This window comes from Eptesicus fuscus, chromosome 4 (assembly GCF_027574615.1).
Source record: "Eptesicus fuscus isolate TK198812 chromosome 4, DD_ASM_mEF_20220401, whole genome shotgun sequence".
In the NCBI taxonomy this organism is placed as follows: Eukaryota; Metazoa; Chordata; class Mammalia; order Chiroptera; family Vespertilionidae; genus Eptesicus; species Eptesicus fuscus.
In genome coordinates this window covers 94225980-94370158 of record NC_072476.1, presented here as the reverse complement: position 1 = coordinate 94370158, position 144179 = coordinate 94225980, and the positions used below count along the sequence as shown (strand labels likewise).

At 37.0% G+C, this 144179-nt stretch overlaps 1 long non-coding RNA gene and 1 pseudogene across 1 annotated transcript; both read right to left on the bottom strand.

Moving 5' to 3' along the window:
- Positions 1-46267: 46267 nt before the first annotated feature.
- On the bottom strand, positions 46268-93048 carry LOC129148740 (uncharacterized). Its single transcript, XR_008555709.1, has 3 exons — positions 93010-93048; positions 56016-56110; positions 46268-46289 (listed from the first exon to the last, which is right to left on the bottom strand). It is a non-coding gene; the product is annotated as an uncharacterized LOC129148740 (long non-coding RNA).
- A 17873-nt stretch (positions 93049-110921) lies between these two features.
- Positions 110922-112053, bottom strand: LOC103305289 (ecto-ADP-ribosyltransferase 3-like; annotated as a pseudogene).
- Positions 112054-144179: the final 32126 nt, after the last annotated feature.

Sequence of the window (144179 nt, the reverse complement as noted above, 5' to 3'; positions counted from 1 at the left end):
AAACAAATATGACAGTATAAGTCTCCTTTTCACCTAACTCTTCCCATTTAAATCTCTTCAAACAGCTCTAATATATAACCTGCAGGTGACCATAATACTTTCTATTTTCTTTCCTAAGGCTTCATTGATTAATAATTCTGAAAATAACAATAACAATATTTCTCCTAAATTCAGAATTTTCTATTCACCACCCATTTCTAGAGAACACTCCTAAATGTTATTCAATTCATTAAGCTCTGCCATAAAAGAAGTTTCATGAAGAAAGAATTCTAAATAGCTTTTACTGCATGTGAGTCAAGAATGATTCTTGGAAATAGAATAGTATTTACATTTATTACTCAACATTATGATAAACCAGTGCATTTGCTCTAAAACATCTATTCATCAGCATTATTCTTTACATATATTTTACTTTCCTACCTTATAAAATTTCAGACAAAAACCAAACATATTGTTAATAGCCCAAATAGCTTAATATATAACATCTCGGATGCATATAGACATGGTCTACATAACCTTATTGAACTAAGATTTTTAAAAAGTCACAGAAGGTAGCAATTATGAAAAAAAGAAAGAACAGCAACTGGAAATCAGAAATGTAAGCAGAAAATTAACATTTATATTACTCTCTGTGTTCCAAAACACATTCATAAGACTTGCCCTATTTTAATTATTTTTCTTAGTGCTTTGCTACTCCACATGGGCACAAATACATTCTATTCAGTTTATCTTTCACAAAACATAAAGGGATTCTAGATATTAAATAATTTGCATAGAGCCTGGAGCTCACAGCTGTATTACCAAAAGCTTCGCCAAAAACAGATATGGCCATTTTTGAAATCAGAAATCAGTCCCGAGTTTTCTCTAGCAGAGAGAACTCACAGCATTTTGAGAAGTTCCTGTGACACATATTAGCATGTTGAAAATAGATTTTACTGTTGAATCACCCCATCTTTTTGCAGCAGAAATGGTGCTAAGCAACGTTTAAGATGACACTGTCCCTACTAATTGCATCTAATGGACTTTTCATGTCCTTTTCTTTAATGAACCAGGACTTTTCATGTCCTTTTCTTTAATTCTCTGGAAGGTGCTTTGTCAACATCTTTGTGGGGAGGTGGCTGCCCCCATGATGAACGGTGTTAAATATCTCATAAAAACCAAGACAGATAAGGACCAAATGTGTCCATTGGACTTGATAATAAAAATATTGCTGGTGATATTTTACAAAATATGTTTAATGAAATGAGGGAAGAAAAATTAACCTGGGGAAAATTAAGATGAGAAAATCTACAGAGAAGTGTTGATGAAAGCAAGGCTCAAAGTTTTGCTTTCAGTGAGATAATGCAGAAGGCAGAGTAAAACACCCTACAAATGCATGTAGACAATTTAATTGGCTTCATATGATCAGAATCTAGAGAACTGATTATTTTTAGAACTTATAAAAGCTAAAAGTTTAAAGGGTTCTTACTGAAAGGCTTAGCAATTGCTTGGATATGGTTCTCAAAAGTCTTCTTACATGATTGAATTGCTACATCTTTCTTAAAAATAACTTTAAAAAACATAATTCTGGCTCGTTGAACTAACCATACAATATTGGATGATGTGACATTTTTTTATCTCTCTTAAATATTCTCTTCTGCTTTAGTAGAATAATAAATTAAGAATTGTTTAGAAACTTCTTGTACATGTTAACTCTTTTTTCATTTGTGTATTTGTTGTATCAAAATGTCAAGATAATATGTTTTCTGGAATAACGTAATTTTTACTTCATGGAACAAAAGATTAGGGCTTCAAGATGCAATATGTGGTTTCAAAATATTAGTTCTCATGCTTCCAGACATAAAATAGGATTACACTTACATTGCTTTTGAAGACAGGTGTGGTGAAATGACTAAATTTGACCAACAAAATGCTGAGCAGAAGCTCTAAGATTGTGTGTATAATTCAATATCCCCTTAATCTTCTGCCCTTGTAGCTAGCAGCATGGAAGAGAGGCCAGCTGCTGCAGAATAGTCAGTGTGTAATTAGCATTGAAAGATATGTTTTATTGCATAGAAATATCTTAAAAATATGTTTGGAACCTTTATTGCCTTCACAAGTGTTAAAGGCTATGGTTATTTTAATATGTTTTACAAATGCAAAAACTAAAGCATAACTTATTCTACAACTTGCCCAAGGTCACAAGAAAAATCCATTTTTTTCTGCATTAAATGCAATATTTGGCATTTGTTTATTTGCTTCTCCCACTTTAGAAATTAGGTTCCATTGCTATAACTACACAAATATAGTACATGTGTGTGTGTTTGTGTGTGTGTGTATGTGTGTGTATACACACACACTGACAAATATCTGAGACCTCTGAGTCAGAAACAAAGACAGTTTATCCCTCAAGAGAAAGCAGAAGCCAGAGCAATATGCTCTGTCAGTTCCCTGAGCCCCAACCTCTGTCGGGTGATGCAGAGAGGCTCAGATGGTACCTGCCCATGAGGTGGGGCACAGTACAGGAGAGCAACACCCAAGTAAGCAACTTGGATCCTGTATGAGGCTGCTGGTGACTGTCTAGAGTGGAAGTTACTATAGACATTGGTGGGTGGGTTTTTAGATGCCCAATGGTGTCTGGGCATAAAAGCAACTGCAAGGTTGGCAAAATATCCTTCTGTACATCCTGCAGGTGAGAAATCTTAGTTTCTAGCCTTGCAATTGGAATCTTTAAAAAATATAAGCACAATGTGCTTCATGTAAACATGTGGTTTTTATATAACAATATTTTTTTGTAAACGAATTTACTCCAGAGGGGGAGGAAAATCAAGATATGATTGTATTGATTCAAACTTTGCTCAAATATGTTATCCATTAAAGGTGCTGTTGCTCGTGCTAATTCTATGTGGTATATATTTATTTTATTATACTTCCTGCCTCTCTGTGCCTGAAGTTTATATATTAAAATAGGTTTTATTATATAGCATGTTTTAATTTCTTCTTATAATTTTAAAGAATAGCATTACATTGCCTTTGTTTGTTAGTTGTGAAGTCTGATTATTCTTTCTAAATTGAATTTTGTCATGTTAAAGAGAACATTGGAAATATTTATTATGATACACTGAGTCTGGTAAATTTGAGTGTATAAAATATTCTATATAATTATCTATTGGCCACATAGCTTAATATAGATATACATTCCTATAGTAATTTTTAAATTTGCACTAAGTATGAGTGTTAAAGCCATACAGGCCTGAAGTTGAAACTTGACATTGTCACTTACTAGGTGACTTTAGAAAATTTGCTTTTCTTTTATTTTTTTAGTGTCAGTTTGTTTATACTACAAATATGAAAGAATCCCACACTATGAAATTAGATTCTCACCATATAAAGCACAAAGTTTCACATACAATATCTATACTAATAAAAGGGTAATATGCTAATTAGACCGGATAGACCGGACATCTTCCGGACTTCATTCCAAACATCCTTCCTGACAAAGCCAGGCCCCAAGCGAAGCCTCCGGGGTCCCAAGTGCCTGTGACTGGCCTGGATGAAGCCGCCTGGAGGTCCAAGTGCTGCAGCCCCTTCCACAGAGGCAGTCATGGAGGCAGTGGAACGGGCCCAGTCCCGGCGCCACACGTCCACAGAGGCTGGGACCGGATGCTACTGTGGTGAATCAACCTCCCACAGTCCCTACCACAGCTGGCCTGGCCCCAGATTGTCCCCCTACCAGTGGGCAGGGGGCAGGGCCAGCACGAAGAAACAGGGAGCCAGGTTTCTGGTTGAGCCACACTCTCTCCCCCTCCCACCCCTTCTCAGCCAGAAGCTGGGCTCACAGCTGGCGAGCACAGCTGAGGTGGCATCAGCCTCTCCTGCCTCCACAGCAAGTGGGCAGTAAGGAGCAAGGGGTCCTGGACTGCAAGAGCTCCGGACTGCAGGAGGGATGTCTGAGTTCCAGCTTAGGCCCAATCCCTGGGAGGTCCTGGACTGTGAGAGGGCACAGGCTGGGCTGAGGGCCCCCTCCAGTGCACAAATTTCATGCACCAGGCCTCTTATACATGAATACACCCATAACTAAATAAATTTTTAAAATCTTAATACTCAGAGGCCCAGTTGTTTCAAATGTCCACTGTGTCATGGGAAATATATTTTTGCACGCTGAAGCTCCTAATAGCTTTTGGTGTATACTGCATTTACATTAATTTTCAACAGAAAGAAGACCCTGGTTGACTCTTGCTCATTGCTTTCCTATGTGTTCCATATCTGAATATTCATAGACTCAGGGGGATGTGATGATTTTTTGGAATGACCCTGAAATATACTGTACTTCAGCAAAAGCCTATTCACAAGAATGTTTCCAAACTTCAAAGCCTCGGATAATGCCTTCCTAACGATTGACAGTCGGAGATGATGCTGTCCTTTGATAAGGTTTGCTTTCATCAAGTAGCAGTTTAGGTGCAGCCCAGTAATGCTCAATAAGACTCATTGAAAACACAGCCTGCGGATCGAAAAGCAATTAGCATGCTGGATTGTGATAATTACCCGCAGTATGGGAAGTTTCTCCAAGATAGAGCTTCCACTGTGCCTAATAATAGGATTTTTTAAAAGGTGATATATTTTCATAGACACACCAGGGTTCTTGTTTCAACCTTGTCACTTATATCAGATGGGGAAATACACAACCTTCACACATATGTTGTTGTTTTTTATCCTTCCTAAAGTATGACACACTGCTGTTCTGACAACTTGTAATGCCATCTGAATGTTGCCTTGAATCATGATGTAGCTGGCCAGGGCAAAGTAACATCTCATTTATTTCTGCTGTTTCTTTGCAGCACAAGGCAATAATTGCCAAGACACAAACATTTAAATGGAACTCTGATTAAAACTGAATGAGGAAGCAGATGGAGCAGTGTGTGTCTGGCACAAAAGGTCAAGGCGACTCGAATTTCTATTTACATTAGGGATAAAGAGTGATTCTGGGACATAGCAGAAGTTATGACAATTTATTTAGCTCAATAAACAGCAGTTCTTTCTGAATAATCACTTCTTAACATTTTGGTCTTACATATATTTTATTATTAATTGGAAATCATATAGGATAGCAAACATGATTTGTTATTTTGTTACTTAGGTATACTTCATTAAAATTTTTAAAAGTATTTTATAATTCTATTCCTTTACTAAACATAGCATTTTAGGAGTTAATTCAGGGCTTATCAATATAAACTAGAGGCCCCATGCACAAAATTTGTGCAAGAGTAGGCCTTCCTTCCCCCAGCTGCAGGCACCGGCTCCCCTCTGGCACCCAGGACTGGGGCTTCCCTCACAGCCCTGGCTTCATCTGGAAGATCGTCTGGAAGGACGTCCAGTCTAATTAGTATATTACATTTTTATTATTATAGATAAACAATGAAGAATAGAAGAACTCTTCTCTAAGAAAATATTAGATTCATATATTATCTGACAGTTCAAATTTTCTCTATTACTTTGTCTTTTATATTAGGTCAGACTTCTGCAGACAATTACAAATGACATTTGCTAGTTGAATTTTCAACCTGATTGATAACTCATATTGAGGCAATTACCTATATTTCTTATTCTTTGTTGATTCAGATTTTGGTTGCCAAAATGAAAGGATCATTTAGATATGTCTTGCAACAGTTCATAGAAGGGGAAAAAATGAACTGATGAACTCATGTTGAGTAAGCCAAAGATATAAAAAAGAGAAAAAATGTCATTCAGTAATTCTTAATAAAAATTGAATCTTTATTTATTTTTTAAATAAGCTTTCTTACCTGAGTATAAGTAGGTTTTCAGTTCACTTACATATACATTATTATTATATGATCCTATCAATGTATTTATTGATTATGCAGTATATTTTTCAAACATATTATTATTTAAAGTTGTTTATTTTTAACAATAATAAAATAATACTAATATACCTACTGCATTTCAGGCACTGTGCATACATATATAAATTACTTATCTTAATCTTCTTGACCCAGTCAGAGAGTATAGCTATCCAAATAAAAACAGCCCAGCTGGTGTGGCTCAGTGGTTGAGTACCAACCTATGAACCAGGAGTTCACGGTTTGATTCCCAGTCAGGTCACATGCCCAGGTTGTGGGCTCAATCCCCAGTAGGGGGTGTGCAGGAGGCAGCTGATCAATGATTCTCTCTCAACATTGATGTTTCTATCTCTCTTTCCCTCACCCTTCCTCTCTGAAATCAATAAAAATATGTTAAAAACACACACCCACACAAATATTACAGCAGCTCATGCAGCAGACTCCAATAAAATGCCAGGGACAGGATCTTACCTACTTATCAAACTGACATTAGCCACAGCACATTGAATAACAAGAGACATCAATTTTGCCCTCTAATATACTTATTTTCACAATATGTATAGCCTTATAATTGGTTCTGGTAATCATATAGGCTATGAATAGCATATAAGCACTTGATCTCCTGGAAAGAGTTGAAATGCACTGATATGATATTTGGTACTGCAGTCCTATCTATTTGTATTTCTGTGTTTGGCTAAGTCCCCTTCTGAGTAACTGGTTCTTTTTTTAGATATGTTAATAGTTGTAATCAGGTTAATGTCAAGTCTTGCTGGCCTGGGGGGCCTCTGCTCTTGAGGTGGCTGCTTAGCTATTCTCAGCTCCATTGTGGATTCATCTAAAAGTTTCCCTATCAGGGACAATCGTTCAACTGTATTTTCAAGTCAGCCTACCTAAGTTTAGGTTTACTTGCCAGTTATTTGTCAAATATACTGAAAAATAATGATTACATTTTCCTGTTTTTCATAGCCTTAAACTTTTTAAAAATATATTTTTATACATTTTTTAAGAAATCTAAAATATTTTAAGAAAATATTTTTCTTAATTTATGAATAATTCCAAGTTTTGACATAAATGCCTTATTTTTCAACATGTGTCACAAATGGGTAAATTGGTAGACAGGGTAATGGGAAAATTATGGGATTGATAGGACTAAATTGTATTGCTTGTGCTTTGTTAGTTTTATTTTTAAAAAGCAGTAAACTTAGTAAAACAAAGGTCTAACATTAGGGGTCACAAAGCTGAATTTTTTTGTCTCATAAAATTTGTGCAGCATTGAAAAAGAAAATTCTTCACCAACACTTTAAAAACTTGAAATTAACATGAGTCAGGTGTTCCACATAAACTCTAAGTTACTGTGTGGTAAAACAGCTGCAGTTGAATAACATTGAAAGACAAGAAAAATGTTTTATTTTTTTCTCTATAATTTTTCTCTGCTAGAAATACCAAAGTAAGAGTAAACACAGAGAGGCATGAATTTTAAGGAAAAATAAAAGAATATATATCTTAGTTTCACTAAAGAATATTCCTATGTCATTGAGGAGTTAGATGGGATCCGGCAGTTTAGGGTAAGAACCTTGGGGAGGGAAGATGGTAGATAAGGAAGGAATGAGCCAGATGGTCAGGATGGCAGGATGTGAGCAAGATAGGAGGAATGTACCAGTCAACCTAGAGCTGCCCTTCCCCCTGAACCCAAGAGTGGTAACTAAAAGTGGGGAGGTGAGGGCAAAAAGAGATTGGCTGCTGGTTTGTTGTTGTTGTTGTTGTTGTTGAAAGAGTCAATAGAGGTCCATAGCAGGAAAATATAAACCCCCTATACTAGTGAGCCTCTGCAACAACCCTTTTCAAGACTCCTCTTGGGAGCCAAGAGCTTTGTTATTTTTCACCATAATAAACTTAATTTCCCTTTGCTTACACATTAGTTGTCGACTTCTTGGACTACTTGAGACAACAAAACCCAACAGCTCAGACTTGCATGTTATTATTACATAAACCTATTAAAATAAATAACACATTTTCATGATCCCATTTCTAGCCACTTTCCTTCATTTTTGTTACCTAATCTGGCTCTGCAAGGTATTTCAATGTGTGATTCTTGCCATAAATCATGTGTATCATGCATAGACACAAGTGTGATCTCACTGACTGGATTGCAATTTGGTGGTGCTAAGTGCTTACCAATATCTACCCTGTCAAGGTCAACATGGAAGTACCAATCTGACAGGGAGGTGACAAGGTGACCTGTTGTGAAGATGGTAGGCATCATCATTAATAATAACTTTGGTGAGATGTCACTACAGGAGGTTAGTGATGCCATTAACATGAATGTCAGGATAGCTTATCCTGAAATAATGAGTTATGTTTTATTAAATGTGATATCTTCCTAAGCATACATGTCATCAAAACCTACAGCTACCAGATGTCACTGAAATGTCAAATAATTCAGCCAAGCTTTGCCTACTCTGTTATTGTGTTGCCAAAGTAAAAAAAGCCATGCTTTCTACATAGAAAAGATATTATCTTCTGCACCAAATAAAATAATGAGAGAAATGCGGTAAGCCCTGGTCATAGAAATCACACATATATATGTAAAACTGCATTTTTAAGAACACCTAGATATTTCATTTAAGGAAAATCCATAAATTCCTCAAATACACTTTTTGAAAGTCATGACATGTTTTAGATAAAAGGGGTATTTCCAGCACAAAATAGATTCAAATGAGAGTAATATATATATATAATGTGATATCTTCAAATAAATATATATATGTACTCATATACTCATTTTTGACTTTTATTTAAGGAAAACACATGCCATAACAATTATATTTGGGGAACTAGAAAATAAAATGCATTGTCAAAGATTAAGCTTAATTTATCAAGCTGCATTTTTCATAACAATTATACAAAAGAATATATTAATCTCTTATGTTTATAAGTTTATCTCTTTTCAAGGAATCTCTGTTTAGTCTGGGGAATGTGTTTTGTAAGGTAATTTTTCCTCTTAATATAAAATTCAATCTTGTCTCTTCCATAAAGAAGGTCCAGATTACTAAACACATGATCTTTGTTCACATGTTTAATTTTTCCTTTGAACAATTAGGTTGTATAACCCACCATTTGAGAGTGCCCCATGTTGGGCTGCCAGTTGCAAGTATATGCCCCATGTCCCTTGTGGTTCAGGGTTCAGGTTCAGGGTTCAGGCTCTGGAGGAGGCCACGTGCAAATGAAAGAGACTAGGCAAGAAAATATTAATTTGGGAATATTGGGGGCCAGGCAGGAGCCCAGCTCAAGAGGAAAGACTCTGTTTGTTCTGGCCTTGTGATCCCTTTTATTCAGGTTTGGGATCCACCCATAGCCCTTAGGCAGGCAATTTCCAGTAACAGCTCCATGATAGCCCATCAGCAAGGATTTACCTAAGACTAAAAGGTGGAAGTTGCTTCAGCTCCCTTTGTCTCAACTACACAGTGGGTGCATGGCTCTGACCCTTGCAAGAGCCTCAAGGTTGACCAGCCTTCCGGACTCCTTGTCCACCTCTTTCTGTGTAGTGAAGGCAATGAGCAGCCTCCAACAACCATTTATAAACATATTATTTGACAGACAATTGAAACATGTACCAGGTTTCATTGACATACACACAAATAGATTTTCTACATTTTTCCCTCTGGCATAAATAATTAAGGAAGCATAGTTTCTTCCACTACAGCTTTAATTCTGAGGAAGTCATCATTGATTGGAATCTGATTAATAGAGTATAGAATAAAATTGACCTCAGTGTTTTTATTGACATAAGTTTTAAACAAATAATAAAACATTATAAAAGACTAGACGCCCAGTGCACAAATTTGTGTATGGGTGGGGTCTGGTTGGCCTGTCCTGATGGGGGCTGATCAGGACTGGGCCGGTCAGGGGGAGGGGATGCGAGAGGTTGGTTGGACAGCCCCGCCCCTGATTGGAGTTGGGGGGATGATTGGGGTACTTGATGGCTTGGGGCAGTGGTCAGCAAACTGCGGCTTGCCAGCCACATGCTGCTCTTTGGCCCCTTGAGTGTGGCTCTTCCACAAAATACCACGGCCTGGGCAAGTCTATTTTGAGGAAGTGGTGTTAGAAGAAGTTTAAGTTTAAAAATTTTGGCTCTCAAAAGAAATTTCAATCGTGGTACTGTTGATATTTGGCTCTGTTGACTAATGAGTTTGCCAACCACTGGCTTGGGGGAAGGGCCGCAGGAAGGTTAGGTGGGGGCACAATTGGGGCCTGGATCAGGCTGGTTGGTCACCACTGTGTGCATCATAGTAACAGGTCATTCTGGTCATTCAGCCGTTTCAGTCACTGGGCTTTTATATATATATATATATATATATATATATATATATATATATATATATATATATATATACCAGAGGCCTGGCACCTGAAATTCATGCACAGGTATGGTTCCTCGGCCTGGCCTGTGATCAGGGCCATCTTGCCCAGCTGCCTGCAGCCAGCCCTACCCCCTGACTCCACCCACCCCTGGTTCCCCATTGGGTGATTGGTGCCTGACAGCTGGAGGAAGGGACGGAGAGGTCGGGTCTTCCTGCCCACTCGCCAGCCCCACTGTCTGATCCCTATTTCTTCCTGCCCACAGGTGGCCATTAGGCAATCAGAGCCTGCCGGCCAAGGAAAGGAACCAAGAGGTGGTCAATGCGCCTCACAGTGACTGGCACAGCAGTCATTCTGGTAGTTCTGCTGGTAGGGTCAATTTGCATATTACCTTTTATTATTTAGGATAGAGGCTTTGTGCACGGGTGGGGGCCGGCTGGCCTGCCCTGTAGGGAGCCCCAGATTGGGGTGGGGAGTCCCTGCTGGGGGATGGGACCAGCTTGGGCTTGGGGCTACTAGGGGTTTGCAGGCTGGCCACTCCCCTGGCTTTGTCAGGAAGGATGCCTGGAATGACATCCAGAAGATGTTGGTCTATCCAGTCTAATTAGCATATTACCCTTTTATTAGTATAGATATTTCACATTATAAGGTATTTTCTTGAATAACTTTAATTCTTGGCATGGGAAAAATAACAAGTCACAGAAAAATTGAGAGATGTAATAATAATGTTAATGCAATAATAACAGAATTGAAATTAAACATTTTCAATTCTACTTGGCACAACAAATTTTTATTAAAGAGACCTTGCATATTTGTTATTAATAAGTGAATAATTTAAAATATCCCTTTGACTTGAGATTATTTTATTACTTTCATATACTTTGTATTCCCAGGCTCTTTTTCTGAATCTCAGTGACCGAAGAAGTGCTTCTACTCAGTATTTCTTCTCTTCCTCCTCAATCATATACTTTACAAAGTTTTCCCCTGAAAATATAGTCAATAGTATTAATTATATTTTCTATACTGTACTTGAAATACCCATGGCTATTTTGTAACTACTAATCTGTACTTCCCAACCCCTTCATCTTTTTAACCCTGTCCCCCAATCCCCTCCCCTCTGACAACCCTCAGTCTGTTCTCTGTATTAATGTATTTGTTTCTGCTTTGTTTGCCTATATTGTTCATTAGATTCTACAATTAAGTGAAATCATATGGCATTTGCCTTTCTCTGACTGACTTATTTCACTTAGCATAACACTATCTAGGTTCATCCATGCTGTCCCAAATGGTAAGATTTTATTCCTCCAATTCTCTCTTAATAATAATTTAAATGGCCACATGCATTGTATCTGCAATTTATGCTCTATTAGAGATTTAAGTGGATCCAATTAATTTGCGGCCAATGAATCCTTTTTAACTATCATGCATCATTTGCATTTTAAAAATGGATATTGAGTAAGAAATCTTCAATTATAATCAGCCATTCGGATCAAATGAGAAAGTTCAGGGAATTTTCCGTAAGCTAGTTTCTGTCTGCTGGGAGGGAGGCTTCCAAATCAAGATTCAAGACACCTTGATCATCCCAGTAATTGAACAGTTGAGAGTCTTGAAAGTAAAATAACTTTCCATCCAGCTTGGATACACTGCTTCTTTCCCATTGATTTCTAGTTCTAAAACCTGGGACTTTTCTGTTCCAAAGGACTAGAATTTTAGCATTCTTATCCTGCAAGATTTCTTTCTTCTTCTAAGATGTGAGTTATGCTGTGTCCTTATTTAGCACTTAGTAATCAGATGATCATGACTGTTTTTATAGATAACAATAGCCCTGGCCCAGAAGATGGCTTCTAGTATCCCAAGCTTTTCTGGGAACTCAGCTTATGGGGGGATGTGTCCTATAACCCTAGCCTCTAATACATTATTCAAATTTCATTTTAAACATAACATGCCTAGTCTTCCTCAATGGTTGCACATTGTAACACATACATTTCTATTCTGGTGAAATGTAGCCTCCTCACAATAGAAATATAAGAAAGAAACTATTTTGCCATCTTAGTAGTGATGTAGAAATTCAGGTTATTTATGGAAACAAGAGTATGAACAATTAGGGATTACTGTTAATGGGAGAATCATGCATTAATTATTTCTCAACAAACTTAAAAGAGTGTTAGCACATGCATGCTTATATACAAAGAATTGAGACAGTTTGAGATTAAAATGTGATATAATAAGATTACTATCAACTACAGTTCAAAATCCTAAGAAGGAAAACTCAAAGAAAAATATTGTAATCTTCAGTTTACCTAAGTTATAGGATTGTGATAAAGTGTCCAGAAAACACCATCTTGAATTTGATTACAAATTGCCATTTGCAGGTTTGGAAAATAGCTATGATGTTTGTTTTACTGGCAGTTAGTGTCAAGCTTGGGTACAGATGGTCTGCTGTTAATCTGTGAAAGCTGGGGCTGTCTTTCAAGTATCAAACCAAGTCAACATGTTGATTGCTATGTAATTGAATATCCACAATTTCATTTTGCTCTAAATGTATTTCATACCACTAATTCTTATTGACAAATTTGTTATCAACCTATGACTTTGAGCTTCTATAGCTATTTGAAGGGCAGAACACCATCTGACAGTCTTGCAAAATATCAAGGGTGACTTTACTTGCCTTAATGCAATATTTTTGCATAAAATAAATTACTTGCAGTGTTTAAGTTTCCTTAAGTAGTAAAGACTGAGATCATGCTGCCTGATCCCTATTTCCTCCTGCCCACAGGTTTTTACACAAGCTGTAGGACTGCCCACATTCCGTTCTGCTTTATTTTATTTAAACATTGTTTTCTAGAATAAAAAATCAAATGTTTGTTTCTTACAACTTCTAAATATGTCGAAGAAAACAAGCACTTAAGTGACATAAAAGGCTCAACTGGATACGTGACAGAGCTGGATTTAAATAAATAATGCTTTCAGAGTTAATATTTCTTATTTCCTCCCATCATGAAGGTAACTAATAATTAGTATAAAACTTTATAGTTCATTTGCATAGTTGACATATAAATTATAATGGATGCCTACAATAATACATTTGCTTTATGATTTATTTTAAAAATCTATTCTCCAATTACTTTAGGTTACCAAGTAAATCCCCCACACATACAATCACCACACTGCTGTCCAAGTCCATGAGTTCTCCTTTTTCTTTTTTGCTCAATCCCAACAGCCCCTCTCCCCACCAGAGATGTCTGCCTGCTCTGTATCTATGAGTCTGTGTCTATTTTGCTTGGTAGTTCATTTTGTTTATTAGATTCCACCTGTGAGTGAAATTATATGGTACTTGTCTTTCTCTGACTGGCTTATTTCACTTAGCATAATGCTTTCAGATAGTAGTCACCAGTCTCTTTCACAAGTGTTTTCTGTGAATGATCCCATTAAATTATTTCAACCATCCTAATTTGTTAATAAATGAGACTCAGAAAATTACATGACTCAACCAAGCTGTGCACTGACACAAGATCTAAATCTTTCTGATACATACTACCTCTGTTGTCATTTTAATACTCTACAGTACCATTACTGCTAATAGTTTGCACTTGCCATTTCCGTATACAGGATCATAATGTTTAAATGTATTCTTCATAAGAAGAATTCCATTTCTAATTGGGAATATGCTACCTATTCTATTTCACTTATCCATATGAATATGAATATCTGCCAATAATAATATACCTTCTCACCTTACAGATTTTTTCTCTGTTCCTTTATTCAGTTAAAAGCCAGGTTTTGCTCTCTTTCTCAGCATAATTTGTCTTTTCAATTTTTGTGGGAGTATTTCTTATTTTCTGAAAGATAATCTCTGATTTTAGACTGTGATAAAACAAAGTACAAGCAGATTTTTATACAATAGAGAGTGATCTACTCTTAGTAGGAAGACTTTTCTCTCTCTGTTGGTTCTTTATTTGTTCCTTCAGCAAGTGTTTTTAGAGCTCCTGTTATGTATCAGTCACTTTTGTGATTCAGAAAATAGAACAGTTCACAAAGCAGATAAAGCCACTGCCTTCAATAAGTGACCTTCTATTCTAGTGGAGAACAGATAATAAATAAATGTTAGATTTTATATTTTAATGTCATGCAAGTGATTTTTTGAAAAATATTTTTTTTTACCAAAGAGTAAACAATTTTAGATAACATTATCACTGAAATATTTTATTAGGATTTGGCATTTGAAAAGAAACCTCAATAAAATGTAGTTAAATGGTAACTTCTAGGTTTACTAGTATTTTACACAGAGCTTTCTCAAGTGGCAAGTAAGCAATTATGGAGTTTGACTGAGTTTTGTGATAAATTACAGAATGGATCAACTGGGAGAAGCAGATTTGTAATGAACGGCAGCTACAAGTAATGGAAAGGTTAATGGGATTTGTTGATGTAGAAGCAGGTGATGTTTGCTGCATTTCTTACTTGGAGGCAGAGGTGAACTGAATATATTTGCAGGTGATTAAATTTTACCTGAAACTTAATTATATGTTTGGGTATGGATTTCTGTGCCTGAGTATCTATAACTGACCAAAGAGTTGAGAATTTAATTTTTATTTTATAAGATAGAAAGATGAAAGTGCACCAAATTCCCCAAAGAATGCCAGCCTTTTTACATATAGTGTTATTCTCTGTAAATTGCAAACTTTATAACAGCATTTTTGTAATTATTGTTAGTTCCATTCTTATGTTGTACATCATCATATTAAAATAAAACTACTGAATTAATTAAATATAACATTCACACTATTACTTACAAATTTGTATATCAAATGGTGGTTTTAAGATTTATAGGAATTTGAATTTTTTAAAATATATTTTTATTGATTTCAGAGAGGGAGGGAGAGAGAGAGAGAGAGAAAGAGAGAGAGAGAGAGAGAGAGAGAGAGAGAGAGAGAGAGAGAAACATCAATGATGGCGGGTGGCTGCAGCGGGAGGCGGTGGGAGGTGGTGGCAGGAGGTGGCTGGAGGCGGTGGGCTGCAGTGGGCGGCAGTGGGCGGCGGGAGGCGGCGGGAGGGAAGCCCGCCTTGGCGGGCTTTGCTCCCTTCTCTGCTTCGCTCAGGCCGCAGGAAGCCCTATTCTTACAGGAATCTTCCTGCAATGGGCCTCTAGTCCTATATAATAAAAAACTATCCTATATAATAAAAGGCTAATATGCAAATGAACCAAACAGCTGAACAACTGGTCGCTATGATGTGCACTGACCACCAGGGGGCTGATGCTCAATGCAAGAGCTGCCCCCTGGTGGTTAGTGTGCTCCCACAGGGTGAGCGCTGCTCAGCCAGAAGCCTGGCAGCGCTAAAGATGTCTGACTGACAGCTTAGGCACACTCTGACCACTCAAGTATGGGGGGTCCTGTTTCTCACATTCTCACCAACATACATTACCTGTCTTTTGTATTATAGCCATCCTATTAGGTGTGAAATGATATGACATTATGGTAAAATAATATGGTAGAATAGTCTCTTATTTATATGTCAATTAGTTAAAAATGTTCTCCAGCTATCACTAATGATCACAAAAATTGTGCTCTACAAGCCATTAATTTTGCTGATCTTGTCAATTGCTAACATTCTGAAACCACTGATTTAAGTAATTAACAGATATCAATAAAATAAGAAATAGTAAAAGAACCAGAAAAGAGAAAAATAATCATGTTTTATTTATTGGATATATCACATTTTATTTATCTATTCATTGGTTAATGGACATTTAGGTGGAAAAAATAAAGAACAAGAGGAAAAAGGTACACTAGCATGAGGAAAAAATTGATTCTCATTTCAGAGGACATCAAATTGTCTTACTGTCTCAGAAAAATAATTGTCAATCTAGAATTCTACATTCAATCAAATGATCAACAAATTGGAAAGCAAAATTAAGACATTTTTAGCATGGCTATTCCAATAAGCAAACAAAACAAAGCCAAAAAAATGCACACACAAAAATACAAACTCTCATCACCCTTTATTACGAAGCTAAGATAATTCAAAGGAAGGAGTAAAGGATGGAAGGACATAAGCATCTTCAAAGTAAGACATTCACCAGAGCAGGGAAAGTAAGAGAATCTCCAGGATATTGGGACAGGCCTTTCCATATCAACAAGTCAGTCTTAGGTCCTTGGAGCAAGCAGGAGAGATTGTGGTATTAAGTTGTCAACTTTAGGAAATAAACTCTAACCACAGGTTGTATAAAAATTTTCACTGTGTGCAAATCTGACTGAGAGGTTGAAGAGAGTGTGGAGAGAATTAGTTTGAAAGTATAGCAAAAATATCAGTAAGAATATGAACAAAAATATAAATAAAAAGTTGTATGTGAATGGCATTTTAATGATACACACTGAACAGCTCACAAGTGTAAACATATATTCCTAAAATCAAATAATGTAATCCTGCATATTGATTTAACCAAGTGGTGATTTATTAAGTGAAGAAGTAAGAAGAGAGAAAAAGGTGTTACATGGTCAGAGAAATAAATCCTCATCTTCCACAATAGGAAATCAATAGGTGTTTAAAATTGATAAATCATTATTGCAGTATAAGCATATAATTTAAAATTATGGTATATGAGAACCCTACAAAATGAGTTGTAAGTATTTCTATGGAGGCAAATTAGGAGTGGGAAGGAATTGATCCTTGGAGTTTTCTACCTTGGATATTCCTTTTCAGTTTGTTTAAATATTAATTTTATTAATATGTATTCCTATGATTTTTATAAAATGTGATAAGTAACTTGTTTTACAAGTGAAAATTCACTATAACAGTATCCTCATTAATGACAGCAAAAAGCAAAAACACTCTTACATTGCCTAGAGATCCTTTTTCTATTGAATAATGTACATCTTAACCTCATACTTTGTTTCCTGACTTTCTAAAAGAAAAATATTTATTTAAACATGGAAGATCTCACACTCTGAACTATTTGCCTATTTATTTTTTTTACAAGCTTATTATTATTTAGTCTGTGACTAGCAGCAAATCACAAGAATCTTGCATTAACTTGCCTTGGTGACAGCATTCCAATCGTTCTTGAGTGCCTCTGCCAGATAAATCTGTGTAGGTTTCATGAATATCTTTCTAGACAAGGTATTTTTGCTCATACTTTATCCTCTCTTCTCTTTTCTTTCTGATTTAAGTTCTCATCTTTGGTTTCTCTTATTTTTTAAGACCAGTTTGGTACCACTCTGCATAAAGACTTTCCATGTAGAAAAATATCCCCTTAGAAAAAAATCAGCATTATGAATATATTATCTCCTTTGTTATATTGTCAGTGTCTTGAAATTCATAAAATAGTGTTTTACAGATTACAATTCTCCATATCCCCTAGCACAGTGTTATGTGTATAGTAGGAGATAAATATGAATATTAAATTTAGTAAAATATTATATGTGAATAAAGAATGCTTCTTATTGAAATATGATGAAAAATGCTTCTGTGACTTGTATGCAAAGGTAATTTACCAAGTCTTGATTAATTATGTGATTATCTTCTAATTATATTATTGTTTGCTTTCTTAATAATAAAAGATCATGTAGTCATTCAAAATATCCTAATATTGTGTTTTTCAACAACTCACTGAATTATAAAATTGACTTTTTTTATTCAAGCTTATTTAATTAACTGCATCCAAATTCACACACTGAGCTGAAGAAACTTACAGAACATTAGGCATAAGATAAAATTTCAAAGTTTAATTTTAGAATATACATTTAACTTTATTTAAATGTGCTACTTTTTTACTTGACTCAATATTTTCATGTCCAATGAATAACTAAAAGGATTATCAATGCATGATTTTTTTAAAAATATATTTTATTGATTTTTTTACAGAGAGGAAGGGAGAGGGATAGAGAGTTAGAAACATCGATGAGAGGGAAACATCGATCAGCTGCCTCCTGCAACACTCCCTACTGGGGATGTGCCCGCAACTAAGGTACATGCCCTTGACTGGAATCGAACCTGGGAACTTTCAGTCCGCAGGCCGACGCTCTATCCACTGAGCCAAACCGGTTAGGGTAATGCATGATTTTTTAGATTATATTCCCCATATAAATACTGTGAAAAACAATATAGAGTTCTGTCTTAAAACAGTGTCAGAGTCCACATTTTATCCAGAAAAAAATAAAAGTAAATTTAATTTCAATACATAGATTTTAGGAAAGTGGAGAAAAATATTGAACAAAAGAAATCTGGTCACAATAAGTAGTCACAAATTTACTGGAAACTAAAAGGTTGTTAAAAAGGCCAGTAAATATATCAATATTAAATATAAAATTGTTTATTAGAACTTTCCGTACTCTCTCCATGAGGTACTTGAATCATGGTTTCGTTTTTATAAATATTAATTAGCAAGTTGTGAGTAAAGAGCTGCCACAGGATGTCATGGCACAATATCTTTGTTTTTGTTACTGAGGGTTCTAGTCAGTGTTGAAGACTTTCCTCCATGGCTCGTAGCTATTGCTGAACTTTATGTTACGCACTACTTGCTCCTTTTCAAGTATCATTTCTATTTTCAAGATTACAGCTCATAGAATTACTGGGTCAGTGCTATGATTCTCCCAGTTAGAGAAAAATTCTTTGAACAGCACATTGACATCATGGAGTGCTAATGTCCCAAGATCCTAAGATACCATCCAAGGGACATGTAGGGCGCTTTAACTGACAATTGTACTTTTAAAAGATAATAGTAAGTATCGATGACAATGAAGCACTCAGTCTCAGGAAGACCCCTAGAAAGTCCCTGCACTAAAAATAAAAGCTCAGGGGACTACTGGGTCAGCCTGGCTACAGGCACCAACCCTCAGTTCAACAGTAAAAATGCTAGCACTGTGTGATTAAGAATTTAGAAAATGTGTAGCTAATTAATTTCTTATGATAATGTTGGATGAACTGAATACAATTCTTTCCAATGCCGTACTCAATTTCTCATTTGAAAACAAAATGCCCAGTGAAACTTATTAACTACTCGGTTTGCTTGCAATTTTCTGGGTCCATCTGTCTCCATTATGATAATGAAAATCATATACCTTGTTTTAGAAACTGACATTGAAGACCCACATATCTCAAAACTTCCCAATTTACTACAATGAATAAAATTGTTAACTATTTTAGCTTTGGCAAGTTTTTTTTACTATTGAAATTTTTATATTAATATTAACTTTCCTGTGAGTAATTTATGTTTTGAAGGCTTTGTACATAGAAACTCAATTTTTAAAGTTTACTATAATTATTCTTTTTGATAGTCCCATTATCACACCTTGTCAGTGAGAACCCTATCTATTTAAAGATATAATATTATTTCTGTAGTAAAAGGTTTTTTTTTTTTTTTACCATAATTCATGGAAGCAGCACTCTCAAGAGGTCTCAACATTTTTAATGTATTATTGATGAAAATGTGGGCACTAGGATGCATTTAATATTCCACAATTTGGTCCTAGGTAGGTTGATCAATATCTCAGCTTTTGGGGTTAGTTAACAAAGCCAAAATAGAATATTTTCAAAGAAATAAATTCACATCAATATATTTCTTTAGCGTGGCTGCCATGGCTCAGTGGTTGAACATTGATCTATGAACCAGGAGGTCACAGTTAGATTCCTAGTCAGGACACATACCCAGGTGGTGGGCTCCATCCTCAGTGTGGGGCATACAGGAGGCAGCCAGTCAATGACTCTCTCATCATTGATGTTTCTATCTCTCCCTCTTCCTTCCTCTCTGAAATCAATAAAAATATATTTTTAAAAATATGTTTAAAATTTAATTACACAAAGTTTTAATTTCACTTTAATGTAAATTTCTAAATGGTTATTTTTCTATGAAATGTTTACTAAAAATTTTATATCCTCAATCTCTTGTCATTTTATACTTTAAAATAAAATATAAATCTTGCCCTGGCCAGTTTGGCTCAGTGGATAGAGTGTTGGCCCATTTACTGAAGGGTCCCAGGTTCAATTCTGGTCAAGGTTAAGTACCTCAGTTGCAGTCTTGATCCCTGGCCCTGGTCAGGGTGCATGCGGTGGCAACTAATGGATGTGTTTATCTCACATTGATGTTTCTTTCTCTCTCTCTCCCCTCATCACTTCCACTCTCTATAAAAATCAATGGAAAAATATCCTCATGTGAGGATTAACAACAACACCAAAAACCTGTTATACAACTCACTAATTGCCTGAGATTCCTTCAGTCTTTCTACCCCTCTCCTCGTGATAGTCAACCTTGATCTTTTATTGATGTATAGGATTCAGGATCCTGCTCATTTTTCTGTCCACATTCCCCCCACCCCCCACCCCCCCATGACAGTTTCTGCTTCATAAAGTGAAGGATCAGGGGCAAGTGGGGTTCCATTTCTTCCACCAGCAGCAGAGGGCTTCTCTCATCACATCAAGGCTGTGGGTGTGTGAATGGTTTCTCTGCATGCGACTCAGGCCAGCCAACTATTATCTTATAGTCATGCAGGACTTGGTAAATTCTCATGTTGCTTTAGGATCCCCTATCCACCTCCAAACATTGGCAGGAAATGCATCCTGTGCAGTAGGTATTTCTAACATCTTGTTCTCAACCCTCTCGTGAACACTTGACCTATGAATATGTTTGACAAGTGTATAAAAGTCTCCTCTTATACCCAGTACTTTCAGGGATTCTACACTCTTAGGCTAGTGTAGAATTTAAATTGACATTTAAAATTCAATAAAGTTTAAGCTTTTTGTTCAACACAATTTTATAGTAGTTAAGTCTATTTCCCATTATTATATCTTAGCTGATACATGTTATGTGTCCTATCTCATCTAAAAAGGCATGTCACTCATGGGATTTTCCCCCACCAGATAGCCTTATGATCTTACTGTTTTGTTAATGATCAGACTTGTTTTCAGTTTTAAGAAGATAAAGTTTTCCTGCTGATGCTTCTATGTTGCATGAAAAAAAAAAAAAAAACTCCTTACTTCAATTTTAAAACATAATTTTAGAAAGACGTAAGGTGTTAACATATAACATTTTCCTGGTTTGAACCTTAGCCAATGTGTACTTTGGGCCACATTTCCTATTTTTGTTCTACCTCAGATATTCATATAAAAATGCGAATGTTGATAGTGTCCTGGGCGGTCCCGGATTTGTCTCTCACTTCAACAGTCTTTGGACAGAACAGACCCAGGGACGCCCCTTCTTCCAGCCTCCAACCCCCCTCCAGCATCTTATCCAGTCACCACCTTCAGAACCACCTCTGGGACCAGCCAACACACCAGTTTTTTTTTTTTTTTTCTACCTTAACTCCTTATTGCCGAACAACCATGAGCTCCCAAATCCGTCAGAATTATTCCACCCAGGTGGAGGCTGTGGTCACCCGCCTGGCCAACCTGCATCTGCGGGCCCCACACCTACCTCTCTCTGGGCTTCTGTTTCGACCTGACCATGTGGCTCTGGAAGGCGTGGGCCACCTCTTCTGAGAGCTGGTGGAGAAGAAGCCAAGGGCACTGAGCATCTCTTAAAGATGCAAAACCAGTGCGGTGGCCGCATTCTCTTCCAGGATGTGCTGAAGCCTTCCCAGGAGGAGTGGGCAAAACTCAGGAGGGGAACCTGAACCAGGCCCTCTTGGAGCTGCAGGCCCTGGGTTCTCCCCGAAGACCCCGGTCTCTGTGACTTCCTGCGGAACTACTTCCGGGGTGAGAGGTGAAACTCATCAAGAAGGTGGGCGACACCTGACTCACCTCCACAGGCTGGCCGGCCCCCAGGCTGGGCTGGGTGAGGATCTCTTAGAAAGGCTCACCCTCAAGCACAGCCAGGAGCCTTTGGAGCCCAGAGGCCTTTGAGGGGCCCCTCTGCATCCCCTGGTGTGTGGCTTTTACCTGAGCCTCTCCCCCAAACCACTAGCCATTCTTCTAACCACCCTGGAGCCCTCTCCCATGCATTGGACCAAATGAAACAATAAAGCTTTTTGAAGAAAAAAAAAGAGAGAGGATCCATGCTAAAAATCAGAATTTAGTAAATTAGAAGCCCACTGTAGTTAGTAGTTGACTATTACTAATTAAGTGAATCAGTTTGTGTATTTGCAAAGAGCTAGAGAAGAATATCAACTCTGAATTTCTTATTGTCTCCTAAAGCATTTCTCAGAAGCATATTCAAACAGACACACGGGTGTACAAACAGCTCCTTCTTCTCCAAAGATTCTTAATTTCTCCACTTTTACTTCCGTGATCTATTCAGAAAGAGACACTTTGGAACTTCAAAGCTTTTCCCCTATAAGTTTCCAGATATTGAGTGGGGTGGGAGACCATCTGCTGGTACATTGATATTTGTTCTGTGAAAACATGGGTTTGTTACAAATCTTTGTAAAAAGACTTTGGTTAGTTTTATTTTTTGTTTTGTCTTTGTTGTTGTTTTTTCAGATTCTACAAGATTTCTCTTTTTTAAATGAAATTAGATGGTAGCAATGTCTGCTTCATTAAACTTTGCATTCAAACTAAAGAACAGAAATAAAGGTTTTAAGGAAGAGAGGGTACGAGGACACCAAGACAGAGAATATCCTTTTTGACTTTGCAGAGGCAAATGCTTGATTAAATGTCTAATAGACAGATGACTGAATATTTATAATAGTTTTGCAAAGAACTCCAAACTAGTCATGCTACCTGTAATAATAAAAATGACAATCTTTTCAGCTACAGGCTTATTTCAAATAATAGTAATTTGTAAGTGTCTTTCAAGGAGAACTAATAATTATATTTTCATTTATTAGATATGCAGCAGTAATAGCAAATTGTTCATGGTATTTAGTGAAACATGCATATTTTCAGTACATGTTTAGCAGTTTTGGACTTACTTTATGTTCTGTAGTTTCTGAGGGCTTTTAAGGGTATTTGTCAGGCTTTTTTTTTTTTTTAACTAACATGTTTATGTAGGATTTTTAAAGCTCATCTTTATTGTTGAAAGTATTACAGATGTCCTACTTTCCTTCCCATTGACCCTCTCCATGCTGCACTCACCTCCCACCCAGGCCTTCACCACACCACTGTCTGCATCCATGGACCATGCATACATGCATACAAGTTCTTTGACTCATCAAGCTATTTTTTAAAATCTAATTTTTAAATTAGAATTTATAACCTAAATACAAAATGGTACACAATTATATAAGTGCACTGGTGATACATTTGCCGAGAGTAAACACACCCATCTACAGGAAGAAACAAAATATTACCAGGTCCCCTGAATCCTCCTTTTTATCATTTTTTGTGTGAGTTCTTTTTCTCAGGAGAATTTACTTTAAATAGCCACACTCATGGATTGCTTCTAGAAGAGTGGAGACTTTAATTAGTAAATATTGATTTCAAATGCCTGGAAATATACAGTATTTCAATAAGTGATTACATTCAAAATGAAACAATTTAAAATAAATAATATGTGCTTACATATGTGTATTTACTAAAATATGTGTAAAAATAATTTATTAACACTAATTTTTGTTCATGGACACAATAAGTTTTTAAAAAGAAGAAAATAATGTATTTATATTTTATTTAGTTAAAACATATGTGATCACATATATGTTCCAGGTTCCTAAATGTCATGAGCAATGCTTCCATTAATGTTGATTGCATTATTAAATGCCAGATTTATATATTATGTACTAGTCAAATTATTAGGAAGTTAATTAGATGGGTAATGTTTACATTGCTTAAGTTGAATTTGCAAATATTATTATAGTATTGGTTTAAAATATTTTGTCACATCAATTAGGTCAGAGTACCTACTTAAAATGATAGAATACTGCCATGACTGGGTGCTGTTGGTTAGGGCAGTGGTCGGCAAACCGTGGCTCGTGAGCCACATGCGGCTCTTTGGCCCCTTGAATGTTCTAAAGCCACTTCTTCAAAATAGACTCGCCCAGCTTCTGTGCATGAGCCACGGAGTTTCAATCGCACTGTACGTGTATGCCCGCACGTGGTATTTTGTGGAAGAGCCACACTCAAGGGGCCAAAGAGCCGCATGTGGCTCGAGAACCGCAGTTTGCCAACCACTGGATTAGAGCACATGCAAGAATCAACTGATGATTGCATAAATAACTGAAACAACAAATCTCTCTCTCTCTTTGTCTCTCTCACTTTCTCTCTCTCTCACCCGTTCTCCTTTCCTCTCTCTCTAAAATAAATAAAATAAATAGATGATAAAATACTGATAAAACTAGATTTCTACTTAACTTTTGATTGTTTGAAAAAAATTCACATTTTAACATTTAAATGAATATAATTAAATTTTGTCTTTATTTGCAAATTATTTTACAAGTATTTTGTATACACATTTAATTTTAAGTTAATTATTTAGGAAGTTTAAAAAATGTATAAAATAATACATAGGGCAACACTACAAAGCCACTTAATGGATGTTAGAATACCTGGCTACATCTCTTGCATCTATAAATCAGTTTATAAATAATTTTAAAGTATTGCTTCCTGATCTATAATATACTAGAGGCCCAGTGCACGAAATTCGTGCACGGAGGGGGGTTGTCCCTCAGCCCAGCCTGTACCCTCTTCAATCTGGGACCCCTCAAGGGATGTCCGACTGCCCGTTTAGGCCCGATCCCTGGGATCGGGCCTAAACGGGCAGTCGGACATCCCTCTCACAATCCAGGACTGCTGGCTCCCAACTGCTTGCCTGCCTGCCTTCCTGATTGCCCCTAACCGCTTCTGCCTGCCAGCCTGATCACCCCCTAACCACTCTGCTGCCAGCCTCTTTGCCCCCAACTTCCCTCCTCTGCCAGCCTGGTCACCCCTAACTGCCCACTCCTGCAGGGTTGATCACCTCCAACTGCCCTCCCTTGCAGGCTTGGTCCTTCTCAACTGCCCTCCCTTGCAGGCCAGGTGCCTCCCAACTGCCCTCTCCTGCTGACCATCTTGTGGTGGCCATCCTGTGTCCACATGGGGGCAGGATCTTTGACCACATGGGGGCAGCTATATTGTGTGTTGCAGTAATGATCAATCTGCATAGTACTCTTTTATTAGATAGGATAGAGGCCTGGTGCAGGGGTGGGGGCCAGCTGGTTTGCCCTGAAGGGTGTCCCTGATCAGGGTGGGGTTCCTTTGGGGTGTGGGGCGGCCTGAGCGAGGGGCCTGTGGTGGTTTGCAGGCAGGCCACGCCCCCTGGCAACGCAAGCGGAGGCCCTGGTATCTGGAATTTATTTTCCTTCTACAATTGAAACTTTGTAGCCTGGAGCGGAGCCAAGCCTGGGGCTCCCTCAGAGCGGCCGGCAGCCATTTGTGTTGGGGTTATAATTGAAACTTTGTTGCCTTAAGCAGGTGGGCCCGGCCAGGGTGTGCGGAAAGCTTTGCTTCCCCTGTTGCCGGCAGCAACCCTGGCCTGCTCTCTCAAGCTCCATTCTGCCGCCATTTGTTTGAATTTGTTTACCTTCTATAATTGAAACTTTGTAGCTTGAGTGGAGGCTTAGGCCTGCAATGGCTGGCAGAAAGCTTGGCTTCCTCTGTTACCTAGGAAACCTTGCTCTCTGTGGCTGTAGCCATCTTGGTTTGGGTTAATTTGCATACTCACTCTGATTGGATGGTGGGTGTGGGTTGTGGGCGTGGTTTGTGGGTGTGTCGGAGGTATGGTCAATTTGCATATTTGTCTATTATTAGATAGGATAAAGGAAGATAATAAAGAAATCTCTTCCAACTATGTAATTATATGAGCTTCGATTTAAGAAATCATTTTGAAGTATGCCAATGTATTTTCACTGACTATTTGGTCATTTTTTTCTAAATAATTCTACCAATGGAATAAGCTATGAAAACGAATCTCACTGCTGCAAAAAAATAAAAATCTTACCATAAGTAAAATGACATTACATAACTTTAACATTTGGACTTTAGCCTTAAAGAAACAACCAAGTAATACCCTGAGAGTAAAGTATGTTTAATTAGTAAAACTAAAGTTTTATTTTTATTTTAGTTTAAAATTAATTTTTGAAAGATCATTGGTTACACAACTTAAATTACTTCTTCATGGGCACGCATCCCTTAATAAATTTCAGCAGTATTCAGATTCTAAAATTACTTTGGTAGTATAAAATATAATGCCTTATTTTTGTGTGTGACTCTTGTTGGTTATATTGGTTACCTCAGGCTACCATTACAAAATAAGATAGACTGGGTGACTTAAACAACAGAACTTTATTTTCTTACAGTTCTGGAGGCTAGAATCCCAAGATCAAGTTGCAGCATGGTCATTTTCTGGTGAGACCTCTCTTTCTAATTTGCAGATGGCAACCTTCTTCCTGTGACTTCTCAAGATGGGGGGAAAGTAAAAGTGAGTTCTCTATGATTTCTTCCCATAATGGTAATGATCTCACCATGAGGACCCCCATCATGGCTGCATCTAAATTTAATTGTCTCCCAGAGGTCTCATCTAATTATCACCACAAGAATTCAGCATATGAATTTTGGATTTTTGGGAACACAATTTAATCCATAGCAGTAATGTTCTTTCATTTCATGTTCACATTTCACACACTTTCAATCTTATTTTTGCCTCAGAGACTCTTCTTCACTCTCTGGTAAATGCATCTGTGTCTTTAAATAAGGTGTCTCATTAACTTTAGGGGATTTGGGTGTTACAAAGAGAATAAATTTTCCATGTATTATATGTTATCATCTTGTAGGCTTTTCCACATCCTTTTGATCTTCTAATGATATGTTGACTTATGTGTGTGAGTTACTATATATATATATATATATATATATATATATATATATATATATATACTTGTTTTGTGCTATTCTGTATAAAAAGATGAATCAATTCTACTCATTCCTAGACCTTTCAAAAATAATAAAAATTTAAATAATTCAAAATAGAGTATTAGAGTTAAAATAAAACAATCTTAGTAAAATATATTTATTTCAATGAATTATGGTAATCTTTCCAAACTATCTTCCTCAGACAAGGATTTTCAAAAGAGGGAATTACTTTTTCAGTTATAAATATCACAAAAAATTGCATAATTTATAACTATATATTGACTTTCTAAAAGGAAACATCAAAACTTATTGACTACAGTATATATCTTAAGCCAGGCAACTTGAGAAATAATTAATCTTGATAATCACAGAAAATGTAAACCAATAAATGCATCATTGTGTTTGGCTAGGACCTATAAATAAAATGCAAAAAGCATTACTGCTGTCATTTTGTAAATTGCTTTGATGTTTTAAGAATTTATTTTAAACAATTCTAGAGTAGTGTTATTTAAAATTATTTAGCCTAACTAAAGTATATGTTATGTAATGTCCCAAGAATATAACCAGGGGAAGAAGTATTAGGCAACTGGACAAATAAAAGCCAAATAGATAACAATATGCTTAAAATTTTTATTTAATTAACAATAAACTTAAATAACTAACAAATTATAATGTTATGCACCTATAATTTCCATGTTCACCTGAAATTGGATTTTAAATAATAGAATATAATTTTTCATATTGCCAACAATTATTAAGCCAAATTCAGGAACTAAATATAATGGTGTGAGGAAATATGGATTTTGATACCTGTCTTTCCTCTATGATCTTGCGCATTTTAATTTACTTTAAAAATGTGGTAAATTTTACCATCAAAGCACTGACTCATATCTTGCAGGGATAGAAAGCAAAAGGAAAAACTGTACTTGTTCTCGACTAGCTTACAGATCCTTTGAGGTCTACAAGAAAGTAAGAAGAGTGTAAACATTGCCATAACACAACATAGACTGTAAGTGCCTTTGAACAGATTTTTTAAATTATGAAATTAAAAGGATAGAAATAATAGAGTGATGAGATAACATTCAAGGTAGGCTTTCAAATTAGTGTAGAACTTCAAAAGATAGAACTGGAGAGTTGGGTGAGAAGGCATGACAGAAATAAAATAGAATGCAGGGGAAATGTATAAAGGAAAGAAACATGCTCAGAAAGAGCAATACATAAAGTGTTCTAGAGTGAGCAAATGTAGGAGAATATAGTTTAAAAAGCCAGGGATGTAATTTAGAATTCTATTGTACACTAGTTTAATTTTCAGAAATTGATAGGCTAACTCAACAAATATTACTTTGGACTACAATTCCAGATACCACATCGCACATTAAAAATCCACACTTCATGTTACAAGAAAAAACAGGTTTTGAAATGGTAGGTGTCTAGAAATAAAATAGAAGTGAATGGAATAATTACATGAATGTATCTAAAACTGCAACTATCTGATTCTCAGAAGGCTATGGTACAGAGGTGCACAGTGTTAAAAAATACATATGTTATAAGATCTAACTACATCAGATGGATCAAAGAACAATCCCCTAAAGAAGAAAGAAGAAAAAAGAAAAAAAAAGTTCAGAAGGATAGAAGTGAGAGGAGAACAAATGAGCTTAGGCGTATGTGAGAAAGTGTGTATAAAATGGAAGGCCAGTGAAGGTGGAACACAGTTAGGTAAGTGTTGTCATGCTGTATGGGAGATAGGAATGATAAACCATCCCCAGATATTGTAGGGTCTTTTACATTATTTAATTTAAGTAAATGGGAAATTATTTACATGAACAAAAAGAGGATTATTTATTATAAAAACTATTTCAAAAATAAAACACTCACTGTTGAGCGAAGAAGAGTTGGGAGGGATAAGAGTTTTAAAGAAATAAGTGGTTTGAAAATAGGTATTTATGTACTAATTTAAGAAAGATTTAAGCTGTGGCTGCGTGGCTCAGTTGATTGAGCATCCCAGGAACCATAAAGATTTTGGGTTTGATCCCCAGTTGGGGCATGTATGGGAGACAACCAATCCATTTCTCTCTCTCTCTATCTTCCTCTCTCAAATAAATAAAACATACCCTTTGGGTTAGATTTTAAAAAAAGAAAATTTCAAAAATAAATATTTAAGATTTTCAGTGGAGAGTATGGAATGGAAAATTAGAAATTAGGAAGATAGTTATCCAAGTTTATTCTTTGTCACTAGATTGTGATACTTGGTTCAATGATGGTTGCATTGACTGTGATAGAAAATTTAAACTAGAAAATGAAATTGCTTTAAGAAATAAGACTATAAATTCAGCTTTAGGTACCTATGAGGTTTCTTTGAAATAAATATCCAAGCAAAGATGCAGTTTTGCTATTTTAAAGAGTAACTCTAGACTGGATATAGATGTTTGTGCATTATCTTTACAAAGGTACTTATTGTTTTCTTGGAGCAGTAAAGGAACTTTGCTAAGGAACAATAAAAAGGTAAAAATAAACCTGAAAATACTGACCAAGTAGACTTGAGTATGGCTGAAAAGAGATCAAGAAAGAAAAAAAAAAAGAATGTTAAAGCCAAGAGTGGATGTCATAGAATTGTTTCAAAAAAGAGTCAAAGAGGAGCAGTAAAAGCTGAGATGGCAAGGAAAAGGATATTGACTACTAGCTTTCTAGATGGAAAAATCAATAAAGAATTTATAAATGCTATTTCAGAGAAAAGTTAGGGGGCAGAAAACAGATTGTTCTGTATGAAGAAGAGGGAGGTAGGTGAAGAAAGGAAGCCATTGTTTATAGGTTACTATTTCAAGGAGTGCTTGGTATAGTGTAGTGACAGAGATACAACTGGAGAAGCATATAATTGAAATGAAATATATTTTTAATGGACTAGTTCGCATATTCAATGGAAAAATGGCGTTGAAGAGTAATGGGACTACATTCCATCTGAGACATGGCATAAGACTTAGCTGAGCCAGCCCTTGAGGAATTCCTGTATTCCTGTTTCAACCAAAGGGAGTCAAGTTTCCCCATCCAACTGCAGCTGTACACCTATATCCCCATCAACATCTTTATGGATCAACCAGAGAGTTACATTCTGTGCAATCAGGACAATGCTTTTAGGACTAAACAGACTGAGGATTTGGGGTCCTAATTTGTTTGCTGAAGGACCAATCAGGGACCAGAGGAAGGAACTTCTGTCTATATGTCAGCTCCCCTCTGGCTCGAAGAGCACATTTTTCCTTTCCACAAAATGCTAAACACTGTGTATCCCTGGCTAAAGCTGAAACTTGGAAGACTTCTTACAGGAGCAGAGAGGAGAAGACCTGGAGAGATCCGGACCAGAGAAGACCAGAGCTGCCTAGTGAAGAGGGATTTGGCCCCAGGGCTGCCTCCCAGCTCTGGTGTTTTGACAGCCAGGCTATATCACCATTGAGCTGTTTTTCATTGAATAAAGTTTTCTTCTTCACACCAAATTGGAGATTCTGTTGGCATTGAATTGGTGCCAAGGACCTTCAGTTAATACTTGATTGATAGCTGATGATTCATAGTAATGTCCTTTAATCAGATTTACATACTACATCCACTAGTTAAAGTTGTGTTGTCTATATCTGATAGTTCCCATAGAAATTAATATTTATTACAGTTACATTTCAGAAATTTAAAATAAATTATAGGAAAACCCTCTCTTCTAAATGGTTCCTAGAATTAACATTTATGTTGCTATCATAAGCACATTATCATCCCAATAAATAAGAGCTCCATAAGAATTGCCTCTTAATTAAACAAAAATTATAAAATTTATTCTGAGACATGTGATTCAGATTTTGAATCCTTAGGAAATGTTTTAGAATTAAAAACAAGGTGAAGGACAGAAAGTCACAGTTTCAACCTTATGGCCACATTTTCTTCTTTAACAGTAAGGGTCTACCAACCACCTGATACCACTTGATAAATATATTACCAATAAAATGACTCCTGAAAGAAATTCATAACAGACATTTTTAATTGATCCAAGACTAATACATTTATTCAATTTATAGATTGAAGTGGCATTTATATTGGGCAAGAAGAAAGAATATATGAATGAATGCAGAAGCTTAAAACATTTCAATAAGTAATCAGATTAATTTTTGTAAATCTGTAGGTGGCTTCTTTGTCTTCCATTCTTTCAATTCAATACACATCTTGACTTTTGACTTTGGAAGTAATATAAACCTCAGATGGGTTGATATTTTGAAACGTTATATTTAAGTAAACACTAAATAATATAATGCTATACTCACTTTTGGGGAGATTCTCTGTGACAGATACATAAAGAACAAGAAATTACAAGTGCAGATGAATAATAGCCTGTCAAAATGAACAAGGAAAGGAAGATACTTGTAAAGTTATGCTTTCATCTGAATTATTTATATAAAAAGAAAACCATTTCTTACAAATCGTTTATTTTTAACCCGTGGAACAAAATATGCTGTGGCTTTCACTGGTACTTTGCGTAGACAATCAGACTGTTCTTAGCTGCATATATGCATCTTTTTCTAATTTGTAAAGAGCAAGAACACACACTTCAGAAATTCTTCAATGAATAAAATTTGAGGACAAAGCTTATACAATCCTCATTGCCAGAAAAGGTAATAGTATTCCTGTCTGCCAACTCTATATTGTCTCTTAAACGTGCTTGCTTGTTTCTACCAGGTCACAGATTAACATTCGTTTTCAGCATATGATGGGGATGAAGGAAAGCATGATTAACTTGGGAGGAAATAATCTAAACCACAGTGCTTAGTCTATAATACATTTGTGACATTTCCTTGGGGAACATTCTACAGTTATTTTAGGTACTAGCTATATAAAATAATTATGCAACAGCAAAATGTATCTGTTTCTCTTTTCTTTTCTCTTCATAATTTATTGGATGCTTATAGAGTTTGTATTTTAAATTTTTGGAAACAAAAGAAAGGGAAATTGGTTATTTACCATTATGCTTATCTTTCATAGATAAGTGTTATAATTTGCCTTTAAGATATATTTAACTCACCCATACATTAATTGTACAGATTGAAATTTTTTCCTCCACAATTCTATCTTTCAAACACCCTTCACATAAAAAGTATCTTTCATACCTGAGAAGTGAATAGAATGATGTAAGTATGTAAATTAGTTCATTTCCACTCAGGGAATTGAGAATCAAACGTGGACTGTAACTGAAGGATGTGCAGGTCTCATACTCTTAAAATCACAGTGAAGAACTGCTATACATTGGTCTTTAAAAATTATTGCCTGGTTATAGCCACTGTTTCAGTTAGATAAATCAGACATTGGAGACTGTACATTCTGGATCAATTCAGCCTGTAACAACTCACCTTTTAGGTTTACTGATATAATTGATGGACTGCTACATAGAGAAGCATCCTAGCAAAGGTATCTGTATAGACCAGGGAGCCATCTTCCTAATAAATTTAATTATTTATATATATGATTATACATGCAATTTTAGGTATTTTACAAAACTTTGTATTACAAAATATCTGTATTAGGGTTCTTCAGGGAAACAGAAACAATAAGATGTTAATATAGATAGAAAGAGATGCATTTTAATGAATTGGATCACAGGATTATGGAGGATGGCAAGTTTGAAATTTCAAGGTAGGCCAGAGTGCCGGAGTCCCAGGAGAGTTAATGTCACAGTTCAATCTGAAGGCCTTCTGCTGCATAATTTCTTCTAGCTTGCCGCTGGTGGAGGTCAGTTTTTTGGTTCCACTCACACCTTCAACTAATTAGATAAAGCACACCCACATTATGGAGGGCAATCTACTTTACTGGAGTTCAAAGATTTGAATGTTAAAGTCATTTAAAAGCACCCTCACAAAAAACATCCAGAATAATGTTTGAGCAAATATCTCTGAGCACCGAGCACAATGGTCTATCCAAGTTGTAACATAAAATCAACCTTCATTAAGTCTACTCCTTGTCTAGTTTAATGCAGCTTCTTAAATCATACTTAACATCTAAATAAGAATCATACTTCAAATAAAGGTCATATGTCATCAAATATCATACAATTATCCTGTGTACAACAAAAACATACTAACCATATTTAAATATTATGATATAAAGTCTTTATATTTATGTTATAGATAGGGAGAAAAGATAAGGAAAAACAACAAAGATATTTGCTCATTAGAAATAATCATGACAATTACAGTTATCATTTCCATAACTGTGGTGATAGCTGGTATGTATAACTACTTCTTCCACTACCCATTCATTTTGCCCTCAGCAAGCACCTCAGTTAGTTATGCTACATAATCCTAGAGAAGACAGTTCCCTCACTCAGGAAAAAAAATATCCTCATTAAATATGAGTATTAAAGGTGATAATGAATGTAAACCATCTACAGAGACATGCTTTCTGCTCTCATTTAGCCTCCAGAGTAGTTGTAAAATTAAACATTAAAGTCATAAACATATATATAACTACATAATTAAAGGATTCTTATTAAAAATAAAATGAAGTGTCTAATTAACTGTAAAGTTAGGGAAACTGCTCAGAGCAAATAACACTTAAGAAATAGGACTTAAATGGGAATTAGGAAAAGAGCTGAGAAGAAATGAGTAGAGAGAACCATAGATAAGCTGTTAAGGCAGAAAACAGCTTAACACATTGTAAGAATTAATATATCTATATGTATATAGATAATTATATATGATATCTATTTTTTTCTAATGAGCACAAGAATAAAATGATTCTACTAGTTAACACTTTGCACACCAGTAGTTTCATTGCTAGCTTTACCCAGGGGCCAGATAAGTTTCTATTGAACGAGTACAAAAAACGTTTTACAAAGTATCATACTTTAAAAAGAAATTAACTTGTAAGAACATGTAATAAATAACTTCAAAATGCAATGGGTATTTAATTTTAAGGCATGCCTTTAACATTTATGTAAAACACTTTGTAATATGCAAACACGAGAATGCTTATGATCTGCCCGCAATGTGTTAAGATAATGCCAGCTGGTTGTAATGGTTCATTTTATGTGCCAGCTTGGTACTTAGCAAAGCTATGGTATCAAGTTATTTAGTCCAAAACAAATCTATGTATTGCTGAGAAAGTATTTTTTCAATATGGTGAAAACCAAATCTTCAATATCTCTAAGGTATACCTGCACTTAAAGTCAACTGATTGTAGATGCCAACCCACTGCAATAAAGAAAGTATCAAGATAAAGTGAGTCACAAACTTTTTCTAGTGGAGGATATTGCCCTCAATTTCTTAAATATTAATAATAATAATAAATTCAAAAATTGTGAAGCATAACAAAGCAATGAGCAATACAATGAGATAAGTCCGTAGAGGAGATTATGCTCAATAATGTGGGTGAGCCTCATCCAATCAGTTGAACTCTTAAGAGCAGCAGCTGAGGTTCTCCAGAGAAGAAGAAACGTACACTCAAGACTGCATTACAAAATCCTGCCCGACTTCCCAGGCTGGTGGTCAGTTCTACATGTTTAGGACTTTCTAACTCCCACAATTGTGTGAGCTAATTCATTAAAACAAGTAATATATAAACACACGTGTTCTGTTGATCTGCTTCTCTGGAAAACCTTTACTGATATACTGCTGTAAATAAACTACTAATGGATCAACTCAAAAGGAAATTTGCTTCTTACATAATTGTCCAATTCGGGTGTTCTGGTCCATGACCGCTGTCTTCCCTGTCTTGATACAGAACCCAGATTTATCTGACATTGTGGGTCTATCATTCCCTAAGAGGGTGGTTTATAAAGGAGACGCACCAGAAGGCCTTTTTATTTCATGTATTATTTATTGATTTCAGAGAGGAAGGGAAAGGGAGAGAGAGATAGAAACACCAATGGTGAGAGAATCATTGAGTGGCTGCCTCCTGCACTCCCCCTACTGGGGACTGAGCCTGTAACTTGGGCATGTGCACTTGACAGGAATAGAACTTGGGACCCTTTGATCCACAGGCTGACTCTCCATCCACTGAGCCAAACTGGCTAGGGCCAGAGGGCTTTTTAAAGCATAGTTTATCAGATCCCAATCTCAGAGAGTTTGGTTTCTTTTATTTATTTATTTATTTATTTCCAGTTGGGTTGGGAATGATGAATTTGCATTTCTAAAAAAGTTACAAGTTCACAGGTCATTTCTGATACTGTTGGCCCAGGAACTACACTCTGCAAACCCTTAAAACTGGTTTCAAGTGCTTTGGTTTGAACTGGCAGAAGAGAAAACTGAAAATATGAGTAGATTAAAATCAGCCTGTAGGAGTATTTACATCATGCAAAATTTTTTTAAAAAGGCAAGATTTCTTTTATCTGTATAACTAGTTGCTAAATATTTACTAAAGTGTCACAGGGTATCTATAATAATAAAAGCATACTATGCTAATTAGACTAGACAGCAGAACAACATTCCAGACATCATTCCAGATGTCCTTCTGGATGAAGCTGCCATGGCCGGGGCTGAGGTAGAGGCGGTTAAGGGCGATGAGGCAGGCAGGCAGGTGAGGGGTTTGGGGAGATCAGGCAGGCAGGCAGATTGGTTTGGGGCAATCAGGCAGGCAGGCAGGCAGAGGCGGTTAGGGGAGATCAGGCAGGCAGGCAGGTGAGCAGTTAGGAGCCAGTGGTCCTGGATTGTGCAAGGGTGCAGGCCAGGCTGAGGGACTCCCCCCACACCCCCCATGCATGATTTTCATACACTGGGCCTCTAGTTGGTAATAAAAACAAAAGTGTCAGGAATGACTTTCGGATTTCTGGCTCCATTTTCTAAGTGAATTCGTGTGGCATGTGCAAAGATGGTGGGGATAAAAAAGGAGGAGCAGGCTTGGAATTAGAGTGGCTTAGATAAACTGTGTGTGAGGAATTTTTGTGTTCCACATCATGTATCATACAGTAAATTAGATAGCTAAGACTAAGTTTGAAGAGTTACTACAGAGTATACTGCATCAAATCTTCTGTATATCCAATCAGGTAAGATATTTATAACTGAATGTAATAAAAAAGTACAGTACAATTTAAAATGATAAACAATAAGGGGATTTTATGTTTATGTAGTTGAAAAACTTCATACAGTAATGGCCATCAGTCTGGCTTCAATCTGGGTTCTAGGTCTGCTCTCCTGTGATCTCATCCCCTTACTTGAGTGCCTGCTTCATATTCAGGCTAAACAGGAAGTGGCCTAAATAGTGCCTTTTATTGTTTCCCCAAACCTTTGGAAATTCTTTATTTTAGAAACAACAACAAGCTGTGGTACATTTACACAATAGAATACTATTTGGTTGTAAGAAACAAGGACCTCTTAACCTTTGTGACAGCATGGATAGACCTGGAGAGTATTATGCTAAGTGAAATAAGTCAGTCAGAGAAAGTCAAATACCATATGATCTCACTGATATGTGGACACATGGAGCAGACTGACAGGTGGGATCAGGCCTAAACGGGCAGTCGGGCATCGCTCGAGGGGTCCCAGATTGGAGATGGTGCAGGCTGGGCTGAGAGACATCCCCCCCCCCCGTGCACAAATTTCGTGCACCAGGCCTCTAGTAGTTATATAGGTTTCAAGTGTACAATTCTAGGATATATCATCTGCATATTGTATTGTGTTCCCACCATCCCAAGTCAAATCATCTTCCATCACCATATGTTTCACCTCCTTTCCCCCTTCTGCCTCCTACCCCCTTCCTTCATGTAACCACCATACTGCTGTCTGTCTATGAGTTTCCCTTTGTTTGTCTGTTCATTTGTTGCTTTCAGTTTCATATCCCATAAGTAAATGAAATCATATAGTTCTTGACTTTTTCTGTCTGCCTTATTTTGCTTAGCATAATTTCTCAAGATCCATCCATGTTGCCCCAAATGACAGTATTTCATCTTTTCTTATGACTGAATAGTATTCTATTGTATATATGTATCACCTCTTCTTTGTCAAATCATTTACTGAGAAACATTTTAATTATTTGATGTCTTGGCCTACATGAATAATGCTGCAATGGACATAGGAGTGCATATATCTTTGGGCATAAATGTTTTCATACACTTAATTATATCATATCCTAAGTACTAGTCCTGAAGGGTTTATATGTATGTGTGTGTGCTTGTGAGAGTGTGTGTCTGTGTGTTTCAGTTTACTCATTCCTACTTTTTGTAAACCTGGAGGAAAAATTCACAAAGTTTTAAAAGTTGCTCTATATTTTAGTTTGTCAAAGATACTACTCAATATATATTAACCTCACTTGCCCTCTCTTTAATACCAAGCAACCAAATTATATTTTATTCAGGAAAGACAAAAGATGCATATATCTAAGAGAAGATAAAGCCCTACCAGAGACCCAGGTAATGAATCATGATTAGCTGAGGCCAGTAATAATAATCCCACTCCACTTTTATAGTCCTTAGGCTAAGGATTTACAATTCAGTGCGAGTCATGAGGAAAATCAGCTATAGAACCTTTACTAAATAATAAAAAATACTTTGGCCCTAGCTGGTTTGGCTCAGTGGCTAGAGTATCGGCCTGTGGACTGAAGGGTCCTGGGTTCCATTCCGGTCAAGGACATATGCCTGGGTTGCAGGTTCAATCCCCAGTAGGGGATGAGCAGGAGGCAGCTGATCAATGAATCTCTCTCATCATTGATGTTTCTATCTCTCTCTCTCCACATCTCCCTTCCTCTCTCTGAAACCAATAAAAATATATTTTAAAAAAATACTTTGCAAGACAAAGCTTTGAAGGTGGTAATCTTAATACTCTGCCTTTCCTTGCTACTATAGACACTAAAGTGAAGGTTTAAACCATGTCTTCTTAGATAACAGAATGGTGGTTACTAGAGGAGAAGGGGAATGAAGGAAGGGCAAATTGGGTATTAAGTAAAAGGGATGAAATATATGGTAATGGAAGGAAACTAGATTTTTGGTGGTGAGCATGCAATAGAGTATATAGATATCAAATTATAATATTGTACATCTTAAATGTATTCACTTAAAAGTATTTGTCTTGTCAAGCAATATGGAAGTTAGCCATAAACTAAAAAAATTATAAAGTGCATTGTAGGTACCATACCCTGCCAAAAGCATCTAATTTTTTTATGGGAAAAGATCAAGATGTTTTAGTTAGAGGGCATGTTAATTATTTAGGATCGCATCATGCAGAGAGCATTGAGCCCCTCAGAAAATGACTTCTGGTATTTCACATAAAGCCTGTGGCAGCAATGATAGCTCCGTATTGTGCAATGAATTTGTGAATTGGAGCCATATCTGAGCTGACACTGTTGTCCCACATCATTTCAAGTCTGCTTGCAGGATAGCATGCCAGCTAAGGCTATCCAGTGGGAGCTTTGGTGAAAATTGGACATCAGCATACATTATGTATCTTCTTGCTTGATATGTCTGGAAAACAAGCACTTTTGATGACAGAGACTACATTTTTCTAGTTCAGTGCAGTATCCCTAGTGCTTAGCACGAGTGTCTGATGCATGATAAATACTGTTGAATAAATTACTAAGTCAACATAGCAAGCCCTGTTTAAAAATGTGCTTGGCATGCCTGAGTAAATGATAAAGGCATATAAGACACAGATGGTTTAGTTATAAAAGAAAGAGCATATTATAAGCACAATTCTTTATATCTCTGTTTGGTTTTAGCTTTTCTTGATGCAGCATTATTCACTGTGGATGGCCACTATGCACATATGATGCAATTTATACATATCAAATAAGATGTAAAGCATATGCAAATGAAAAAGTGTGAATTAAGGATAAGGTAGAGTATAAGCATAAATTAGTTTATTGAAAATGTTTTAAATAAAATCTGTTTTTCTAATTTCCTTTAGAATAAATTGAGGGTATGTTATCAATAGTTCAGTCATGTTTATATGGATGTATTTTCCATATCCTCTCACATCCACCATTTAATTTCATATATATCCATATGAATTACATATATTATCATATTTATTTATCTATCTTTTTATGTACACAGCCTTATTTTGAGGACTTATGCTTCAATGCATAAAGCAAAATTTAGTATAGAACTAATAAGTCCTCTGTGTAGTTATACCTTCAAACAGTAAGTTATGCAATCTAAGAATTGCATGGTGAGTTCTTACTGTCTGTTAGCATTAACATATATTTCTTGTTATTTGTCCCATCTACTTTATCCTTATAATTTGACAAGCATAAAAAAGAAATGAAAAAATATATATAACTATATAGTATTCCCACATAAAAATATAAGGAAATGCCGTGTGTACCTTTATGAGATTCTTTTTTGATTCAACTGCTTGCTATGTATGAATGTCATCAAAATCCAATATGACTAGTTCAATCTTTGCTTTAAATTATTTTCAAGCATACTTTTAAACATTTAAGATTTTTCTTCAACTTATTTTCACATTCTTTCTCTAGTCATTGCTCTCATCTTAGATATTTTACTTTCTCATTTTATTTGTCTCTATTTGAATATGGTACCCTCCTAGTAGAACTATGATTACAATTTCAACTTTTAAGCAACATTTGGTAAAGTAGAATATTTCCCCCTTTGGTTTGTGGACAAATAAATTTCATAGCCATTTGCTATTATTGTTTATTTTTGCAAATGTAACAGTGGGAAAAGGAGCAAACAAGTCACTCCCATAATTGCTTTGGAGGTGCTTGTGGTTGGGTATTTAATGCTAAGTGTTACGGTTAAAAAAACATGTGATAGACAGTCCTTGTCTTAGCCTTACATACTGTGTTTCAGAGGTGGCTGATACTTGAACAGATTTTACCTTATATAGTAAAAAGACTTCATAAGCGGTCATTGAAGCATAAAAGAGGGCATTTCTGCTTTATCTGTGAGATTGGAAAAATGTCCTTTAAGGACAATTCTATTTATCTACAACAAATATATAAATATTAATTAAGGTGAATATAGGTGGGAGAGACTTTGTGGTAGAAAAATCAGAAAGAATAGAAAAACAGAATTGAAAAACAGCACAATGCAGGTGAAAATAATACTGCTTTGTTTATAACCATTGAAATATAATTTAGAAAGGAAAAGGTAAATTAGTTTCTGGCTTGAACTTAGCCTTTCTAAACACAATATTCTTTAATATTTAAAATTGTGATATTAGCATGTTTTCTTCCTAACCCCAGAGTTATTTTTTAATAGAGTTAAATAATGTGGAGCTATTTATTCACTGTAAAATATTCACTTGCATGTAAGTTGTTAATAACATAACTATTTATAGGCCATGAATTGTTTATTGCTATAAATAAAATCAGTGGTTTTATATATGGCATACATTTTTCTTATATATAACTGTGATAAATTGTAATTAAAGTCTCAGTGACTCCAGAAGGTAGCTGAAATATTTTACATATAAAAGGTGATTTTGATATACTATTTATTTATCAGTATCTGTTGATAGCCATTATTTTTTTAAGAAACAGTGGGTATTTCCACAATATCTGCCCATTTGGAGGTTACTTATTAGCAAGTGAAAAAGATAATCTATAAAAATAATAGCTTAGGGACCTCATGACTAGATAGACTATTGGTCACCAGGAAGTGCATGGAGCACCTCTGGGTCCCGCCCCTGCGGGTCACAGGCTCCTTTCACAGCAAGGCTGGCAGCCTGGTGGGTGGGGCGAGGCAGGCACAGAGAGCAGGGCCTGGCTGCCAGGCTCCGGGGCCACAGACAGACAGCAGGGCCTGCCAGCCACAGTGCACCGGCAGTCCCGCCTCTGCAGGTGAGCTGCAGAGGAAACACCTTTTCTGACTGCTCATTGGATAAGCTCCCCTTATGCCACTCTCAGTGTTCTTGGTAACTTGGGTAATAAGAATCCAAGAAGGTGATCTAGGGTTTTTCCACCACACTACTGGAGAAAAAAACGAAGGTCTGCTGCTGGAGGGGCTAAGAAATGTCATATCCTGCCCTAGCCGGTTTGGCTCAGTGGATAGAACCTTGACCTGCCGACTGTAGGGTCTGGGTTCAATTCTTTGTCAAGAGCATGTACCTAGGTTTTAATCGGATTTACTGGGGCCCAGGTCAGGGCTCATGCAGCAGGCAACCAATCGAAGTGTCCCTCTCACACTGTTGTTTCTCTCTGTCTTTCCCTCTCTCTTCCAAGCTATCTAAAAATCAATGGAAACATATCCTCAGGTGAGGATAAAAAAGAAAGAAAGAAAGAAATTTCATATCCTATGAAAGACACATCTTGAAAATGACTAAAGAAAGTTGTCATTTTTTCATGGTGAATGGACTGGAGTCCGTGTTGATAAAAACACCTTGGTGGTTGCGGCGGCCGGTAGTGGCAGCAGCAGTGGGGTGATGGGGGCAGCGCCTTCCCCTGATCATCCTGGTCACCTCCTGCAGAGGGAGGCCAAACTGCGACTTAGGCCCGCTTGAGCCTAAGCAGCAAGTAGGACATCCCCTGAGGGCTCGTGGATTGGAGAGGGTGCAGGTCAGGCTGAGGGACCCCCCTCCCATGCACGAATTCCATACACCGGGCCTGTAGTAAAGAGTAATGTATATAATAAGTTAAATTAGAAAATGTCATGGAGGATAAAATAAAAGTAAAGGAAGTACTAAGGGAGGTTGTTCAACTTTTAATGAGAAAGCTAGGAATATACTAACTGAAAGGTAATTTTCACACAGGTATTTGAAAGACATGAAGAAGAAAACTATGGGTCTCTGGATCAAGGGCATTCCAGGCAAAATGATAAACACCAGCAAGGGCACTAAAGCAGAAATGAGTGTGATGTAGTCTAGAAACAGTGCTGAGGGCCCTGTGACTCACAGGGAGGGAGGCAGACAGAGTAATAGGAACAGAGGTAAGAGAGAGAAAGAAGGTCAGATGGTTAAATGTCTTTATGGCCATTGCGGAAGTGTTGCTTTTTTGTTTTTCGTGGAGATAGAAAACAATTGGAGAGCTCTGAGCTGAGGAGTGGCATGATAATATACTTTAAAAAGATTAGTCAGACATTCTATTGAGATCACCATGGAAGCACTAAAGCGTACAGCCAGAATATAATGAGTAGATGTTTTACCAACTCTGCTTAACCAACAGCCATGGTCTTGGACTTCAATTCAAGATCAAACGCATGCGACAAAATGGGATTTACTGAACACCAAGTTTGCTTAGCTAAAAAGTACAGAAATGGGAATAAAGCGTGCATAAGGACAGTCTGGTGGAGACATGGGCCTCTAAACTGGGTTGTATATGACCTTAGCTCTGGGGAGCATCATTGTGAGGGTTTCTTCTAATTTCATGCCTTCTATTGCCTGGTGCAACTGTATTTAATCAATTTCAAATTACTTTCAATAACTTATACTTGTCTATTTCAGATGACTGAATAACCAATCTCCACAAGATGGTGTGAGCACTGGGTTCCATACACAGCATGCATAGCAAGACTCAGATTTACCTTAAACACCATACACTAATTTTAGGCTCTCCATAAATTAGTGTATAGAGATGAATATAGGTGGGAAAGGCATTAATTATACCAAAGATGAAATTTTTAAGTGTTCCTGAGGTTAGAGGAAGTACTATGAATCTTAAAAGATGTCCTTCCTTACCCCCAACCTTTTCCTAAACAGATTTAAGATAGAACCTCTGAAGATTATTTAGTGGTCTAATTCAAAGAAGTCAAGTGACTTTGTTCTTAATCTTAACAGTGTCTCAGTCAGCAAGTGTTTGCTATAAATAGCAGAATATTCAGTTATAATTGTGTTAAAATAAAAGAAATTTAGATATTTATGTGGTTAAAATTTGAGTTGGCTTTGGCATTAAACAAGATGTTGGTACATATAGAATGAATACAAACTCATTTTATTTTTTTCTCATCTCTGCACCAGGACATTTTTGGAAAGCAAGAGTTACCGGGAAACCCCGGGTGGCCTCGGGCTGCCTGTCACAATGTCCAATAACGAAGGCAGGGTTAAATCATATAAGGCATTTATTGAGAAGACCAGCCAACCAAGAAGACAGGGAGCTTACAAGCATCCAAAAACCTGTCTTCCAGAAAGGTGCAGGGGACAGAATTATAAAGGGAAATGGACTAAGGTGAGGCTGAGAATGAAATGCTGCTACATGCAGCCCCTGGAGATCCGCAGAATTAAGCTATTGTTCTTGGTCATCAGGCAATGAAATGATGGCTTGACTCCTGGTGGGGACGGTGTGACCATGCTTAACAGTTCTGCTTGCTTGATCGGTACATTGTACATTGTCCACAGCTGAGTCACCTCCTCAGTCACTTTGCCTGGGATCAAAGGGAGTATGCAGATGCACTGGCCTAAGAAACGAAACTCAGAAAAATTTAACCATCTATTCCCATATAAGAAACTTAACCCTCTGTCCGCATATGTATTCTAGGATTTGAAATTAATATGATTATTTTTCAGGTTAATTCAGGTGCTCTATAAGTCCCCTTCCCCCCAACCCCCATCACAAGGAGAGATTCTGGGAAGGCAACATGGTGAGCTATTACATACTTAAAATCCATTTGTTATATATTAGTAAAAATAAGAAATATTCAAAGGATGAATTGACTCTTTTTAGCAGGATCAAGAATAGAAACAATGAGGAAAAATTACTTGGATTGGGTAATGAAATAAAGTAAGTGTTGGGTGATTTATTTAAATTTTGTGTGTATTAGTTTCTATATCTAAAACATGGCAATAATAATGAATAACTCCCTCAATGAGTTGTAAAGTGAGAAAGTTAGTATTGCCATATAACTGTTAACAAATCAGTGAGTATTTTTAAATGACATGTTTTTTGAACACTCTTTTATAGCATCTAAAGAATATGACTGTATGTTGAAAAGTGATTTAAAAATTGATATTTCAATGTTGAGGTACAAAATGAATAATCTGTTTTATTTTCATTTTGTCCTTTCAATATCATTATTTAATCTATAAGAATTGATAAGTCATGTAATGTTTCCAAAAAATAAGTCATGTCTCAATATGTTTATATTTATTTTAAATGTTAATTTGACCATTTGGAAGGTCAAAATTGTATTTTCCATTTATTGATACTGCATAATAACATCTTGTAAGAAACCTGTTCAATTAAGCAAAAGTGTTTGACATTTTAAAATGTTAACCCATATGCTTTATTGTCCAATATAATAAATAGATTGCCAAAATGCTCAGTCAATTTTGAATTATTTTAAAAGAAAGAGCAAGCATGAATGACAATATTTTTCTTCAAATTGATAAAGCTCAGGGAAATTAAATAGTCATTTTACTATTGCTAAAAGAGAGATAACCCCATACTTATGAGAAGTAGAGATATATTTCTCCTGAAGCAAAGTCTAATTGTTTTTAGGATTTGAAAGTCAAATATAATTGGGGGCTGGTGATAATAATTAAAATTTCCATTTTCTCAAAAACAACATATGTTTATAAAGAAGTAAAATAAAACTGTATTTAATACATTATAATCTGTCAGTAGTCTGGACTACATCAAGTTTTTTACTTACATATTAGTTATTAAAATATTATAAATAAAACTTTCTTAGATAATTATTTTAAGAGCTTTATTAAGGTATAATTAATATACAAAGAAATATACATATGTAATGTGTACAACTTGATGGATTTGGACGTATGCAAACACCCATGAGATCACCACCAGAATCAAGGTGATAGAAATATCCAGCACACCCAAAGTTGCCTTGAATCCCATTGATTCTGTTTTTACTTTGTTTTGATTTGTGGTAAGAATGCTTACCATGTGATCTACCCACTTAAACTTTGAGTGCATAATGCCATCTTAACTCTAAGCACTATGTTAGACAGCATAGAAAATTTTCATCTAGCATAATTAAAAATTTATACCCATTGAACAATAATTCCCCGTGTCTACCACCTCCCTGTCCCTGACAACCGTAGTTGTATTCTCTGCTTCTCTAAGTTTGTTTATTTTAGATACCTAATAGTATTGAAATCATGAAGTAGCTGTCTTTTTGTGACCAGCTTAGCATAATGTTATCCAGGTTCACCCATGTTGTCACAAACAGCAGGATTTCCTTTAAAAATAATAATAATAATGCCAATTCTTCTTCAAACTCATCCAGAAAATTGAAGTGGGGAGAACACTTACAAACTCATTTTATGAGTTCAGCATCACCCTGATCCTAAAACAAAAATACAAGAAGAAAGGAAAGTTATAGGCCAATATATCTGATAAAGATAAATGCAAAATACCCAACAAAATATTAGCAAACCAAACTCAACAGCACATTGAAAGGATCAAATACCATGGTCAAGTGGATTCTATCCCTGCAAGAATGTTTGTTGAAACATCAGTTTGCATTATATGCAAATCAATTGATGTGATACACTACATTAACACATGAAGAATAAAAATCACATGCCCTGCAGGCAAGGTTCAGTGGCTGAGTGTTGACCTGTGAACCGAGAGGTCACTGTTCCATTCCTGGTCAGGGCACATGCCCGGATTCCAGGCTCAGTCCCCAGTGTGGGTTGTGCAAGAGGCAGCTGATAAAAGATACTCTCTCATCATTGATGTTTCAATCTCTATCTCCCTCACCCTTCCTCTCTGAAATCAATAAAAATATATTAAAAAAAAAAACACACATGCTAATCTTAATAGATTGGTTCTTTTTTATTGAAAATATTTGTAAATCTAAAATTATTTCAACAGATCAAGTTATAAAAAATAAAATAAAAACAAACTTCAGATCATTCTTCATTATGTTGGTTTTTTTTTTTTTGCATAAAGCAACTATGAGTAGTGAAACAGTGTTCCAAAAATAATACTTATAAATATATATGGAAATACCTGCTTATAGATGGAAATTAAAGACATAGAGATAATGATTAAAGTCAGAAAATGTTGAAGCAAATTCTGAAAGAGTAAAAGATAGTCCAGTTGATTTAACATAGGAAGAAAGTTTGGAGAATTGTTTAGTTTATGTCTACAGTTATTAATCAGGTTTTTGCAACAATGTTAATTACTGTTTGACTCTTTTATGCCACACAGGGTCTCTTGTTTCATGAGAGAGCACACTAAAACCTAGAAAATACGATGCAAATAGGTCCAAAAATATACTACCTGCTTAGATAGTTTTATCTTCTATCTCATATTATCAGTCTTTTTTAGTAACTAATCATATTTTATATTTAATATAGTTGCCCCAATTGAAGGACTGAAAACAGCAAAGAGTTATTTTCAGAAGATACAGAAAATAAATATTGTCTTATGGCCTGTTTCTATTGCCTTTGTTGTTACCTTGTACATACTAGAAAAATTTACAAATATTCCAACATTTTAAATTACCTTTTCCTTAGGGGCAGTAATCTGGGACAAAGAAAAATAAAGTTTTAAGAAAAACTTGCAAATAAAAAAGATTTTTATTGCACATTACACTTTTAATACTGAAATAGTGTTTAATAAGATATATACAAAGCAGATGAGGATCATTTCTTGCAGAATCTATTTAGTTATCTATAGTACTATTTGTACTTATTCACTTTTTACTTTCTATTTCACTTTTAACCTGATAAACAAGGCAAATGACAGTTTTTGAATAATTTGTGCCTAATAACGGAAGGCATGATGACTTGCTTAACCTTTTATTTTTTTATAAATCATTTTGTAATCTATAGGAAAGCTATCATTCTTAATCACACAAAACAATTACTTCTACTAAATCAAAAGTGTTTAAGGCAATATCTTCTTAAAGTTACTAATAAATTCAGGCATCCAATTAGTTCAAGATAAACTATTTAGAATTTTATAGTGATCATTATGTCACTATATGAAAATACCTTTGAGGTTAAATTAATAATCAGACTTCATAATGGTTGACAAAGATCTATCTTTCTGACTGATGGATAATATGGATTGAGAAAATGCATGCCCAGGTTTGACACCAAAAAAAATATCCATGAGTAAGTAAAACCTTAAAAGACTGTTAGGGAAGCAATAGAAGTTAAAACATGATATCTGTAGTAAGAAACTGAGTTTGTTTTTTTTAATCCTCACCCAAGGATGTTTTTCCATTGATTTTTAGAGAGGGTGGGAGAGAAAGGGAAAGACAGAGACAAATATCAATGTGAGAGAAACACATCAATTGGTAGCCTCCTGCATGTGCCCCATCAGGGCCCTGGCCAGGGAGGAGCCTGCAACCTAGGGACCTGCCCTTGATTGGAATCAGACCTGGAATCCTTCAGTCCACAGGCTTAACACAAACAAACAAACAAACAAACAAACAAACAAACAAGAAACCAACAAAGAAACCAATTAAATTTTATATTCAATGTACAAAAAACCCCATGAAAATAAAGGCCCATCCTAACAACTTTTAGGGGTATAATGGATAAATTAGATTTAAAGATACAGTCTATATTTTGAAAAATAGATGGTGTTGGGAGGATATAAAAGAGGATGAACTGGAAGCAGTTGAAAATAATTGCAAGGCACAATGATCTGCTGCTGCTGCTGAGTTTTCTGGTTCCCTTCCACCTTCTTAGTGCTTGAAGGATGAATCTCTGCTAGAGGCTCTTCCTTGATCTAATCCACAGAGATACCCAGAGAAGCCACTCAGGAGAGTGAGCCAGAGATCAGTCACATTGTGAAGTGTCCAAAGAAACTCCTACTTAGAGACACCTACCTAAAGGTGAGGGCACTGTGGACGTTCAAACTTACTTAAAGGTGCATGTTGTATATGTGTGTACTGTAAAAATGTTCTAGGTCAGTGGTTGGCAAACGGCGGCTCGCGAGCCACATGCGACTCTTTGGCCCCTTGAGTGTGGCTCTTGTACAAAATACCACGGCCTAGGAGAGTCTATTTTGAAGAAGTGGTGTTAGAAGAAGTTTAAGTTTAAAAAATTTGGCTCTCAAAAGAAATTTCAATCATTGTACTGTTGATATTTGGCTCTGTTGACTGATGAGTTTGCCGACCACTGGTCTAAGTAATTTTTATATTGGAAATGTTGCACTATGTTGAATAATCATATAATAAATATAATTATTTCGAAAAAGCATAACTCAAGTGATTGAAATTTGTGTCTTTATGAAAATGATTTTATTAATGTCTGTTACGTTGCTCAGTCTGTTTTACATAATGAAATACCATATTTCCTTTTTAAATTTAGTAAAATAATAAATGTTTTCTTCACACAAAACAAAAGAAGTTGTTCATTTGTACTGCCTGCATTTTTCTCACTTCTATCTGATTATTTTAAAAAATAAATGACAGGAAAGTTTTTCCATTTTTTTTTTTTTTGTTTCAGAGAGCTATGCCCTAAAGCAATTATTGAACATAAAACTATTTGTATGTAGTAACTGTTTTCTCCTCAGACCCTGTTCTTTTTTATTCTATGCATTTTTGTCCCTAGAGCATATACATACTCTTGGTCACATTCATAGCCCTAGGAAAAGAGGTAATGAGGGGTAACATATCAAAGTCCATAGAAATAGTCAGTTCTCAGATTTTGACTTTTAAAATTCAAAGTTTTGACTTAAAATAAAAGATGTCAATGAGTCATGTTATGCAAATTATTTTATGCACAGGTTTACCAGATACAAGTAAAAAACATTGAGAGGAGGCTAGAGTCTTTGGCAAAGGTGGGTTCCTGACATAGAACCTAGATGAGGGGGAGATCTGAGAGCAGAGTGTGTGTTCCCCAGGCCACAAAGTAGATTTGGGAATGCTCTAGTTTCTTGCATCAGGTTGGAAATAAGAATATCTACACAGTGTTCCTGGCCAGAGACGTCTGAGATATGACCAAAGAGAACAAAGCTTTCAAATATTTTTATTGCACCTGGAGGTGACAAAGATAGGATACAAGTTTAAAGAAGAGGTGGAGAGAGGAGGAGAAAATCAGCAGTGTCCTGCATGGACAAACCAGCAAACATCAGTCCAGAAGGGGGATGTCTGAGGGTAAAAATAATACCATGGAGACAGATTGTTCCTCTACCTCAAAATCATTTATTCTCTGGAACTCCTGCAGAAATCCAAAGAAAAGTCATGGGGATCTAATTTCGCTAATATTAAAGTGCCTCAATGTGTAAAATGGCATATGAAATTGAAGTTTTAATGCATAATCCATTTCTGCAGACTGATTGCAAAGATTCATGCTGTCTACACTATTAGTATAAAATAAAAATTAAAGAAGTATACATAATTGTGAAACCATTATTTTTAAGTATACATTTTAGTATATTACTTTTTCCTGGTGTTTTCAACTTTTTGAAGGAGCATTATTTTATTTTATTTTATTTTATTTTATTTATTTTATTATTTTATACAGGGCCTTACAAATAATAATAAAAAAAGCTTTTGTACAGCAAAAGAAACAATCAACAAAACAACAAGAAAGCCCACTTTATGGGAGAACATATTTGCAAATGTTATCACTGATAAAGGTTTAATCTCCAACATCTACAGGGAACTTATACAACTTAATAAAAGGAAGATAAATGATCCAATAAAAAAAATGGGCAACGGACCTAAATAGAATCTTTTCGAAAGAAGACAGAAGGAAGGCCAAGAGACATATGAAAACATGCTCAAAGTCACTAATTATCCGAGAGATGCAAATCAAAATGACAATGCGGTACCATCTCACACCTGTCAGAATGGCAATCATCAACAAATCAACAAATGACAAGTGCTGGCGAGGATGTGGAGAAAAAGGAACCCTCGTGCACTGCTGGTGGGAATGCAGACTGGTGCAGCCACTGTGGAGAACAGTATGGAGTTTCCTCAAAAACTAAAAATGGAACTCCCATTTGACCTAGTAATCCCACTTCTAGGACTATATTCCAAGAAACTAGAAATACCAATCAGAAAGGATATATGCACCCCTATGTTCATAGCAGCACAATGTACAATAGCTAAGATTTGGAAACAGCCTAAATGCCCATCAGCAGATGAGTGGATTAGAAAACTATGGTTCATCTACACAATGGAATACTACGCTGCTATAAAAAAAGAAGGAATTCTTACCATTTGCAGCAGTATGGATGGACCTGGAGAGCATTATGTTAAGTGAAATAAGCCAGGCAATGAAAGAAAAATACCACATGATCTCACTCATTTATGGAAAACAAAGAACATTATAACCTGATGAACAAAAAGATAGATACAGAGGCAGTAAAGCACCGAACAGACTGTCAAATTACAGCGGGAAGACTGGGAAGTGTTGGGGAGGTGGGGAAAGAGATCAACCCAAGGACTTGTATGCATGCATATAAGCACAACCAATGGACACAAGACACTGGGGTGGGGTGGGATGAGGGCATGTGACAGGGGCTAGGGGAGGCTTGGGGAAGGTCAATGGGGGGAAAAAAAGGAAATATATGTACTACTACATGTAATACTTTAAACAATAAAAAAAAGAAGAAAAAAACTAAACCTGGATTATCATGTAGGAATATTTTAAAACTTGGAAGAAAATGTTTGTACAAATTCAAAATAATCTAATTTTAATTGAGAGAACTCAGATTTCAGCAAACTAAAAAGAAGTTGATTTTATAATGAAATTATAGGACTTTCCTAGGGTTACCTAGAAAGCATAGAGGAAGTACAATGGTACTTTTCTTTGTACTTTTAAGAATGGTCATTTCTGAAACAGCATAAAATGCCCAATTTAAATTACATTTTATTAATGTTCTTTCAAAATGAGGTTGCAATGTGTCACTTGTATTGAAATAATATATCAAAGTTGTAAGTGGAATCTGTATAATTTCTGAATATTATTCCCATAAATTTGTCCACATATTTATATTTATTTCAACATTTGGTAATAAAATAAATAAGCAATCCTGTATTTACCATCCTAGTTATGGTCATCAAATCAATTTAATAGATCTGACTCATATCATCTTAATAAGAACATCAGTGCAGAGAGAATTGTTTGTGTATCAAGGTCTCATTGCCAGTGTAGGGAAAAGTAATATCTTGGTATTATTTTTACATTTACCTATAGATAAACAATTTTCTCATGCGCCAACTAAAGAAAAAATTATCTAAGGGAAAGACTCATTATTTTAGACTCCTACCTTAGAACAAGAGACAGTAAACATTTGCATAAAGATGTCATCATTGCCCTAGCTGGTTTGGTTCTATGGATAGAGCCTCAGCCTGAGAGTTCAGTTCCTGTCAAGGTTGCAGGCTCAACCCCCAGTAGGGGGTGTGCAGGAGGCAGCCAATCAATGATTGTCTCTCATCATTGATGTTTCTATCTCCCTCTCCCTTCCTCTCTAAAATCAATAAAGCTATATTTTTTGAAAAAGATGTCATCATTAAGTCTATGGCAAAAAAAAGTCAATCTTGTTTTAAAGTTTAATGTGTTACCTTATGTGATAAGATTGCTAGAGAAGTAATAAGATTTTTTGATAGAATAGAGTTTAAGGAAAAATATGCTTTGACCTTCAAACAATCATACTTATTGTTCTTTATTGTGTATCTTCAGCTATAATCTCTAAAACAAGGAAAGCAGCAATTCTTGCAGAGATGCTAGATTCTTAAAAATTAGCTGATAAGTTGTGCAAGTAGTGAAATATCTCGGAACTAACGACGAGAAAAGGAGGTCATTATCTCAGATAGCTAATTAAAGGGACCACACTTCTAACTGACCAGGCTTAATAAGTTAGGGAAAGCATATTTTCAACCAGCTGGGTCAAGTTTTCAGGAAAAAATATCATTGAATTATGTCCCTAGGAACCATAAAAATGTTTGTGAGGATAGTTAATAAAAAGTCCAGTAAGAGTAGAATTGGATAAATACCATAGGTTTTATTATTAATGAATAGCAGAATGCAGTGATACATAGATCATTGTCAAAAAGGGGCAAAAAATGTACAAGATTGATTAAATAGAGAAATAAAGTATATAATTATTATCGTCACTGTTGTACTTTATATTTCATGTGTATTTTCTAACATAGGTCAATGGTTATTTAGAACTTGCAAAGTAATAGCTTTATACATTTTCCTTAATATGACATTTATGCACTGATCCTGCTTATTCTTCCAAAAGCAAAATGAAGTAAAAAATAGGAATGTGAATGAGAAACCAAAGGAAAGAAAAAAATCAGGTAAATTATGAAAACACACGCATATTTAAGAAAGTGCTTACTGAGGGAATATGAGTCTAGGAATATGTAATTTACTTCAATAACAGGAAACCCACCTATCTCACATGGATAAATAGTGATCATCAGAGAGTTAAGAAATGCACAGGGTGGTTTATTTTTTCCTTATCTTGGGGTAAAGTAGAAAAGGGCACAGATATTATGACCATGCAATACTAATGGACTGCATCGGTCATTAGGTATGGAAGATAATTCATTATACTGTCTTATCCTCTAGGGAACACAAGAAAACCATATGCCAAGCCTCTGTGGAGGTTGGTTAGGGGGCCATGGACTAAGTTCTGGGCAATGGAGTATAAAGAAAAATGAAACAAGCTACTTTCAGGTGGTCTTTTCAAAATGTTCTATGTCTTTCTTCTCCTTTTCCTCTTCTATAGTTCTGTGGAATAGCTGGGTTAGAAGGCACAGCTATGAGAAGGAAGAAGTCACAGAAACATCTTTTTTAAAAAAAATACATTTTATTGATTTTAAAGAGAAAGGGAGAGGGAAAGAGAAATGAAAACATCAATGATGAAAATCATTGATCAGCTGCATCCTGCACGCCCCACACTGGGGATCAAGCCCACAACCCAGGCATGTGCCCTGACCAGGAATCAAAATGGCAACCTCTTGGTTCCTGGGTGGACACTCAACTGCTGAGCCACACTGGCTGGGAAGATTCATCATTTAAGAGAGAAACTGTGGACATGGATGTTGTAAGTACATAAATAGACCTTTAATAATAATAATAATAATAATAATAAATAATACTTGATTTTATTTTTTTAAATATATTTGTATTGATTTGAGAGAGGAAGGGAGAGGGAAAGAGATATAGAAACATCAATGATGAGAGATAATCATTGATTGGCTGCCACCTGCATGCCCTCTCCTGGGGATCGAGCCTGCCACCTGGTCATGTGCCCTTGGCCAGAATCGAACCTGGAATCCTTGGCTCTGTCCACTGATCCAAACCGGCTAGGGCAATAGATAATACTTTAATAAATTAAGACAATAGGACTTGGCAAGGTTTTACCATAGGATGGTCCAGTCTACTCCAATCATTAAAGAAATTGATACAGACATAGGGTGCTGTACTCCTAAAAAGCTAAACTATATCTCAAAACATTATTTCTCATGCCTCAGGATGCAAGGTAACAACTACAAGAGAGGCAGCAGGACAACAGATGTAAAAGACTGAAAATATAAAAGTCACCTGCTATGAATTTGGAGGTAGAAGTCATGCCTACAAAATTTGATTTATTAAGGAAGAGAGTGGTAAGTATTTGTAGCCACTGACACATTTTTCAAAGATATAAGAAGGATAAGAGAGATTCTAGAAATTAAAGCCTTTCCAAGAGTGGGAAAGAATATTTGTGAAATGGAATTTTAGAAGAGGCCAGTAAAACAAACTTGATCTACTAAAGAGACCCAGGAAAAAGATCAAAATAAAGATGACACTCCCATCTGGTAAGAGAATGAGAGAAGCCTGGGGCCAGAATACAGGCAAATAACACACACTCGGCATTTGTGTATTAGGTAGCAGAAACAAGTGGATCAGAAGTGTGTTAAGTTTTTTGCTGGCTTACCAAAGAAACCATTAGTTCATCTAGAGAAGACTTTAAGATTTGTTTAATCCGTGAGTACCCACTTTCTTTTAGGAGAGGAAAGGCTCATTGTAGACCCCTCAAGGAACATATTGTCTCTATTCTCCAGTTCAGATATAGCCAAGGAGAGTAGTAAACAAATCCTCAGAGATCAGAGACAGGGATTGCAAAAACCGGAGACAAAGGGTTCCCTCCAGCGAGCAGAAGCAGAGTTTAACCAAGGTCATTCCTTCACTCCCAATGTGCGGCCTGGAAACTTGAATGAAATCCCTTCCTGGTGGGATTTAAATTGTATTCGTTGTCCGTAGTGTATGCATCCTATTCTTTGCCTTGCCAAAAGGGAACGATTACTGTGTGTATCCCATGCCTGCCCCATCACGGCATATTGGGTATGTATGCTAGAGAGGGGAAGATAATTTGCCTTTTAACTTTGTAGGTCTCCAGACAAAAGGAAGTCGCATCTGGATCTGATGGCTCCTAGTGACAGGGACTCTGAGCAATATCAGTGACCAGATGGGACTTTATATTGTCTCTCACTGGGATGGCTAAAAATGATTTGTGTGTGAAAGTGGAATAAAGTGATTTGATCACCAAAATGCTCTACTAAAGATAATAAGGTTATTCACAGCACTTTCTTGGGCACACAGAAATCAATCTTCCAAATCTTCCTGACAGGCCAGGAGCCATGTAATTGAATTCTGACTGGTAAAATGCCGGTATATGTGATATAAAACACTTCAAGGCTTGGCCATGAGGGTTGGCCCATTGTATAACTTGTCCCTGCCTGTTTTTGCCCTTCAGCAGGAGTTTGGAGTGATCCACTCTTCACCTACACAAAGGAACGGCCTGATTCCTAAGTCACCCATGAGGAAGGGGTGGTCTGCAACAGACTGTAATATGACTAGAAAATAAAACTTGACTGTGCTAATACACAGCTATACCAAAGCATGTTTGTTATAATAACACAGTGTACTCTATCTTCTCTAATAAAATGATAAAGAATATTCAAAAAACAGAAGGGAAAATAGTACTAAATAAACAAAAAGACAAATCCTGATGAGAATACGGCAATCAAAGAGAAGTGACCCAAAAGCTCCATGCAATTATCTTACACTGCCACTATAACCCAAAACAGTGTGTGTGTGTGTGTGTGTGTGTGTGTGTGTGTGTGTATATATATATATATATATATATATATATATATTCCCCTATAAGCTGTGCTTATGTGGATGAACAGAGAAACAGAGAAGAGCAGTTTCTGGCTACATGTTGGCAGCAGGAGGGTAGAAGTATCCAGTTGCCTCTTGCATTGGCAAAGACTCAGGAGCCCATCCTGAAATGAGGGATTATCCAGCACTCCTCTATAGAATAGAATAGATCTATGCCCAGTACTTTCAATTCAGTAATTGAAAAAATGTAGAGAGCAAATCCAACTATATTACCAGCATCCCTCTGAGCTCTACTTTCCAAAGCATCAGAACACAGAGAAGCAGAAAAAAAAGGACACTAGTAACTCTCCTAAAAAATGAAGGAGTGATGGGAAGAGACAGACTGGGCCATCATGAGTGGGATGTGAGGGAAAAAACGCCAAGGGGAAATGAGGAACACATGCTCAAGACAGAATCTGAGTATGCCATCCAAGAGAAAATATGAAGAATATGTTGACTGTCAAAATCCAAGAGAAATACCCAAATGCAATAAGATGGTAGCAATTCTACCAAATATAAATCTTGAAGAAATAATTTTAATGAGTACATCCATTTAGGTATAAAGAAAAGGAATTCAGATATTCCATTTGTGTGTCTTAATAAAACAAAGAGAAAAATGGGTCAGAAAAAAAAAAGGTGAGTATAAGAAAAGAGTGATAATTTCAAATAATGTTGATTTAAGGATAAAACATTGGAATATAAGAAAACTTACACTTTCAAATATTTATAGAATAGATAAACATGGTCATGCTGCCTCCTGCCCACCCCCTACTGGGATCAAGCCTGCAACCCAGGCTCATGAAACCTTGATATACGGGTCAATGCTCAGCCACTGAGCCACACTGGCCAGGGTGGATATTTATTTTTGACTCTATGAATATGCTGTGAATTTGATGTGGAATGACTGATACTTTGCTACTGATTATATTGTATTTATATGTTGGAATCCAATCAATAGCAGGAGGTTTTCCTGCCTGGTTCAGAAAACTAAAAGAAAAAAGAGTAGGTGTCAGGCAAAGGAAGATCTAACACTTTAAAGGTAATAGTGTATAATAGAACAAAAATGAGCTACCTCTGACCTCACTCTAATATTGAATATAAATCACTTACAATCATTGGCATCACTTACCAATCCTACAGCAGGCTACCCTCCCTGAGGCAGAGACTGTAATAGCTTTAACATGGAGTAGCAGAAAGTGGAACTCTCTGGCAATCAGGCAGTTTCTGCAAAAGAGAGGAAGAATTTCTTTTTTCACTTTCAGTTCATCCTTGCAAACTTACCTTTAGGGTAGGCACTCTGTTCTGGGCCAAGATGCACCTAGTGGAGCCTGCTTCACATGAAAACATGAAGCCAGGAAATAGGGAGGCTTTCTGTAACAATGTTTATTTTTAAGAATGGAATTGTATTATACATGCCTTTCACAAACTTTCAGATAAGGGTGACAGATTTTTCTCCCTGAGATCATCAATATATATCTTGAATACATTGCCCCAAATAAAGTAATATGTTATAGATAATATATATATAAATTTGGGTATAAACAAATGCAAGTCACTACTTACATAATTCCGTCATGCTCAAAATATATCCAATCCCATGGGTACGTATACAATATGAAAGAAAATTTATTTATTGACTATTTTCTGTGCAATATGTATGCATTATAGGGGTATATACACAAAAAATGAATAAAGTTTTGATAAGTAGATATGTTTGTAAATTTCAACAGATTACCTGATGATTTCCTTTTTCTCTGAAAAGTAGAAGATAAAATCATCTACTGAAATGAGAATGAAATCATGATTTTGGACACACAGTATCATGATTTTGGATTTTCTACATTTTTTTTTATTCAGATGATCAATTATTCTATAAGCCCAAAGTACTCATAAGTAATTTGCAATTGCACACTATGATTTTTCCACCTAAATTGTCAAATTCTAATAACTTGTTACATGATGTCAACATAACTTGAAAAGTTCCAGCTTGAGTTAAATACAGTAATTAAACCTAAGGCACAAAATATATCTACTTGTAGCTAATTAATTTTTATTTTTGGAAACATGTACAGTATTTCTAATTTCTGTTTCAGAGAAAGAAATCCAGGATTTTTGCCATGGCTTTATGAGCCTGCCAATTTTATAATTGTCCAAAAAGGCAACCACAGTAAATTTCTAATCCTTTAAAGCAATTTAAAATTATATATGTATGTATATAATCTTTCATTGACTTGATGATATATTACCATTATTTTAATTGATTTGAATGTTTCTTTTCTGGTAAGTAACATTTCCATTAAAAATAAAATGACAATAAAACACACACTTTTGGATACCCTACAATAATTAGATAGCTTAGGTTTTTAATCAGAGTTGGTTTAAATTTTTATATTAATTTAAAATATCCTATCTAATAAAGAGGGAATATGCAAATTGACCCGCATGCCCTTGCAAAGATGACTGCTCCCACAGCCAATAAGGAGGGAATACACTGATTGACTGCCACGCCCTCAAAGATGGCGGCACCCACAGCCACAAGATGGCTGCGCTCAGTCCCCTCAGCCCCCCAGCCTCCCAGGGCTGGCCCAAGGCACAGGTAACCAGGGCCGGCTGAGGCTTGTGCTGCTGGCAGTGGCAGCAGCAGAGGTGCAATGGGGTTGCCTCCCGCCCCTAAGGGCTCCCAGACTGTGAGTGAGAGGGGGCAGGCCAGGCTGAAGGACTCCACCCCTCCCCCAGCCTCCAGTACATGAATTTTCATGCACTGGGCCACTAGTCTATATAATAAAAGCCTAAGCTACCATTAAGGCAGAATGACCAGAATGACCAGATGCTATGATGCTCACTGACCACCAGGGGGCAGATGCCCAACGCAGGAGCTGCCCCCTCATGGTCAGTGCACTCCCACAGTGGGAGCACCGCTCAGCCAGAAGCCAGGCTCACAGCTGGTGAGCGCAACAGCAGTGGCAAGAGCCTCTCCTGCCTCAGTGGAAGTGCTAAGGAGCAGTGAGCTGAGCAGTAAGGAGCAGCAAGCAGGCAGGCAGTCAGGAGCAAGGGGTCCTGGACTGTGAGAGAGATGTCTGCCTGTTGGCTTAAGCGAACATCCCCTGAAGGGTCCTGGACTGCGAGAGGGTGCAGGCGCTAGGCTGAGGGATCCCCCCCCCACTCCAGTGCACAAATTTTGTGCACTGGGCCTCGAGTAGTACAATATAAACCCTTCACAATGTAAAGAATACTTATCCAAAGCCTATACACATCATTTCAAAATCAATGTATACATATACGGTTTATAATTTTGCATATTTTTATTGGGTTAACATTGGTTAAAAGCAGTATATAAACTTCAGGTGAACAACTTTATAATATGACATCTGTATACTCTATTGTATAATCACCACCCACAGCCTAGTGTCCTCTGTCACCATGTATTTGATCCCTTTACCCTCTTTGTCCTCTCCCCATCTCCTTCCCTTCTGGTAGCCACATTCTTTCTACCTTCATCCCTTTAAAATGTGAGACAGTGCTTTGTTGAGAGATGTCATCAGGTGAGCATACCATATTTAGATACTCCAACACTTGTCAACCACTCCGTTTCCTGAAACTTCTTCCTTCCTGGGAAGCATCAGAAGGCAGCATGGTAGGTGTTCTGAGATCTTTATCTCTGTATCTTCTCCAATTTCTGGATCAATCAGGCTGAGACTGTAATGTGGATATTGAGAAATGTGTGTGTGTGTGTTTTCCCCCCACTATGAGCTTTATGATATTCCCCTGAAGAGATAGTTAAAAAATCATTGACCGGAACTTCCAGGTCTAGAGTAACTTTGCCAATTAAGAAATATGGCCCTAGCTGGTTTGACTCAGTGGATAGAACGTCAGCCTGTGAACTGAAAGGTCTCAGGTTCAAATTCCAGTCAAGGGCACATGCCTGGGTTGTGGGCTCGATCCCCAGTGGGGGACTTGCAGGAGGCAGCTGATCCATGATTCTCTCTCATCATGGATGTTTCTATCTCTCTCTCTCTCTCTCTCTCTCTCCGTCATCCTTCTTCTCTGAAATCAATAAAAATATATTTAAAAAAAGAAAGAAAGAAATATGCAGGGTTCCTAGTGTGTTCTAGGGAGATATTTATCACTTGAATCATTCTCTTCTCACTGACTTCAGAATCGTTGACATTTCTGCTTTTGTAGGTTGGTTTAAAAAATGCCTTGAATTCCATGTTGAAAGTCATATTTAAGATTCTATCATCTATCAAGAAAGCATGGAAAATGGCTTTTACACTCCATACAATAACCAAAAATACTGAATTTGTGTGTGAATTGCTATTTAACCCCGAAAATGTCTTTTCTCACAACTGTTACTGATAATCCTTAGGGCACCATCATTAAAAAAAAAAAAAAAGTTATAATAGAGGAATATTTGATGACAATAGTCTTCAATACAGTAACCACTCTGAGTCAAAAGCTAGTAGGGATGTTTGAAATAATTTAAAGAAAATGTTTGCAAAGCATGTCAAATTGCTTTGAAGAAAGTTCAATGTAAACACAAATGATACACATAAGTGAAACACAGTTGGGGTAGATTATAAAGGATAAACTTTTATTATTTTAGCTACAATTATCTGCTGCACATACATTAACAATTTCACTATGTCTTGGATTTCCCATGTATAGAAATAAGGGACTTGATTATTTTCTAATATTCCTCTGAAAATGCTAAATATATGCATATTATCTACAGAATATAATTTAAATTTATGAATGTACAATTTGTGGGTCTATTTTGCATATTTTGGACTATAAATATATTTTTTCTGATATATCTCTCACCTTATATCACTTTTCCTGCAACATGCACATACAATTGTATAAATAGAATTATTCTAAAAATAAAGTTTTAACAACAAAATGATTTTGTCAAGGTTATTTTTACTTGAGCAGTGTTTGTCTACTGAAGCAGGCCCAGAAATATATGGCACTATTACATAGTAAATCCTATGATGAAGATATAAAGGGCAATGGACAAACAGCATGCAGTGGAGCTAAATTTTCCTAGTGGGATAGGAAATTGTATATAGAATGTTAATTTTTCAACTTGAAGTATGTGTAGGTTTATACAAAGATAAGGGTGTAAATTTATTACAGGAATAGAGAGCAAACCTCCTAAAACATGGAGCTGTAAAAGACCCATTACTTCAGGAAATGGCAGAATATTCTACGTGCCTTGAGTGGGCAATGAAGCTGAGAACACAGTATGGAGCTGGGAGCTTTCAATACCCTGCTAAGGAAATTTCATGGAAAATCATGACTTATTTATAATGAGTGAGTCAGATTAAAATCATTAGATATGGACTGATATTTAGATAAATAAATATATTTTACTAGAGGCCTGGTGCATGAAATTCGTGCATGGAAGGGGGAGTTCCTCAGCCCAGCCCACACCCTCTTGCAATCTGGGACCCCTTGGGGGATGTCCAACTGCCAGTTTAGGCCTGATACCACAGGGCCTAAACTGGCAGTCGGACATCCCTCTCCCAATCCAGGACCGTTGGTTCCTAACTGCTCGCCTGCCTGCCTACCTCATCACCCCTAACCACTCTGCCTACCTGCCTGATCACTCCTAACCTCTCTTCCTGCCTGCCTGATAGCCCCTAACCACTCTACCTGACTGCCTGATTGACCCTAACCACTCTGCCTGCCTGCCTGCCTGATCTCCCCTAACCTCTTGCCTGCCTGCCTTATCTCCCCTAATCACTCTGCCTGCCTGCCTGATTGCCCCTAACTGCTTCTGCCTCAGCCCCCACCACTGTGGCTTCATCTGGAAGGATGTCCAGAATGACGTCTGGAAGGTCATTCGGCTGTCTGGTCTAATTAGCATATTACACTTTTTTTATTATGGACTAGGGGCCCAGTGCACAAATTGTGCACCTTGAAAGGAATTGTGGGCTGAGAGGCTGTGGTGGGCACAGGGGCGGGTCTGGGCCCATCCTCCATGCCCCCGTCTGGCCCCTCTGCTGCAGGTGTGGCTCAGTGGTTGAGCCTTGACCTATGAAACCGGAGGTCATGGTTTAGTTCCTGGTCTGGGCATATGACTGGGTTGCAGGCTCAATTCCCAGTAGAGGTCATGCAGGAAGCAGCTAATCAATTATTCTCTTTCATTATTGATGTTTCTATCTCTCTCTACCTCTCCCTCTCTGAAATCAATAAAAATATATTTTTTAAAAGACTACGTATTTGCGGTCATGTGCAATTAGAAAGACAGGTGATAATAGAGCTCTGGAAAATTGTCAGAGAAATCAGAAGACTGGCAAAGTGAAGAAGATATGGTGAGAGCTGCAGGTGTTCAGGTTACAAGGTAGTCTACCAGACTCCAAACAGGTAACAGTACAGTGGAGAAAAAGTTTTCACCCTCTGTATTTACATGCCATTTTAGAATTGAAACCATTTTAACATTTATTTGCTAGGTCATTTTGTACAAGTATCCTAAGGTAGACAGGGAAAAGCAGACTAGATGCATTATGCACCAAATTTTAAACTACTTGCTTTCACATCCTTTCCCTACTCTACTTTTTCTTTCTTTGCTTCTTTAAAATTTGATAATAATGTTCATCTTCTAATATAAAGCCATTTTGTTCAGATAGGTATTTAGTATTATTAATAAAAAGGGTACAAGTGATTATAAAAATATTCAGAGCATTAGATTAACATTGGGAAATTTGCATAATATCTTAAGTTTATTAAGAAAATGTTCAGCCTGGCCAGTGTGGCTCAGTGGATGATCCATGACCTATGAACCAGGAGGTCACAGTTCGATTCCCAGTCAGGGCACATGCCCTGGTTGAGGGCTCAAACCCCAATAGGGAATACATAGGAGGCAGCCAATCAATGATTCTTTTTCATCATTAATGTTTCTATCTTTCTCTCCCTCTCCCTTCCTCTCTGAAATCAATAAAAATATATTTCAAAAAAATTTTAAAAAGAAAATGTTCAGACAGCAGACAACATCATGCATATTGTGTTCTATAACTCTGTAACAAATAACCACAAACTTGGTGGCATAAACAATAAACATTTATTCTCTCACAGTTTGGGAGGCCAGAAGTTTAATATCCGTATTACTGGATTGAAATCAAGGTGTGTTGGCAGGGCTTCAATCCCTCTGAAGGCTGAAGGTAGAAGTCATCCCTTGCTTCTTCCTGCTTCTGATGCGGCCAGATTCCTTGGTTTGGGCCATCTGACTCCCATCACTGCTTCCATAGTCAAACTGCCCTCTTTGTGTATGTGTGCAATCTCCCCTGGTCATACACAGATACTTGCCATTGCATTCAGGGATCACACTCAGATAATCCTGGATAATCTCATTTGAATATTTTACTTTTATCATTTCTCCAAAGGCCTTTCTTTTCTCCCCATAAAGTGACATAAACCATACGGGTATATGCTCAAGATATTAGGTCCTACTATCATTATTTTGCTTCCTAAAGTCTTCTTTCTGGCCTCCAAAATTCATACCCATAACACGTGCAAAATATATTCACCCCCTCCCAAATCCCCAAAGTCTCAACACACTAAAGCAGCAATTTTCAACCTTTTTCATCTCATGGCACACATAAAGTATTTACTAAAATTATTGCTGATCTGACCAAAAAAAAAAAAAAAATAGGTATAATTTTGACTCACTCACACTGAAAGACTATTGTTTTGGTTGTTATAATTTTTTAATTTGACAATCTAAAGAAAGAGAAGTCAGTGCCCTTGACTAAATAGTCAGTTATTGCATGTTTTAAAAATCATCGTGGCCACCAGTGCGCCTGCCACGGCACATCAGTTGAAAATCACTGCACCAAAGCATCAACACAAGTCCAGAATGTCATTTAAATATCGTTGGTTCAAAAGTGCCAAATCTTATCATCACAATCATGTATGTCATCTGCTCATCCCTCATAAAAGGTTAAAAGGCTATCCAGCCTCACCATTGCTTTTCCTTCCAATGCATGCTTTCCTACGAGTCATTCTCCTAACTTTATCATACTTTCCTGTCTGAATACATTAAGAATTTCCCAAATTATTAAGTGCAGGTTCAGTTTTGCTGACAGTTTTATGTTTGTTTGTTTGTTTGTTTTTTAATTTATGACTGTCCATTGCTTTTTTTTTTTTTTTTTGTAAGCAGGCCATACCATCCATGTTTTGCTTGGGAATCTCCTCAGCTACAGTAACTGTCCAAGTTTCTTGCTTACAAATTTCACTTTTCCAAGCAATTGTAGGGTACAATTGAGCTACAGTCTCTGCCCCTACAGAGCAAGGTCTGCCTTTCCCCCAGTTTCCCATGACATATTCCTTATCTCCTTCTAAACTCCCTCCAGAAGTGCCTTTAACCCACCTTTCCACCAATGGTCTGTTTATGAAAATCTAGGTATTTTCTATCATGTACCTCAAAACTCTTCCAGCGTCCACCCATTACCCAATTCCAAAGCCCCTTTCACGTTTTCAGGAATCTATCACAGACCATCTCATTTCCCTGTACAAAAACCTGTATTAGTTTTCCATGGCTTGTGTGACAAATTACTACAAACTAGGTGACTTAAAAGAACATAAATTTATTGCATCATAATGCAATAAACTGGAGGCTAGAAGTTCAAAATCAATGTATCTTGGCCTAAATTAAGGGGTTGGCAGGACTTCATTCCCTCCAGAGAATCTATGGGGAAATTTTTGCCTGCCTCTTTCAGCTTTTGGTGGCTGCTAGCATTCCCTGGCTTATGCCACATTAATTACTTCAATCTCTACCTTCTTTTCTGTGTGTATTTAAAATCTCTTCTACGTCCCTTTTATAATTATATATGTGATTGTATCTAGGACCCAGCTTGACACATCTGTAATAATATCATTTCTTTTCTAAATAAATGAATGTTTACAGGTTCCAGGCATTAGGACCTTATAGCTTTGGTGGATATTATTTGACCAACTACACATGTTTACATACCATTGCTTTTTTTTTTGCCCTTATTTTTTAATTGATTAAGTTATTACATATATGTAGTTATCCCTCCATCCCCCCCCCCACGCCACCCACTCATGCCCTCACCCCCGTAGTGTCTGTGTCCATTGGTTAGGCTTATATACATGCATAGAAGTCCTTTGGTTGATCTCTCCCCCTCCCCCCCACCCTCCCCTGCCTTCCCTCTGAGGTTTGACAGTCTGTTCAATGCTTCTCTGTTTTTCAAAGAGCAGTTGTACTTTACTTAATGTCATGAAAATTTTGCTATTTCAAAAGTTTCCCTTTTCTATTAAAGATCTATCTCAATTATTGAAATAATTAAAGTATATATTTTTTTTGGAATTTTCAAGTTAGATATCATTTAAGCTATTTTATTGTCTGATTTTCCTACTAATAATATAACATACAGGCTTTCTTTAGACTAATGGTTTTTTCTTAGTGGGCAAATTATTAGATGTATTTACATTCTATTTTCTGACATTCAGTAAATGATTGGTCATGTAATTATTATTGAAGACCTAGATTGTTACATTATAAGATGGGACATTTTCTTTATATTTTAGAACACATGGCACTTCATTGCCTTCTGGTAAAAGCCATAGCAAGAACATTAATGCATATATTTAACATTCTCTGTGAAGAAGCAGGTTATTGCACGAAAAACCTGCTGATTTGAAGCAATAGGCAATACAAAAATGTGGCTATTATAGTTGTCCTATGCTGCAGGAATTGCCAGTCTCTTGTAGTTTAGCTCATTATACCACAGGCTTCTTCAAAGGGCCAGATGAGTCTCCACCACTTGCTCCCAGGAGTGAAGCTGCTGCAGTGTGATTTTGGGAATGACACTTCCATAAGTATAACTACCTATATTTGAAATGCAGATGCTTACTCTCTCACAGATCTGCCTGGCCATGTTATCTGCTTATCATAATTGAACATGCAGTTTGAGTCACTTAGGAAATCTGAACCAGAGAAAGCAGGATTATATCTGCTTGCTCATTAGTGAAATGCAAATGCAGAGAGTAATCAGGGTCTTGTCTCAGGGATATAAGATTATGTGTATTTGAATTAAAAAGTGTCATAATAAAATAGTGTAGGTCATGATAGACTGGGACCACATTGCTTGGGGTGAACTCCAGCTGTGCCCCTGACTTGCTGTGTCATTGATCAACTTATTCATCTGCTTTTCAGGAAACCAGGAAAAGGGACTGTGGTCAATTTTATTATTGTTTCAAATTATTTTCTTCTTTTTACAAGAAGCATACAACACCTACCAGCACCATAGTGATCTCGGTGCCCTTCCCCATGCCGCTCCACCATTGGCATCAGGATTAGTCATGTGACTTGCCATAGCCAATAAGATGTGAATGGAGTGGCTTGTACCACTCTGCAGCAGAAGCTGTATGACACTTTATGAAGTTTTGCCTTCACCTACCCCACTTTTGCCAAGGAAACTTGTCTCAGGTAAACGCTGACTTTTAAGCCTAAATCTCAGAATTAAGAAGCTCTGAAAAATAGAGCCACAGCCAATCCACAGACATTAAAAGCATGAGCAAAATATAGAACTCACTATTTTGTAAGCCAATAAGATATTGATGGTTGTATAGAATTGCACATAACCTAGAAAATGCTAGATAATAGAAGGGTCTAATTAATGTGCTTATTATGACTAAGATTCAGAGAAAGCAGTTGGCAGCATGCCAGGTATATAGAAGTATGCAATTATATTTTATCGTTATTACTGTTACTGTTTTAAAAATCCAATGAGTAATGTTATGAGAGATCATCAAAGGTTAGATTTTAAAGGAGTAATAAAAAAACACACAAAAAACACCTGTTTCACTGGTTATAATGTACTACACTGAAGTGATGGATATATTTTCCCAATTCTATTGAGGAATAAACAATAGAAACTGATTTTTGAAGATGTGAGTTTTTAAATACTCATGAGATTTATTCATTCAATAAAATCAGATAAACTCCCAAATCTTTTGTATTTCCTATTCCATATACCAGTGCCCCCTTACCCAAATACAGTAATAACAAAACTGATTATTATATTATTTAAGAGGCTATATTCATTCTTTGTTCTCCCCCCAAATAATAAGGTTTTGTTTGGAATAGGATAAAAGTATCTTTAAATAATTTTTTAAAATAATCAAAATTACTCTTAGAAGGATTATACTTCATTATTAATAGAACATGCAGGAGCACAAGAGGATTGTTTTGTTTTTTTCTGGAAAGTCACAATGATGCCTTGTTCTAGCACTAAAGTCTAACCCTATCCCATAAACTCTATCTATTTGACATGTAAGTGGCGACACTTGCCCTTTGAACTTCAAGAGTCTCTAAATTAAGTACACTTGACAGTTCCAGGTGCATGTCATCAATTGTTCTATCATTTAGTATAGACTCTAAGTAGGTCATTAGATCCTAATGAGTGGGAATTGATCCTTTTATTTATATTTATCTAGTATTGGCCCTAGATGATGGTCAAATTAAGTACATGGTATAACTTTGTCTGACACATTAACAAATTACTGAATATGAATTGTTAACAGCTGTCAGAGGAGAGGCAATTAGGGGCGGGAGGTGGCACCTGGCTGAAAGTGAAGGGCTATGCATGTATGTTCTTCATGTCCTTCATGAAGAACATACATGCATAACCCATAGACACAGACAACAGTGTGGTGATGGCTAGAGGAATGGGGCGGGGGAATGGGAGTTGGGTGGAGGTATGCAAAGGGGTGAGGAATGGGGACATGTGTAATAGTGTCAACAATAAAAATAAAGCTTAAAAAATATGGGGCAACAAAAAAGAAAAGTACTTTATTTCTTCATTCTTCAGCATGTTTGGTTCCATTGATCTCCAAAATCCACCAGCCCAACTTCCTTGATAGCCTTTTTATAAAAGAGGAATTTCTGGATTTTCAAACATAGAAATTTGATTTTAGTATTATGTTCATTATATCTAAAATTCAATGATAAATAAATATTTGATTTGCAAAGGAGCACTTATTGAAAGTCTATAGTCAATGTAATAGTAACTTTAGAGATACTATTGATCCAATAAGGTCAAATGCTAGCTGAAATCTCTGACTTACCCTGATTGGCATTTAGCACTAATAAGTAAAAATCAATTCAACTTATCCAGGGTCAATTGTATTTTTAAAAGTTTTTTTATTTATTATTAATATGTATTGAGTACCAATAACACACAAACCATTATAGGGAAGCTAAATTTATACATTATGGTCATTTGATTACTAAGCTGCATAAAAGAGACTAAAATGTTGATGTTAGCTAATGTCCATAAAATAATTATTTTGATCAAGTAGTGTATTAAATACATGCATTTAACACATGTAATTACTCAATATAGTATTGTAATTCCAGAATTATGAAGGGGCTAAAGATTATGACTAAGGCCATAGAGCTAGGACTTTCCAATCAACCAAAGACATATTTATATAATAGAAAAAAAGGTTTATATCACTGTAAATTCTAAGTTTTAAATGTTACAATATTTGCCTTCTTATACTTCATTCATATAATAGTGAATCAAAAAAGGCTTTGGTCTTTGTTGTTGTTTTTTATAGTCAGTGTGGACTTGTGGGAACCATCTCAGAGGCGCCTGATAGTCGAGGCCATGTTGTCAATACACCAGACTGTCCAAGGCCACTCTGCCTAGGCTAGGATACCATCTCACCGTACTCTGTGCCCTTCTATAACCCAAATGATTGATGTCACTGTTGGCAACCAGCCTCTTCTGTGTAAGTAATATTAAAACTGTATTCCTAAGGCTAGAGAGCTGAGAGAGAAAGCTCAGAGGAGGTCACTATGTGAGGCTACAGAGACCAGCCAGTGTGCTGGGCAGAGAAGCGTGTGAAGAAGTGTGCTGCTCAGATGGAGCTGAGAGCTGCTGCAGAGAGAGCAGCGAGGAAGGGAAAAGAGAGCTCAGAAGGAGCTGAGAGCTGCTGATGTAAAACTAAGAGCTCATAGAGAGCTCAGATATAGCTACCATGTTAACCAGCCAGTGTGCTGGGCAGGAGACGCTGCTGAGCCAGAGAGCTCAGGAGCTGCTACAATGTGAGGCTGTGAGTCTAGAGGCAGTGTACAGCTGCTCAGGTAATAACTGTGGGTACAGAGACCGCTCTTACTGTGTGGGAAAGATATGTATTTACCGGCCCATGTACAGCTGTCATATATGAGACTTTGTTGTGAAGGACTATCTTGTCTGATGGCTATGTGGCCACTGGCTTCTGAAATAAAGACTCATTCTTATATACCCACAACCTCTCATGGCTTCTCCATCTAAGACCCGGTGTCCTAGGAGGTCCAGCCCTAGGCAGAGGGGCTTGGACCCAACACCTGCAACTAGTGAGCAGAGGATAAAGGAGGAACTTGGACTACGTTCCCAACAGTTAGTACAGTGGGCAGGGTTCGAGAAGGAACCAGCCCTGGCGTAGTCGGGAAGAATTTAGAGGAATGCCTAGTACATGAACTCAGAGCAACTCAGAGCACCAGAGTGTGCCGGGGTCCTGCGGGCTCTGACAGGACTCTATGGCAGATATCATTCTAGATGCTGGAACACAGTGAGCAGAACAAAACTAGCAAAAACCCCACCCCAAACCAAAAAACACTAGCCCTTGTGTTGCTTATGTTCCACTGATAATGGGACCCCTGACTAGACATTTATGTGTGTGAAGCTGTAAGTTATTTAGTTTATATATATATATATCTATATATATTAAAAAAATATCTTTATTGATTTTTAGGGAGAGTGGAAGGGAAAGGGGGGGAGAGAAATATAGATGTGAAAGTGCAATGTCGATTGTCTGCCTCCTGCACTCCCCCTACCTGGGATCGAACCTGCAACCTGGGCACGTACCCTGACTAGGAATCCAACCTGCAACCCTTTGGTGCATGGGATAATGGCCAACCAACTGAGCCACATGGGCCTGGGTTCCTAAGATTTTCTTCAAGCTATTTAAAATACTAAATAAAATGTGCAAAGCCCACAGTAACTTTACCAGGTAAAGGGATGAGACAGGAGTAGATCTAAAGCCCTGTGTGTCCAGGGACAAAAGTGTGAATGACATGATTTACAGGCAACAAGGAACAAAACTGCTTTAATCTAGGGCTTCAGAAAAGGTTGGAATACACTGATACTGGGTGTGATAGCATGGTACAGATTTTGAAATTGTATAAGTAGAGGGATGATTAGATTTGTGTTTTAGAGAGGTAATTTGGGTAACTAGGGGAAGTTAGGTTCCACCAAAGTCAGATGTGACTTCACGATTCTGAATTCAGACAATGACAGTGGAAATGGAGTCTACTGTGATATAGTCTTAAGCAAAGGAATAAAAATAAATTTAGCCAAAAGAATGACAATAAAGGCATATGGCAGTGCTTTAGAAAAGAGTTTTCTTTATGGTAATACTCTATAAATTTAGATTGCCCCATGCAGTAGCCAGCAGCCACATGAGGCAATTAAGATGTAAAATGTAGCTAATTATTTAAATTGAAATGTCATCGCCTATGGCTCATGGCTACTTTGTTGGCCAGAGCAGGTCTTCATTGTTGGTGAAACTGAACTGTGTGAAACAACTTGGGGGACACTGAGTAGTAAAAATAAAAAGTTAAACAGACTGTGAAACAGTAGAAGTTAACGGTTTAAAAAAAGCCAACAACAATTAAGGTAAAATTGGGAGGACAGTAATGAAAAAAATAAAATAAATAAAAGATCAGAAGAGATTAATGATTAGATATAGGAAAATGTACAGGGTGAATGTGGAACCAAAAACCATTCATTCATGGAAAGTAGAGGAACATAATTAAAAATCAATTCATTACAAAAGAACACATCCTTTACTATTTATTTTCATTCACTACTAATTAAGTTTTTACTCTTGCTTTCTCCTAATAAAAAGGGTAATGAGGTTAAGTCTAATTTTCTAATGCATTTTGGAGGAGACATTTTATTTAAAATGTCATGCAAATTGTAATTCTAGTAAATTTTATAATTCACTATCAATTCTAAACAATTTACTATGTTATTTTTCATCAAGTTCACTTTGATAGACTGTAGTGTTGCTGTTTCTTTAACATTATATGAAAAGTTCTATATCACTTTTATACAAGATTACATGAACATTGATTTTATATCAACCAATTTTTATGTCCCAGTCATATAATTATTTTAAAACAACTAGTATTGGTTTCTTCAGTAATTTTTTTTACCTATTTATTATCATTTTATTATAGCTAGATACAAAACATAGTAAACACATGTATTAAACTCTACTAATCAATTTTTGGGTCATACTTGACTTATTAACCTTTTGCACTCGGATGTCGAGTGTGACTGGACACGGTTAGCATTAGAATAAAGGAATCGAGAAAAAAGCAAGCGAGTGCAAAGGGTTAATATGAATTTGACCATGTTTTACCAATTACTGATTCAGATAATTCCTAGATGAGTAAACAGGATAAAAAGAACTCAAACATAATTTTATTTTCTCTAAAATATAATGATATTTTCATGTTTAATGTAATGTAAAAAACATTTACATTTTATAGCTTAATACTAGTGGTTTTGCTTATTGATTTTATATATATATATATGTATATATATGATACATATCCTATATCTGCTATTTCTTGCATTAGTTACAGTTTTAATATTTAAAATTTAATAATTATAAATAAAATAATAACCAGTTATAATGTAAAAAGTCATGGCTTTAGTAGAACTCTCTATCACTAATAGTTTTTAAAAGTTGAGACAGATTCTTCCAAACCTTACTCTACAAATTTACATATATACATACTTTTTATTTCAACAATATACTTTATCTTTTTAATATATCTTATTGTTTTTTTCGAGAAGGAGGAAGGCAGAGGGTTAGAGAGATAGAAACATAGATGAGAGAGAAACATCATCGATTGGCTGCCTCCTGCACATCCCCCACAGGAGATTAAGCCTGCAACCCGGGCATGTACCCTGACCAGGAATCAAACCCTTGATCTCTTGGTTCCTGGCTTGACACTCAACCATTGAGCTACACAGGCCTGGTGACTTTATCTTTTTATTCACCTGGCCATTGTTATTATTCTTTTCTCGACTTCTTTCCTCGCTTGTTAATACATTGACTTTAGTGACTATATACATCATCTTCCAGAGCACACACATGGTTTGTTTACCCAATCCCCACTTGATACCTAAGTATGTTGTTTTTAATATAAAGGTAATCGAATGCATAATCCCTGGAAATAGTTATGCATGTACCATTGCACCCATGTATGCTTAATTCTTTGGAATGTATTCTTGAAAACAGAATGGCTGATTCAAATAATAGTCATGCTTTAAGTTTTGTTCTCAAATTTCTGTACCATTTGAACTTTAGAAACTTACATGTTCAATCCCATTTTTCCTCATGCTCTCGATAAATTCTATAATATAATTTTTAAATGACAATCATAAATGTCAATTTTTAACATTTTTTCTGTTTAAAGTAATTAAACATCTATTAATATATTAGTTAAACAATTTGTAATTAATATTTCACTTTTGACATGATTTCAGATTTTTACAAACTTTTAAGAATAATATGGAAGCATTAACGATGAATTTTGTAGACATCTTTTCCTTAGCCAGCTGGCTTGATGTTTGGCTTTACCAATAAAGGGTGCCGGAAGGACATTGTAAGACCTGAGAGGAAAAGAAATTTCATGAAATGGGCAGTTTTTCAACACAATAACCAGGGACTAAGCTGGGAGAGGTGTGGAGGGTGCAGAGCTGGTAGTCTTCTCTACAGTGGCCCTGATGGGTAAGTTATGGCTGGCACTTACTGGCAAATATCTCCACCAGCCAACAGTAGGCAGCTCCTCCAATCCTGTGGTTCCCAGCCTGCGGCTATGTCTCCACCATCAAGCCCTGGACTCCTCTCACAGACCAGCTGCAGCTTGCACACTCCATCACGGTTCCTGGTCACAGGCAGCCTGCTTGTGCCTTTGACCACCATTCTTTTCCTCTTGTACCTGAAGGTCAGTGTTGAGTTGGTGCCCCTGCCTTGAATTTCTAATCCTAATTCTGTTCATTCTCTGTCAGCCATAGACATAGTAATTACCTTGTGAGATTTCAACTTCTGTATTCCTTGAAGTTCTCTGTTGACCTTTTCATAGATAAAATTGATTTTAAATACAATTTTCTGTTCCCTTCACTGGTGTGATTTTTCTCCTCCAGCAGGATCCTGGCTGACAAGTTTAGTTTTTGTGTTTGGTAATCTTGCTTTCTTTCTGACTTTCTACATATATTTTTCCTGTTTTTGAGGTTCCCCATCCTCCCAGTAGTGAACAAATTTATCCAGTGGTGATTATTGAATGGTTAATTCCTCATTACTTTGAAATAAAAGTTTTTGCAGTTAAATATGCCGTGGCTTGCTTTTTTTGTTCTGCAAAATCGCCTCTTTGTGCACCACTTCAATGCTGCTTAAATTTCCTTCTCTTTATTTTATATGTTAATGTATTTGGAAGCAAATTAACTTATATTATACTGTCCTCCACTGAAAAAATTCATTTTGAGATTTTCCAGGGTGATTATTTCACAATATTTAATTTTTTAAAATAATTATCAATTTTTAAACTAGTTTTTAATAACCTTTTTAAATTATATTTTTCCAGGATACAAAGTGTTTTTGTGCTTTTATTATTGAATTGTAAGGTCAAATTGGAAAATCAGAATTTTAGAACTTTATCAACAACATAAAAATATCTTAATTTTACTCCTAACATCGCCTGTGTTATTCACTTACCAGTTTTCCAATCTAGACAAGAGGTATCCTGGCTGATAATTTGTCTGAGAATATTAAACTCTCTTTCTATATAATTTCAATTGGTGGAAAGCAGACCAGATCATTTTTATAGGGATAGACCCTCTCTTTGGGTAGACCAAGTTGGATGAAATTTTATTGTGTTTCCTCTAAATGACACTCAGTTTCTTGACCATTTCCTATTAGAATGTATTGCTAAATTTCAGAAAAACATATAATTCTTCCCAAAATAATTAACAATAGTAGCATGATCCCAGTTATTTGGATAGTCTAGTCAAATTCTGCCAGTTTTTTAAACAGTCTATTATCATTTCAACTTCAGTCATAAAGATGGGCTATATTAAGACTACATTTTTAAATCAGATTATATCTAATACTAGTGGCCTGGTGCACAAAATTTGTGCATGGTTGGGGGGTTCCCTCAGCCCAGCCTGTACCCTCTCCAATTGGGGACCCCTTGGGGGATGTCTGACTGCCTGTGGGATCGGGCCTAAACTGGCAGTTGGACATCCCTCTCACAATCTGGGTCCACTGGCTCCTAACCACTCACCTGCCTCCCTGCCTGATTGCCCCCAACTGCCTCTACCTGCCTGCCTGATTGTCCCTAATCCCTCTGCCTTCCTGCCTGATCACCCCTAACCTCTCTGCCTGCCTACCTTATCGCCCCTAACTGCCCTCCCCTGCCCACCTAATCTCACCCCCAACTGCTCTCCCCTGCCAGCCTGATCTCACCCAGTCTCTGTCTATCTTTGTTTTCCTCAACAGTCCTCCAGGTCTCCCTGCCTCCCTATGTCCCTCTTCCTCTTTCCCAGCTGGGAAGGGGTGGGGCCAGTGGGGGCCACTCCACCCTCTGCCGGCCCTCCCTTCCATCCAGGCCTCTTCAGGCCCAGTCTGTTTTGTTTCCTCATTCTGAGAGAGGCTCCGAGAGTGACCTGGGAGGGAGGAAAAGAAAGGGAGAAAAGGCTGTGAGCTGGTGGGCACTGTGTGTGTCTGTGTGTGTGCAGTTGTGAGTGAGTGTGAGTGCCAGCCCCACCTCCCCTTTCCCCGTCTCCACTGCCACAAGTCCCCACACACCAGAGCCTGCTGTGCACGCAGCCTGGGCGAATGGTCAAGTCTCCTGTCGTTGTGGATGTGATGGACCCAGAGTTTTTATATATAAGGATACCTCTAATTAGACATTTTTTGTAGCACTGAACAACTATTTGCCAAACCCATGGGGGTACTTCCATAAAACTTCTAAAAATGAAATATTACTAGTAGGTAATCTTGATCATGCGTATTAATGTATTATCTGAACAGGTAGAAACCATCAGTTTGCTGTCCTTTGGAGATGCTGCCCTTGTGACTAATAGTCCTAGAGGTATCCAAAAGAGAGGGAAAAATATTAAAATACCATCCTCTTTAAAATTATAGTGAACAATTATCATAATGTGCCTGCCAAGCATATAAAACTTTGTTCCTGTATTTGGTAAATTTCTATAAAAATAAATTGATGAAGCTCCCCTCACACTATAGAAGAAAAATACAGTAATTTAGTAGGTTTTATTAGTATTTCAATTATCCTTCACTATCCACTGCCTTCACTATAATTATCCACTGCCTTCACTATAAAAAAAAAGATTTTACATTTTTGCCTTTTGCCAAGTTATTTTAAGTGACTCTTTATGGCAGGAGTTTAATTTTCTGCTCCATTAACATCATACTTGGCCAAGTCACTTGCTTCCATCAAGGAAATGTGAGCAGAAGTGATTGTGTACAAAGTCAGAGCGGGAGCTTTCATGGACAACACATCACTCTGCCCTTGCACCCTCGGCCCTGGCAGGAGGACACTTACAAAGTAGAACCTCAGTTCGCCTAAAGCTGACATGGAAAATAAATAAGAAATATATTATCTTGTTAAAATTGGCACGTTACATGTGTTGCAGCATAATCTGGAGGAAACTGTCCAACATACCTGTGTCCCATCTAATGTCTGGACATGTCACATAACCTTAACCCACCGAAAATACCCATGAAGCAGGAGCTAAGGACAGAGATGCAGAACAAGTGGAAAATGTGTTTCCCAGAAGAAAAAAAAAGTATTTGTTTGATGCTGGCCACAGAAGCTACAGTGAAAGCTGGGTTGCATTTTTTTAATTTTTTTTTTTTTACCAAAACCACATTCTCTGCAGTTTCTGTTGCATGGTTTTGATGGCAGCTCCAGCTTCTGTTAAGCCTGCGGTCTTCCAGATTTAGCATCCCGTGAATTCCTCTGCGCTAACAACCTCAATGCTCAAATCACCCAGTGGTTTTTTTTTATGTGCTTTTCAAATCAATGCCAACTGTTTCAGAAATTGTCAATAGAATGGGTTGTGTGAAGTCATTTAAGGAAATGGAAGCAATCTGTTATTTATTGTCTAGACATGCTACCAAGCTCAGAGCTACAGAGAACAGATTGGTGTTTGCCAGAGGTGGGGGTGGAGGTGGGGGGACAAAATCGGTGAAGGGAGTCAAAAGTTACAAACTTCCTGTCATAAAATAAATGAGTCCTGGGGAAGAAATGTACAGTGTGGGATTATAATTAATAATGCGGTTTTGCATATTCAAATGTTGCTAAAAAGAATACATCTTAAAACTTCTCATCACAAGAGAAAAATCTTGTAACTATGTATGGTGATGGATGTTAACTAGACTTATGGTGATGATCATTTTGCAATATATACAAATATTGAAGCATTATGTTGTATATTTGAAACTAATATATGATATATGTCAATTATACATAAATTAAACAAAAGATGAAGGCATTTTACTGCTACTCTTTTTTCCCCATAGTGGTAGTGGTGGTATTCATTATATATATATATATATATATATATATATATATATATATACACACACACACACACACACTGAGTGGCCAGATTATTATGATCTCTGAACACATAATAATCTGGCCACTCATTGTGTGTGCGTGTATATATATGTATATATATATATATATATATATATTAGAGGCCCGGTGCATGAATTCATGCATGGGTGGGATCTGGCCAGCCTGGGCAGGGGGAGGGGACATAGGCGGTTGGCCAGCCTGCCTGCCTGCTGGTCGAACTCCGGGTCGAGGGGACAATTTGCATATTAGCCTTTTATTATATAGGATATACACTGAGTGGCCAGATTATTATGCGTTCAGAGATCATAATAATCTGGCCACTCAGTATATATATATATATATATATATATATATATATATATATATAATACACACACACACACACACACACACACACACATACACACTAGTGGCCCGATGCACGAATGAAGAATTGTGCAAGAATGGGCCTTCGTTCCCCTGGCTGCCAGCACTGCCTTCGCTCTGGCCGGAACAGCCTTTCTGCTCCGACTTGGAGCCGCCTTTCTGCCTTCCCACGCTGCCCAGAGGCCCCAAGCGGCTGGGATGGTTTGTTACACCTGCGTCGTCACCATGGCGAGGACGCAAGCATCCTGCCCCATCCCAGACCGCTTGGCACCTGCATATGCAAATTAACTGGACATCTTTGTTGGGTTAATTTGCATACTCACTCCTGATTGGCTGTGGGTGTCACAAAGGTACGGTCAATTAGCATGTTACTCTTTTATTAGGTGTGTGTGTATATATATATATATATATATTAACCTCATAATTCCTTTTCTTCCTATGTTGTAATTTTCTGGGACTAAGAACTGCTCCATTCTATCTCCACTTGATGACATTGCCCCCCAAAATCTCTTGAGATAATGTATTTGAGTCCTGTGCCCTCAGTAATGTTTGCATTGCCTTTTGCCTCTAGTTTTCTCAACCCAGAAATACAGACTTGAGCTGATAGAAACTATGTTAGTGTCTGTTAATGTCTACATAAGCCACGTTGAGTCCTAGTCAAGCTGAGGGCTCAGAGAAGCCTGACCAGATTTGCTCAAGGAGAGAATCACTGTAAATACCTGTATATTGAAAATTTTTCTATTGTATCCCATTAAGAAATAAAAATTATGATTTTTTTCCAAAAATAAGATGATTTGTTATATTATTAAGTCAGAATCATATAATTATATGGGTATGATCTATATTAATAAAAGGGTAATATGCTTATTAGACCAGATAGACTGGACGTTATCCAGACGTCCTTCCGGGCAAAGCTGCAGTGGCTGCAAGGGCCGAGGAGGGCCTGGCAGCTGCAGTGCCTGGCAGTGGCAGCAGCAACGGGGTGATGGGAGTGGCGCCTCTCTCTGATTGGTCCAGCCGCCTCCCACAGAGGGAGGCCAGACTGCGGCTTAGGCCCACTCCCCATGGGGAACGGGCCTAAGCTGTCAGTAGGACATCCCCTGAGGGCTCCTGAACTGTGAGAGGGGGCAGGCAGGGCTGAGGGATGCCCCCCAGTGCACGAATTTTTGTGCACCAGGTCTCTAGTCATATATATAATATTTATCATTTTTCCTTTCTAGTTTTATAATATAGTATATGAAAATTCATAGGAAAAGGTATTTTCTCTTTTTATTGTTATCTGAGATTTATGTATATTATCCATCTTTATGTCTAGTTAGTAATCCCCACTACATGTAACAATTCTGTTATCAAATGATCATCCTATTATATGAACATTCACTTTGTCTCACTGTAATTTATTTGATTTATTGGATAATAACCATGATATGAGCCATTACTAATGAAGAGTTGAAGATTGGACACTGGTAAATATTTTAAATTATGAAGGAAAAATATAATCTAGTTTGTATTTGCCAAAATATTTAGAAGAATATAATATACCTCTATTCTTTAAAATAAAAAGACTCTTGAAGTCAGAATTGTTCTATGACTATTCCTAAAATCAATACAAAGCAAATCAAGCAAACAGACAAATATCAACAACAACAAAATTGCCTCTTCTTACGTTTCCATTTAGGCTCACAATCCTAAGGCAGGGGAGATTCATGACAAATTGTGTCATCCTAGGGAAATTGAGACATCACTGAATTACTGGGGCAAGTGTCAGCTTTTCCTCTAAGTGAAGAAAATCTCCTGCTCCACCTCCTCATAATAGCTCTTTCCCAGAAATCATTTTCAGAAATAGAGTTTTCAGAAAGTAGCTTCAGAAATGCATCCATCCTGTGACCATTAGCCTCTTCTCTCCTCTGGTGATTAAGGGTAAGCATTGCACATGTCATGCCTGTGGCCCATCTCCTGACTTCACCCTCATATGTTCAATAGTATTCCAAATCAAGTACACCTTTGGCTCAATGAAAAGTAGAAAAGGAATTATATTAAAATGAACTCATTGTCTGCTTCACAGATTCAACAAGGTTTGAAATGACTTTTCAACCCTGGCTACCTTAGAGAGAAGGAAAACTCTTATACTTTAGCCCCATTATTTTAGCATATAGATCTAGTGAAATTCTTTTAACAGGAAGAAATGTGGTTAGGATCAGGCTTTTTTAAGATGTACTATGAGTTCTGTGTTAGATAGAACTGAATCTGGATAAAAGAATAATATGTTTCCTATACTAGTATCCTTAAAATTACATTAAAATCAATTATGCATCCAATAGAATACAATATACCTAATCTGGATTATGTTTTGCATAAGAGATAAGCAAACTAGGGCATTTGAGTTCTTGTAATACAATACACCCCACCCCCTGCCACTATCAAGATTACTCTACTCTTCCCTCTTACTCCATTCTCCTTACTTTCTTGCAATATCTCTAGCATTTCCCCTTACTCATGCTTGTCCAAGGTCTGAGCCACCCAAAATATTGCTTATTGACATAGGTGTCACTAAGGTAGCAAGACTTTATCATTTCATGTGTATGTGTGAATTAAAACTGCTTATATGTGTTATAATTTTGAAATTGAAAGTTCTTTACCCCTTCTTCATTCCAAGAGACACAAGTAACCAAATGAACAGCAATGAACAATACCTTGGTTATTATTGCTAAACTAGTAAGCTTCAAAGCATATTATAATTTACTAGAGGCCTGGTGCACGAAATTCATGCACGGGTGTGTGTGTGTCCCTGGCCCAGCATGCACCCTCTCCAATCTGGGACCCCTCGAGGGATGTCCGACTGCATCCCTCTCACAATCCAGGACTACTGGCTCCCAACTGCTCTCCTGCCTGCCTGATTGCCCATAACCACTTCTGCCTGCCATACTGATCACCCCCTAACCACTCCCCTGCCAGCCTGATTGATGCCTAACTGCTCCCCTGCCAGCCCGATTGCCCCTAACTGCCCTCCCCTACTGGCCCAGTAACCCCCAACTGCCCTCCCTTGCCAGCCTGGTCACCCCTAACTGCCCTCCCCTGCTGGCCTGGTTGCCCCCAACTGCCCTCCCATGCAGGCCTGGTCACCCCCAATGGCCCTTCCCTGCAGGCCTGGTTGCCCCCAACTGCCCTCCCTTGCCAGCCTGGTCACCACTAACTGCCCTCCCCTGCTGGTCTGGTTGCCCCCAACTGCCCTCCCATGCAAGCCTGGTCACCCCCAATGGCCCTTCCCTGCAGGCCTGGTTGCCCCCAACTGCTCTCCCTTGCCAGCACCAGTCACTCCTAATTGCCCTCCCTGCCAGTCTAGTCCGCCCAACTGCCCTCCCCTTACAGGCCTGATTGCCCCCAGCTGCCCTCCTTTGCAGGCCTGGTCCTACCCAACTGCCCTCCCCTGCTGGCCTGGTCACCCCTAACTGCCCTCCCCTGCAGGCCTGATCTCCCCAACTGCCCTTCCTTGCAGGCCTGGTCCCTTCCAACAGCCCTCCTCTGCTGGCCTGATAACTCCCAACTGCGGTCTCCTGCTGGTCATCTTGTGGCAGCCAACTTGTGTCAACAAGGGGTCAACCATCTTTGACCACATGGGGGCGGCCATCTTGTGTGTTGGAGTGATGGTCAATTTGCATATTACTCTTTTATTAGATAGGATACCCAAAGTGAGCATGAGATTTTTCTTTACTTTCCATATGTAAGTCTAGATCTTGGGAGATACTTTAGGGAAAGACATTGACACAACTGATCTCAGGGCTGACTATGGTTGCTTTATAAACCCAAGTGCTAGCAGAAAAGATAGACTCAGAAAAAGATCCTAAATCATCCTTAAAGTCCATGTAGATTCAGTGGCCTTGTCCTTTAGTATGCATGGCCCTATTTTTTTTTCCTTTGGCACTCAGAATTGTGATGGTATGTAGAATCAACTCCCTTCCCCAAAATATTCTAGGAAGATTGAATTATTTTAATAATTTTCTCTTTTTTGGACTACATTTTAAAGAATATAATTATGGATGTTCTTGTGTAATTTATCCTAAAATATATGAAAGAATGAGTTTGAGTAAACAATTCCCAAAATAATAATAATAAAGACTATTCTGAAAGAGAATACCTATCAGGGATATAGCTGATCATAATTGTGAGACACCCTATTCTGTGTTTGACTTTTTATGAATGGACAGGCACAGTGAAGAACTTGTAGTCCATTGGTGCCATTCAATAAGGCTCATAGAACTCTTGGGTACTTTTTATGCTTCTGCTGAGTAGTGCAGATTATGATGGAATCCATTAATGGGAAATCTCATGTAAATATGCCTCCCTATTCAGGTGATGAGCTGTGATCATACGAAAGGCATCAGTTTGTGTGCGACACTCTCAACACATGTACACACAAGAATAAAAACAGCTCCGTATAGTAATTGACAGTCTATATTACTTTTCCTTCTCCTCATCTTCTACCTGGCCCGCAGCCCAGATTCCAGATTCCCTAGGTAAATTTCTTTCTTCTGAATAAGTCCACTGCTGTGATTCTTTCTCCCTGTTATCTCTTCTCAGTACAGTTGCCAGAGGAATTCTGGGAACCTACAAATCAGTTGTCTCCGCACTGCAAAATGCTCTGAACTAAAAAATCAAGTCAAAGCTTTTATAGGATCTAGAAGGCTCTAGGCAATTTAACCTCCCATTCCTGTTCTGACATCATATCTTCTATTGTCTGCCTCTGCCCACCCTGTCTCACTGACCATTTGCTGTTTCTCATGTAGAATTATTGTTTGCTTTAGCTTTCCCTCTATCTGAAAAGTCATACCACTTCATACCTTCATGTATACCTCTTCTTAAATCCTTCCAGTTTGTGTTCAGGCTTTTTTAAGATATACTAGATCTGCCTCTTTTTTTAAAGTATATTATATTGATATCGGAGAGGAAGGGAAAGGGAGAGAGAGATAGAAACATCAAGGATGAGAGAGAATCACTGATCTGCCGCCTCCTGCACATCCCCTACTAGGAATCAACCACAACCCAGGCATATGCCCTGAACGGAAATCAAACTGTGGCCTCCTGTTCATAGGTCCACACTCAACCACTGAGACACACCAGCCGGCCTAGACCTGCTTCTTTAAAATTAACAAGCCTCCGTGTTCTTATGCCCTAGTCCACAACTTTTATAACATGTGTTGCCTTCTCACATACTGTATAATTTCCTTTTTTATGTTTATTATCTGTATCAGACCTCCAGAATGTGAGATACATTCGATAAAAAAAAACTTTGACTATTATCTATATTAATCCTCACCAAGGATATTTTTCCATTGAGTTTTAGAGAGAGTGGAAGAGAGAGGGAAAGACAGAAAAAAATATCGATGTTAGAGAAACACATCGATTGGTTGCCTCCTGCATCAGCCCAGACCAAGGCTCAGGCCAGGAAGGAGCCTGAAATCAAAGTACCTACCCTTGACCAAATTCGAACCCAGGACCCTTTGGTCCACAAGCTGACGCTCTATCCACTGAGCCAAACTGGCTAGGATACTATTATCTTCATTGCTGTATTCAAAGCACATTGAATAGTGCCTAGCACACAGTATGCATTCAGTAATACTTATTGCAATTTGTGAAAGTTTTCTCAAGTATTCAAGGAGAAACTGTGACACTCAGGGACAGTATGTGCGTGCATGTGGTGAGAGACAGAATGAGCGTGAGTACATGTGTGTGTTGGAGGAGTAACTTGGAAGATAGTGGAAAGCAGACATAAAGCCTTGGCATAGTGCACGGGAAAGGGATATTCTTCACACACACAAAAAGGATTGTGTTCATGTCTAGGGATTGGAAAGACATTGTGTAAAAGTGAAGACTGCGGATTTTAATGTTTGAACAACCCATTTCTTCTTGTTGCCAGTCATTAGACTGTAGAGGAGAAAGATAAGACAGATGTAGAGGGAAGCTGTGATAGTTAATGTTTGTTAGACACTAAGCATTGATCTACAATTTATGGACATTGTTCTGCTAATTTCCCTGCATATTTAAGAAGGTAATTAGAACAGCAATTTGATAGAAAGTGGTTCCAATGGTAATCCCACAGCCGTCTTTTGGCAAAAACTGGGATGGCACAAATGGCCTCAACTGAATATAAGCAGAGAGGGAGTAATTCTGATTTGAGGCTTATGCAACAAAATCCTGCTGAATAAATGAAAAAAAAAATGACATTGGAATTGTCAAAGTAAGAGCACAACTCTGAATGGATTGTTTGTTCTATTTTATTTGAAACAGGAGTAGCATTCACTAAAGCTTCTATGAACTGGAACTATTCTGTATCCTTACTTATGATTTGTCTTTTAGGTAATGATGGCTGGTAGCTTAGCCTACTTTTGCCCAGTCCTGTACTGAAGTTAGTTGAAGATGGGGAGGGTTGGGTGGAAGGACAACAGTAGGAATTTGTAGCCGCTTTGAGAGTTGGATTCCCTTGTTAGGCTGGACTATCTGCCATGGCTGAGGGGAAATATACATACACGTGGCAGTGAGGAAGTAGAGCCACTCATCTTCCAACATATCACTACATGTCAACGCCAAAACTTCAGTAATCAGCATAATGGAATGGAAGAGATTGTTTCATTTCTACAGTTTTCTGATGCCATTCTAGAAATGGAAACAGACCTCTACATGTACATAATCAATTTGAATACTATAGCCCTAGATTGAGGACCAAACAGTATATCTAAATAAAAATGTGAAAGACATATTTTGTTACAGGCAAGTATACAAACAGGAACATTTATCAGTGTTTATTTCAAGTGTGACCCTTATTCTTTATAACTTAACAAGCAGAGACAAACACAAGAGAGAGTCAACGAAGACAGCTTCTTGCAAACTGGTCTTTCTGATCTGTGTGTCCCCTGGCTGCCCTCAGCACAGAGCCTCAACTGTCACACACTGAACTGACTGACTATGGCAGAGAAAGGAAGAAGGGGAGAAAACAGCTTTATTACTTCCTTACGCTTTCTGGGTTCTGTGTAGTCCAAGGATAAAGACAGTGAGGTATGAGGTATTCACTCAGAAAGACAAATAATTACTGTGGGGTTATGTAGGAACGTCACACCTAAATTCGTAAATTGATGGGGTGATTGAATATTTGCATTTCGCAAAAATCTGGACAACACATGATACGCACACACTCACACATAGACATTTACAAGACAAAATGGAGATAAAGACGAAATGGTGCAGCATTTAGATGATATCTGTGTTTGTGCAAAATTTCCTGAGCCATAATTCTAAATTTAACTCTCTGCAGCCGCCCCACTCCCACCTTTGATTTTGTCCTCCCTTGATTCTTCAGATGCTTTCAGGACGAAGAGCTCCTCATCAGCTTTGCAGGTAATAAAGCCATTCTAGAGCCCCAAGGCATTTTATTATTGACTAGGGGCCTAGTGCACAAATTCGTGCACCTTGAAAGTAACTGTGGGCCACAAGGCTATGGTAGGCACAGGGGCAGGTCTCGGACCATCCTCCATACCCCGGTCGACCTGTCGTTCCGTCATTCTGCCATAATGGTCACTTAGGCTTTTATATCCATAGATTATATGATTTCTCATGTCAGGTATGCAACTTTCTAAAAATACTTCAAGTATTATATAAAATAATATGAACATAGAAAATGAAAATATTTAAAATATTTTGGATTGCTTGGTACTATGTTCTGTCTGATGTTGCATATTGTTTTTAAAATATTTTATATATCCATGTGTATATTTTTTAAATTCCTGATTATATAGCTTAATTCCAGAATAAAACCTCAGATTCTTAGACAATTTACCTGTAATAAATAGGTGAAAATCAATTTTAAAAGAAGAAATTCATCACAAATAATTAACAAAAGGGGAGAAAGAACTTGGCTATGTTTTTTTTATCTTTTAGATACACATCCTATATTTGTTTATTACATAAAAGTAAGCAGTTTTCATTATAGTAAGTGACTTTAAATAGCTAATCATTTAGTGAGCACACAATACAATTTACAGAAGATGTGTTATAGTACTGTACACCTGAAATATATGTAATATTATTAACCAATGTTTCCCTAGTAAATTTTTTAAAATTTATTTTTGTTGGTTTCAGAGAGGAAGGGGAGAGAGAGATAGAAGCATCAATGATGAGAGAATATCATTGATCAGCTGCCTCCTGCACATCCCACACTAGATTTGAGCCTACAACCCAGGCATGTGTCCTGACTGGAAATGGAACCATGACCTCCTGGTTCATTGGTTGATGCTCAACCACTGAGCCACTCTGGTTGGACTTTCCCTACTAAATTTTAGAAAATAAAAATAAAAGCAAGAAAACAAAGCCCTCTCTCAGATTCATAAGAGATGGTCTTTATAATTGCTACTTTAGACATTGCAAGTTAGGAAAACATTATGGAAGCTGCATTCTTCCAAAATCTTTTATTAAGATTCCCAAAGATTTTAATTACTTTTTCATAACTTAAAACGAAACCCAAACTTTATGTAATTGTTTAGCTTCAAGATGCCTAAAGACAATAGCAGCATAAGGCCTGTATTTATTTGTGTGAAAGAAAATGGAGCTGTCATTTTGAAACTGACAAAATATTTTTTCTTAATTTAAAGTCTTTGCTATTCAAAGATAAATAGATTTTATTATTCTGAATTTCTTTATATAGCTTTAATTTATTCATAGGATGACATAACCTCTGTTTTTCCTTGCAGGGTAAGAATAAACAGAAAAAAATTGAATAGTGCAACTCAGATATTCTTTTTCCTTTAAGAAGTAGGATGCAAGCTCTCAGCTGAAAACCCTCAACATATGTATTTCTAAAATGTTATAGTTTTTGTTTGGTTTTATTGTTAACTTTTTTTTCAGTCAATCCCCTTCCCCCATAAGGGTATTGGTTCTTAATTGCAAACGTCCACTATAATAGAGACCCAAATGAGAAAGGGTTATTTAAACTCTTATAGGCACCTAACAGAATATTTATCTTGTTCTTATCTATAATAATAAAAGCATAATATGCTAATTGGATCAGGCAGCCAAATGACCTTCTGGACAAAGCCGGGGCTGCGAGGGCCGAGGCAAGCTGCCAGGGCTGTGAGGGCCGAGCCCCTTGCACGAATTTTGTGCACTGGGCCTCTAGTTGTTTTATAAAAGGGGAAGGATTTCAAAGAAAGGACACTTCTCTATCTGAATTTCTTACTATAACTGAAATATCTGTGAAATGAATTGAGAAGGAATTTACCACTTTGTATCCAAAGAAAACAAAATATTATATTTTATATAAACAAATGATAGGTAGAAAAATTAAACAGTACTGATTATATCACTTTTTACCTTAACTTTAACTTTCTTTATCAAGGCTGAGCTTCATAAAACTCAAGGAAAACAGAATTAGAAAGTTGTACATAAAATAGCATTCACTTAGTCTGGACAATTATTTTTTTTCTGATTTATTTCTAAAATCAATGTGTATATGCAAAATTTAAAATGCTTAAATATGAAAGTGAACTTGTTTTTAAAATACGAGTACACAATCCCTTGGAATTTACCACAACATATTGAATGGGGAACATTTTAATATCCACTGTGGATTCTTTCATAAAACTCAATGATGTATATGCTACCACCTTTCAAAAGTTTATGATAGGAAAAAATAGGTAAATACCTTTTCATAGCTTTCATAAAAATTGCTTTATAAAATTGTGACCAGAAGTTGATATAAATGCCATAAAGAAAGTGAATCAAAGATACATTTTATAAATAGAACCAACAGCGTCATTTATGGGACACTGTAAATCATCTGAATTTTTGCTCTCAGAGACAATGATCATTTCATTTTTTCCCCACTCAGTATTTTTTAGTGAAGCAATTTTGTTGTATTTTTAAAATATGCTATCATTTATATACTTGTCATCCTCACTCAATACTTTCAAGAACAGAGTTAAAACTTCTATTCACAGAAGAAAATTTTGAACAAAAAATATTTTCACGGATATAACATAAAAATCATAAAACATAAATCATCAAAATTATTCCCCCAATCATTTTCTAGATTTAATTTTTAACATTAAAAGTGATTCTGGGTTGAAATTTTTAAAACTTATTAACATTCCACAGTTTTCAATTTACTCAAGCGGTATAAAACATACAGTATATCCATTCCTTTGTGTTACTATGATTACATATAGTTGTTTGTCCCTAATATTAATTAATATCTAATAGGATCATAAAATTCAGACTAATCCTGGAGTGACCAAAATCTTATGATAGCTAGGCCAGCTATCTTTATTGTTGAAAGAATTATAGATGTCCCCCTGTTTTTCCCCATTAACCCCCTCCATCCCACACCTGCCCCTCCCAGGCCTTCAGCACACTATTGTCTGTGTCCATGGGCTATGCATATGTGCATATAGTTTCTCTGTTAATCTTTCCCCCTTCTCCCAAGCCCCTCTGGTGCCTTCCCTCTGAGATTCTACAGTCCTTTCAATGCTTTTATGTCTCTGCATCTATTTTGTTCATCAGTTTATTTTATTCATTACATTCCACAGATGAGTGAGATCATGTGATACTTATCTTTTTCTGACTGGCTTATATTTCTTAACATAATACTCTCCAGGTCTTTCCATGCTGTGTCAAATGGTAACAGAGCATTCATTTTCACAGCTGTGTAGTATTCCATACTAAACTATGCCCACATGTCTATTCAGGTAATGGATAACAGGTGACAAATTTCTTGTTAGACTATCTTTGGAGGAGAATTCAACTCTGGACAAGATGTTCAAAAGTGCTAATAGAGCCAGAAGTATGAAGTGCTCTGATTCTAAAAATCAATAGACTTGATAGAAGCAAGCATTTTTCTCCAGGTAGGAGGCAGAGTCTGAAAATATGGATAAATTGAGCACAGTTTTACCTTTAGTTATTTATTCTCAGCACTAGAGGCCCGATGCATGAAATTCGTGCAAGGACCTTGGCCCCCTGCCGCGATCGGGACCCTCTGCTGCCTCTTCTGTGGCCCCCACCCTCTGTGGCTTTGTCTGGAAGGAAGGACATCTGACCTAATTAGCATATTTCACTTTTATTGTTATAGATGTGGGGATCTGAGTCATAAGGATGAATGGCCATTCTGAGTGTGGAAAGGTATTGAAAGACATAGACTAGATACTCAAGCCACAAATTAACTCTAATGCTGCCAATTTGGGGAAAATGCAGCTGCACATTTTTCAGCCATGAAAGAGCTACTGGAGACAGGTCCTATGTGACCAGGCTCATGAGAAATATGTCTTGCGTAGAAGGGGTCGGAGTTGAGTGCAGGAAACTCACATAACATCAAAATAATAGAACAGAATTAGAAGACAATGACCCAACTTAGGCCTGGGGATTATAGAATTTTAAAAAAATGAGAGAAGAGAGTTAGAGTCAAAGATGACCAAGAAAGGATCTCCAGTTGAATATTTAAGTACCTTTAGTACCCCTCATAGAGCTTCTTGGAACAAATTTACAAAGAAGATACCAATATTTCATCTCTGGCCAAAGTGAAACCAATTTTTTTTTAAATTCATTTAACAGAACTACCTTCAAATGAATGTAGTTTCTTTATAAAGTATATCATCAAACTGAGACCCTAGATTTAATTAGGTAGGGACCTTTTTAAACTAGGAATAAAAGTAAAGGAAACTGAGTTAACAACTGAATATAGAATAGAATCAGAGAGAATAGAAAAACCAAGGAGAGGGAAGATAGCTGGGTGATATATTATGTAGCCCCACAAATTTTCACCAAATTTATTCAAGTTAATGATGTTTACATCTATTTGACTTTATTACTTTTTTCATTTCTCTTCTTCATCTTTTTCATGGGAAAAACGGAAAAAGATACGATGTAAAAAGTGTTTATGTACATTTCAAATTACAAAGAAGAACTCAGCAGTGTTTTATGGAAAACTAGAGGTCCAGTGCACGAAATTCGTGCACGGGGGTGTGTGTCCCTCAGTCCAGTCTGCACCCTCTCCAATCTGGGACTGCTCGAGGGATGTCCGACTGCCCATTTAGGCCTGATCTCGATGGGATCAGGCCTAAATGGGCAGTCAGACATCCCTCTCACAATCCAGGACTGCTGGCTCCCAACTGCTTGTCTGCCTGCCTGCCTGATTGCCCCTAACCGCTTCTGCCTGCCAGCCTGTTTGCCCCTAACTGCCCTCCCCTGCAGGTCTGGTCACCCCTAACTGCCCTCCCCTGCAGGCCTGGGTCTCCCCCAACTGCCCTTCCCTGCAGGCCCAGTTGCCCCCAACTTCCCTCCTCTGCTGGCCTGGTCACCCCTAACTGCCCTCCCCTGCAGGCTTGATCACCCCCAACTGCCCTCCCTTGCAGACCTGGTCCCTCCCAACTGCCCTCCCCTGCTGGCCTGATTGCTCACAACTGCCCTCCCTTGCAGACCTGGTCCCTCCCAACTGCCCTCCCCTGCTGGCCATCTTGTGGCGGCCATCTTGTGTCCACATGGGGGCAGCCATCTTTGACCACATGGGGAAAGCCATATTGTGTGTTGGAGTGATGGTCAATTTTCATATTACTCTTTTATTAGATAGGATGCTTAAGGAATAACATTTCCCTCACAAGTTATCTTTAGCATTGATGGATAGCAAATAAAATTCATGAAAACTGAAAATTCAAATAGCAAAGTTCAAATTTTACCATATTCCTATGAGTTGACTTCTTTTGTATTTTTTAAATTCAATTTTATGGCCTGTAATATTTGCTTTATTTATTCAAAATTTTGAGAGAAAAATACTGAAATGTGTAATTATTCAAAGTCTTCTCATGCATATCGAAAATGCACTTCCACAGAATTACTTTCTTTGAAAGCCCCTTGCCTCTCTCAAAGTCTGTGTTTTGTTTATCCATAATCAGCTTCAAGTGCTTTTGTTTTGTTTATTCCTACCTGCCCCCTCCTCATTATTTTCTTCTCAAACATTGAAGGGAAAAGGATGAATACTCAGGAAGAGATTGGGAGCAGCACTTGTGTATTACAACTAGATTTGGTTCACTGTTGCATCCCTTCCTATTATCACATCAATATTGCCTCCATAAGACAGCAGCTGGCAGTGAGGAAAACGACTCACAACTGATATGCACCACAGCTGGGTGTGTGGGATTTGTCTTGTTAAAATAACTTCCTGATAAGATTTAAACTTTATAGAGAAATATGTTTACCTCTGTCCCAGATGCATATTGTATCTTTTTTTTTTTTATTAATCTGAATGCACACATATTTTTTTTCTTGGTAGTTATAGAATTTGAAGAATAATAAACAGGTTAGAGAAAAGAGTTTAATTTAGATGGGAAACAATCATTTGATAAGATTAGATTCCTCACATGGATGGCAATCTAACAAAATATAAATTATAATTAAATAGATTCACAGAAAAACAAAATATTTATTCCCCTTCTGTAATTGATTAACCAATATAATCATAAAATAGAAGACCAAGTTCAAATAGGTGAATGTGCTTTCCCTAAGAATGTGCTATTTTTAAAATATTAAAAGTCTATATCATTTAATTTTACAATAAAATATTGTAAAATTTTATTATTTCTAAATAGTAATTTTCTGAGTGATCTCTATAAAAGAATCAGTAAGTTCATGAATATATTTTTTATAGAATTACATAATTGAACCTTAGATTTAAAATGTAAAAAAAATACTTGTATTAATGTAGTTTAATACATAGTAAGACTTTTTAAAAGAAATTTATATTATATTGTACTCATTTATTTAAATACATAATTATATCATACTTAAAAATGTAATGCAATGAAGATACATAGAGATTCGTTACACAAAAATCCAAACAACAATGTGACATGTGATTGTTTATACTATACAATAAAATCTGAAATTTAATTTTTTAATCACTACTTCAGGGTTAGTAAGAGTGATCAATGCAAAGAGAAAAGGAGCAAAACAATGAACATAAACATAAGAGTCACATGTGGCTGTGCATATATTGGCGTTCCATGTAATTTAAAGTTTATTTAAATGAAGAATGGCCTTCCAGATATCCTGTTTATTCAAATAGTTGTGGGTCATGAAGCCTATCATCCTTTCACAAGGCTCAGGATAAGCTGCAAATGCAGCATCCCAGGAAATGAATCCTTCTGTTGCTTTAGGATTCCACTGAGGACTGACATCAAACATAATTGGGTTCTTTCATCTTCAACTTAAGAAAGTGGTCAAATTTTCTCTGTATGTGCCCTGAGAGAAGTTGGCCTGTCTTTATGTATCTTTATTAGCAGAGTTACTCTGTACAAAATCCTACCTGTCGATTTTGCAACTAAAGCTCTAGAGAAGAACTTGTAAGTTGCATTTAAATGAACTCTATATACTGTCATCAATTTTGATAGAAATGGTTTCTCAAATAAACCACTAAGTTATTTTATTTTTATACAGATTTTAACCCTTAAAACAGCGTAAACAGCTTAATTTGGGAAATAAAAGTTCTGTCTTTAATCCTATTTAGAATGGTGTAAGACTTGTCTATTAAAGTAAATTTCAAAAATAAATGTCAAGAATTTTCAACCAGTGTTAATGATTTTTTTTTTACTTAACCTCCCTATCCAGAAGAAGTGCAATATAAATGTTTAATAATGTTTAGCTGCAAAATGTTATATTTCCCAGTATTATTATTATATAAATATATGTAAATTTTGTTGAAATTAATTATTTAAATCACAGATAGTGTACCTAAAGCAAAGTGACATTTTGCTAAATACCAATTAATAAAATAGAAAACTGGATGCCTTATACACATGATTTAAAGTGTGTCTATAATGCTTCTGGTTTTTGTCAAATCCAAAAACAAATGGAGACCAGCCTTGTAATTTACCTGAGCAAACAAAACTCGTTTAGTCATACAAGCAATGTTTAATTTAGCTTATTTTGCAAGACTAACTTGACCTTGGTCATTTCTTGCTTCTGCCTCCAGAAATCACAATAAAAACTTAGCCCAGCCAGCATGGCTCAGTGATTGAGCATCGACCTATGTACCAGGAGGTCACGGTTCCATTCCCCATCAGGGCACATTCCCGAGTTGTGGGCTCAATTCCATGTGGAGCATGCAGGAGGCATCCAATCAATGATTCTCTTTTATCATTGATGTTTCTATCTCTCACTCCCTCTCCCTTCCTCTCTGAAATCAATAAAAATATATTTTTTTTAAAAAGAAAAATTTAAACTGGTCCCCCAAATTGGTATTGGTAATTACTAATCAATTCTAATATCATCTACTCACTGAGAAGAAGAAACAGTCACTGCCTTCCCACTATATAAGCTGCTTTTTAAAAATATGCCTCTAAGCCTTATTCCATGTTTTGGTTTGAGTGATCCCGGTTCACAAACTGTCTTTTTTTGATGTGTGCACGATAAACTTTTTACAAATTACTATTTCCATGATTCATTGATTTTACTACTGTTGTTTCTGTACTTTTGAATCCAACCTCTTTGGATTTCACTTTTCCCAGCATCAAAGTGAAATCCAAAGAAGTTCACCAGCTCCTCAATGGCAGGTGAGTATCCAGGTACTGGCACCCATCTATCTCACTGAGCTCATTGCTTCCTCACTGAGCCTTGAGTTTGGGGGTAAGTCTCTCTTGGGCTTGAGCTAGGCTCTTCTTGTGTTTAGTGCTCTCCAACTTTATTGTGCATACTTGTATTTTATTTCTTGAAGCTTCTTGATCAGTTACCCTATTCTGCCCAAAAGAAGGGAAAGCATATGATTGCCTGGACTTCAGAAAACGGCCCCTATAGTTAATAGGTAGTAGGTAATCTAAAGGAAAAGATGAGTCCATTTGGTCTGAAACTCTTTCTTTACTTCTCTCAAAAAACTTCTGCTTCTGATGGAAGCAAGGAATACCAAATGGCAATATTTATATAGAGAGCTTGACTAAGCATTAGAATTGGACATGGTGGCAAAGATACTGGAATTACCAGACCAGGACTTTAAAAGAACTGTAATTAAGATGCTAAGAGTCTAATGGAAATAGTAGATAGCATGTAAGACAAATGGTTAATGTAAAAAATAAGGTATAAATTCAAAGAAGACAGAAAAATAAAGGCTAGAGATTTAAAATACTAATGGGAATGAAAATATCTTTTATGGTCTTCCTAATACACTGGACACAGGTTATGAAAAAAAAAATCTGAGCTAAAGAATTTATCAATAAATTCTCAAAAACTGAAAAGCAGAGAACAACAATCCAAGGATTGTGGGAAAACTATAAAAGGTGTAACCTGAGTAATGGAATAACAGAGGAAGAGAGGAAAAATAAACAAAAAATATTTGAAATAATAATGACTGGGAATTTCCCCAAAGTAATGTCAGACACCAAAACACTGATACAGTTAGTTCAGAGAATACCAAGCAAAGAAATATTCCATAACAAAAATTGTATCACAACATATCATGTTTAAAAGAGAAGATCAAAATTAAGAAAAACATTATAAAGAAGCCAGTGGAAAAGCACATGTTAGCTAAAGAGGGACAAATAAAGAATCACATATAAATCTCCTCAGAAACAATGCAAGAAGAAAGTGGAGTGAAGTATTCAAATGTTGAAAGAAGAAATAAAATCCCAGTCTAGACATTGGTACCCAGTGAAATTATCCTTCAAAAAATGAATGACAAATAAACAGATTCTCAGATAAACAAAAGTTGAAGGGATTTGTTATCTGTAACCTGTCTTGAAAAAATGTTAAATTTTTTTTAGATGGTACAAAAAGAGAGAGAGAGAGAAAGAGAGAGAGAGAGAGAGATCTTCATAAAATAGAGTCAAAGAAGAAGTAAATTAAAATAAAATAAAAACGCATTTTTTATCACAATTGATCTAACAGATAACAGTTTGTTCAAAATAATACCAATGATACACTAATAGTGTAAACTTATGTTTATATCACATATATGATGCTATATATGCTTATGAATGAATTCAAAAATGTTATAAGACAGGAGGAAAGGATTAAACTTTTCTTAAATTAAGGTACTCACAATATTTGTGAAGTTGTATATCGCAAACTCTAGAACAAACCCTACAAAAGTAAAAAATAAATAAATAAGTAAAATATATATTCTCTGTGCTAAGAAAGGAGAGAAAATATAATCATATAAAATACTCAAATACAACCACAGTGGCAGAAAAAAAGTGGAAGACAAAAATAAGAAGAAAGAAGAAAATAAAAGTAGAAAACACTAATGAAAATGGAAGATATTATTCCAACTATTAATTCAACCATTACTTTGAATTGTCAATGGTCTAAATGCACCAATTAAAAGAAAGAGATTTTCAGAGTGGATAAAAAAACAAGACCTCACTAGATGCTGTCTATAGAAACCTCAATTTACAATAAAAACACATAGATTAAAAGTAAATGTATAGGGGAAACTATTTTAAGTTGGCAATAATTTGAAAGAAAGCAAGAGCAGCTATATTAATTTCAGATATAGCCCACTTTAAAGCAATGAAATTTCTGTGTTAAAGAGGGTATTATATAAATACTGAAGGCCCAGTGCACAAAATTTGTTCACTGGAGTGGGGGGGCCCTCAGCCCAGCCTGTTCCCTCTCACAGTCCAGGACCCCCCAGGGATCTGGCCTAAGCTGGAACTCAGACATCCCTCTTTGTGCTTGCCAGCTGTGAGCCCGGCTTCTGGCTGAGCTGGGGGGGGGGGGGGTAGAGTGGGGGAGAGAGTGTGGCTCAACCAGAAGCCGGGCTTGCTGCTTCTTAGTGCTGGCCCTGCCCCCCACCCACTGGTTGGTGGGGGGGGAAATCTGGGGCCAAGCCAGCTGGAGGAGGGGCTGTGGGAAGTTGAGGCACCACAGTCGCACCCTGTCCAGCCTCTGTGGAGGCTCCGGGATGGCGCTGCCCCTTGTACCCCCACTCTGTGGAGGCGTGGGGCCTGGACTGAGCCCGAGCCGCTGTCTCTGTGGCTGCCTCTGTGGAAGGGGCTGTGGCGCTGGGACTGGGCCCACAGTGCCACGGCCTCTCCCACCGCCTCTGCAGAAGGGGCGGCAGGGCTGGACTGGGACCTCCATGGCTGGCCTGGTGGAACAGCTTCACTGGCCCCACCCCCTGCCCACTGGTCGTTCTGGAAGGTTGTCTGGAAGGTCGTTTGGCTAATTAGCACATTACTCTTTTATTATTATAGACTAGAGGCCTGATGCACAAAATTCGTGCAAGAGTAGGCCTTCCTTCTCCCAGCTGCCGGCACCGGCTTCCTTCTGGAACCCAGGACCCAGGCTTCCCTCGCAGCCCCAGCTTCGTCTGGAAGGTCCTCCAGAATGACATCAGGAAGGGTGTTCGGTCTAATTAGCATATTACACTTTTATTATATAGATAAAGGGTCCAATTTCTTCCCAGAAGACATAGCAATTGCTACCTTGTATGTGCCTTGCAATAGAGCATCATCACCTGAGTCAGGAGGACCAACCTTTCTATTCTAAGGTTGACCAGCCATTGGACATGGGCTCCATCTCCTGTGAGGTTCAACAAAAGGCTATTCCTAGGGAAGGACCCAGCTGTGAGCTGTCAGCAAGCAACTTTCCCAGCACCTGTGACATGGAAAGACTCAGTCCTGAAGGAGGAATTTTGCTGGTACATGGCAACCCCGTCTATAGGCACTTTTGGTAAGGTAGCAGAATGTATTCCTAAAATAATTTTTTTCTATGAGCCTACATTTATTAATTTTCATGAGAAATTGAATTGTAGACAAATAGTAAGAATTTTTTATTAAAATTATGTTCCTTAATATGGCCTTTTACTAGCCAGTTTTTCATTTGGACAGGGGTTCTATTACCTGCTATTCATTGTTGAAATAAGATGCTGTCACTTATGCAACACTTCAAGTATGTAAGCAAATTCAGCATTACTCTCAGCAGGAAATAAGTTAAGCACCTTAGAGTGTGTGCTATGCTGAGATTACTGCTCCTGTGCTAATATTCTGAGCACAGCTGGTGGAACTCTGTTAAAATGTTGGACTTGTCCTCTTATTTTGAAAACATCAGTGACTCAAAACCTGCCATTCACATTAATATGTCCCACTTTTAATATTACTAATAATAATTGTATAGGTCTTCATAAATGTGGGCAACTTCACAAGATCAGGGAATATACTTTGCAGAAACATGCCTGGGTTTTCAATTTTTCAAAAATTATGCAAACATTTTCAGTTATAATATTAAATTATTTTCATTTGTTAAGGGATTTTGTTGTTTACATAAAACCCAAATCTCCTACTTTCATACCCAAATTAAATTAGTAGTTTCAGGATTTTCTTTATGTATTTTTCAATTGAGATTAAAACTGCTCTCTTCACTTTACTGCTTGTATATTCCTGCCACTCTTGTTATACTCTGTTGGTCAAACAGCCACAAGGCCACTCAGATTCAAGGGAAGGAAAAAGACCACACAACTCAATGAGAGAAGTATCAATGAGTAACTTTCAACTTAATACATTTATAATTTCAATGGAACGGAATTAACAATTTGCATGACTTCTTATGAATAACTTTTGCTATATTAAAGCTTTCTAAGTGTTTAAATATATGCTAATGTTAGATAAACTTTAAAAGTGCCACCATTTGGGGCAATGTCTTTACAAGTGCTCACTGTGAAATATTTTAACTTTTAGGTTCATTTCCAGAGAAGGCAAAATATTTTGTAACGGGAATTTTTCTGGGCAATCAAATATATTGTTTTCTGGTAGCCTGTGATAGAGAACATATTGAGTAAATAGCCATTTGGGATACTACATATAGAGAAACACAGATTGATGTGATTGATGCCTAACCTGGTTAGTTTTGGAAAAGACTTTGCAATGGAGAGTGGCTCAATTAACAGTTTTCCAATTGAAAGAGACTGGAGGTACTAGAATATAAGCAGAGGGAATTCTTATAATGTACTTTATTCAGAACTGATTCTGAAGGACAAGAATACAGTGGGACCTGGGCAAATACATATCTCTGAGACTGGAGAGCTAAAAGGTGGCAAATCATAAATATCACAATTTGCAGCAATATTAAATGAGTTGAATTATATCTCTGAGGATAGAAGCAGAGGAGTGGTTTATCAAAGTTGTCTTGTACAAACATCGTTCGTGCTTCAACTTGAAGAATGGATATATTAGAGGTGTGCATTGTGTCTTTAAAAAATGAAAGAGAGATGATTATGAGATAATTTCTTGTAATTCTAGTGAGAAAGGATGATTACCTAAATCAGTGGTCGGCAAACTCATTAGTCAACAGAGCCAAATATCAACAGTACAATGATTGAAACTTCTTTTGAGAGCCAAAATTTTTAAACTTAAACTTCTTCTAATGCCACTTCTTCAAAATAGACTCGCCCAGGCAATGGCATTTTGTGGAAGAGCCACACTCAAGGGGCCAAAGAGCCGCATGTGGCTCGCGAGCCGCAGTTTGCCGACCACAGACCTAAATTAAGAGGTTTCTTGAAAGATACAGACTTAATGTCTTTGAGAGATAGTATGACTGTTGGCTTACAGGTTCAGAATGGTCTGGGATTTTAGGATTTTTTTTTCATTTATTCCCATATTTCAGGTAGAATATTTCATGATATTAAATTTATTTTGTAATTTGAGGCATTGAGGTGCTAGCAAAATATCTAGTAAGAAACTGAATAAAAGGTTTGGATTATAAGAAAAAACTTGGTTGGGAGATGCAGCAGAGCTAACAGTAAGGAGAGAGTGAATGAAGTCACAGAGTGAATAAGAATGAATAAATGAATAGATGCTGAGGCCCTGAAGACTGACATTTGGGAGACAGGCTGTGCTCAAAAGGGCAGTAATAAGAGTGTCCAGACAAAGAACACAACGCAAGTGACAAAAGAAAGCATTTCAAATTTTATTTTATTTTTGTGTTTGAATTGGGAAATATTTAGGAACATTTAAATATTAATGAAAAATTTAGTAAGAGGAGCAAGAGGGCAGTTATACATTTGGAGGCATTGAACTCATGATTAAACCCTTGGACAGCAGAAGAAACATTTTTCTGTTGGATAAGTCAAATTTGAAACTGGTAGAACAGCTATTATTATATTGATATCTAATGGGGGAAATCATATAATTCATTAAAATGTTTTTAAAAACCTTACCTATAGAAATATTCCATATGGATCTTAGGAATATAATATGGAACATAAACAGAGAGAAATATTTTTATCTCCATTGATTCAATAAACAATCTCAGATTCTATGTAATTTGACAAAATATATATTCATACACACAAACCCATGCTTCTTTTTTCTCGGTTGTGTTTACATTATTAAAATCTGACTATAAAAATGTTTTGAAAAATTTCCTTTATTCAATGAAGAATAGATTATAGATATATTTGATTACTATATATTTCCTTATTTAAATTAACTACAGTATGATATAATAATCTAGTCACCTATTTTCTTAATGTTGAGGTTATTCAAATCTTCACTATTATAAATAAAAATGAGTTGGTAGTTATTTTATATATACCTTTGCACAGATGTCTGGGCATTGCTACAGGGTAAGTTTCTGATAACAGAAAGGCAAATGCAAATAGTGAGAAAATCATGTACCATTTAATATAACTAACAACATACCAATATTCTGTCAAGATGTGTATATATATATATATATATATATATATATATATATATACACCCTCAAAAATAAGGCTTATTATTAAAGATAAGGGAGCCATTCATTCTATATATCTCCACTGTCACAGGAATAGGATAATAAGGACAAACTGACTATGTATACTTTAGATTTAAATCAGAAAGAGAAAGAAGCAGGGGGAGAGGATGCACAGGTCTACTGTCTTGAACTTTCCCTGATTCAAGTCAAGGTACAGGAAGTTGACCAGTCTGTCATGTCACAAATAATCATGAAGTTAATAAATAATGAATGACACAAATACAAAGATAAAAATTCAGATGATTTGGATGTCATCACTCTTACATAAAGCTATGAAATAAATCACAGCTCAATTCAGGACATCGATTTTTCTCTTCCTAGGATGGAGGCATACCTTGCACTGCAATTTTGAACTGAATTATTTTCTACTCACCTCACAGCTAACAGAGTTGAAAATTAAGTGAATTTCAAGTGAAGTCAGGTGAAGCCATTCCATATTCATGATTCAATGTCTACAGACAGAAATAGAATTATTTATACTAGGATTTTGAAGAGCGTAATGGAGAACTATACTAATGATTTGTGGAAAGTGATCCAGCGGTCTGGAAATGACAAGAGTAAATAACGTCTAATCAGAATTTGATTCTCATAGGAATATTTCTATAGAGAATCATATTGACTTAAATTATAACCTGTATTAAGAAAAGATTCTTTAAGAAAGGTAAGAAAAAGATAATTAACCCATGCCAGCCAATTTATTTTAATTACATTCATCCTTTCTAGCTTATAAATAAGTGCTTCGGAGATGCTTCTTTCAGTTTAAATTGAAAGCAGTAAGCATGCAGTCTTATAAGGCACCCGCTTTGCATTAATAACAGCTCATTGACTTTATTTATTTTTTCCTATTTTTCTTCCTATGTGCCTAAAGGATGAGACATTATACCTAAAAAAACCATGGGAATGCATTTATTGAGAGCTACTACCTATGTGTATATACATATATTATGGAACATGAACAGGGAGGTAGACTTTCTCCAGTGATTTACAAAGGCAATGTTAGAGTCTACATAATTTGTGAAAGTCTTATTCATACACACTTACACACAAACCTATACTTTATAAATGTTTCTCCAAAGTAATTAAGTTTATCTTTACATAATACCAGAGGCCTGATGCACGAAATTTGTGCAAGGGGCTTGGCCCTCGCAGCCATGGTGGCTGCCTAGGCCCTCGCAACCCCTGCTTCATCTGAAAGGTTGTCCGGAAGGTCATTCGGCTGTCTTGTCTAATTAGCATATTGCGCTTTTATTATTATAGATATTACATATTAATAACATCTGTTCCAATATTTCTTCAGTCACCACTTCCATCTACTAGAACACTACAAGATGTAACTCCTGTATTCCTACTACATTTAAGTGCATCTTTTTATTTACCCATTAAAACGTTTGTGCTTCTAAAAATAATTAAATCCAAAATTCCTGGTAAAATTTTACATATTTACCTAATTTTTCATTAAATTTAGCCTTTATAAAGTCATCATTAACTTTAAAATTTTAATTCTTGTTAGTATTTATAGATGTACCTAAACAAGGCAAGTAATAAGTTAGCTCCTCAAAAGCAGAAACATATTAATATTATAAAGTAAATGTAATGGATGAATATGTATGATTCAAATTTATATATATTTATATTTCAATATATTGTATATAAATTATGTATTTATATACACAACTATATATATAAAAACCTAAGTGACCATTACAACCAGACAACTGGCCGGTAGCTATGATGCACACTGACCATCAGGGGACAGATGCTCAACATAGGAGCTGCCCCCTGGTGGTCAGTGTGCTCACACAGCCAACCTTCGGTGGCCAGCCAACCTCCCATGGTCCCTCCCCCAGATGGCCGGCCCTTATCAGCCCTGATAGGGACTAGGCGAGACGGCCCGATTGGCCCCGATCGCAGCCAGGCTGAGGGACCCCACCCATGCATAAATTCGTGCACCAGGCCTCTAGTTATATATAAATATGTAAATAAATACTGAATTATTCAATTGTTTTCATTTTATTTTAGACTAGAGGCCTGGTGCACAAGATTCGTGCACTCGGGGGAGTCCCTCAGTCCAGTCTGCACCCTCTTTTAGTCCAGGAGCCCTTGAACGATGTCCAATGGACATCCTTAACGCTGCTGCAGATGAAAAGCCACCACCACAGCTCTCACCAGCTGTGAGCCTGTCTTCTGGGCTTCTGGCTGAGTGGTGTCCCCCTGTGGGAGAGCACTGACCACCAGGGGGAAGCTCCTGCATTGAGCATCTGCCTCTTGGTGGTCAGTGTGCATCATAGTGACTGGTCATTCCACCATTCAGTCGATTTGCATATTATCCTTTTATTATATTGGATTACTGTAAAAAAGTCAATAATTCATTGGCACATAGGAGTATAATTCACCTATATATATTTTTGGCTTGTTTAAAATTATTGTTCCAATATCTGTTTTAAATAGTCATTACCATCTCTGTAGTATTGGTTGGTCAATACTGTATATGTACTTGATATTAAAAAACAAATCAATTATCTAAAATTTTCTACCTCAGATTTTATAAAAAATAGCCTCATTTATTGTGTTCTTTCAAAAATAGTTTCAATGTGTTTAAAATGTAAGTGCCACTTATCTTCCATTCAAAATAATTTTTGGGTGAACATTGGTTAGGGTGAACATATTAATTAAAATTAGCAAAGTTATAACTTCAAAATAGAAAGAAACCCTTATTAGTATATTGTGGTCTTCACATTAGAAAAAATTGCATTGAGTGTACACATACTAAAACAAAGCATTCAATACAATATTTTTGCAAGAATTATTTATATATTCAGCAAGGTGTTTCCATTTGTTGCTTGCAATACCATAAATGTATCCTATCTCATAAAAGAGTAATATGCAAATTAACTGTACCTCTGCTACGCCCACAAGCCACGCCCTATAGTCAATCAGGAGAAAATATACAAAGAAACCCAACCAAGATGGCTGCGGCCACAGAGAGCAGGAGGGAGGCTTAGGTTTCCCCAGCAATGGAGGAAGCCAAGCTTTCTGCCTGCCCTTGCCAGCCTAGGCCTCCACTCAAGGGTACAAAGTTTTAATGATAGAAGATAAATAAATCCAAACAGAAATGGTGGCAGCCACCGAGCTGGAAAGTGCAGGAGGCTAGGGTTGCCCCCGGTGATGGAGGAAGCCAAGCTTCTGAAGCCCTGGCCTGCCTTGGCCTCCGCTCCAGGCTACAAAGTTTCAATTATAGAAGATACATAAATCCCAACAGAAATGGCTGCCTCCACAGAGCAAGCAGGAGGCTTGGCTCCGCTCCAGGCTACAAAGTTTCAATTATAGAAGATAAATAAATCCCAGATACCAGGGCCTCCGCTTGGCTCACTGGGGGGCGTGGCCGGCCTGCAAACCACCATAGGCCCCTCACCCAGGCCACCCCACACCCCAAGGGAACCCCCACCCTGATCCGGGACACCCTTCAGGGCAAACCAGCTGGCCCCACCTGTGCACCAGGCCTCTATCCTATCTAATAAAAGAGTAATATGCATATTGACCATCACTCCAACACACAAGATGGCTGCCACAATGTGGTCAAAGATCCTGCCCCCATGTGGACACAAGATGGCTGTGACAAGATGGCCAGCAGGGGAGGGCAGTTGGTGGCGATCAAGCTGGCAGGGGAGGGCAGTTAGGGGTGACCAGGCTGGCAGAGGAGGGAAGTTGGGGGAGACCGGGCCTGCAGGGAAGGACAGTTGGGGTGGACCCAGGCCTGCAGTGGAGAGCAGTTGGGGGTGACCAGGCCTGCAGGGGATGGCATTTAGGGGCAAACAGGCTGGCAGAGGAGCAGTTAGGCATCAATCAGGCTGGCAAGGGAGTGGTTAGGGGGTGATTAGGCTGGCAGGCAGAAGCAGTTAGGGGCAATCAGGAAGGCAGACAGGTGAGCAATTGGGAGCCAGCAGTCCTGGATTGTGAGAGGGATGTCTGACTGCCTGTTTAGGCCTGGTGGGATCAGGCCTAAACGGGCAGTCAGACATCCCTCGAGAGGTCCCAAATTGGAGAGGGTGCAGGCTGGGGTGAGAGACACCCACCCCTTCATGCACAAATTTCGTGCACCGGGCCTCTCATTTTAAATAATATTTTTAAAGAGTTAAAGTAAGTTTTCATTATATAATTGAAATTCCTGATGCTAATACCTTTCTATAGTCTGTATTCTCATTAAGGTTTTGAGACACTATAAGGACAACATGATAGAAAATGCAAAAAAAATACACATTTGTGAACCATTTCTGCAAAATCTTATAAAATTTGATGTTTTATTAAACTAGAAGATAAATGAAAATTTTACATGATATTTTATCAGAAATAGCACAATTTTCTTTATTAAAGATTTTGAATGTTTACCCCACCAGTCAAAAAGTGGTAGTTAGATTTTTTTCTGTCGCTAGTAATTCTAGTCATAGGGTTATGAATGCGGTAACTGTGACACATTCATCTAGTATCACTTAAGCTATGAAATGTCATTATGAAATGCAGTTAATGATCTAATAATGTGTTCTCATCAAAATGGGATAATCTGGGAGAGTAAAAATAGCAACACAAGATTTCAAAGCAGTATATTTTTATTTAATGTACACGATTTGGGTTATTTTTATCTACATTTTTATATCTAAAAATTGAAAGTCTCTTTAATTAAAAATAACAGAACATACTTATATTAAAGCCTATATTTTTATGCATAAGCAGTATAAGATGTTTTACTTAAGGAACATTAATCATTTTCATTTCAGTGGATTTTTTCTGTGTTTCAAGGCCTTCAGTGTGAAATAGAGCTAAAGTAATCTACCTGCATATTATGCATTATATGCAGCAAGACCTCATAGAATTTGCCTAATATTAGAGCAAGAAAATGGCATATTGATATCTACATAGAAAATACGGACAGTGGCTATGACAATAGACAGAATCTTTGATTTTTAATCAACATAAGGTTAGTGTTATAGTAATGAGTATGAAAGTATCCATGCTGTCATTAAAACTAAGCACATAATCAAATGTGAACAACTAACTGGGGTACATATTTCCAACATAACTTAGTGACACTATCCTATGCCTGAAGTAAAACTTACCATGTATTCCTCCATGCAGATTCTGTGTGAGAGAAATAAAATGTTCAACCCTAAAAAGCTGCAAGGAATTTATTTCTGAGAGTTTAGTTGGCTAGATAGTCTTAAAAGTCCAAATGTTGTAAAACAAGTACTTGTTATATTATAAAGTGTTGTTTCCTTTCACTTTAAATGTTTTGCAAACTCACAGAAAACAAGACTAATTCCCAAAGGCGAAATGACACAACAAAAATAACTAAGAACTGGAAACAGATGGGGCCAGCAAAATGTGGCTATTGGCTTCACCATGGAAACCAACTGTCAATCCGAGCCACAAGATGGCTGTTAACTATGTGGAAGAATTTGGTTTTGAGACACTGTAAGGTGAGGGGTGGGGGGAAAGGCAACTGAAACAGAGACATAAACAGTAGGCCTTTGTAGGAAGAATGCTCTAAATAAAAGGGAGAACCACAAAAGAAAAAATAATAATCTTTCAAAGAATTGAGGACTAAAATTTATGTTTCTCAAAAAATTTAAAGTGAAATTTTTATAAAGGACAATTACCATCTTTCTTCAGAAAGTTTAAGATGAAAAGTTAAAAAAGTACCTTTCCAAATGTATGGATAAATTATGGTGCATTCACATAACAGAATATTATTTAGCCATGGGCATAAACAAATATTTTCTCCACACAACAGCATGGCTGAATGTGGGGAAGATAATTGTGTGTGTGTGGGGGGTGGGGGGGCAATCACAAAGATTATGATTGGCATCATCCATTTTTATAAAGTTTGAGAAATGACAGAACAAATCAAGGTTATTAGCAATCAGAAGGCTATCTTGGAGGGAGATAATGACTGGAAGTGTCTTCTGGTATGCTGACAATAATATTACATTCCTTAATTTGGATGCTGATTTCACAGGAAAGTTTAATTTATAAAAAATCTTCCATGTATATGTTTATGATCTGCACACATTTTGGCATATATATTACTATTCTCAAGCACATTTGCTTACATGAAAAAGGAAGACAATATAACTTATTGTCTAAGTGATTATATTTGGTACAGTATTACTGGGTCCATTCACTGTGGATAGATTTACTTCCATTTATGGAGCTCCACTATTCACTCTACTCAACCTGCTGAAATGGCTTGGATTCAAATTCACAGTCAAACTCACAACACAAAGCAGAAATCACTCTGCTTTAAGTAGACTAAGTCTTCAGAAAGAACTTATAATGGAAAACATTCAAAGCAACAGCACAACATAATTGTTGAGACTCCCAGTTGCAAATTCCAATGCCCTAACTTAAGATTGACATGTGGTCACCATAAACAAGGTTATTTGCCCACACTTATTACTGATGGCTTGCCATATTTTAGGCTCCTCAGAATGTCCCCACACATACACACACCCTAAGCCGCTAACTCACCTGTTCACTGTCTTTTACTTTGATCAGAATGTTTCTTCCTCTTTGCAATTGCACTTCTTGATCAAGTCCAATTTCCTTGAAAATAGCTCCCCCTTGTGTCCCTCTCTAAGTGGACAAATCCTTATCTAAATACCCAAGCTGAGCCTCCACTTCTGGGTCCACACCAAATCCAGTTCCCAAGGCCCCAAGAGCATTCTACTCGATTGGGGCCAGTGATGGCTGAGTTATCAAAAATGCTGAGTACTGCTGGTGATGGTGAACTTCAAGTAAGACCTGTGATGATCTTTATGTACTGACTCACCCAGGCAGTTGTGAACTGATCATATCCAGAGATGTGTTTCAATATGTAAACAAGGCTTCATGTTTGTCTTCTCTGAAGTTACAGAAACAAATCATCACTGGTTTTTAGCTGTTATATCACACTCACATGCACCCTTCTGGACATTACTCTGATTCCTACAATAGCCACTTACATGAAGAGAACAGAGCAGCATTTACCTTCCTATCCATGCTGGTATTCAAAAGAGTGTCATCCTAGTTCACCGCCACACTACTCACTGTTAGTCATAAACTGCACAGTCTAGTTCTAAGGCAGTATTTCTTTTCTTTTTTTTAAATATATTTTATTGACTTTTTACAGAGAGGAAGGGAGAGGGATAGAGAGTTAGCAACATCGATCAGCTGCATCCTGCACACTCCCCACTCGGGATGTGCCCGCAACCAAGGTTCCTGCCCTTGACCAGAATCGAACCTGGGACCCTTGAGTCCGCAGGCCAACGCTCTATCCACTGAGCCAAACCGGTTAGGGCTAAGGCAGTATTTCTTTTAAGCTTATAGAAGAAACAATATAAACATACGCAAGAAAATGCTATAGAAATGATCAATTTAATGGCTGTTAATCAGGAGAGTCATCAAGGAATCTAGTTTGATGTCTGACCTCTAAATCATCCAAATGCTTTTTTGAGAAAATCTTATAATGTGACTTCAGTTGGATTCTCCTTTTCAAAAGCAAACAAAAAACCTCTTAGGTTTCTTCTAATTTTGAACGTAGCTCAGCACCACATGTGAGAGAAAAGGCTAAGAAAACCATTACCTTGCTTTGTGAAGCGAAGGCCTGTAAAAAGTGATAATTTCCTCTACTGTGTTCCTTATCCATCTCGGTGCTTCTTTTCGATTGACCACAATTTCTTTCTATGTCCACCCCAAGGTTCTGTTTGCTAGCCTAGATTTTGTGTTACTGACAATGATACTGAAAACACACAGCAACAGCCTTAGCACAGCTTCCATTTTGTGTATTTCCAGGAAGAATTCATATGTTTTCATGGATTTCTGACCCATAAACTGAAACAGTTTATCAATATTTGTTATCAATACTGCCTACTTTTCTTTTTTAAAATCCTCACCCAAGGATATTTTTCCATTGATTTTTATAGAAAGTGGAAGAGAGAGGGAAAGACAGAGAGAACTATTGATGTGAGAGAAACACATTGTTGGGTTGCCTCCTGCACGTGCCTCAACCAGAGGCTGGGTCAAGGAGGAGCCTTCAATCAAAGTACTTGCCCTTGATGGGAATCGAACCCAGGACTCTTTGGTCCACAGTTCGACATTCTATCTGCTGAGTCAAACCGGCTAGGGCCTGCCTACTTTTTAGGATGTGTATATATAAGGAGTGTCTTCCTTTTTAGTAAACTTTTTATTATACAATAGATTTAGATTTACCAAAAAAAAAAAAAAAACCAACTTGAAGACAGTACAAAGAGTTCCCATAAACCCCACACCATTGCTTAACTACTATCAATGCATTATTTTCAACCAAATTTATTCTTTATTCAGGTTTAATTAGTTTTTACTTACGTTTTTCAATTTCAAGATGCATCCAGGCTATCATACGGCACTTAGTAGTCATGGCTCTTGAGCATCCTCTGGGCTATGACAGTGACAAAGATTTTCCTGTTTTTGTTGAGCTTAGTCAGGTGTTTTGTAGAGTGGTCCTCAACTGGGATTTGGTTGATGTTCTCCCCATGACTAGACTGGGGTTATGGGTTTTGGAGAGGAAAATCACTGAGGGAAATCCCCTTGCTATCATATCATAACATATCATATCATATCATATCATATCATATCATTTCACATCATATCATACAAGTATGCATATTGTAAACTGGCTTAACTCTGATGTCCACCCTAATAATTGTGTTTGTCAGCTTTCTTTTTACGACTTGATAGCTTATTTCTTTTTTATTGCTGAACTAGAGGCCTGGTGCAGGGATTCCTGCACAGGTGGGGTCCCTCGGCTTGACAGCAATTGGGACAATTGGGCCAGCCTGGGAGCAGGGTGGGGGGGGGAAGAGGGGGACCACGGGAGGTTGGCTGGCCGCAGGAGATTGACTGTGGGAGCACACTGACCACCAGGGGGCAGCTCCAGCATTGAGTGTCTGCCCTCTGGTGGTCAGTGTATGTCATAGCTACTGGCCAGTAATCTGGTTGTCCAGTCTTCCTGTCATAATGGTCACTTAGGCTTTTATATATATAGACTAGAGGCCTGGTGCATGAAATTTGTGCACAGGGATGTGTGTCCCTAACCCCAGCCTACACCCTCTCCAATCTGGGACCTCTCGAGGGATGTCCGACTGCCCGTTAGGCGCGATCCCGGTAGGATCGGGCCTAAACGGACAGTTGGGCATCTCTCTCACAATCCAGGACTGCTGGCTCCCAACTGCTCGCCTGCCTGCCTTCCTGATTGTCCCTAACCGCTTCTGCCTGCCAGCCTGATCACCCCCTAACTACTCCCCTGCCAGCCTGATTGATGCCTAACTGCTCCCCTGCCAGCCTGATTGCCCCTAACTGCCCTCCCCTGCAGGCCTGTTTTTGTTGAGATTAGTTAGGTGTTTTGTAGAATGTTCCTCAACTGGGATTTGGCTGATGTCACCCCTAATTGCCCTACCCTGTAGGCCTGGTCCCCCTCAACTGCCCTTCCCTGCAGGCCCAGTCACTCCCAACTTCCCTCCTCTGCCGGCCTGGTCACCCCTAACTGCCCTCCCCTACAGGCTTGCTCGCCCCCAACTGCCCTCCCTTGCAGGCCTGGTCCCTCCCAACTGCCCTCTCCTGCTGGCCATCTTGTGGTGGCCATCTTGTGTCCACATGGGGGCAGCCACCTTTGACCACATGGGGGCAGCCATCTTTGTGTTGGTCAATTTGCATATTACTCTTTTATTAGATAGGATAATATTCTGTTTCACAGATTTACCACAGTTAGTTTACTTACCTATTGAAGGGTTTCTTTGTTGCTTTCATTTGGGGACAATTAGAAATAAAACTGATATAATCATTTGCACACAGGTTTTCATGTAAACATATGTCTTTAAATCAATTGGTATATACTAGGAGCACAATTTCTGGATAATCTAGTAAGAAGACTAAGAATTGTCAAGATGTCCAAAGTAGCACTGCCATTTGCATTTCCACCAGCATTTAACCAGTGTTCTTGTTCTCCATTCTCACCATCACTGTCTCAACTGTGATGGTGGTTTATGACTACATAAAGTGGCCAAACTTATCAAACTGAACACCTTACAAGAAGGGCTTTTTTGTTGTTGTTGTTTTTTGGATGGGTTTTGTTGTTGTTGTTGTTGTTGTTATTTGTATGTAAATAGCACCTCAATAAAAGTGAAAACAAACAAAAAATTAGAAAAAAATGGACTCTGCTCTTTTGAAACACATTTAATTTTTATTTTGACCCTTACCTTTCTCTCAGCTTGTCTTCCACCGGTTTTCTCTTCAGTCTAATCAACTTGTCTAATGAAGGTTCAGCTGAGTAAAGATTCTGGGGATTCTCCTCTTATAGGTTCCTCCCACAAGGACACTCTTCTCCTTTGCCACCACTTTCCTTAGCTTGCCCAACCACAACCTTTTATTATAGAAAAGATTAACAGTAACACCATAAGGGAAAACTCTCATGATAAACTTCATTTAAGGTTCCCTGTTGTCTGTTCTTATAATAAACTATACAAAAATAAATGCTCACACTCATCAAACTGGAATTATTTGTTAGTATTAGTCTTTCTCACCCTGATTAGACATTAAAAATTATTATTCAGAGATAATGTCTTTCTTGTTCATTGCTTCTTTGTTGTAAAGAACTCTAAAAGTAGGTTCTTAAATATATGTTAAGTAAATGTGTACATTTAAAAAATGTTTCATAATCTGGCATATTACTTTGCTAAGGTTACCATGACAAAATACCACAGACTGGGTTTGCATTGGGTCATATTAGAGTAGGGCCCACCCTAGCAGCCTTAGTTTAACTTAATCACGTTTTTAAAGGCTTTATCTCCAAATGCAGTCACATTCAGAGGTTCTGGGTGTTACAGCTTCAACATATCAATTTTGAGGGGGACCCAATTCAGATAATTACATTTGCTGGAAAATGAAAAATGAAATAAACTATAGATATCAAAGAACACATTGGCTCTTTTTTTTTCTTTTTTCTTTTTTTTTTGTCTTCCTGTTTTGTTTTGTTTTGTTTTCTTGTTGGTCTGATAATCTCTCTGGAGAGTGAATTCTGAGGACAAGAATAATGCCTTATTTCCCTTTCCATCTCTTCACACCTAATAGACTGGTAATTAGTAGAGACTGAAAAAACATTTGTTAAATTTCACTGCATTAAACTGAATTAAATGTAAGGACACAAATGAGCTAATTCACCATTAAACAATTGATGTTCACTTAGCGTATACAGATTCTTAATGCGGAACTTGAGTGAGAGACCAGCATCCTCTTTGATTGTCCTCTGGGTCTTTAAAATTTTCCATTCATTTTCTTACACAACTTAATGTGTTAATAAAATCTACAATAGTTCAATACTCTCTGGGAACAGATATTTTTAATGCAGTTTTCCAGGTTGGACTATGCTGTGAATTAATAAGGACAAGCGAAAACCACCAGAATTGCCACAGAAAGGTAATCAAATCCACTTTTCTTTTTTTAAAATATTTTTATTGATTTCGGAGAGGAAGAGAGAGGGAGAGAGAGATAGAAACATCAATCATTGATTGGCTGCCTCCTGCATGCCCCACACTGGGGATCGAGACCACAATACAGGCATGTGACCTGGCCGGGAATCCAACCATGACCTCCTGGTTCATAGGCCGATGCTCAGCCACTGAACCACACCAGCTGGGCCACTTAATGCTTTAAGACTAATTTTGAAAAGTTAATCAAGTGTTAGGCATGTATTGTATGTTTGCTCAGTAATACTAAGCGTGGGATTCTTTTTAGCACAACTTGCTTACTTTATAATTATTTTAAAAATCATGAGTCTGTATATATGCCCAACTATTTCAACTGCATGAAAATAGTTAAAATATGCCTTACATGTGAGCGTTTTATCTATTAGCACTCTTTACACAATTTCAAGATGTTTAAGTTGTAGCTACAAAAACAGGATGAAATTGAATCAGGTTTTCTAGAACATTTACATCTCTCAGAAGTGGAAGGCGTTTGATCATTTTTGGAATATAAAATAATAATAAATTTGATGTGATATGCTTTCATGTATGTATCTATAGCATGAATAAATGAACTCAAATAATATGCTATTTCATATAAATCAAGTAACAAAATGCTTTCATAGCAATTAATTTTTTGTCATTAAATTTAAAATTTTGCAACATATATATTTTTCAAATTAAAAACTTAAGAAGTGTAAACACTACATTTATCTTTCAAAGTATTTGCATATCTATAATAATAAAAGGGTAATGTGCTAATTAGACCAAACGTCCTTCTGAGCGTCATTCTGAACGTCTTTCCAGATGAAGCTGGGGCCTGAGTGCCTGGCGGCAGCCGCTAAAGCAGTGGTTCTGAACCTTTCTAATGCTGCGACCCTTTAATACAGTTCCTCATGTTGTGGTGACCCCCAACCATAAAATTATTTTCGTTGCTACTTCATACCTGTAATTTTGCTACTGTTATGAATCGTAATGTAAATATCTGTGTTTTCTGATGGTCTTAGGCAACCCTGCTACGGTTCTCAACCTGTGGGTCGCAGACCCACAGGTTGAGAACCACTGCTGTAGAGCCTAAGACCATTGGAAAACACAGATATTTACATTACGATTCATTAACAGTAGCAAAATTACAGTTATGAAGTAACAACGAAAATAATTTTATGGTGGGGGGTCACCACAACATGAGGAACTGTATTAAAGGTTCGCGGCATTAGAAAGGTTGAGAACCACTGCGCTAAAGGGAAGCAGCCTGGGTCCCAGGTGCCAGAGGGAAGCCGGTGCTGGCAGCCGGGAGAAGGAAGGCCTTACTCTTGCATGAATTTTCGTGCATCGGGCCTCTAGTGTCTTTCATAACAACTGAGAAACAACATTTACTTATGGGATGATTGGTAAATTTCTGTGTGTGTGTGTTTTGTTTTTTTGTTTGTTTTATATCTAATAATCTTAAGTATTTTATTGAATTCAACCAGAATTAAGGTTTTTTGCAATAAGATTAATATACAAATAAGTGAAAATGATTCTACAACATAACTGGACAAACTTTCTGAATTTGAGAAGTGAATAATATATGCAATTCTCATTTTATCAACTGACTTTGGCCAACAAGTGAAAAACATAACATTCCTTTTGATCATTTCCTGTGTGGTCCCTGTAGTGTACTGCAAGTAATAAAGAATATATCTGACTACAGACTAACAAAGAGATATATAGGAGAAGCACTGATTAAAATGACAAATGTCCCAAACGGTGGAAGGAGCATTTTGCCAGAGGATGCAGAGGGATGGGTTTGGGGACCTGGACCTGGAGCTGGTGCTGGAGTAGGACTGTCGATATCGTCTTGACTTTTATATTCGGGTAATGGAAAATGTTCTGAAATTTTCATTCCAGGCATTTGGATGGGCTCATGGCTCTTCATACCAGGTAAGACAGTAGATTCCTGGCTTTTCATTCCAGGGTCTTCAAGGTTCTGATTTTTAGCACCAGGGCTGGCAACATAGATGGGTAGAGAATATTCCATATTCTCAACACAATTTGCCATTTTTAGTCCTCCTAGAAATGCACACTCGCAATGGCTGCAGGTCTTGTTTGTGCTTTGAAGGATAAGATTATCGCTAGCCCTATCCTGTGACACATGAAAAATCTCATTCAGAGGTGTTATAATAATTCTTTCATTTTATTTATCAAAAAAAATATGTTCCAGTGGCAACTCCAAAGCATGTGTGAATGGTTAACAGAATGTGTTGGTCACTCAGTTGCTGCTTGAGGTTTGGCTGAATGTGCCAAAGTGAAACGGCAAAATGTGGCTTGGTTTAGCCCTCCAAAGGTAAATGAATACCCTGGCTTGTGCTATCCACCACATTTTTGTAGCTATCTTCTCACAAGGGCTTCTCCGCAATTGCAGGGCTCTGGCCAGGTAAAAACGAAAAGCTTTGAACTGGAAGTCATAGATAGCATCTTTTCGAGATTGGCCAGCCATCGTCACAGCTTCATTGAACAGATGGTAAAAGGACGTTTGCTCTTGAGCTTCAGAAATATATGCCATCAGGGCTATTCCATGGTTATCCTTAAAACTCAGAGGGAGAGAGAGCTGAGTCTTCCGAGCTTCCCATTTGGCTTTTGCATTTTCCCCACACATCCTCAAAAAGCTGGTGGGCCTGGCAAGTGACTCCATTATTTGTCTGGAGAAGTTGAGGAAAGCTGTCTGTGGCCCGCTTTTGCTTTTGTTGCCATGCTGCCTTGTACCTGTGTGTGTGTTTTAGGAGAGGTTTTTTGGGGAGAGGGCCAGGATTGGTTGGAATTTTTACCTGCTTAAACATTTCTGTTTAAGCGACATTTTTTTTTTCCTTGAGCCTGAGTGAGTGCATGGATATTTCTCAACATAAATGATTATAAGGAGCCCAACCTACACTAGAAGGGATGACCCATATCACATAGGAACTAACAATCATGAGTGTTATGAAAGGACAAATAAAGAATTCTCTGGAATGTTATATAAAAGGATATTAGGTTCAAAAGCAACAATTAGAATAAGAAGGAATAGAAAGTGCTCAGCTCAGGGAGGCTCTCCTGGTCCAACCCGGACTTCTGCTCCCAGTTCCTCAGTGGGAAAATGTCACAGGCCCAGAGCCTCATCTGTCTGTCACCTCATTAGTTTACTTCTCTCAGGACTGTCACCTGTGGTGCCTGTCATTCACTAACCAGAGACTGGTACTTACAGTGTATTATTCAGGTTTATATTATTTATGATGACAGAGCCAGTCTGGTACCATTTTCTTTAACTTTACTAGAATTAATAGTTCTATTTTATTTTAAAATGTACTTAAAATACATTTTCCTAAATGAAAAATGATGCCAAGTAACTTTTCATCTGGTAGTGCTTTCAAATATTCTCTTTTGTGATTCACCTGTTATTTAACTTGTATCACTCCTTCACACGTGGTTGTAAACACTGGGATGGTCATTTTTCTGTTTTTCAAATCTGTATTTAAGAGACAGCGCCATCTTCACACTCCACCAGAACTCGTCATTCAAACTCTGGTAATCAAGCACCGTGGCCACTAACTCTGCCAAAGTCTTGTTCCACTAGGCCACTTTAGTGATAATTTCGCTGCTTTGTTATTGTGTGTCATGCACTATTAATTCCCATCTCCAAGAGGAACAGAATCATCTTTGCTTTCAAGTCCATCCAGTTCAGAAAAGCAATCTCAGTTTTCCAGTTTTAAGCGTCTAATTTTGTTTTCAAATAGTGTGTCTACTGCTAGTCAATACAGGAAAAAATATGCAGTCTATGTATTTTATCAGAAAGTGTTAAGTTCAAGAATTTAGGTTAACAATCTTAGAAATGTGTATTAGTTCACTTGGGCTTCCTTAATTCCACAGACTGGGTGGCTTAAACAACATAGATGTATTTCTTCATCGTTCTGGAGGTTACAAGTCAAAGATCAAGGTTCTGTCAAGTTTGGTTTCCTCTGAGACCTCTTTCTTTGCCTTACAAGTGTCCACCCTCTTGCTGCCTCTTCTTATGGTTCTGAATCTGTGCATGTTTGATTCCATCCCTGTGATTCACGTTACCAAATGAGGTGGAGGCAACACTGCCAGTTTCATTGTATGTCTTAAGAAACCATGACAGTTTCCATGTTTGCACTCTTGGAAACCCTGAGCAATTATTATGTAAGAATTCCAGCTGGTGAGAATGCATGGTAAAGACGCCAGGAAGAGGCTATCTGGACATAGCAAAGAGGCAGGAGACTATAACAAAGTGTCTTGATGATCCAACCTACCAGCCTTTCCCAATAAGACATCAGACACATGAGTGAAGACATCAAGGAACACCTATCTGACTGTAGTTTGGTAAGTGGGTCCAATAGAGAGGTATGTAGGAATACTCAAGAGGTTCTAAAACTACACAGTTATAACAACTAATAAAATTATAGTTTTAAAATTAGAGGCCCGGTGCACAAAATTCGTGCACGGAGGGGGGTTGTCCCTAGCCCAGCCTGTACCCTCTCAAATATGGGCCCGGTGCACGAAATTCGGGCCTAAACGGGCAATCGGACATCCCTCTCACAATCCAGGACTGCTGGCTCCCAACTGTTGCCTGCCTGCCTTCCTGATTGGCCCTAACTGCTTCTGCCTGCCAGCCTATCACCCCCTAACCACTCCTGCCAGCCTGTTTGCCCCCACTTCCCTCCTCTGCTGGCCTGGTCACCCCTAACTGCCCTCTTCTGCAGGGTTGATCACCTCCAACTGCCCTCCCTTGAGGCTTGGTCCCTCTCAACTGCCTTCCCTTGCAGGCCTGCCTCCCAACTGCCCTCCCCTGCTATCTTGTGGTGGCCATCTTGTGTCCACATGGGGGCAGGATCTTAGGTTCTAGGGAAGTAGGTAACACAATAACGTAAAACCAGAAAACACCAAACACTGTCAGCTAAGGTCTAGGTGCATGACCAGGCTTGGCCAATTGTTTGTTCTCATCCTGGAGAAATATGTCATTGTTAAGTGGGATTAGGTGAATCTGACAGCAATGAAACATTAATTCATATTTAGTTATGCAACTCCCGTAGCCCACAACAAAGATTGGCAAGTGAACTATTTTTCTTTTTTTTCTTTTTTTGGATTTTTTTCTCTCTTTATTGATTAAGGTATTACATATGTGTCCTTATCCGCCCATTGCCCCCCACCCCCCACTCATGCCCTCACCCCCCTGGTGTCTGTGTCCATTGGTTAGGCTTATATGCATGCATACAAGTCTTTGGTTGATCTCTCCCCCACACCCTCCCCTACCTTCCCTCTGAGGTTTGACGGTCTGATTGATACTTCTCTGTCTCTGGATCTGTTTTTGTTCATCAGCTATTTCTATTATTAGTTGGAAACACCTGGAATTCTCTACCATGAAGTATAATAAAAGCAAGATTTTGCAAGAACATTTTCCACTTTTACTTAAAAGAAAGTAAATTTTAAAAGCTATAGGGCATTATACCTGTTTCATTTAGTAAATTAACAAAAAAAAAATCAGAAAGCACAAATCTTTCCTACTAGAAAATATAATATTTCGATAAATGGAACTGGGAGTGGGGATCTGGAAATGTGTGATATTAGATTCTGTTCCACTAAAAAAGAGAGGACATGACTAAGAACTTAAATATGTGCAGACATCTAGATAGCGTGTAGTAGGTCGAGGTGCTGTGAGTTGTCTTAAATAAGTTTCAGGCTAAATGACTAAGACCTGGTCTCAGTAGTTACATATGCTATATTAAGTGGCAATGCCAGAGATTCTTTGGTATAATGTCAATGAAGAAATTGCAAGGCTATTGGGGATAATACTTCTGAAGTGACATTTTCTTGTGTTATGTGTAGCTAGTATTACTACTCAACTGATAGTTTCTACTGAGAAAGTTCACAGGCTAGGGAGACAAGACAATAAAATGTAATGTGTATATTTGATGGTATACCTGAGCAGAAAAGGACAATAATAAAAACTAATGATATACAAATAAAGTAAGGACCCTAGCTAATAATAATGATGCATGAATATTGGTTCATTAGTTGTCACAAATGTACCATAGAAACGTAAGTTGCTAACAGTAGAGGAAACGGGGTGTAGGATATTAAATAAAGCAGATACTAGATTCCTTGAAGAGAACCATAAAAATTATGGGAACTGTGATTTTCATCTTCCTCTTAGTTTTTTTCTACAAGGACTTTCAGTTAATGGTGACTTTGCACTAAAACAAAAGGATCTGATCAGTCCTTAACATTAGAGGACACTGTTTCTGAAGTAATGTGAACTACTTTGGACATAGTAAGTCACGTGATATGTTGGTGACAGGTGAGATTCATAGTGAACAGATTACATAGACTATTTTCACATCAGTATGCCCCAAAGAAAGTCAAGTAGGAATCAGGTCACATTTTATGTTTACTTTCTTTGTAACTGAGTTTATGTCAGAATGGTAATGCTCACCAATTGGCAAAACCACCACATTATCTCACTGAATAAATAGGCAACGTATGTTTTGATAAGCGGGTCCAAACAGATCCCTTTTAAACTACTGGAGATCTCCCATTCCATCATAAGAATACACCAAAAGTCATCTCTTGCTAGGAATGAAATTTAAAATAATACACTACCAAACACAATATACAAAACACCTCAGCACAGAATTAATTTATAATCAATAAAGAATATATACAAAATTTATAAAGAAAACTAGTCCACCTCCTTAATTTCTAGAAACATTACTCCAAAGCAGGTTAAAATGGTTATAAAAAATATCATTACTTATTGAAATAAATGATAGTAAAAATGTTAGAATTGTCTCAAAAAAGACATGCAAAACTTCTGATTGACAACAGAAGATGATATGAGTTGACAAAGTTAAAAAAAATATGAAAGACCAACAATAACCATTATTGAAAATAACCCCATATAAGATACAACACAGGAAAACCAACATTACTGAAAATAGAGATAATTCAAAAGTAAGACTTAGAAAAACATTTTTTAAAGATTAAACAATACTATTAATTGAGGTTATATATTGACAATGTTCTATGTGTTTGTCTAAAATAGGCCAGACTCAATTTATGATAGAGATTGGCATAAATTATATATGCATGTATATGTAATATATAATTATTATCTCATTATATTAGTAATTATAAAGCAAAAATTTTAAATGTGATATCTAGATAAAGTGACTGTAGTGTCAATTGGATTTTGTGGGAAGTCCCTGAAAGCATTGAGTAGGGTAAACTTAAGGTGAGAAGAGACTGAGAGGAACCATTCAAATCCACTTGGAAGATGCATCCAAGGTCTTAAATACATGTTCTGAATTCCATACTTCCAATTCACATAGTCTAAGGTTGTGATCTTTTTAGTTTTATAACACCTTTATAATAATTCTTATCATCAAAACATATTTTTATTATAAAACAAGCAAGAAATCAATAAACAAAACAAACAAGAACACAAAAAATTAAGAATGCTGCATAATTCAAAATGAATAAAATTACTTTTAATAATGCATAAAACAATTAAATCATACCAGAGATTTGAAAATCTATGGGATTAAATAATAACAGAATTCTACATAACAAAATACATAGAATTAAGTCAAAACACATTTATGGATATCCATGGTCTTACACTCTGCCTAGGAAAAGTTAACAAATGACTATAGCATCACATTTATAGATTACTAAAAAAACTAAAGAATAAACCTAAATAACTTAAAAAGGGCAGAGGTAAAATTACACATAGTAATTAGTAAATAAAGAACTTGTCATATTGTGAAATTAAAGCTGCTTTAAATTATTGTGAGCAGAAAAAGAGACACTGAATATACAAACTAGTCCTACAAATATAAGGGGACTAAAATTATTTTTGTATCACCACTTAACATAAAGGAGAAAACTAAAATGTACTATTAACTTACTTATTTGAAAACATTTGAAATAACGAATTTAGACAAAATTAGTTATTTTCCGGGAAAATATAATTTCTAAAATTGGCCCAATACCTCAGTTAAAGTAAAATACTTCTGGGAGAAGTTTTAAAAATATCAATAATAGTAACTTTCTTTCTCTGTCTTCTTTTGACCCTTCTTTTTTTAAAAAAAATATGTTTCTAGCCCAGCCAGTGTTGCTCAGTGGTTGAGCACCATCGACCTATGAACCAGGAGGTCACAATTCGATTCCTGGCTGTAAGCTGGATCCCCAGTGTGGAACATGCAGGAGGCAGCCAATCAATGATTCTCCCTCATCATTGATGTTTCTGTCTCTCTTTCTCTCCCTTTCTCTGTGAAGTCAATACAAATATATTTTAAAAAATAAATAAAATACGTTTCTATTGATTTTCTAGCAAGAGGAAGGGAGAGGGAGAGAGACGGACAGAAACATCCACAGGTGCCTCCTTTTTGCTCCTCCTTCTCCTACATTTTGAATAAAAGTAGGAGACATAAGGCAGAATTGATAGAATAAGTATAATATTCTGTTAACATAAGGGTGCAATAATAAGATAGAAACAACTCTATTTTAGAGGTAAGATCACATATTTAATACAGGGGTGTGTGGAAAGAAAACAAAATAAATGAGTTGCAATTAAACCTAGCAACAGGCTTCCTAGACACAATGCTTATTTTTCATTAGAATAGGAAGAGCACACTCCTGGGAATTAGAATGTTTTATAGGAAGATTCTTAGCTTTATGTTAATTAAAAAGCAGAAGTAACCTCAGACTGAGTAAAGAAATAGCAATTGCTTTTAGCATAGCAAAGCACCAGAAAGAGCTTCATGGAATTTAATTGCTCTGTGTGAATTTGAAGTTAATACTATTACACTCTAATAATTTATCCCTCTGCATTTAAAAAAAGCCTCTTAACTACTTATTGCCTCCTTGCTTTGGGTATCAAAATGTTTCTTCAAGTTATAAATTTCTGCTGTTATTTTGTGTTTTCTCTTATTGTAAACAAAATAATGAAACAATATTTTGCTAAAAATGAAGGTTCAAACTTATATAAACAAAACAAATGTATTATGTTTATTTTCAATTCTTATATTTTTTACTAAAATCCCTATTTTGACACTGAAATAATAATATCCATTGCAATATATTTTAATAGGTATTAGTAAAATACATTTAATGTATTTCTCAGTGGATATAATGTGGCTACATTGCAAACTTCAAAAAAAGAAAACTTTAATTTAAAAATATTTTACTACATCATTATGAAAAATTTTGTAAGATTCATCTAAGTAAACTGTGTAAATAATAAATAAAAGAAATTTTCAATTCAAAAACAGACTTTTACAGAATGTCAATTTAATGCATTTTCATATACTAAAATTTTAAATTAAGAATCAAATATTTTTAAAATTATTACACATACCCACAATTGTCAAAAGTAAACATCTATATTAAGGAATGGAAGCATTAGTTGAATAAAGAAAGTCACTTCTAGTGTCTAGTTACCTGTTCCAGAATCAAAACAAAACAATTTCAAAGTAGCAACGGAAGTAGATTCTATAAAATATTTTTCAGAATAGAAAACTGACTTTGCAGACTTGATACAAGATGCTATATTTGCTGAAGTATCAAATTAAGGAAATTATATGAAAAACATGTTCTAAAAATTGTTTTGCCTTTTCATATAGCTCTTAGAACAATTAATATAGGGTCTATTGTTACTCTTCCTTTAATATTAAATACTTCTTTTGTTCTGAGGAAACGTGTGGCATATCATGTTGATAGATAAGCTATTCTGTAAGATTTCAGATAGTAGTGTTAGTGAAGACAAGTTCAGAAATATATTGAACTTTTAGGAAAAATCACTTTCATATTCATAGCAATACAATATCAAAGTCTCAATATCCCTCTTAGTTCTTGCTCTGTTAATTACTTAACAATGACAATAGGTAGATCAGGCTCCGTGAAAGGGAGCTCATGTGTTTTAAGCAAAGAGGCCCTCTAGTCCTGTAATCAGAATCACCCCATCATTGTCTTACTGCACAAGCACTGGGGTTGGCAAGGAGAGAGGCTGGCTGTTTGGTATTAACCTTGTTGAATGTAACTTCTGCAGTGGACCTTGATTTGAGCCTTACAGATCATTACTCATTGTACTAGAGACCCAGTGCACAAAATTCATGCACAGGTAGGGTTCCTAGCAGCTGCCAGCTGCCAGCCATGGCCTCCCTTCCCCCGCTGTCTGCTGCTGGTCTGGGCCTTCCTTCATTCCACACTGCCCCCTGGTGGGGCAGAGATAATGTTATTTGTTTTGTTTTGAATTTGCCACTAGACTGCAAGTACAATTGAACTTCAGTCATTTCATAGTACACAGACACCTCAGGGGTTTAAGTTTTCAAAATACTTTCTATAACAAAGGATGAGCAATGCAATTATCATTAAAATTATCCCATGTAGTATTCCATTGTGTAAATGTACCACAGCTTTTTTATCCACTTGTCTACTGTTGGACACTTGGGCTGTTTCCAGATCTTGGCTATAGTAATCAACACTGCAATGAACATACATATACATGTATTCTTCCAAATTAGTGTCTCAGGTTTCTTTGGATAAATTTCCAGAAGTGGAAACGCTGAGTCACAATGAAGTTCCATTTTTAATTTTGTGAGGTAACTCCTTACTGCTTTTCACAGTGGCTGCACCAGTCCTCATTGCCACCAACAATGCACCACGAGGGTCCCCTTTTCTCCACAACCTCACCAACACTTGTTGTTTGTTGGTTTATTGATGATTGCCATTTTGACAGGTATGAGGTGATACTGCATTGTGGTTTTAATTTGTGTTTCTCTGATAATTAGTGATGTTTGAGCACATTTTTATGTTTATTGGTCATCTGTATGTCCTCTGTGGAGAAATGTCTATTCAGGTCTTTTGCCCATTTTTTTAATTAGATTGTTTGTTTGTTTTTGGTGTTGATTTTTATAAGAAAATTTTATTTACCTTTTGTGACAACATGTATGGACCTGGAAAACAGTATGCTAATCAGAGAAAGACAAATACATGATTTCACTCATATGTAGAGGTTAATGAACAAACTGAACTACCAAGCAAAATAGAGACAAGACTCATAGACAGAGAACAGGCAGACAGCTTGAGGGGGAGATTGGGGGAGGTGAAGAGGTTTAATGTTGGATGTGTGTAGGGATTAAGCAAAAAAGAAAAAAAGAGAAAGATCTCTAGGACATGGACAACAATGTGGTAAGGGGATGTAGGGAGGGTGTAGAATAGGGCATAGAGGGGATAAAGGGTGATTTTAAAAAGCACAAAATGAAATGAATGTGAGATGACAACCCTCCAAAGATAAAATAAAATAAAATAAATAAAAAGTTTCTCACATTGTGTCATAAAATTTACTACAAAAAATGCATGTAACATGGTGTATATTATTGCAAATTTATAACTAATTGTCAGCATAGTTTTCTTCACTGCCCTTGAAATGCATATTGTTCCAAAATGCCATTTTTACGATATCTACATTTCTATATACTAATATTAGTACATTTTTAGAGCAGTTTTAGGTTCACAGTAGATTGAAAGGAAGGTACAAAACCTTCATATACATCCCTTAAGCCTGCACATGGATGACCTCCCTCATTATCAACATCACTCACCAGACTGGTACATTTGTTAAAATTGATGAACCTACATTGATGCATCGTTATAACACAAAGTCCATAGTTTACTTTAGGGTTCACTCTTATTTTAGACAAATGTATAATGGCAGGTATCAATCATTATAATGTCATATGGAATATTTTCATTGCTTTAAAAACTCTCTGTGTTCCTCCTATTCATCCTTTTCTTCCACTAAACCCCTGACAATCATTAAAATTTGTATTGGTTCATAGTTTTGCCTTTTCCATAAAATCATGTACTTGCAATCATATATTATGTAGACTTTTAAGATTGCTTTCTTTCACTTACTAGTATGAATTGAAATTTCCTCTATGTCTTTTCATGGCTTAAAAGTGCAATTTTTATTTAGTGCTGAGTAATATCTCAAGGTCTGAGTGTACCTAGTTGATTTATCCATTTACCTACTGAAGGACATTTTGGTTGTGTCCATGTTTTTGCAATTATAAATAAAGCTGCTGGAAACATCAGAGTACAGATTTTGCATGAACATAAGTTTTCAACTCCTTTAGATAAACACCAAGGCGAATGATTGCTGGACTGTATGGTAAGAATATGTTAAATTTTGTAAGACAGTGCAAAACTGCCCTCCAAAGTGCCAGTACTATTTTGCATTCCCACAACAATAAATAAAAGTTTCTGCTGCTCCAAATCCCTGACAACATTTGGCATTGTTAGTGTTCTGAATTTGGGCCATTCTAAAAAGTGTATAGTTATACCTCACTGTTATTTTAATTTGCATTTCCCAGAAGAAATATAAAACTGAGCTTCTCAGATATTTTTAAAATGCAATTAAATATAACAGAAATGTGATTTCAGTGTTTCTTCCTTATAAAGCCTCTTCTTGAGAAAAATATAATTGACTAAAATCTCATGAACTTTAATGGGTTCATGGAATGGATCTTGGACCTAAACTCAGCCACAAACAATACACTAAATATGCAAAATAAACCCATAGTCTCTGGACAGTCTTGGCAGCTTATTAGAAAGGCTGAACTTTATCATTGTTAATAATCTTATAATTTAGAGTTGTTTTGTGAATACTAGACCTGAAATCTCCATCTGTCAAGATTTCTTTTCTTATACATATGGTTTCAAGTAAAAATACCACAAATACTTGGGTGACTTACATTCAATCAGTATAGGAATGTACATAAGTCTTTCTAAGTAAATAAATTTAAACTTAATTTATGGCAACTCAAAGGAGAGAGACTAAATAAAATCAAGATGCACCTAGAAACACCACTGATCCACAATGATAGATTATAATAGATCCAGCTGAGAGTGCAGAAACCAAGTCATCATGAATAAATATATTGTAAAGAAAGCCTTGAACAGCTTAATAAAACTCTATAACTCACTGCCTCAGCTTGATGTACTGTGTCACCACCAGCAAAGATACACATAGTTTTGGTAAATGTAATTGAGCTTAAATTCTGATGATGTGAAAGAGGTTGACTAATATTAGCAACCATAGAACTTAAATTTTCTTGTGAAAATTTTTCAGCCACATTTGTGACTCCTAATATTATATTTTGTTTCAACACTTCCTTTGAACTGATAAAATGCACAACTGTATTTTTATTCATTTTCTTTTAGTTTTCCCTGAGTTGTAAATTGCCTAAAAGAGTCTCAATTTGGATGTCTCATGAACACAATAATTTTAGCAAAAATTAGTTGATCATTTCTATTTAAATATAAACCTCTTTTCATTTTTGATGTCTTATTATTGAACTTTATTAATATTTAAAGTTCTGTTACTTGGCCATGCATCCAGATACAAACTGGCTTAACAGTTATCACTTCTTATTGACATTGCAAGGGATTTCTTTTTTGCCTGGAAAAAAGGAATGGAATATCCAACCCATTTTCAAAGTTTGGGAAACTAATTTTTCAAAATCACAATAACTTTTTAGTTGTAGTCATGCTTTCCTAAAGGAAATAAGTTTTTTTTAAATATAGTTTGACTTTCCTGGATTTACTCTAGAAGTTTCTCTCTCCCATCAATGTATCAATCTCTATACCTTAACTATAGCTATACCAAGTATTCCCTTGATATGAAATAAATTACTGGTCTCTTAGTGCCATTTTCACATATGCTTCTTAATATCTGCAAATGGCATACCAGCCTTCTGATATTTCTTTACATTTAACCCATGTTGAACCTTTCCTCCTCCTGGAAATATTTTCTATAAGCTGTTTAATGCATATATATTCCACTGCATTATCTATCTCATTGTAAGAACTACTTGTTTTTTCTGCCACTACCTGGGAGATTAATAATATGTGTTCAATTCCTGAGTTCCTAGAATTTGGCACAAAACTCAAGACATAAGTGACTTTCATAATGAAATGCATAAATAGTTAATATGTAAATAATATACAGAATATATTAACACACAATTAGTGATCCGACAATATAATTAATCTTGAAGTGAGATAAAAATGTAAAGCATATAAATTGTAGAATTTATGTTAAATCTCTCAGCCCCACCTACAAAAACTCACTTCCTCAAATAAAGGAACAAAATTATGTCTACTGACTTGATAGTATGTTTGGGCTTAAAAACTGAAATTAATTACAATTTTATATTGTGATAATTAAAAGAAAAGGCTAAACATTTTTATATTTAATTGTCTTAATAAGATACAATGATTGAGTCAAAAGGAAATTAGATTTTTCTCATCTCTGATTGCATTAGAGACGGAAATAAATCATTGGACCTGAAGCTTGCAACTCCTGCTAATAATATAAAAGTCTTCAGCATGATGTCACAGCGAACAGCTGGCTATGATTTGATTGAATAAACATGATGTTATAGTAAATAAGCAAAAGATCCAGATACCCGAACTAAGGTTACATTAGCTGCAATTGCATCTATCATAGTGTGTTAATGACTGAGACCCAATATTTCTTTTCTGGTTCTTTTAGAATGGAGAGGAGAGTAGATTATATTATATAGGGAAGCTTGGAAGAATGAAACAATTGTATACAAAGAGGTGGGTGTGAGAAATTGGGGTGGGCACACTGAGTCATAGCAATCAGTTCAATTTGTTTTATCCAATCACTTGCTTAGTTCTTAATTCAGTTGGGAAATTTAAGAAATATTGGAAACATCATTCCTTTTATATTCAATTATTTTAAATTATAAAACCATAATAGTCTTTCATGCTTAAGACAATAATAGCATTTTAATGTTTTAGTATATAGATGTATTTAATACATTAAAAATAACTTGGGACCCTGGCTGGGTTGCTCAGTTAGTTAGAGCATCATTTCAATATACCAAGGTTGTGGGTTTGATCCCCAGTCAGGGCACATACAAGAATCAACAATGAATGCATAATAAGTGGAACAACAAATTTATCTTACTCTCAAATCAATCAATAAATAAAAAAACTTGTAATGCATTAAAAGCCATGCAATAAAATAAATTATCCTTGAATTTAAAACATGCTTAGCATATTTGCATGGCTGTTTTCTCTCTTCCACTGCCTAAGTTTTTTCCAAGTTGTGGAAGTTTGGAGACATCAGAAGTACAAACGGGCAATTAATATGCGAGCCTAATTTAACAACAAAGAGAGAGAGCAGACTCATAGCTGTCAGAGGGTGGGGGAGCTGTGTGAAGGGATAGAGAGAAAAAAAAGAGGAACAACTGTGGTGTGGTGTTTGCTGGGAGGGAGTGGAAGTATAAGAGGATATAGGGGGATGTATGGTGATGGAAATAATTAAATTTTAAAATATGAAAAACATAAAATTAAATGCTTTCACAGGAACATCTGGAATTATATTTGACCAAATAACTGGTTACCATGGCCTATTAACTAACACATCAGATAATATTGTTTATTTCTTCATTTTTCTGCTCCTCTTTAGTTTTTCTATTTTTCTCCCTCTCCTCCTCCTCCTCCTTTTGTGTGTGTGTGTGTGTGTGTGTGTGTATGTGTTTCTGTGGGAAGGAAATAGAAAAACCAAGAAAGCTACATGCTAACACCAATCAACTGCATTTTCATGATAATAAATGAAGATCAGACAAAACTGTGAGAAATAGCGATTGCTGTAAACCAGTGTTATTAAATCATAATACCGAGGTTTTGGGTGAAGTGAACATTTTGATTTCATATTTTTTCATTGCCGGTTCTTAATTTACCTCTCAATTAACTTATAGACTTCTTAAATTTTTACTGCCAACAATGATTTCTTTAAAGACTTAATTGTGGTTTCCTGACAGCAATATGCAAGAAAAATGCTTTGTCTGATGTCTAACATTTATTTAAAAACTGCAATCTTTACTTCTGTGCTCTCTGTTAAATGTCAACTATGTTTGATCATTTACTCAGACTTAAAATTTATACTCAGTTAATGTGATAACATACAATTCACAGTCCATTTTTCAAGATGATCTGATGGAGATTCAGGTCATGTCACCCAACCACCCTCTGCTTTTCATCTTATTGTTTCACGCATTGAAAGCTGCTCCTTATACACCCCGTAAAAAAAAAAAATTATCTACCATTTTTAGTATTTCTTTTTCTTGTTATTTGAACACATAACAATGTTCAGAAAGGACTAATTCCTACTTCAGGCACTTTGAAAATGAGACGGTATGTGATGACAAAACCCTAAGCTTTTAACTAATTGGCTTAATCCATTAATGGGGAAATTTTTAATACATTCACTTAGTAAAATATGTATTGCCTATATACATCATACAGGACATTATACTGGGCACAAAAAAATAGTGTGATGAATGTAAGGTACTCTGCTTTAAACTATGAGAAGGAGGTATACATACAAATGTCAAACCAGTTATTAGAGAATGGGAAGGGCAGGGTGCTATGACCTGGGTCCCTAATAGAGGGTAAGAATCTGGGAGCTTGACCTATTCAAGTACAATGGGATGTTTGGGAGAAAGGGAAAACAAAGACATCTATTTATTGGAAGAGAAGTCACTAGTATTTTGGGGTACAGGGGAAAATGCAAGTTGCCTTTTAGATAATCTATTTTTAGACTGTTTCATGGCCTGGTTTAAGAGAATAGGTAACTTTTGCCCTAGGGAATGGTGCAACAGACCTGGAGCCTGACAAAGGCTTCTGTTTCAGAGACCCTGTGTTTCAGGAAGTGGCTGTAAGGGCAAGAATAGATACTTTTGCAAAGTGCTGGAAATACTCTTTGTGAGGGAGGGGATGTAGCATAGATTCTGACCTCAAATCCTCTCTTTTGAGGAGAAACATGATTTGAACTTCCCTTATGAAATTAGAGACTTTAGAATGAAGTTCACTTACATTGAAGTTCTCAAGGAACTGGGTGAGGCCATCACAAGTAAGAAAGGGAGGCATCTTTATTTTAGATCCAAACATATCTCTGGTTTCTGTATGTTTATCTAGTCCATGGGGTGGGGAACCTTTTCTCTTCCAAGGGCCATTTGGATATGTCTAACATCATTCGCTTAATATAATTTGCTTAATATAAACGTATGTTGCTATGCTAAAAGCTCCTAAACTTAGGGAATTTTGAGTCCTGCCTGCAGTTGCTTTGGTAGGGCCAGACCAAATAATTTCATGGGCCTTGTACAGCCCTTGGGCCGTATGTTCCCCACCTCTGATCTAGACTATTCAGATGGGGTTAAATTCTTAGAGTCTTTGAAGGGCCAGCCTGCAAAGACAGGCACATTATTCTGTAGTAATCCAGAATAGTGACTGAGCATGATGGTGCATAAAATTCTAACCTTGGACAATAAGCATGGGGCTTTAAGGGATCCTAGGGCATCTCTTTAGGAATATGGCTCACCAGAACAATCATCAAAATAGAGGACAAGATTCACTCGAGTGTGTTAGACTGTTGCTGCTTTTGTGTTGTTTTTAAATTAAAGTTTATTATAACCATGTGGTCTAATTTACAGTGCTTCTTTTCTATTAAATATTTCTTTTTAATAGTGGTATGTTGTTGTACTACATCAAATAGAGTTGAATACTATAAAATAAATCTAGTTTACCAGAAGTTTACAATTCCTTTGGCCTGAAAATTTGTTTGGAGGTTATGGTAGAAACCACTAAACCATCAAATCCCTTCTTCTCATTTCTGAGAACGTAGCTAAACTACATTTGCCAGCTATGTTGATAGTGTGGCCTAGAGGTCAAGTCCTCTCCAATAAAATGCATGCATATTCCATGTGTTTCACTTCCAGGTTGGGCTTTTAAAAACTTCCCATCTATTCATTTCAAGGCCTTTTCACTTCGGCTGGCTGTCTCCTGCTGGCCCTGGAAAATGGCAGAGACATGGGTGGAATGAGGTCCATGAAGGACCATGTGGGGAAGAGAAAACACAGTAACCTGAACATCACTCTATAGTGCAACTGTGACCACATTTGAACTTATTCTTACAGTACTTTAGTCTAAGCTAAGCAAGATATGATGAAAATTCTAGGAGAAAATGGTTTATAGGAAGCAAGATGTTTTCTTGGCTGCTAAAGGTAAGTGGGGACCTAATTAAATAGTTTTTAAATACATGTGAATAAATTTTAAATCTAAAAATGGTGAAAAAATATGCAATTGTTATACATTAACTGATTCAAAATTGAAACATGATAGACCTAGATGATATTATGCTAAGTGAAATGTCAGACAGAAACAAAATAAATACCATATGATTTCATTTATATGTGAAAACTAAAAAACAAAATAAGTAAAAAACCAAAAACAAAACAGAAATAAACTCATAGATATAGGGAATAAATTTACAGTTGCCAGATAGGAGTAGAGTTGGCAAAATAGGGGGAAAAGCTGAAGGAATTAAGATGTACATATTGCCAGTTATGGACACAGTTATGGGGATATAAAGTACAGCCTAGGTAATATAGTCAATAATATTGTAATAACTATGTGGTATCAGATGAGTACTAGACTTATCAGGATGATCACTTTCATAAGCTATATAAATATCTAATAACTTTGTACACCTAAAACTAATATAATATCATATGTGAACTGTAATTTAAAAAAAACACACACACATTATAAAAAGAAAATTAACTCTGGCCTGTGTGGCTCAGTTGGTTGACCAGAGTGCTGTGCACTGAAAAGTTGCTGTTTTTTCAAATCCTCACCCAAGAACATTTTTCCCATTGATTTTTAGAAAAAGTGGAAGGAAGGGGCAGTGACACAAGGATTGGTTGCCTCCCGCATGCACCCCAACCAGGGCCAGGGATCCAGCCTGCAACCGAGGTACGTGCCCTTGGCCTGAATTGAACCCAGGACCCTTCAGTGGCTGATGTTCTATCCACTGAGCCAAACTGGCCAGGGCAGGTTGCTAGTTTGTTTCCTGGTCTGGGCACATGCCTGGCTTGGGGGCTCAAACCCTGGAAGAGGGCATGCAAAAGGCAGTGTATTTATGTTTCCTTCTCACATTGGTGTTTCTCTCTCTCTCTCCTCCTCTCCCTTTCTTTCTCTCTCTCTCTCTCTCAAAAAAAAAAAAAAAATCAACTAAAAAGAGAAAATTAAATCACCCTTTTAAAAATCCTAATATATAAAAACCCTAGGTCCCAACAGCCCATAAGGACAGAGGCTCACCAACCGGAAGTCAGTCCTGCAGTCAGCACTGGGTTCCCATGGCAAGCCAGCGCTGACTGCTTCCACGGCAGGTGCAGTGCCCCAGCACTGACTGCTGAGGGGGCTGCGAATCAGGGCCAGAGAGAGGCCTGAAGAGAGAAGCAGGGACTGATCTGTTGCCTCTGTGGCAGCTTTTGATCAGCACTTACCTCTCTTTTTCTCTCCCAGTCTAGTCAGCAGCTGCACCTCCATTTCTCTCCAGGCCTCCACCTGAGCTGCTGATCAGCCCCGCCTTTCTGATCAGGCCCCATTGATATGCCCAGAGACACTGACTGGCATAGAAACCAACCAATCAGAACCAAATCTGGGTGAAGTGAGAGGAACCAATGGCTGCCTAGGAGGTGGAGCTTTTGATGCTGACTGGCATAAAAACTGACCAATCAGAACCAAATTGGCCGGCAGAGGAGGGCGGTTGGGGGCAAGATCAGGCCTGCTGGGGAGGGCAGTTGGGGGCAAGATCAGTCTGGCAGGGGAGGGCAGTTAAGGGAGATCAGGCAGGCAGGCAGAGGGGTTAAGGGCAATCAGGCAGGCAGGAGCCAGCGGTCTCAGATTGCGAGAGGGATCCGGCCTAAACCATGAAGTCGAGCCTAAACCTGCAGTTGGACATCCCCCAAGGGGTCCCTAATTGGAGAGGGTGCAGGCTGGGCTGAGGGAACCCCCCCCCCCCTTCATGCATGAATTTTGTGCACCGGGCCACTAGTTTTTAAATAAAAAAATAGATGCAAATATTTGATTTTTCATGGTAGCAATTCACTCAAAAAATACACGTACATGTATAGGTAATAATTAAGGTCATTAGTAACTCTACAGTATTGTGCCATAGATATTAAAATGTATTACACTCTCTGCTATTTTTATTTATTATAAAGATTGCAAAATACAACAAAAATATATTAGATAGCTGAAATCAATGACTTCTTCCTAAATTTTGAAATGAACTTACATTTGCCATATTATAAATTCTTTATAAGAAGAAATGATTTAAACAATGTTTTCAAAACATTATCTTTAATAAAAATCAGTATTCTTCAGGACCCATCTTTAGTATTTTTCCTCAAAATGATCACCTCTTAATTTTAAAAATAAAAATATATGCATTCAAGAAATGTTAAAAGCACCTACAATTATTTTCTTTGCCATAATTGTATATTCAAGGTATTTTTATAAAAACAGGACAAAATTCTCTCTTAAATTAAGAAGAATTATAAACTTGATGATATATCATAGATATGTGATGTTTAATGATGTCAAAAAAGACCAGTTATTACACTGTAGGAAACTTGAGAAATATATTTTAGAAATGACAAAAATGTCTGAATTTTTGTTGTAAGAGTGTAAGATTTAACTGGCTTAAATAGTATTCTTTTGAGTGAGAAAAACCACTCTAAAGTATTTTTGAAAGGTATAGTTACATGTTTATTAGTGCATCTGAGGAAGAGGTGATTTTTGTTATCTAAGCTTGCAAATACCACATTAAATGTTTCAAACAGATTTGCTTAGGGGACTGTTTACAATTATAATTAGGGTTATTCTTTATAAATAAAAAATTCCCTGTAAATATGTACTCCATTCCTAGATTTAGAAAGTGTTATTTTGAACAATAACTATACGTGAGTGGACCTGTATGTTACAACAGACCTGTGTGTTCATTTGGCTAAGGCTTTGGGAAGACAGATATTTTAATCTCATGTCTTCAATCCAATCAAACAGTAAAATCAAATGTCATTGATAACAGTACAAAAATAGTGGTAACAATTTATATTTCATAAAGAATCATAACTACAAATATCAAAGAGTATGTATTTATTTTTAAATTTCAGGCAGGGTTTTTTCTATTGATGTTATCCATGGAGAGCAACAAATCTGTGTCCTTGGATTTTATCACTCTTTTTATTGTGTTAGAGATGGATTTATTTTAGAGGAAAGTTATTTAGCTCTGTTAGATTCACTGGGTATTTTCTAATAGCTATGGCTCAGCTCAGCATCCCAATTTTGAAGAATTAGTCCTGCTCATTTCCATTTAGATGAGTGCCTGATTAAAGTACAATCAGCTCTGACTTCTTAATATAAACCTTTATATATTGTGATAAGAAAGTGTAATCTTTTTACACAGTTTAACAGACTGAAATTTGGATGCTACTCAAACACTAAAGATTGGTTTTAGTTAGCATTTTTATGGTGATGTATTTACTTTACAAAGTCCTGTAAGTGTATAATGGTTTCTGGTATAATTTTTACCCCAAAATAGTATTTTAATTATTATAGGGAATTTGAAAATTAATAGACAGTATATAAGAATAAACCTGTGAAGGATGAAGGGGTATATACGGTAATGACCACATTAAAACTGAGAATGTGAACTAAAATATTGGAAAAGAACAAAGGCTGCATAATCCTCTAAATAATTTTCCAACTTTACCAGGTATGTACATTATTTCTCATTAACCCCAAATATTATAAAGGGTTTCCTTCTGCCAAAGATCAATCTCTCACGGAGTGCTCTTGTTATCCTCCATTAGTGATTTATTTAAAAATCCTGTGGTTATTTGTTCTTTTCTGTTTCATTAAACTTGTCCTATAATATGATCTAGAATCTTTCACTTAAAATAGAAGAAAAATAAAGTAAAAGGTGGGTGGTGAGAAGTCTTTTAAAGAATTAGCTAGGTCTCTGTCTTGCAGATCTGGTCCTACAAATGACCTAATGATACTCATTTTGATATTGCTTTCTGAAGTCCAAGGAAATTTCTTTTCCCTCCCTCCCCCAATAATGCATATTGGTTATTGTTTTATGGTAATCAGCTACTAAATCTCTCCAACCCTACAACTCCTCTTTGAATTTATGCTCTGAAAATTCCTACCCCTATAATACGATATAACCACTTCTGTAATCCTTAGTCTGATTTTGTACAAAGTAAATATCTGTAGTAGCCATAGTGGTTGCTTTCAATCTCCCTATTAGAGCAACTTTATTTGTGTTTTTAATTCTTTCTCATATGTCATTATTAAATAGTGCTTAATTTAATAATGTAAGGGAATTATTGAAATCTCATTCGTCATACCATCTAGATGTAGGAAAGTATATGGGACCTTGATCTTGCACAAAAGATAAAATGTTGTTGTTTTTTTTCATATTTGTATTTTTATTTATATTCATTTATATTTGGAGAAATCTGTTGAAAAAATTCTGGGGAAATTTCCCTGATTACACACAGGAAGTCTTACCCACATTTTCTATTACATGTTCTCATGTTTACCCACACAGTCATAGCCATTTTATTCTCATGAAGGGAAGAAGCCTAAGAATGAAGCTATTAGGTTGAGGAGGGCAAGTCAGAAAATGAGAAAAAAAAATTCTGGGTTGTGGATGACATTTCAGCTGCTGGAGTAAACAACTCTATGGGTGCTTGACCTCTGGAGTCTTTGCTGTATGAGATAATAAAGTTTCCTTATTGAATGAGATTTCCTGTAGGTCCTAGTAGTGCTTTAACATTTATTAAGAAAGACATAAATATAGATAAGTAATGGAACACTATACTACTTTGCTGTGTGTTGAAATAAGGACATCTTAATCTCTCTACTGCTTCTATGATTATCTTACTTTGCTCAGAACAGTATCCAAATTTCAGCTACCTTTTAAGCAAAATGAGGGCATTTCACCTGTAAATCACAACCCCTTCTTCAATAACACTCCCTGTCTGCTTTTAATTCTTCAATGTGGCCCGTAGATATTAGGAGCCTCACAGACAAGAGCACATCCAATCACAAGGCCCATTCATGGAGAAATAGAGTAGAGAAAAATGTTTGTGTCTTATATGAAAGACAAGCATTGAAACTTAGAAGACTATTCATTTTTATATCTAGATTTTCATTTCCAGGAATTTTATATTAGATTTAAAACTACAGTATATTTACTTTTGTACATCAGTTAGCTAACTAATGTAAAGATTCCATAAACTACAGCATCAATTAACAAATTGTGGTGTGTTGATATGTCATTAACAAAAGATAAACTGATATTTGGATATTATAATTTTTTTTCTACTGAGGAACATATTAAACATTATCTAATCTCTAGTTAATTACCTCCATAATTACTGAGCAACATAATTCTCCAATTAATCATTTAAATATATCAAAGACTAATGTTTATGCCACTTCTACTACCTCTTATCTATTAATCAGAAAATGTCTCTTAGGTATAGCTATGTACTAATCATTGAGTTATTTAGAGAAGTATTATATAAGTAGCCTCTTATTTACTTTTTTAAATTTACATTTTATACCCTCATCCAAGTGCCTTCATAGTTTAATTTTTTCTAAATCTAATAAAAAACAGTATAAATAATGTCATGTTATATTAACTTTAAAATAGTAGCAAATAATTTCAATGACTAGGCTCAAACATAACATGATAACTAAGGCCACTGTGACTGAATGAAACATAGAGAGGGTGCTAATGTAATGTAATTAAGAGTTGAAGAAAGAAACATAAGAGAGGGTGCTAAAGGAAACTTCACTGAGAAAACCTTTACAGAAATGGAAAATATATTTTGTCTCAAAATTTAAGGCAAATTCAAAATTGCAATGTTCCATTTTCAAATGCATGTTTCATTTTATAAACCCATTAACATAATTATATCAAATAATTAAGGGAATATCTATCTGCCAGGGTCTCTACTTAAGAAAATTTGATGTTCTCTTTACGATAGATAGAGGTGACCAATCTTTTTTTTTTTTATGATATGTTTAAATTTTTAACTTTTAGGATATAGTTATAATTTTGAAATTATGAAAGTACTAGAGGACCAATGCACAAAATACATGCATGGGGAGGGTCCCTAGGCCTGGCCAGTGATCAGGGCCAATCTGTGGGACAACCAGCGGGGCGATCTGAGGGCCCCCACTGGCACCTACCTTGGCTGGCCTGGAGATTGCAGTCTGGGGGCAGCTCCTGCATTGACCATTTGCCCCCTGGTGGTCAGTGCAAGTTATAGTGCCTGGTCATTCCCCACCAGTCATTCCAACATTTGGTCTATCTGCATATTAGACTTTTATTACATAGGACTAGAGGCCCGGTGCACAAAATTCATGCATGGGGGGGGGGTCCCCTCAGCCCAGTCTATACCCTCTCCAATCTGGAACCCCTTGGGGAATGGTCAACTGCCGATTTAGGCCCGATCTGGGACCACTGGCTCCTAACTGCTCACCTGCCTGCCTGATCGCCCCTAATTGCTTCTGATTGCCCCTAACTCCTCTGCCTGCCTGCCTGCCTGCCTGATCACTCCTAACAGCCTCTGCCTCCACCCCCAACACCATGGCTTTGTCCAGAAGGAAGTTGGACGTCTGGAAGATGGCCGGTTTACCTGGACTAATTAGAATATTACTCTTTTAGTAGTATAGATAGATTATATAGGATAGGATTGCTTAAGTGGAGGGAAAAGCCATTTTCAGCAGGAGGAGATGCTCTTGGCAGACAAAAATACATAATCCCTATATCTGGGCTGATAGTCAATCATATGCACTATACTGCCAAATCAGTCATTAAAAAATTGAACCACTTTCTTACACCTTACACCAAACAGCTGTTGCCCTTAAAACCCCTCCTCAGCCCCCACCTTAGGTTCTACCTTCGCAGTTCACCCAAATTAGGTTCTGATTGGTTGGTTTCTATGCCAGTCAGCATCAAAAACTCTGCCTCCTAGGCAGCCATTGGCTCCTCACAGTTCACCCAGGTTTGGTTCTGATTGGTCAGTTTCTATGCCAGTCAGCATCTCCGGGCCTATCTCCAGGCCTGATCAGAGAGACAAGGCTGATCAGCAGCTTCCCCAGGCTGCTGGCGAGCAGGCTGAACTGCTGATCTCTTGGAGAGAGAGAGAGGCTTAGTTGCTGGTGATTCCCTGAGAGAGAGCAAGGCAAGGGCTGATGCCCTTGCCTTGCTCTCTCTCCAGGCCTCGCCAGCAGTCTGGGGCTACTGCTGATCATCCCCACCCCTCTCTCTCTCTCTGAGAGATAAGCAGTTCAGCCCAATCGCTAGTCCTTGCCCACCCGAACTTGCTGAATGTGCAGCCTAGCATTCAGTCATCCCTTTGGTCATTTAGGATGTTACAGACCTTGGCTCTTTATATATATATAGATGAGTAAAATAAAAATAAATATATTTTAGAATAATGAATGACCTAATTAAAAGTTACTCTTTGAGAAATAAACTCTAATAAAATTATGAAGTAGAAAATGGAGCAAGACAACATAATGAGTTGAGAGATGTAAAGAACATTTTTCAAGTATGATTAGCTGTCTATTGGAGGAAATCAGTTTGCAAGTGTCATATTTTAGATCTATATGGTTCAATGTACTTACTTTAGGGAAAATATACCTCAACATTCTCAGGTAGAAATAATACATTCTTTTATTGAGGGACTTTAGTAGATAGGTCAGAAAAGCCCAAAATAACAAGTCATTTTTTAACATTTCTTGAATTAAGAAAATATTTTATAAGCATAAATTTCCATTGTATCTTGAGATGCTATTATTTTAATCCTCAACAGAAAGGATATTAGCATAACCAAATTCTAAACATAATATCCACTGCTAATAATGTTCTCTAATTAATTATCCAATAGTTATATATTATAGAGAATGCTAGTTGTTTTGGTTTTTTTATTGATTAATTTTGAGAGAGAGAGAGAGAGAGAGAGAGAGAGAGGAATATCAATTTGGTGTTCCACTTATTTATGCATTCATAGGTTGCTTCTTATATATATGACCTGACTAGAGATTGAACCCATAACCTTAGAGTATTGGATTGGCACTCTAACCAACTGAGCTACCTGGCAAGGGCCTGCTAGTATATATATTTTTTTAATCATGAGTTTCTGTAAATTATTTCAATTGAAATTTTCTTTAACAATATTTTACAAAGTAATCTATATTCCTTGTTTTCCTTTAATTACATGCTGTTTCACTTTACTTTGTTTAGTTTACTTACTAGCCAACATATTTTGTTTGATAATTAATATTTCATTCTTTGGAGAAAACTGAATAACAACAAACAATATCAATCTACTCTCAAGACAAAATTGCATCCTCTACGAGGGCTTTCTATGACATGGTTCATGTTTTGATATATATTTCTTGCATTCAGGTAAGATCATATTTTAATGATCAACAGGGAAGAAGCACACCATCTTTCCCAATCAGGAAATCTGATGTATGTTAGATGAGATGGAGATAAAGGTCCAAGTGGAGACCTCAGTGTTACCTTGTATTAGAACTGATAATATATTTATATGGAACCAAGAAAACATCTCAGTATCACTTCATTACATGTTAAAGTAATTGGACAAAAATACCTCACTTTATAGAAATGCTGTTCTTAATAAAAAGTAATAGTTTCTGTCTTATGTTGTTGAACACTGGAGATATTTTATTGCTTGTCTGTCCACACACTAACTTTTATTGCAATGGGATATCTGCCTTACTTTGTCTATTATATTAAGCCACATTTATTACCCATCTCTTTAGGGTAACAAAATTGTTCTGTTATGTATGTTGTTTCCAATGTTTGCCTTAGGCTTAAACAGGAAATGAAAGGAGTGTCCAGTTGAGAAACTGCCAGAGACATTCAAATGAATCATATGTCATTAGTAGGCATTATATACCCATAAATCCCATATTTATTGGGAGCATTTTGCAATTCCAGAAGGTAATCATAAAGTTAGCTTGGCTATGTATTGGAACAGTAGCAAACAGGAATTGCTATCATAAAATCATTAGGATGAAGCTATATGTCTGATGGTCTGAAAGAGATGCTTATGTTGGAAAGAATTTCAAGGGGTCGGCCAATCTCCACACTACTTGACAAAAATGAACAAAACCATTAATTTAGTTATTTATCCTCAGAAAAATCTGTTCAAATAAGATACTCTTAAAAATGTCCCATACAAGAAAATTCATTGTAGTTTTATCTATAGTAAATATAAATTAGGGCTATAATAGTGGTAATTATGCTGTTATTAATACTTATTGAACTTTTAACTATGTGATATACCTTGTCTCACTTAATCTTGTCAACAAACTAATAAGTTAGGTCCAACTATTATATGCATTTTGAAAATTAGGTAACATGTGATACATACTTTGAACAAAAATCTGACATTTTTAATATTCATGAGTCAGAGTATACCAATGTCATTTATACTATGCTGCAGAAGTCTTTAATAACAAAGTTTATTGTAAAACAATAATTGATTGTGTCTGCTTGTATGTATAGATGCATATTTTACATTAATCATGCTTTTTAACTAAAATATGCAAGAAATATTCACCGTGCTCTTAAAAATCAATAATTCTCTGTCTTCATATCATGGAGAAAGGTGTGTGATAAATTTATTCTCAGTTATTCTCAGGATTTTACATTCTCTCCAGGTGGGGCTGAACTTGTGGGGAAACCACTAATTTCATGCTCTATAGATGCAATCTTGAAATTCTTAGTAATGTTTTCTTCGACTTTGCATGATATAAATGAATTTTGATGGGGTAATGGAGTATGTGTTTGGAGCTTCAAGACTCAACTCTCTTGTGGTCCAGACATCTGTTCCTTCATGGCTGGGATTCTGTACCCCATACTGCCTCAGCCATATTTTCTTTGCCCAGTGATCTCGTCCCCCATCCACTCCCTGTGTTTGTGGGCATTTGGATTGGTATGGCAGAGGTAGACTTTGCCCAGTATTGGCAGTGCTAAGTGGGTTTGGTGATTACTCAGCCAAGTTGAGCCTCTTGTCAACTCCCATTCAGGTACTGAGTGCACCTGAGAATGGAGGCTGTTGGTTATTTTGATGTGAGAAGTTACAACATGCTCATAAAATCATGACTATTGTGAGGACTGCAAAGACAACCACCAGACATTGGCAATAATCCATGTTTCTTTAATATAGCTACACATTCTAAGGCAGAATATCTCCATAAAGGAAAGACCACTCATAATGCAAAGAAAAAGGATCCCAGCTGCCAATGATGCTAACAAAATAGGAGGGTCACTTCAGGTCCTGTGGCAAGCCTCCCAAGTCATTTTCACAATTGGGCCCTCTTGACCATTTCCACATCTGAAAAGTGAGGTGTTTTTTTTTGTTTTGTTTTGTTTTTTTAATTTTTTTTTATTTTCATGTTCTTTTTATCATTTTGTGATTATGTGTTTTTAAGGCATAACAATGAGGAGTGAATGAGGTTATTTCAGTTTACCTTTTATAAAAGTTTATTCTAGATACAATGACTGATAGAAATATAGGTTACATAAACACTTATATTCATAAATATTATATACTAGAGTCCTGGTGCATGAAATTTGTGCACGGGGGTGTGTGTCCCTCAGCCCAGCCTGCAACCTCTCCAATCTGGGACCACTCAAGGAATGTCTGACTGCCTGTATAGGCCTGATCGCGGTAGGATCTGGCCTAAATAGGCAGTCAGACATCCCTCTCACAATCCAGGACTGCTGGCTCCCAACTGCTCGCCTGCCTGCCTACCTGATTGCCCCTAACCACTTCTGCCTGCCAGACTGATCACGCCCTAACAATTCCCTGGCCAGCCTGATTGATGCCTAACTGCTCTCTTGCCAGCCTGATTGCCCCTAACTGCCCTCACCTTCAGGCCTGGTCACACCTAGCTGCCTTCCCCTGGAAGCCTGGTCACCCCTAACTGCCCTCCCCTGCAGGCCTGGTTCCCCCCCCAACTTATCTCCCCTGCAGGCCTGGGTTCCCCCCCCCCCCCCCGCAACTGCACTTTCCTGCAGGCCCGGTCGCCCTCAACTTCCCTCCTCTGCCGGCCTGGTCAACCCTAACTGTCCTCTCCTGTAGGCTGGATCGCCCCCAACTGCCCTCCCATGCAGGCCTGGTCCTTCCCTACTGCCTTCCCTGCTGACCTGATCCCTCCCAACTGCCCTCCCCTGCTGGCCATCTTGTGTCCACATGGGGGTAGCCATCTTTGACCACATGGGGCAGCCATCTTGTGTGTTGGAGTGATGGTAAATTTGCATATTACTCTTTTATTAGATAGGATAGAGGCCCAGTGCATGGGTGGGGGTCAGCTGGTTTGCCCTGAAGGGTGTCCTGATCAGGGTGGGGGTTCCTTTGGGGCATGGGGTGGCCTGGGCAAGGGACCTGTGGTGGTTTGCAGGCCAGCCACGCCCCCTGGCAACCCAAGCAGAGGCCCTGGTATCTGGGATTTATTTATCTTCTATAATTGAAACTTTGTAGCCTTGAGCGGAGGCCTGGGCCCACCAGGGTATGCAGGAAACTTGGCTTCCTCCATCACCGGGGAAACCCAAGCCTCATGCTCACTTCCTGGCCACAGCCATCTTGGTTGGGTTACTTTGCATACTTGCTCCTGATTGGTCCTGGGTGTGGCTTGTGGGTTTAGTAGAGGTATGGTCAATTTGCATATTACTCTTTTATTAGATAGGATACACACATACACAGACACAAAGTGCTCGACCTATTCTATTTGCTTTCATATTTCTTTGCATTTCATAGTACAACTTACTATGCTAAAAATGTATTTTTGCAGTATTCACCACAAAATCTTGCTCAGTGGTCAACCAATCTTGTTAACTTTTAACTTTGCAAATAGCATTAGATCTCTCTCTCTCTCTTCAGAATAAAATTTCCATTACTCATTAATTCTTTAAATTAATTTTTTTTCTATTTCTTTCTTTGCTTTGTACTTACATTTATGAGCATTTATTTTTCCCCCAAACTCACACACACACACACACACACACACACACACACACACACACTCACACATACACAGAGAGAGTAATGGCAAGGAGGAAGGCTTGAGTGGAAAATAAGATGTATGAAGCAGTAAGAAAGATATACTATTTGAAAGCCACAGAGAGAGAAAGAACATCTAACCCAATGTGGTGCTCTAATTATTTGGATGTGGGTTAAAAAATGCTTCCACTGTGACCACTGCAAGATATCAGTGCCTGTGGAGGAAGGAGAATTCTTGCAGCAGTGAGCTATTCCTGAAACTAAGGTACTATTACTTGACCCCCAGTGAGGGGCTGACTTACCGCCCATTGGCAGGAATGAAGGTCTGAAACAGCTGATATAGGGCTCTGTGAGGGACTTGGAAAGTAGCTGAATGTGAGATACAAGGTGAAACCTCTAAGGCCATTGGTCTTTTTAAATAAGATTAGAAAATCTTGTACAGAGCTATAGGAATTTCAAGTAGCAAGTGTTTACAATAAGAATATGGCTCTGGGTTTATTTAGCAAAAGGAATTAAGAAGTGTAAAACAGTAATCATTACTACTGACGTCTTGTGCCCATGGGTTAGGTCCTCAAGCTTTATTTTTCTTGCTTTCATTTCTTCAACTTGTAAAATGTAGGTGAGATAACACATGAGTTAATTAGTTAGTGTTCCTAATATATAGAACATTATTAAATGTAGTCAGAAGCGCTCATTACTCACATTGACAAAAGAGTAAGTTTGGGGCTAGAGGATACTATGCTTAGTATTAGAGTAACAAGTGCCCTTTAACTTCTAATTTCATATAAGTATATTGTCTTCATTAGCAAATATTTTTCCTGCTTTGATGCTGATAAATTGGACAGATTCTTCTAGCTGATGAACATTGGCACCAGTCAAGTAGATGTTTTGTTAATGACCTGCACATTACCTGATGTAATTGATCCCATGATAATAGACAAATTGATGTAGCAAATAGCGCTTGTATCTAGGGTCAAGAGAAATAAATATAGTACTTCCTAATTGTGTGACCTCATGCTAATCACTTACATGAAATTCACATGTATAATGGTTAAAACATCCATTGTGATCTCTTACTCAAGACATTTGTAAGTGGTAAGGCTTCAGTGATATCCTAAAGTATTTAAAAAATATTTTTTTCAACTGCAAATAGGTAAACAAACATCATTCTATATACTTGCTCTAATTCTTCCAGTCCAACATAAGAAGCAGTTGCTCTTTGTCTTTTTTTCTCCCTGCAACTTACTTTTCTGAACATTTTCATTACTGTGACAGAAAAAGTGGCTAGTTCCAAATGTATTCATTCATTTATTCATCCCTTCAATGATCAAATATTAAATGCTTTAAAATATTAATTGCTCAGGGATAAAAAATAATGGACTGGCATGTAAAATAAGTATAACACAGTGTACTATTTAAGAGAGAAAAGTATAATAAAACTTAAGAAAGTGTATTAGTGGTTTCCATAACAAACTGATGTGTCTCAAAGTTCCTAAATCTCAGCAGCTTAAAAGTACATACATACTATCTCAGAATTTCAGTGGGTCAAGAATCTGGGTATGGTTTAATTTGATCATCTTCTATAGACCCCATAAACTTTGGACTGAGGTGTGTGTCAGGCTGAGTTCTTAGCTGGAAGTACAATTGGGGGACAATCTGCTCCTCAACTCATTCATGTTTTTGACAGAGTTCACTTCCTGGTGGCTGCATGACTGGGGCTCCTGCTTTGCTGCTAGCTGACTCTAGAGGCTGCCCACCGTTCCTACCAGTCTCTTGTAGTTCCTTGTCATTTGGGTTTCTCCAATGTGGGCATTTACTTCAACAAGACAGGGAGGAAGTTTGTCACCTTGGAGAAGGCACAGTTCCTGTCTTAGGAGCTTTAATCTGATTATGTCAAAGCTCATCCAGCATGATCTCCTTTTTCATTTAATCAAAATCAACTGATTGGTAAACTCAATTCCATCTATAAAATTCCTTCATTTTTCCATATTCCTTTACCAGAAGCAGGTCAAATGTCCTGCCTACAAGATAAGAACACTCTGAGAGCCAACCCTAGGGTCTGGTCAGCACAACTGTGAGGGTCTGAGCTGAAATAAATAAAACTTTAATTTTAACATCTACACTAATAAAAGAGAAAGATGCAAATTGACTGTACCTCTGAAATGCCCACCAGCCAATCAAGAGTGAGTATGCAAATTAACCCAACAAAGATAGCAGGTGAATTTGCATATGCAGGCGCCCAGCAGCTGGGGGTAGGGCGGTACTTCTGTGTCATTGCCATGGTGACGATGCAGGTGTTCCGCACCACCCCAGCCACTCCTGGCCTCTGGGCAGCATGGGAAGGTGGAAAGGCGGCTCCGGGTCAGAGCAAAGGTGGTGCCGGCAGCCAGGGGAAGGAAGATCCATTCTTGCATGAATCTTCATGCATTGGGCGTCTAGTAAACAATAAAACAACAAACATTATGAGCTCTTCCATTCTCAAGTATAAAGTTAATAAATAATTCAACTTTAGGTTGGTGATATAGCATCTGTATCACAACAGCATGTAGCACCATATAAAAAACAAAGCAGGAAGTAGATATAATTGTGAGCAGGAGGAACTCTTGATTTATACAGTATGATCAGGGGAAGCCTCTGAGTTGGTTATGCTTAAGCAGAGACCTTGAGGAAACTATGCATTCTTGAATAATCAGGGTTGAGGTTTTAAAGGCACATAATATAAAGAAAGAAAAAAAGATCAAAAGGTTTGAGGAAGTAAGAGAGTGATTATTATGGATCATGGATTCATAGTTTAGAAGAAAGAGAAGAGAGAATATGTTGTTGGAGGGAATGAACAGAGAAAAACAAAGTGGTGTGATTTAAGTTCTAAATAGAGACAACTAAAAAACCATGGGTGAGAGACTGGAGTGTGATGCAATTACTAAAACTAGGAGAAGTACAATTTAAATTCATTGCTTACTGGGGCTTCCACCTCTACTCCATGGTTATATGTTTATGTGGCACCAACATATCAGAAGGAAGAATTTCTGTTGCTTCTGACCATGTTCAGGAGCTCAGGACACTATGTCCGCTTTTTTCATAGATCCAGCCTCCACATAGCTCAGTTCAATCCTTTTCCATCAGCCCACCCACTCTGCCTTATCCCCAGCAAACTGATGGAAGTCATCTCCTGGGTCTCACAATTTTCAACTTCTCCCAATCTGTTTTCATCCTTGGAAAAATCAGTTGTTGGATTGCCTTTCCCAAAATTTCATCTTATTTATTTTCAACCTGGAATACCTATTTCTTTATTCAAATTTAGGGTTTAATGAAATATTGGAAAAGTCTTTGGCTTTAAGCAGCTTCTTTCTGCTTCCCTGGAACTAGTGTCCATTAAGCAAGAAAACAGAAAACCATTATCTGAATGAAATTGTAAGAGTAAATATATGTAGAAAAAATAATGAACTTCAATACTTTCCCATTTGTGTATATATTTCTGGTCAGCACCATTTGTATTTGGGTATGAAGTAGAGTGTTGTGATATTTTGTACCCTGAAAAAAAAGTTTTTTGTTATTGTTAATCCTCATCCGGGGATATTTTTCCATTGATTTTTAGAGAGAGTGGAAGGACGGGAGGAAGGGAGAAAGAGAGAGAGAGAGAGAGAGAGAGAGAGAGAGAGAGAGAGAGAGAGAGAGACAGAAACATTGATGTGAGAAAGATACATCAACTGGTTGCCTCTGGCACCCTTTGGTGTGCAGGCTGATGCACTACCACTGAGTCACACTGGCCAGGGCTGAAAAGTGTTTGTTTTTTTTTTAAAAAAAGACTTATTAATGGCTTTTCAGAAATGACTGCAGCTTCACTATAAAAGTGCATTCCTTTGTGCTAACATGGAGTCCATGCTGAAATGCAGACGTTCTCTGAGAAATAGCACTGATATAACCAGTTCCTATGCCTTAATGTAAATTAATTTGTCAACTCTTAGACTCTGACCATTGACAGTCAGTACACTGCAGCTTGTTTAAATTGGGTGTAAAATAGTGTTTTGCTGGAGGTGGGAAAGAGGGAGTTTCTGAGCCTCATTGATATCTTAGCCCAATGCACAGTGTGGGCTTTGGAGCTAACCCTATCTTTTAAAGGAGGCAGCCAGACTGTGAAGAATTATAGGAACATTAACTTTCTTCACTTATTATTTAGTTTTAAATATATCTCAATTTCTGATAATAAAAGGCCATATAACATTTCAAATTTATCTTTATTAATAAAATCAGTAAATAATTAATAAGCGAATTAAAATTAAGCTTGTCACAAAGGGGGTCAGCTTTTGTTTGACACTAGTGAACAGCCTAGCTTTTAAAAGTAAAATATTTTTACAAAAGAAAATTATGCTGAGTTATACTCGGGGTAATTAACTTTTCAGATGCAATAGCTTCAAGCTTTTCATGTTTCTTGAAAATAAAAATTACTTTCACGTAATTTGTTCCAATTTTATGAACCAGGGCCCAGTTATTGTAGGTATTACAGAAGGCGTAGTTGCTATTCAGCAAGGTGTTGCTTCTCTCTCTGTCCTCTCAACAACTTCTGGTTGGACATACAAAGGGCACAGAATTGTAGACAACCTGTAACTTGTAACAATGTTAAAATGCAGCTGGTAAGGCTGCTAGAGACTAGCGTGTAAGCAATGGGAGCCTGGCAAAGAATTTGAACCTAACCTGTAAAATCCTTTCGTTCTACCCTCTTCACAATATCTGGCACGTCATTTCTTTCACTAGGTTGATAGAGAGGCATTTAGTAGAGTGAAATGTACATCCCATGGATAAAGATTGAAAAATATCTATCATATTCTAGGGCACGATAGTCCTTCCAGCTCCTCTCCCATTGTCTGAGGCCAGTTAAGTGCACATCCTTTCAGTTGCTCATCCCGGTACTTACA